Source organism: Netta rufina, assembly GCF_964035555.1.
Source record: "Netta rufina genome assembly, chromosome: 5".
Lineage (NCBI taxonomy): Eukaryota > Metazoa > Chordata > Aves > Anseriformes > Anatidae > Netta > Netta rufina.
The window spans coordinates 45,004,702-45,148,880 of NC_140128.1; the positions used below are offsets into that span (position 1 = coordinate 45,004,702).

Below are 144,179 nucleotides of genomic sequence, written 5' to 3' on the forward strand. Positions count from 1 at the left end.
ATAAACATGAACCATAAACAGTGTACCAGACTAATGATGTTATCATAACATTAAACATTTCTCCTTCTTGGTAATGTAATTTCTGGCTTCTGCTTATTTCAGATCAGTGGCTTGATAGTTTAGGGATGAAAATCACATCATGGTCCCCTAGAATTTCTTTTTTTGAGTAAAAGGATGTGTAAAAGGCCACAATGCTTCTTGGACACCTGGTAGTATTCAAGCTTAGACTTTTCATTTATGTTTTTTTTTTTAGGATTCTAGAGCTTAAAGGACATAAACAATAATCCCAGAGGATCATCTGTCCTGGAGCAGACATTGGAGCTAAGCTACTATGTGACTAAAAGAACTGAGCACGTCTGATGGTAAGTAAGGCAAGGAAGATCAGATTACATTATGCTTCAGCATGGAAGAAAAATTATCATACACTTCTAGAACTTGTCCTAATTTTTCTTGGAGAATGAAGGGAACAAGGAACAGCAAGGTTGTAAATGCTTTGCAAGTCCCGGTTAGCAGGGAATGTATGTTTTTTGCTAGATCACTTTGGTCTGCTGAATATCTTTATATCTTTAAATCTAGCTGTGGTTCTCACATTATGCGGAGGGTCTGTTTGTCCTCTGTTAAAAGACTACTTGATGTCTATGAAGCTCAGTTTAATTAGGATTTCTAAAGAAACTTAATGGATTGATCTTCAGTCTTCTTAAAGCTCCTAGGAAAGTCATCTTAAATCTAGTCCATAGCTGTCTCAAACATTTTTTGTTTATTGGTGGTGAGCTGTAAGGAAACTAGTGTGGATTTGTGTGTGCACACTTTTTTTTTTTGGTTATTTGGTTTTTCTTTTTAAGTAGTCAGGGTAGTGGGTGAAAACTTAAGTCAATCTGGACTTGTTTCTAAGCGTGTTTTATCTCTTAACTCTAAAGTGTTTCCTGTCTCCATAGTGAGGGCTTTTAGAACTACATTAGAAAGACTGGAATTTTGATAAGGCATTTGGTGTAGATAGACCTTTTTTCTTTTTATTATCTAGAAAACTAATCCATTTACCTTCTGCTTACAACATCAGAATGCCTTGATGCTGCACTGGTACAGCCTTCCATACCATCTTGCAAGTATAGTTGCCTTGCAGATTATTGCGGTCGATTATTGTTTTTATTGTACAGAAGCCAGTTCAGCTGGTGCGGGTAAGCCTTTCAAATCAACTCCACACTGCGAGGGAGGCCCAGCTTATGGAAAGATTCTGAAAGCCTTTGTTGGGGAGCATTTGGAGAACAAAAACATGTTCCATATGCAAACAAGCTTTAAGGTGAATGGGTTAATTCCACCTGCTGTATGTTTTATTTCAAAAATGCCCTTTATGAGCTGTGGCCTATTCCTGTTTACATAAAAATCCTGAGAAGCTTCAGCTACCCTGCAAATATCTCTCCTGTGCGTTCATGTTGTCTTTTCAGATGAAGCACTAGTGGTCAGCTTTGGCCAGCTGGTGATCAATGCTTACTGCTCATTTGACAGTAGAAAGGATGTGCTTTCCTTTCCATAAGCTCACATTTGTGTTCTTTGCAGTCTTCGTGTTACACAGGTCTTGTCCAGGTCCCTTGAGGCCATTGTTAAACCTAGGCTATAAAACCTCAGTATTCGTTACTTTTACATTGAGGGTATGTGTAGACGTGCCAAATAACTAGAAGTTTGATTGTGTTAGGATGCTTTCAAACTTGCAGTAAATGTCAAACTTGCTTTTTGCCTCAGAGCACTTAATCTTGATAGCTGAGCATAAGTAAAAACATGATATTGCACGCTATCTCTTCTTTATAGGCATAGACTTTATATTAACTTCAAAGCAAGATGTAAATGCCATTCTGCTGGTTCAACAACAACAAAAAAGATTCAGAACTTACTTTACAGAACTTATCAAATTTATCCCTGCAGTGAGATTTGGAGTAAAGTGCATTTAAAAGTACGTAGTTAAAACAGGAGTGAATTTGATCCATCTGCTAACACAGAAACCACAAACAAAATCTATTTTTTTTTTTTTTTTTTACTCTTACTACTATCTAGTGTTTTTACTGAGTAGTAAATGTTATATGTTTATGATATGAGGTCAGTATGTGTTAAAGATATTGAGTACGTTCAGAGCTTTCACATTTCATTTCCTTTTTTCCTGTCCACATATATGATTGCTTTGTGGAGAATATAGGAAGGGTTTTAGTAGAACAATGCTTTCTTTTTCCTCTAGTTAGTATGAAACATCACTTCTCCCCCTTCTGTTTTTGCTTAGGCTTTTGCACTGCCCTAAACAAAGTATTCTCCTCTTGAATTTTTACTCATTTCCACTGAATGGTGCTTGGCCTACATATCATGTGTTCATGATGTAGCCTAGAGGATATTTAACAAAAAGACTTTTAATTCAGCAGTGATAGTGTCTTCCTCTTCATATGTGGGCAATACAAAGCAAAGGTGTTGTTTTTTTTTGCTTCAATGTTTTGTTTTTTAAAAGAAAAAAACAACTAAGTTTTGTTTATTGCAGAATAAGGTGTGATAGTTCTGCCTTGCAGAAGGACTTAGCCTGGGAAAACCTGATCTGGGAGGAGAGACGAGATTGACAGATTGACAGCTGTTAACCATTTGACTTCAAGGTGAACTTGTTCCAACAAAAAAAAGTCAAAGGTCTCCAGCTGAGTGTGAGCTGAAGGTTGTGTACTTGCCTTCATGTTAACACAATATTGTCAGTATGAAAGCATTGGTAAAATATTGTGGAGGAAGAGAGTTGGCTGTATAGGCTGCCTCTGGTAAGCATGCTTGCTGAAAAGGTACCCTGAAACAGCTTCAGCCTGAGGTGGCTGCACAGATGGGTTTTGGTACAAGAGGCAAAGACAATGATAAAATATGATGGTAATCTGAGCCAAGGCTCAGGAAGTGGTGTATGAAATGCAAACCAGTGTCTTTAAAGTTGCCGGAAGATACTTTGAAATAAACATTTTAGTCGTTGTCCATTATAGGGCCATAGACTGACCCCTGCTTCCAGGTTGGCTAAGGAACAGATATCATCTACTTGCTAATGAACTTGGACAATGCAGAAAATGCTGTCTAGAGTGTGGCTGAAGGGTCCCAGTATTTAGTACCTAAGCTGAGCAATCAATGGAACATGTGCAAAGAAAACACTGTCACTTTCACTGGTGTGCATGTGAACTAATGAGACACTTCCAATGCTTTGCTTGGTTAGGGTAGGTTGAAGCATAAAATCGAATAAATATTTACTTTCAAATTCTGAACGATGCTTTGGGAAACTGTTAGAATGTGTTTGTGCTAACCAGTGGAAAAGGATGGCTAAAGCATGAAATGATGGACTATATAGGAAAAACTGTCATTTCAAACTCCCAGAAGGCTGTTTATTTCACAGAACTGCCTCATGCTGGATTTTGTGTGCGCTTACATCCTCATAGTTCATCAAGTAAAATAAAATTGGATGGTGTTCCTGGAGGCTTGAAAAGTTTCGCTGTAGATGCGTGAGCTGCAGTGGTGCGGGTGGAACAGAGGATGCAGATAAAAGGGGTCACATGAATCTGTGAAAAAGAGCAAAATTAAACTTGCTATTTTTGAAGAAACGTGCGCTTGAGTTGACAGTTTGAAGTTGAGGTCTTTCAAGTTAAATCTTTATTAAAGCAAGTTTCTTCTGCAGTATGTACACAAAACTCAACACGGTAGAAAACTGATGTAAATCTCATTCTAACTCTGAACTGCATCTAAGATTCAGAGGGAGATGATGAAAATGAGGCAGTTTGCAGTGCCAAGGTACACTGCCTCTTAAGGTTCGCATCTACAGGGACACTGATTTCAACAGAGGTAAATCAAAAATCAATCTAGTCTTCTTGACAGGTATCTATTTGGTAAATTATCATGTGCTAGTTTTAGTTATGTGGTCCTTATTGCTTTAGTACAAGTTTCTGTCAGAATTATATAAGGAAGTTTGCCTTGAAGGAACTTCACTTGAGGGATGACATGGGCTGTCTACAGTACGTGAGAGTATAATTGTTGTTTCTTGTGGGCCAGATTGTGATCTCTTTCATTTGAGGGTGTTGCACAAATAATCCTGATGACTTCAGGGAGATTTTTTGCAAAAATAACGAAGTAAATGAGGTTCTAACAATTTCCACTGACAGTAGAAAGAAGGCTGCCCTGGGAACATAGTTGTTTTCTTTAATGTTTTAACAAATACAAGTTTAAACAGACTGTTGACTTAAAATTGAGCTTTCATGATGTGGACATTCCATGATTTTATTGTAGTATTTATAAACACTAGTCAGCATTTCTAATGAATGCTTGATTCAGAAAGATTTGTCATTAAAAAGTGTTTGTATAGTAACATGAACAGTTTGGCTAACAACATGCAAATAGAATCATGAAAAAAGCCATTCTGACTTTCACATGAAAAATCCCATTGGTTTTCATGTAAGATTTCCTTCCAGTTTTTCTTCCTGTTTTATTACGAATCATGAAGAAGTGGCATTCACAGCACAGCAGGTAAATGGTGAAAATGCCGGTTGTAACATTGAGGAGCAGCATCAAAAGAAACTTAGCCGTGGATGGCAAGTTCAGCATATACCAATGGATTAAATACAAAAAGTTCACACGGCAAAATTCTGCCTATGTCAAGATCTTGATGCAAAAGCAATGACTTGAAAGATGATGTTTGAAAGACTATTTTGTGTGTGTGTGTGTGTGTGTGTGTGAGACATACCTTTATGAAGGGCTGGACAGGTTCTTAGGCTTTTACTTCGAATTCTTCTTGTACTTGACCCTTTCTCAAGCTGGATAGTTAGCAAGTGAATTGCCATGATGCTCTTCCTTCTCCTGTCCTGTCTGTCCTTCTCATTCTTGCCTTATACTATGTAGCAGCTATAACTGATAAACTGAAGTTTGTAACTTATAGAGGTTACATCTGCTAAGGTTGTCCTCTGCTGTAGTCTCATTCTTCTCACAATATCAGGGATATCTTTGTGTTGAATATCAAAGATACTTTTATGTTATTCAGTCTGGGATTTCCAGAGACATTTAATGAAATTGATTATTTGTTTTCCACTGAACTTTAATGGAAGTTGGGATCCTTTGGCCACCTTTCAGGCATCCTGCACAAAACCACAATAGAGTCACCTTGTTGGTATGGCCATGGATGTATGTAACTAGGCCATGGTGGAGAGACTTCAGTTCTCCTTGTAGCACTACAGCCATGTGAAAGAAACTAGAAATAGGATAGGATAGGTGGGCATGACTGACAAGTGAACGACTTCAGCAGGCCATCTTGAGTGACAACAGCTCTGGAGAGAACTGTGAAGCTGACTGGTCTCTGGCAATGCTGACAGCTTGGTATTGGTGGAGTGTGTATTTTGAGTTTTGAATTGCTATGAGGGTTAATCATGAACTTCAAAAGGAGGATGAACTGGTTTAGAGCAGACAGATTTCTGTGAAAAGCAGTTTGAAGTGGTGTATTATGGTGTGTGTTGTCATCTTCAGTGTAACAGTCCAAGTAACAAAATAAAATCAACCCAGGTTGATCTAGCACAGTGTTTTTGTATAAAGCTCCAGTTCACTATTTGTGTTTCTCTAGCAATTTGTGTTTCTCTAGCATATCTTAACCTCTCTACTCCTGTTACTGCTTCTCCAGCAGCTGCGTTTTTCCAGGGTTTCCACAAGGATGCATGTACATCTCTTTCCCTTCCACAAGGATGTATGTGTCTTAGGCTTGATATTTAGCAATCACAGGAGATAAGTCTGTCCATGTACTTTAACTGTGTCAGAGTGAGGTCTGGATGGCATCATCTTTCTTTTTTCCTGGTTTCTGATAAGGGAAATGTGGGTATGTGGGCCTGAGAAGTGCAACAGCAATCTCCTCTTACAACGCTGCTCTGGATGGTCATGGTGGGAGAAGAGTCACAGCTGTAGTTTGTTCCTGCTGTGAAGTTAGGTGTAGCAGCCTGTGCATACCAGGATATAAAACAGGTGGGACGTAGTGGGATATTTCCTGCAAAGGAATTTCTTGGCTTGTCATGCATACTAGCCCTGGCTAGTACTGTAATACTTCCCAACTTAGAACTTTGTCTCAGGTTTTGTGCTGATATCATAAACATAGCTTAAGGCCTGGAAGGCTGGGCTCTCAGACTGTCCAGTTTGTAGCAGCTGATGCTCTCACAGCTGCACCTGATTCCTTAACTGTCAGTGACACATGGACACACATTTGTGTGCTGTATTTGCAGACATACAATTAAAGGAAGCAAAAGCATATGGCTGGCAGCAGCTTGAAAAGCCTGCCAGTCTTGGTTTCGAGAGCAACTGTGCAGTATTGCAGTATTGTCTCATTATCTTTCAGTACAAAACAGACCCCATGTCCTTAAGCTATTTAAAAAACAAACAAACAAAAAAAAAAACTTAGGCCCATCTTTTGAAAAAGGATTAAAGTTGTATAAAGTCCTGTCTCAGCAGAACTAAGACCCTGTCTGTCTGGATTGGGGATTTTGAATATTTCCATGGACCTTCTGAAAATCTGGCTTGCTGATGTCCTTAACTGTTTAGGGGGTGGTGCCCAGCATCATTTTTCCCACTACAGAAGATGAATCAAAATCCATGTCTTACTTCTGCAGGTCTGCCTTTAAAATTTTCCCTGAGGAGCTCACAGTAGCAAGTGGAAAATGACAATTGCAGAAAAGTTTAACTAGATCTTCTGCTCCAGAGTTTAGGGCAGGGGCTTCCAGAGGAGAAGGAAGGAAGACTCTACCATAACTCTAAGGTTTAATCCTCAAGAGGAAGGAAGTTTTCAGTGTACTGCGCTCCTTGCATATGCTGTCTTGTTTGATTTGAGCTGCTGCCAGCTGCTGTTTTTAGTCTCCCCTCAGTCCTTCTGCCAGGCTTTCACACTCCCCCTCCTGTGGGCTTTTCTTCTATGGCCTTATATTCATTTTCCTTCTTTCATCTCTTCTCTCATCACATATTCTCATTCCATTATTCTTAAGCATGCTCATTCCTTCTTTTGTCCCTGTCTTCACCTTTATTTTATCTTTGTCTTTCCCTTCTTGTTGTTGCTAGTCTCTTGTCTATCTTGACTTTCATCTTTTATATTACCTGATGGAGAGTGGTTTTGTAGGACCTAGTTTTATGTCATAAAACAGACATTTTAGAGGTCAAAAATAACCAAGAGCCTGTTTTAGGGATCTGAGATCCCAAACAGTTCATTGTTTTTTGGTCCAGGCGCCTTGTTACATCCCAACTTTTTTTTTTTTTTGCATGCCTTATGGTCACTGTTTGAGTTGGTAGGCAAAGTATTTACATAGCTACATGCTGAAATAAACTGAAAGTCAGCCTAGTAAACATGCTTGTCGTTTTAGAGAACAGAACCTTGCTGACATGTTAGTAATGGTCTCATAAACCTGATTTTTGAGCTGAAGCAAACCACTCTTTGGAAGTCTAATGTCTCATGTCATGGTATCTTAAACCTCCACTGCTGATTGATGCTAAACAGCCAGAAGGCAGCCTGAAAACAAAGTAAGAGCATCCATTCATTTTTTTGCCATCAGTCTAAGTCAGCTTCCTGCCATTCCTTTAGCAACTCTGTAACGTTGACAAGCCCTGCTCTTTTGGAACCATGCTATCTAGACCTCTGCCTTAACAGTTTGCAGACTGAAGTTTCATGCTTTACTTATACCTGCTGGTACCATTTCTGTATTTAGCAGAAAGAAATGCAAAAAAACTCAATGAGAGAAGTATTTCAGTAAGGATAATATTGAGAAGAGGGTGGGAGGGGAATACCATCCTTAAGAATCAGAGGTTTTAAAGATGGAATATATTCTTCATTGTGTCACAGTTCTCTCTCAAAAAGAAGCCTTGGGAACCTGAGACTTGCTTTAATTTTTTTACTTTTTTTTTTTTTTTGCCTCTTTTTATCTCTTTCCTCCCACTCATGATCTCTGATCTTTGTTAATCTGGATCTGCTCTGTATGTTCATAGGGGAAATTTCTTATAGGAAAGAAGAAAGACTGCAAGGACTGAGAAATTATCAAATCTGAGGGAGAACAGGCATTGAGTTATGCCTCAACTGTTCAGAAGCAGTGAGGAGCACTCTCCCACCCCTGCTGCCTGGTTAGTAGGATTTCCACCTGCAAGGTGCCCTGTTTGGAAATCTGGTTGAATGTCACCTGGGACTCAACCATGGCCCTTAAACCACAAAATGTGCCTTCCAGTCCAGATTTGGCTTAGATTGGGTGTTGTAAAAAGCACCATATTCAAGCATGTTATTGAGGGAAGGGACAGGAAGGGGAGTCTGCCTTGGTGAACCTTCCTAAGGAGCATTCAGATTTAATGGAGAGAAGAGATTCTGCCACTGCACGGGAAAAGATTTTGGGAAGACAGGAGAGGAATTGAGTAAATACTGACACACGTGACTTTTGTGGGGTGCATTTTAATAACATCTGTCAGTTCTTTTAAAAGTACCCAGCTGGCTGTGGTTTAACTGTACATACCTCCCATACTTATTTCCACACATAACACACTGGCATGTTCATTTCACACCTGTTCTTGGACATGGAAACCCAGTAGACTGAGTTTCTTCCTGTGTGCTTTGCTGTCTTAGTGTTCAGGTGGGCATCAGAGCTTCAATTGCACTATTCTGTTCAGGCTTTGTATTGTACTGTATTCTATATAATTTCATCTCTGAAATTGCGCCCACCACTACGATATGTGCTCATAGTGGGTTGTTAGACTGTTCTCACCATGGGATCTGAATGCCTCTTCACTGGAGTCTGTTTGGCTCCTTGTGTGCTGCACCCCATGCTGTGGTAGCAAGCTGCCTGGGTATTACTACATTGTGTTTCTTACTCTGCACCCACCAAAGAGCATGAGTGCTTATCAGGTGTCCTTAATAACATGAATCTGGCATGGCTTTGTTTTCAACTCACTTGTTAGGCTAAAAGAATGTGTTATTTTGAATAAAAAGCAGTTTCACCTGAAAGTAAATGGCCAAATGAAATTTTTAGTCCTGACAATAGAGGCCATTTGCTGTTGATTATTGCCATCATGGCACACTTTAAGTGAGAACAAACATACTAACCTCCTCCAATACACACAGGCCTTTTTTCCTAACAGATTTATTCATTAAGCATATGTTCAAAGACTACAGCTATTACCGCTTTTAAATAGAACAATTTTTTCATTGCTTTTCATAGATACAGTGCCATGGTATTATGAAAAACCCATTAACATTCTGGATTTAATTAACTAACATATTCTATTAAAACTGTTCTGCTCCAGCAGTTGTTTCACAATAGGCAGATAAATACTGTATGTTTAAGACTGACCTTCAAATGACAGTCCAAAGTTGCTCCTTGGCAAAGTCTTCAGCAGTTTGAATGCCTTTGTCTTTTCTGTACGTGCCTGAAGAAGTGTCTCTTACCTCTGAGCCCAGAAACGGGGGCTGAGGTGGTAAGGCTGAAAGGCTTGGTTCTCAATTCCTTGCCAAGGCAGCATTCCTGCTGAAATAGGTTAGAAATAAATAAATAAGAATAAACTAACCAATTTTGCAGGCTTTCAGGAAGAAGGATGGCACTCCTGAAAGACACTAAGTGCCTTCCATTTTGTAGGTCTTCTGTGGAAGATAAATACAGAAAGCTTTTGCAGAGCAGGTCATTTTTCTTTGTAGTTTTTGGGCGGGGGCTCGCAAAATGGTTCCTTTAGCACTCTGCACACTGCCTGCTGCTGCCGTGTGCTCGCTGACTCTGGCAGGTTCTGAATGTCCTTGGCAAGGCCTTGTTAGCCTGTGCCATTTTCCATAGGTGAAAGTGCTTGTGCAGCAGCTCTTGGGTGAAGCTTCCTTTGATCTTGAGGCTTTGCTGTGTGTTGCTAAAATGCAATTCATAGTGGAGACATGTATGACTTCGGTGACTCTGTGGCTTTTCAGTTGGTAAGAGCACTTTAAATCTGTAGAGATAAAAGGTCAGTACACAGACAAATATTGTAATTACCCTTCCCCAAAAAGTAGGACTTGATATCTTCTTGATTCATCTCTTGTCTTTTGAGTCCACATTTGGCATGTCTGAAATAGATCACAGCACTTCTACCTGAGCCACGTGTAAAGCGTATCTCCTTGTCCATTCTGCTTATGATTTTCCCAGGATAATTAATGTCCTCTACAGCATAAAGGACAAAGAGTGTGTTACACATAGTTGAAACTGGAAGTCAAGAGGCGCAAAGAAAAAAAATTGAGTGGAATCTGGCCCCTGTGGAAGAAGACAAGTAGGGTAGGTAGGAAAGTTCAGCAGAGGTCTTTAGGAGCTAAGAATGAGACTTCCAAGGTCATTCAGTACAGGTTTAACTACTTCTTGTAGAAGTCAAGTGTGTATCTCAGTGTGGGAAGAGACTTGGTATAAGGCATTTGGCATCTCCGCTAAATGCAGACGAAGTGTTCTGGATAGCATAGCAGGAAGAAAGCTGTGTGGATGAGAAGTATCACTGGAAAAAATCTTGCTTCCCATTGGCACATACAGTCACCCACACTATGTAAGGAACACTGTATGTATGACATTTGACTGCATGCACTTCCAAATACATTATAAAATTCCTGAAAACACAGATTTAGACAGCTAGCACAGTAGTGTTCCAACATGGGAACAAAGCGGTGGGACATCTTGGACTCCATGAGGACATGTGGCCTTTGTGATGACCTGCATTACAAATGTTAAGAAATCAGGAGCTCCTGAAAAGAGAAATGCTCTAATCAGGGCCTGAGAAAACAATCTTTTGAACCACCCCAATTTGTGTTGCACAAATGAGGTGGTAAAATGAGTTCATGTCTTTTTCATCCTCAGAGCAGTAGATGGTGTGAGACCTTTTATAACTGTAGCAATTGAAGGTTTTAACAGTGTACATTGACAGTTCTGCCTCCTGCAAATACAGCAGACGTGCCACCTGCTTCTGTGGAACATCAAATCATATACAAGACCTTTCTGGAGTGATCTTGATCCAAGGGATCTGAGAACGCATCCACTCTGATTGCTGGTGCACAGAACAAAAAAAAAATCCTAGGCTAGCCGATAGTAACCTTGCTCTGGAGCTGAAAGCAGCAATGCTGTGTTGTTTCAGGATCTGGTTCCAAAACGATGTCTTGACAGCTTTGCTTATCAGCTTGTGGACCTGTTGGTTCATGTCAGCTCTTGCTAGATGACTTGGCATGAGGCTGTGGAGTACAAGGCAGTCACCTTCTCAGATCAAGGAAAACCTTGGGATGCAGGCTTCTGTGAGAGGTGTTTCTTTGGATTGTTTTATAAGCCACTGAAGCTCTTGACTGCAGGCAAGTAGTGCAAAAATGCTCCCAGAATAATTGCAAAGCTTATCATCAGCATGTGCTTTTTTTCCTCACCTACTCTGACATAAATCCATAACAACTTGTGCATGTCTGCTTATGTAGCTAGACGAAACATTGTCCTGTGCACATTTCTGTCACTGGGAAGAGGATGAGAAGGCAAACTGTTGGATTCTTTTAGTTAGCTACTTAAGCCTTTGTGTATGTGTTGATGAGCACAGTACAGGAACCTTTAAAAACTGGACACAAGAAACCAAGTGAGCTGTTACCTTCCTCTATGTGAACTGTTTGCTTTTGTGTTGTTAGGTGGTCAGAGAGGAGGAGAGGTTGATGGAAATATTATACTTAGCATGCATCTCAGTATGGCCCTAACATGAAGAGCCTGCAGTTACAGAGGTTGCAGAGCACTGATCCGGAGCAACAATGATTGATTGTGTAGCCTTTGCATTTGTGCCCATAATGGAACTGTCCTGGGTGGAAAGAGAAAATGAAGTGTGGACATCCTGTTGCCAGGTGTCCAACACCCTTATCTAACCAAGTGCTTATTCTGGTGACTAAATGATAGCATCTGAAAGATATTATTTTTTGAGGAAGCCAAGCAGTGCAAGCATAGCCTTTTTAAATCCATAAAAGAAAGTGAAATGCTTATAGTTGGGATGGTACCCTTGAGGCGTATATAAGGTTTGTGGCTGAAGATGATTGTTGAGACTAGTCTTGATATAATTCACTCTACTCAGGGAAGAGAATGTCATTGGAATAAATGTTGAATGTGATGGTGGCTATCCTAGATGTTTTTGCTGATGGCTCCAGGGCGTAAGATTTTAGTCACTTAGTAAAGCAGGCTGTATCCAAATGGACGGCATCAAAATCTTCACATTTGAACTTGGCAGGAGGCCAGCATATCACCCATCTGCTTCAGGGTGCAAGCTCTCTCATTTCCCAGAGGAGAAAACAGATGTAAAACATACAGGTCAGCAGGCTAGGAAGTTGCTCAAGAGAAATTAGAAGCACGCAATGGTATTTGCATTGCAGCTGCGGAAGTTCTTTACTTGCAAAAAAGAAATATGCTTTATTTGAGTAATACAAGTGTGCTAATGCCAATATAAACGATAGTATTAATATTAAATACTTTCAAAAGTGCATGAAACTAGAATGCACTTTCTGTTTAATCTTCTAATTGACTCTGCTATTGCAGAGGCTGTTTGGTTTTAAATTAAAGTAGCTGTTTTTTGATTATGCAGTCAGGCGCTTTTACTCATATCCTGTTGTTAATGGCTGAAGGTACAAAAGCGATCATTTGGGTTTGAGCAGGGAGAGTTAGTTATTCTATCTCAGGAAGAGAATTAAACTCTGGACATCTAAATCTGCCTCTTTGTTGCCCTGTTGACAATTCTCCCTAGCTATGTTCCTGTGCAAGGTTGATCCATAAGCAGTCAAAGCAACAGCTCTTGAACTACAGAATTGCCGAGCTGCTTTGTGGGTGTCAGTTTTCCCTGTTAAATGGAGTTTGCAGGCTGGGAATGATCTGGGGCAACCAACTCAGCTGAAAGTCAACTTGTGGTCTGTTTATAAAAGCTCAAGGCACCCCCAGAATTACTGCCAGGCACTTGAAATACTTTCCCCAAAGAAAACAGTATAACCAAGAAATGTATTCTTTATATTAAAAAGGGGAATGCAGTTAACTGTTAAGCAGTAATGAGAAGGACCTTCTGCAATGGGTTTAATAGGAAAGGAGGAAAAAGCCTTGTACAAAAACAAAAGAAGCTTTGAATAGAGCCCTGATTGAAAGATGGCAAATGCTAATTATGTGTGGGTGTGATGGAAGTTAATATTCGCTGCCTCTGCCTGCTGAGGGTCTGCATTCACTTTTCAAGAGCTGTAATTTGACACTGTATTTAATATTTTAATTGTTTTGAACCAAACACTGCTCTAGGGGCCCTAGCTGCCATGAGAAATAGCATATTCTTGAACTTGACAGGTTTCCCAGGAGAAAAGGAAAAAGGACAGTGCTTAACAACACATCCTTTGTTTAAGACCTGTAAGCATTAGTAGATCTGTTAAGAATAAACCTCGTGTGTATTTGATTTAATAGTGGAACTATGATTTATATGGGGACAGTGGCATAACTAACCTTCCACTGGAAACTCAGAGCATCTCCCATGTTATTAGTGGAAGCATTGCAGTTTATAACTAATATTGGAGGAGAACGAGACCTGAGCAGATGGTACAGTAACTATCGTATACTTTGCCTTTGGTTCCTTTATCTGACACTCTTATTGCTTCTGATGGCTCCTACTGTTTTGTCCGTGCTGAACTGGGAGGCCTGTCTTTCTCGAGCAAACAGCCTGATGATTTTGCTTTCCTCTCACTCCCGTGTAAGCAGGGCTTGCACCTGAGCTGGCCTTCTCAGCCAAGGGTGTTGTGAGCTGCCATGTTCTTGCAGCTCTTTCATGTGAATTATTACAGACTAGAAATTGGATGAGATGATCAAGTAAGTTACTTGCTCATACTCAATGGGCTAGGGCTATTAAGCAGTCAGTAGCACTGTGCAGGACTCTGTCTTGAGCAGCTGGTTTCTCCAAGGAAGGAAGAGTTTGGCAGCAGCTCAAATGAGGTCTCTGAGTCTCACCCTTTAGCGCAGCAAAGTCATTGGTGGCAGGCTGCATCCTTCAACGATGTTTTCATAGACCAGAGTCCTGTCACATAAAATTGTGCTTTCCAAACTCTTTTGATTATTTGGAACAACAAGCTGACAGAGGTAAGGAACTTGGAGAATGGTTATGAGTTTTGCTTTTTCTCTTTCCTGTATTTCCTTTCCCACCAGTTATCACATTTTTTTGTGATCTATTTCTTGAGCCTCTTTGGGGGGGGGGGGAGGGAAGGGAAGAGACCTGATATAGGAAGGCACATTAAAACAATTTCACTAAAATCTTCTCGGAATGGATTTTGATTTTGCACTTCAGACCTGTAGAGAACAAGCACACTTTCAAGCAAGTAAACTTGCACTGGAAGAATTTCTGAGAAATGGGGCCAAACATTAGCTAAGAACAGATTCCTTCTCACAAGGAAAAATCAGGCTCACTTTCTGAAGTGCTAATTCTGCCTTATAAAACAATTCTTATCTAGTTCTTAACAAGCCTCTAGTTTTTCTACTGAATATAAGCAGTAGCATTAGTTTAAGAATTAGTCTGAAAATTAATCCTGGTTTAGTCTGCAAGTCAGTTTCAGAGGTGTATTTTTGGAATAGTTGAATAAACTGGGAAGCTTCTGGGCATTTTCTTTTTTTTAATGACTTAAGAACTGAAGTGTCCAAAAATCTAATTAGAGAAAAATTACTACCTTCATAATTTAATTAAATGTATATTTCTATTCAACTGTACAGTCCAATGTAATAGAGACCTGTGCCTGCTATAACCTTGATAAAACAAGTTTCCCACCACAGATAGCAGGGTCCCTTCTTTACATTAGAATTTAGCAGATGGCAGGAAATGTTGACTCCTGTTGTAGCTCCCATGAAAATCAAGCAAAGGAAAAGGACTAAGGTTTTTCTCTTCATATTATTCTGTTTGAAAAAGGATTGCAGTTGATGGATAGTTCCACTGCAGCAAATCAGCTAAAGATGGCCTTAGGAACTGGGGTCTATCCAGAAGGTATTGTCACTTGTCATTGTGACACTTCCCTGTGGCAGCCAGGCAATTACTACGCAGTGCCTGCTGGACTGTTGAAAAAGTCACAGCATCTTGAAAACTTTGAAGTCGGAGAAAAGGGGAGGAATCTCAAGGGCTGGTCTGAAGCCTGAAACTTGTGGAACAAATCAGCAGTGACCAGTTGGGAATCAGATGAGGTCTGCAATCTGTTTGCTGGCCGGTCTCTTCTTGTAGAAGAAGAAGAGGGGGAGGCAATTTGTCTTGCAATCTGATATTTCTCTTCTCCATCCCTCTCTAGCAGCTTGCAGGCTTGCTCTTATATGTGACCCTGCTGTGTCATAATAATGGTCCTGGGTGAACATGAACATTTTTTCTGACTTCACCTCTTTTTCTCTCCTCCCACCCATCCCAGATGAAGTGGCAGGTGGACTGAGTGGGAGCAGTGTGAAAATGAATGCAGAGAAAATGTGTGACTCAGCAGTTCAGCAGGGAGCTTCTGAGTGGAAAGGCAACTATTCTCCTCACACACTCTGGTATCAGGCTCCTGTTCCTTCAGAGATGAGAATAGGCCATTTATGGATGGAGTTTTGCAGCCCACCAGCAGGGAAAAGGGTTGCATATTCTTTTTAGCAGAACTTATCTTAAGTAGAGAGGAAAGTTATCTCTCTAAGTTGGTTAAATAAGGTTACCAGTAAAAGAGGAGAGGTATTGGACCAGAAATACATAGACCTCAGGTTGGTGCCTGGTTTGATCGTTATTTTTTCTGCATGACTTTCCAGCTTCCTTTTTTTTTCTTTTGATGTATCTGTCCATTCTGGTAGTCGGTTTGGCTTAAGCAGTGTCCAGGTTCCACCAGCTGACCTTGAAAAGTATAAATCTCAGTGCTCTTTCTGGCTTGTAGAAGGCACACGTTTCCCTCTCTGTGCTTCTGTTTAAACAAACTTCAGAGAACATTTGCCTTTCTCAGAATGAAGGCTGGCTTTAGGTGCACTAATTGCCACTCACAGGCAAGCAGGTGCAAAGGAAAACTAATGCTCAGTGTGGGTTGTCCTCTATCTTATCAGGGGTAAATTAATCTTTTTTTTTTTCAGCTAATAGTAGGGAGGGGCATTGCAGTGTCTAACTAAGCATTTTGGTAATGATACAAATGAAAATTGAGATATTTTATTATCGGTTTTATTCTTAAGAAAGGACTGAAGATTTTTCTCTGTAAACTAAGCAACAGGAGGTAGGCGCTTTTTATCTGTGATCATACTTACCAAAACCTCAGTTTCAGAGCTGTAGTTTGCATTGTTGTCACTGAAGTTTCCATCAACTTCTGTTCCAGAGTTTGATCTTTCAAAGAACAGATGAGCTTTCAGCTCATGCAGATGATATGTGCACACACGTGTACGCATACAGGTACCTATAAGGTGCATGTGGGATTGTTTTTCTTTTCAGCTCTTCATCTGGATACTTTCAGGGTCTGCATGCTCTCTCAATCAGTGTTTTATTCAGATATTTGGAAAAGGTAAAGTATGGGACCGTTGGAAACAGTAATCAAGTAGAATAGTAGTTTGTACTGTATCATAATTGGGAAGGTATAAAAAAAATAATAATGGAAGAGCCAGAGATAGAGATGCATTCTTATTATAACTGTGTGTGGAACTAGCATTCCCACTGCTTTCAACACAGCTCATTAGATCTTGAGTGTAATTTTTAATGTAACTTGTCAGATGAGTTAGGAATGTAGAGAACATGAAGAAAAAACAGCCTTTCCCTCATGAGGAATTGTACCCATCAGTAAGGACATCAGTAAGTTATGAGATAGCTTCTGCCATTGTATTTAGTTCATGAATATCTCAGATTGGCTGGTTGTAAAGATCAGTAAAAATTTGAGTTGTAGGTTAGTGACTCACTGGTTGGTTTCCTGTGGGGAGAGGAATTCAAGTCCACAAGTTGTTTGCAATGCAAATATGGCAGATCCCCTTCCTTATACCCACTTCCTCCCATACCACTTCAGTGCAAAAGAAAAATCCTCTTGATCTAGAAGCTAGTTATTCTGTTTCCTTCGTTCTCATACTGCAAGGTGTCGCAAGCAAAAGAGAATGCTTCCTAAGGCCATCTCTTTGTACTAGTACTACATGTATAGTTCTATTCCTTGAGTAGAGAAGCTGTCTTTTCACACTCCAGCAGCACAAGCTGCCTCATGTTTGTGTATTCCCTGAGGCAGCTCATCCATGTTGGGTGTGTCTTGACAGCATCTGGACTTCACTGAAACCTATGTCTAATGACTTGCAGATTTAATGGGTTCCTTACTGGCTAGGTGAAGTACCAAACCAGGGTTATGTCCTGCATATGCAATTTCAATGCATGTGAAAACAAGCTTTGCAGACCCCTATCAGTAGCATACGTTCAGTTAATGTTCTCTAATCAATGGCAGACCTTCCTAGCAATTAGATGGAAATCTGAGACAGTGATTTCAATACAGAGTTGCATTTTGATACCCGAAGATGTAGAGGCTATATATGGATTTAGGTCTGTGATGTAAAGTGTTTGTAATTTTGCTGGATGTTAAGTATTGCTGTCATGTTCATAGTTAGCAATGCTTCCTAACTCTGGTCCCACACTTCAGTGTAAATTCTTGTCAAGTACAGTCATCGTGGAGACGTAAACAGGTTGACAAAGGTATATATCTTCCTCACACCTAGCACAAACATGGGACAGTGTTGCTGAGCTGCTGCAATCTGCTGGCTGCTGCAGCTTGAGAGCTGGTGATATAGGCGAGGCCCATTTCTCCTTTCTACCTTGTGCATCTGGCAGGTAGTTTCACAGAGCTCATGGTTTGCCAACCTGTGCTACACTGCCCCAAGCTACTTCTGCTCATTACTGCCACAAGGACAGCACGCACAGTAAGAAGCATGGAGTGGATGTTCTTGTTTTTTCTTGCTGTTGTCTGTCCTGTGTTTCCTATTTGTTAGGAAATACAGTGAGGATACATGGTTGAGGTGATTGTTTTTTTTTCCTGTGATGGTTCTAAATATGAATCAATTGAGTTACAGAGCTGCTGCTGCCTTGTCCACAGTGGCATTCAATTGGTTTATGGTGTATTTGTTACTGCAAGGCATTGTCATCATACTTCCATTACTACAGTGCCATTTAGTGTTCCAGCTAAGTCTGGTACTCCAAGTGTGTGGCTTTCTTCCTAGAGTGTGTATATATTCTTGTTTCATTCTTCTGCCCTGTCTGTACCCATATGCAGAGTCAAAAAACAAGCAAACAACAACAGAGAGGTAAAGGGGGTTTAGAAATAGATATATTCTGAGTTATGGAAGCCTACTGTTACCTTGTGAGGGGATGAAGAAGTTCCCCTGTATAGATCATTCCTTAGCAAATTGTTGTGTCATTTATTTTTGGCAACTTGGTCTGGTGGCTGTGTTTAGGGAAAGAATACGGGATGGGTGTATCGCTAGTTTGATTCAGAAAGTTATTTTTCCCTGAACAGCAAGGATGATGGTCAAGTTCACAGTGCTATTTTGAAATTCCAATTTGCTTTAACAAGGAGTATGCCTGATACAGATATCAGAGCCCTTTTAGTTCTTCCTCCAAAGGGTTTTTCTAGCAATTCCTTTTTCTTAGCCCTGTGTCGAAGGAGAAGTACTGGTGGAACTTGAATTTCTGTATCATGGGACAGGGTTTCAGGAGGCTATCATGTGGATGTTACATTTCACTGTCAGTCAAATCGCTCAGAGGTGAGGCATAACTGACTCCTTCTGGATGTAGTTGTTCTTATCATCTCTCTCAAGACCTTCCCACTGACCTTGACATGAAAACTTTTACCAATGTCTCACTCGTGAGACATGTAATTTGTGCACTGAAAGAAACCCCAACCCCATTATTGCAAGCAATACATGAATATAGGGTTGTAATATGAAGTTCGAATGATGACTGAAGTATTGTCTAACATAGACATAGTTAAATCAATACAAAATCCTAGATGGGCATCACTACGTTTGTTAAAATCTAATATTCTGGGATTTGGAATACTAAATTTTAGTGGACTTGTATTAATCTAACTTAAATTCTTTGTATATCCAAGACATGATTCTTAATATATACATTTACACATATGAATTCTGACAGTTTTCAAGTATTTGAGTTCTTGACCTAGTGCCACTGTTGATTTTTACTGTAACAGTGAAAACACCTTTTGATAGCAGCTGAACAGAAGCAATTCAGCATAGCAGGAATCTGTGGTTCTTAGGTCAATAGAGCAGATCTCTACCTCATGCAGTAAAAAATTAACTGATAGTAGAAGTAGTCTATTGTCCTTCACATAGGGCAGAAGAAGAACTTGACTCCTACAATCGTACATCTGTTGCTAGACAACACTGGAATACTGGGAATTGGGATTCTTGGCTCTGGAGAGGCATAGATCCCCATGGTTACGGACCCAGCACTCCCCTAACTTTGACGTCTTTGTTCCAGAAGGTGTGTGGTTAAGTGCCCTTAACATCGTCATCTGGAGTCAGGGTTCTGCTTCCAGCTTAGAAATGACTGGCCTTGTAAAATCTCAGGCTGTTACAGATAGGAAATGAAGACATTCTATTTACCTGCTGCATAACAAGGTAAACGAGTTTTTGGTCAGTTAAAAAAGAAGTAGTCTGAAATATGAAATATGAGTTTATGAGAACTAGTTGAAAGCTGAACTTGACATCTGTATTCTCTGGTTCCTTGCTCTGGTTGTCTTCCTGAAGATATTTTAGTTGTGGTTTGCACATATTTTATCTGGAGCTTCAGGAAGGTGCATCCAACAAAGGCCATCACTAGGATTTGGAATGACAGTGAAAGACTCTTCAGCCATTCTAAGGGACTGAAGTACATTATTTAATGCAGATGGAGGAAAAGTGGGACTTAAACCATGCTTAGTGAAAACGGGTTAGAGACTCGAGGAAGTCATAATAAACTATGTAAATAGACATTCTTGTAGGTTTATCTCAGCCACATGTGAATGCCTTTTGCATGGATGGCAAAAATAATTTCAGACATCAAGATTATGTCCTGGCTAAATTTCAACTTCCTGTTCCAAAACACATAGCATAAGCATTCCACAAAAAGAGCAGGAAAAAAAAAATAGGCAAATAGTAACAGGGGGTTTCCCTTTGTCCTAATCTAGATCCAATGAGATATGAAGCAGTCTGAAGAGTTGGAAACTTTCAAATTTAACTCATTGTGGAATATGAAAATGAAGGCCAACATTGAAAGTATTAATTATAATGCAGCCTTAACTATAGACATGACTGCTGTGTCATCCTCATGGAAATCTTTGCATCCAGTTCTATGTAGCACAGTATCAGGGGTCAGATGTTAAGCATGTGGCCAGTGTCTCTGGACATGAAGGACAGCTTTTGGGCTGTGTGTGTTTCTTGGAGGGTGGGGTTGTCATGGGCTGTGCACTACTGTCTGGAGCCTGAAGGGCAGAGAGGCAGAGTTCCCATGACCTCTTCAGCTGTATTTCAGAAATTGTCTGCTTTTTATTAACAAGTGCTATTTTTCAAACTGTTTTCTTCCAGCAGTAAGGATGCATAGATGGAAGTGAAAGGAAACTTACTATTGAGAAATACAGGCTGGTTAACGTTTCTGATACTACCTTTTTAATTCCATATTTTCTGCACATTTTATTGCTGTATGATTAATATGAAAATGGCATACATACCTGGGTGTATGTCTCTCTAGATGTGTGTTCTTAGTGTTTCCTGAGAAATACCTGTACAATGACAATGAAAATAGCTACCTAGATCCACTTAGAGCCAGCATACCCTGCTGGGGCTACTCCCTCTCACAAATTGAGTGGAAATATCTTGAATATAAGAAACAAATAACCTGAACTTTACTGAAAGTACTAGGTAGTACCTTGCAGGTGCTCCTTTTTGATTCATCTCTGGGTCTCCCCAGTCACTGCATGTTGATGATCCTCTTGCTGTTGAGCAGCTGTGGGAATGGAAAGCGTTGTAGGAAGCCACCAACATTTCCCAAATGCCTTGTTTTCTTATGGAGGCATGTCCTAAGGTCCGTTTCGGCAAGGGGAGGAAAGACTATGGAGTAGTAGGAAATTAACAGCTCATGTTCCTGCCCACTCTCACGATTTTGTGTTCTAGAAATCAGAATGCCAGATTTCCATGAATCCTTATTGTACAGATGACCAGATCCTCAGATGATACATGAATCCAATGTTTCTTTCGCCTATTTAGAGCTGTGGCTAGTTTCTGGATGCTTATCCAACACAGGGTTACTATTCCAAGACTTGTAGAGAAATATCTGATGAAGAGAGCATTCTATAGAAACCTGACCTCGACCAACCACAGAAGTGCCAACAATGTGGCTTTTACCTGAGGCACACAGAGCCAATTTAGGGTTAAGAATAGTGTTGTACATAGAGCAGCCTTGGGATTTTCCTCGTGTGGAAAGGTGTAAATCAGGATGATTTACAGTGGATAGGTCTGATCCTTTACTCCTTTTATCTTGTAAATTAATTAAATGTCTATGCATACTGTGTTCAAAAAGCTGCTACTGAGGGACTTACCACTCCAGTGCATATTTCTATTGAATGGAATAACATTATAATGTTATTAAAATAGCTCTTAAGTACAAATTCATCCACAAAGTAAGTTTTTAGACTTAGCCTGTGCCATAGAACACTCAGCCGAAAATCCAGAAATCTATAATCAAATTAGACAAAACAGACAAATAGGTGGAGAGGAAGAAACTGAGGCAGGGAGGGACAAAATGGATTCTCTGCCATCATGCAGCTGGAGCTAGGAAGTAGCACAGATGGTTCCTTTAAAAAAAAAAGTAAAAACAAAAAGGTACAGCGATGTAAATGAGAATGCATTAACAACAAAGCCCAGAATCTGCACCTCCGGAAAGAAAGGGAAAATAATTTATCCGCCCACACTCACTTTTTTCTGACGAAGGCAGGTGAATACAGCTGCACTAATAGAGTGTGACGCTCGCAATCCTGAGCCGCACTTACTGATGCAGAACTGAGAGGTAACATCGTCTTTAGGAAAACAATAGTTCTTGCAGCCTCCGCAGTGGCTGCAGGGTTATGTGCTATTCATTCCCTGCACATGTCATTTTCATGTGAAGGTCTTTCCAATCCAGCTGCGATGGAGTCCATGGATGAAGCTGAAGGACAACAAGGACAGCTGAACAGGAAAGAGCAGTCCCTGAAAGCCTCCCAGAAAACAGCATTGCTTGGTTGGGCTGCCTGGTGGAATGGATTCATGACTGGAGACAACATGTATCTGTTTGTCCTCTCACAGATACTGGTAAGGAAGCTTGTCATCAGTTTGAAATGCTGGGACCCTTCTCTCAAGCTTTCTTGTCTTGTGAGGATTCCTCCTCAATAGTGGTGGACATAGCAGTGGACAGAGCTGCAATCACCTCCCACAGCCTTGCTTTGCAAACAGCCTTTGCCTTTGGATGTCCCAGATTCCCATCCCATTCCCTGCCCCTTTGAAAATGCCTTCTTTGTAAAATGGCCAATCTCACAACTGATCAGTTTTCTGCAGCTAATATGTTTGGGGGTAAATAACAATCTTATTAAAAAGTGAACTGGTAAATATACCCTTTAAGGTTCATTCCAGTGTGTCCTTTGTGCTAGGAAGTGAGGGTATACCCCTTTGTGAGAGTGCTAAATGTAACATCATTGTTTTTGTCATTTTATGTTAACTGTGGTGAGTGTAGCAACCTTGTGATTCAAATGAAATGCTTCAATATGTGTGTGTATATATTTTTATAGGGATAAGTACGTGAACATGGCTATTTGTGAGAGCTTTGCATAGTTTGAGGTAGACGTTTTAATAACACCAAGTTCATTGAATTCCAGTTTTGATTTAAAAGTGATAATGCTGAAAGCTCAGAAATCAGAAGGATCTCTTCTCTTTTGATACACAGACTACTGTGGGCAATCACTTTGCTAGTATAGATCAGAGTAAGCTTGCTGAACTCACCGATAAGCATCTGGTTCATGCTTGCTGAGCATTTAGCCCTCAGTCTTCTTATTGTTGTTAAGCTACAGCATAGAAAATATCTGACTTCTGAAAGCAAAAGTGGTGATCAACATAAAATCAATGAGAACTAAATTAGTTAATTATGCTGTCTTGAAATGAAAATGAATGTTTGTATAATGAGGGATACTCATTATGTATTTTCTGATTGATTGCACAGCTTCTCTGCATGATGCTGTGGTACAGCACTTATGGGACCATCCCAGTAGCTCAGAATGCCTTTGACCTACTGTCTTACCTGCTTACCCCATTTGAACGATTTTTGTCAGATCAGGGGGAGGTAAGTCCCTGTGCTCTTCTCTCTGACCATATGGTTGATGTCAGTACCTTTGGATGATGTTTCCAATATCTCTTTAGACTACATGTATGATACACATGTACTCAGATTAATGTTGTGACTACTGCATTGTGTGTATGTTCTGAAAAGCATTTTCTGAAAGCACTTTAATATTTTATTTTCAAGAAACAGGGCTAAATTTTTGTTTATGATGTTACATCAGCTCAGTGGATTTTCTTATAATGTACAAATGATTGCAAATGAAACAAAGCAATGAGAAGTCAGCCCTATAAGGCTTAGCTGACATAAAAGAAGAGCTGGAACTTCATTTACTAGAATTGATGAGAACTTAAATTTCGGAAGAATGAATGAAGCTGCATAAAGGGTGCAGATCACAAGATACTCTGTCACAAAATTCTGTTTTTTTGAGTGTTTAGAGCATATCTGGATGTGGTACAAGTATTTCAGGTGTACTGGGAGTATGGATACAATTATATCTTCAAAGCTACCTCAGTAAAATTGCTTAACTTCTCACCATGACATAATGACACATATACTGGTATGATTCATTTGATTAATTACTGGGGTAATTATACCCAGTGCAGATTCTGCTAGCATGGACAGAACCTTAATTAAATGGTGAGCAGCTACTTTCAAAAATCAGGTGAAATATAATTGTTATCAGAATGTTTAGATTCATTGTACATGATCTTTGTAAAGGAGGCTAAGAAGTACAAACAGGAAATCTGAGTCAGTGCCTCTTGTGGTTGAAGTACAGAGGAGACTGTTTTCTGTGTTCCCTTAACAGTGTTTGAGCTGCATGTCACCTGTTCTTTTCTTTATTTGAAAGAAGCACTTTCTCTTTGTCCTTGCTTGGTTGGATTTATTATGATGCATAATCAAAGCTCTTCATAGAGCATTGCCTGTATCTTATTTGCAGTGGGCCTATCATTAACAAATTGTTCCTTACAAAATTGTTGATTTATAGGACTTTAACTGAAAATAAATGTTCTGTGAGTTCAGTGTGGAGGAAAGTGATTCCTAGAATGCACCACAGGAACACCCCGAGTATGACTCTGTGCAGATGTTCATGCATATCTTTGAGAACTGTTTATTATAGCACTATCTACAGTATAAATTTATACTTGAGAACAGTAAAGGCAAAGAAATTTGACATTTAAATAAAACTCTTAACTCTGAATTTCTTTCTAGCATTTTGCACATATTGCTGAGAATGAGGCTGGACTCTGAACTACTTAAATATGACTCGGGCATTAAAATGAATTTCACTGCAAGTACTGCGAATGAACCTGATGACATTCAACAGAATGCATGGAAAATGCAGGAGAGTCCTCTGTGGCTGTGTTTTTAGTAAGGACCTACAAACACAAGAACAGTACTAAACTTAATTCAGAGCCTTCTGCCAAGAGATAAAATTAGGCTGACTGTGGCAATGAAACTTGGGTCCAGCTTGCAAAATTCAATAGTGGATCCAGATCTCAATTTTGGAAATATTTATGGGTAGGAAGCAGATTTAATCTTTCAGCAACAGCCTTCACAGTAGAATCTGCCTTTCAGACCTTCACAGATAGTTTCAGTCTTCTCCAAAGCCTGGCAGTTTTCTGGTGGTGGTGGTAGCTTTTCCACAAACAAGAGTAGGGTATGACTAATCCACATGGAAAATCCAAGAATGGATGCATACTCTCTGCCAAAAAACATGTATGCAGAGACTATACTCTGCTCTGAAGTACTTCATAATTATTATCAATTCTGTTGTATTGCAGGACCTGACTAGAATTGGGAGTGTTGTGGTATCATATATCCTGCTGTCTTTAGCATCTCTAGGACTGCTACTTGTAGCATCTCTGGTAAGTACAGTACTGCACAAACTGTGTTTGTGCCCTTTCTTCAGCAGGTTTTTGAAAGATGTCTAATTTACCCTAAGCTATTGACATTACGCCTAGGATGATTTTAAAACCACATCTGGGCAATTTCTATGTAACTTTTGGCATGACTTACATAGAGAAATCATGACTACACTTATCCTTAATCCATTTCTTGATGAATTGTCGATTACACTGATGGTTTTTATTCTTTTCGTCCTCAGATGGGCAAAATGTTTTCACTTAGAATAGAAGGGATGTGGCCCAGTAAAGGAACCATCTCAAATTGCTGCCTTATGACTTGACCACAGAGCATCTGTTGTCTGAGGTGGCAGAAAGAGCTGTTGCAGAGCACCAGGGCACTTGCAGGTGCAATGCCCTTGTAGACACAGGCCAAGGCCCCAGCTGCAAAACAATATTAGTGGCATGACTACAATTAATCTAGTTAACTGTCAGCCACTGGGGAGCAGGAGCACTATGTTGTGTTTCTGTGTGACTGTGTAATTGGCACAAAGGTGTGCACTAGATGGGAAAGCTAGGGAGAAATCTCTCACTTCAGGAGTTTTAATTGAGTAGGGCATTTCTTGCCCCTCTATGTTGTTTTGTTAAAGTGGGGGGTGCAGGTAGAACATGGCCTCCTATCACTATAGCATCTTCAGGCAGCTCAGGAAGCTGAAGCTATGCTGAGTACATGCAGTTTAAGTGATGTGCAATGTAATGAAGTGTATCATAGAATCACAAGGACTATTGGTTGGATGGGACCTCTGGAGTTTGCTAATCCAACATCTGGTTGAAGCAGGGCTATTGCCAATACTTGATACAGTCAGACAAGCATTATTCTACACAGGTTTTGAAAACCTCCAGGGAAGGAGATGTACCACCTCTCAAGGTACCCGTGCCTTAACAATATGGCACGCTTGGGGAGGAAGATTTTCCTAATGTCTGATCTGAATTTCCCAAACTGCAGCTTGTGGCCCCTGTCCCTTGTGGTATCAGGTGTATGAAGGGTCTGGCTGCATCAGCTCCATACCTGCCATTGAAGTAGTTCCAGGCTTTCATTGCATCACCCTTGGCTGCCTCTTTGCCAGACTGAAAATGCTCAATTCTCTCCACTTTTTTCAAAGATCATGTGCTCTACACCCCTGACCTTTTTGTAACCCTACACTGGGCCTGCTCCAGTTTGTTCATATCTATTTAAAACTGGAGGACCTAAAACTGGACATGCTATTTAATCAATGTGCAGCTGCACCAGTGCCAAGGTGAGTGGGCTAATACCTGCTTTAATCTGCTGGCCATGCTCTTCCTGATGTCACCTTGTATGAAGTTTGTCACATTATATTCCATGGTGAAGTTCACTCAGAGGCAGCACAGTGGCAAAATCTTATGTTTACTGTGTAAGATGATATACTTTTAAAAACCGTTCTCAAGGCAAAGTAGTTAGTGTTAATGTCTGCATTACGGTGATCATTGATGTAGGCAAGGAAGTTAGCCTGGCTTATGTAATGTTCTGCTTTTTTGATGCTGCTGTTCCTTATCCAGATGTTTATTTTTTGAGGACAAAAATTCGTCTTGTGATTTTGTGACTGTAAATAGTAATGAAGAAAAATGAGACATCTGAGGGTTTTGATGAACTGTGTGCATTCCAGCAAAACATTCTGAGCTGGAAATCAGAATAGCAGGGGTGTGATATCTCTGTATATCCAGCCTATTTGTTGTGGATGGAAACATATTATTGTCAAACTATTCTTAGGATACAAAGTAACTTCAAACAAGAGCTTTGTTCCCCAAAATCCTGATCTCACTCAGTTTTAACTGCTTTGAATCTATAGCATTGCCTTGCAAATGAACATTTTTACCAGTGTAAATGAGAACTGATTGGGCTCATTAAGTGTTAGTTAAAACTTCTGTACAGAAGCAGTTTTATAACAGCTTCCCTGTAGTTGAGTTTGCTGTGTTTTGTGATCATATGGTCTGCACTAACGGACTGGTCCTAGGTGGATTAAGGCACAAATGTCACTGTGACAGCCTGTTCTCTGGACAATTCACAGAGCACCAGACCATAAGTAATGTCCTGTGCAGAGCAATGGTCTATCTCTCCCAGTACCTTTTTTTTTTTTTTTTTTTTTTTTCTGACAGTGGCATTAGGAGTGGGTGTTTAGAGAGCATATGAGCTTGGTCCATTTCTACTTGTAACTTTACTTCTCATCACTGGTCACACTGATTTGCAATTTGTAAACATCGGTTTCTACCAGTATTTAGGGAATCAGATTTAAAATAATCATTAGTAAGACACTGGCAATACCACAGTGATGGAGCTAAGCAGGATTTCTAGAATCCTAGCCTGATGGACAACAGACAGCTGCACGAAGGCAGTTTTCTTTATTTTCCTTCTGTCTCAGTGCCATGATTTTACCCTGCTGGGCAGCTGAACTCCACCACAACTACTCTCTCATTCCACCTCCTCAAAGGAAAAGGGGGAGAAAATATGATGGAAAAGGCTTATTGTTGAGATAAGGACAGGGAGATCACTCACAAATTACTGTCACAGGCAGAACAGGCTCAGCATAGGGAGATTAATATAATTGCCTCTTACTAACAGGCTAGAACAGTGAGAAACTAAAAGCAAACTAAAACCACTTCTCCTCTGCCCCATTCACTCTTTTCTACCTCCTCTCCCTGTGCAGTGCAGGGGAATGAGGCTGCGGTCAATCCCTAATGCTTTTTCTCTGCTGCTCCTTCATCCTCACTTTGCCCCTGTTCCACGCAGGATCCCTCCCATAGGATGCCATCCTTCCTGCACTGACCCTGTGGGGGCTTCCCACAGGCAGCAGCTCTTCAAGAACTGCTCCCACATGGCTCCATACCACGGGGTCCATCCCCCAGGAGCAAACTGCTCCAGCACCGGTACCCCACGGGTGGCAGCTCCCCCCAGACTCCCTGCTCCTGTGTGGGCTCCTCTCCACGAGCTGCAGCTCCGGCCCAGGGCCTGCTCCTGCGGGGGCTCTCCATGGGCCGCAGCCTCCTCCAGGCCACATCCACCTGCTCCACCGGGGGCTCCTCCATGGGCTGCAGCGTGGAGATCTGCTCCATGTGGGACCCATGGGCTGCAGGGGGACAGCCTGCTCCACCAGGGGCCTCTACACAGGCCACAGGGGAACTGCTGCTGTGTGCCTGGAGCACCTCCTGCCCTCCTGCTGCACAGGCCTTGAGGGCTGTGGGGTTTTTTCTCACTCCTCTCTCTCAACTGCTGTTGCACATTAGGTTCGCCCCCCGCAGCCCCCTTCTTAGAACTTCTCTCACAGAGGTGCAAACAGCATCGCTCACTGGCTCAGCTCTGGGTAGCAGTGATTTCCTTTGGAGCTGACAAGAGGAGGCTCTGAACTGACATAGGGCAGCTGCTGGACTCTGCTAACAGAGACCACACCTACAGACCCCTGCCACCAAACCCTTGCCATGTGAACCCAGTACACTCAGATCTTTTTTTCATTCCCTCTGGATTTTAAGTGATGTGATGCCCAGAAAGGACTTCGTGCATAGAAAGGGGTGCTTTACATTGAGGAGCGCCATTATAATGAAATCTTTCTTCACCAAATGTACCCTTGTTTCTTTATAGATGGACTTGATACGTCAGTCCCATGCCAACACGTATACAAGATGGCATGTCAGTTAAAACAGCCTATGCATATTTTATTTAGCAACTGTGGTAACTTACACTAATATTTTGGTAGTTCGCTGGGGAAGGGAGAAGAAACACTTACTTATATAGCTACTTCACTGCCTTATTGTAGAATAATAACTATTGGGCCACCAAATAGTGCTGAGGAAATGATAGTCAATTGGGTTTTCAGAAGTGATACAAAGAGAACTGGGGCCCTGTCTTGCCTTGTCTGTGTACGTGCTAAAATATAGCTCACTCCTGTATCAGGGAATTTGTGACTGCGATACAAGTTGAACAAATTTCTCAGGAGGGCAGACCTCAGCTATGGTTTGAGGTGCATTTCAGAGAATGCCCAGATACCAGTACACATTGGGAAGCAAGCGATCACATAAGAGGCTGAGTAGTGTGTTTGAGGTTTGTGGTAGCGATTCTGTTGTTTTCTGCCTTATACAATGGTGTGTTAAGGTTCCAGCTGCTGCAGAGGACCAACATAGCACTGTCTAGTCCTCCTGAACAGGTTTTTAGAGTAATGACAGTACTCTCCAGCAGTATCAAGTTGCTGAGCTGATGTACTTTGCACTGTGAACCGCTTGGATATCACAGTCTCATGGTATGTGTAAGAATCATGGCTAGTACTGGGGGACGGCCAAAATCCAGAAGTCATCTTGGGGAATGAAAATGGAATCAGATCTTAAAGCTTCTCACTTGTCACCCAACAGGCCAAGCGTGAAGGACAGATTTGGCCCCAAATTTGTATAGAATATAAGTCTAGCAAGCATGTTTCTGTTTGCTTTTGTAATTGCTGTGTATCCTGATTAACTGAAACAACATTTTGATTGAAATAACTGTCAACTGAATACTGCTGCTTTGTGAGAATCTAACATTCTCTAAAACTGGCTGTGGACAGAAATGAAAACTTGCTTCACTTTTCATTCTCTAGGCTTAGAGAAAGAAGAGTACATGACACACACAAGAAAATTGTTGTTTAAAATCCTGCACAAGCTAACATGTTTTCATAGCCTAGGAAGACAAATTTGACCTTTTTATTTGCATGTTTTCTAAATTCAACTACCCATTTAAAAGCTATATAAGGAAAAAGAAAAATATTAACTTCAAAAAATGCAACCCACTCTTCTTAGTCTCAGAAGGCTGCATGGCTGTACAAGACACTTTGTGTAATCCTAGCCTGAGTGACACTGCTCCTAGTTCAATGCTAGGGACAAAGCTGACATGAAGTTTCAGATACTGGAATTCAGAGATGGACTTCTAATTTTTATGGCCCATGTGTAGAATTAAACAGCCCACTGATAATATCTCAAAATCATCTAGTCTGGCACAGCACCAATGCAAAACAATATGATATTTTTTTTAGGTTTATGCTATTTCAATCCCTTCATTAATGCAAAATATTCAACTTTAATATTGCATACGTCCTAGAACTGTGCAAGATTTATTATTTAGTGATTATGTCATGCTTTGTAACCTAATTGTCTGATTTTAAACAGGCTTCACCACTGGCCAAAAAATGATGATATAGGCATTCTGAGTCTCAAAATGAGGTGCATTAAAACTCAAGGTCTCTAAAAATGATTGGTTTATATATGAATTTAGGCTATGGTGTCAGGTTATCAAAGATGTGCAGTTCAGGAAAATTATATTTACCTTTCTTAACCCAAGTATATCAAATTGTTAGATGGAAAACAACATTAATTCAGGAGAGGTATCATTTGTGGAATAGTGTGGTAGATTTTGATTTTGTAAACAAATCTAGGAAAGGTAAGAAAGTGAACAAAAGGACAGTGGTGTCACAGCTTGCATGTGATGATCACAAGCACATTCTGCTTCCACTGTTATTCCTGAGTTCAGCCTAACCAGCTCTGTAGAAACCTCTGAAAGCAGGTTTGAATGGGTGGATGTGAATTCCTGTAACACACCACAAAGCTTTGCCTGCATGGAACATTCCTGTCCTCTTTGATACTACCCAATCCTGATATGTTACAGTGAGTTGGGATGCTGCCCTAATGACCCATCCTCCAGATTGTATGGAAGGGCTGGCATCAAGCAGAAAGGTTTTTAAATGTTTGTTTCCTCCAGTTTCGGCATCTGCTCAGAGCCCGTCCAGATCCCCCCTTCCCGCTACAAGAGGACAGACGCCAATCTGTGAGCCGGCAGCCTTCATTCACGTACTCAGAGTGGACAGAGGATAAAAATGAGGATGACTTCCTAGATTTGGATCCTGTACCAGAGACCCCGGTCTTTGACTGCGTAATGGACATTAAAGCGGAGACAGATCCAGCTACTCTAACGGTTAAATCCGTGGGCTTGCAAGAAAGGTAGGGTAGATGTAACGAATAGGGGGAAGTTTGGTCCCAGATTTTGTGGGCTTAGTTCTGTACCTTGTAGGAAGCTTTATTACCTTTATGAATGTCACTTTCAAATGTGGTTTTAAACAGAAGTAGCTGCTTTATTTCCTGTCTGTTTTCAGTCCAGTCCTAAATATGCAAGATATTGATCTACAAGTGCAATTTCCAGATGACTCTCAACAAGTTTTGTTCAAAATCCTCACTTGTTTCCTTGGAAAGATGCATTTGTTTTATCAGTTTCTTGCCCTTCCCCAAGATGGCAACTGCATAGTGTGAAAACCAGTATAGGACAGTGAAAGCTTTTACCACTGATAGATGGATCTGGTTAATTCTTTTTCTGTCACTCATGTTGAAGGATTACTCCTTACTCTAGAGGCAAACCATAGTACAAATGGCAATCTGCTGTAATTCTCTTAAATCAGTTAAGTTAGTCAAAAAGTAAATGATTTCCTCTGAAATGAACCCAGTAATGGAATTGTAGAGTGAGCTGATGCTCACTTCTTGAGCCACGAAAGCAACAGCTTTTCAGGGAGATGCACAACTGGGAAAGGGCAGTGCTGAGATGAAAGGAAGGCAGGAGTGATGCAACATTGATTTTTGTTGCATTTCTGTTTTCACTCATACATCTCACAGATAGGTCACCTGTAATAGGCAAAATTCGAAAGGCCCAGAGGTGTGTGAATTCCAGAATGCCGGATAGGGGAAGGCTCAGCAGAGTTGCTGAGCGTTCAGTTGGATTGAACTTCAATCTGTAAGATTATTGTATTACATTTTACCAATCATAAAAGAGTGTGCATGAGTGAAAAGGAAGTACGCCAGATTTAGTATCCTCATCTCTGAGGTGAAAGTTGATTTAAAGTTCCTGTCCTTTATTCTTCTGTGGACCATGGGAAAGCTTTGTTTACGTTGTTAGCTGTCTGCATTTTTTTTTCCTGTCTTGTTCTTTCAATTGTCTTCATGAAACAGAACAAAAATCTTCAGAATAAAAATCCCACAAAAATTCTGAAAGGTGATGTTGTTATGAATAAGAACAAGTTTATTGCAGGGCCCAATGTAGAAAGGTATCAGCTTTCTTTACTTCCATTTTTTCAAACTTAATTGGAGTGCGCTCCATAGTTAATTCTCATGTCTAAAACTTAAAAAGTAAAACTTAAATTCATTTAAAAAAAAAAAAAAAGTATAATACTGAATTTTGAAAGCTCCCTGTGACACAGTAAAGTGTTACAGCAGAGCCTTTTAATTTGCAGTCTGTGAGCTTAAAATATTTTTCTCATACTTTACTCTTGATTACATTATTCGTCCTAAAATGTCTTTCTTCTTGTATTATATTCTTCTGCTTTAAATATGAGATTCCAGTAATTTTGGGTGCATGTCCCTGAACCTGCTGATATTAGCGAGCTTTGCTGTCATTTTTGCGTTATGGACAAGACTGAAATGTTTCAGTCATTTGTGCTTTGAAGCTTCCTTGATCTCATTCCATCTCTCTTTTTAAAGATGCTGACATTTCTCCTCAGGTGGCAGCTGGTTTCGGGAAAATACTCACTGTTTCAAGAGAAGTAGTGAATATCAAGTAGTTAAAGTAGTGAATTAAAATTTAAAAATTGTCAAGGAAGTAGGGATGGGGAAAAAGACTACAGCTGATTGAAGTTCTCTCACTAAGTAGAATGTGTTATACAAAGACATAAAGTGAACTTATCTTCAATATACACATGCTTGAGAAGCCAGACCTCATTTGGGGTTTGGAATATGCTCTGAGAAATTTAATTTACATCATGCATTGGTCACTCTTCCTTTGTGTTTTTGTGTTTAAACTATCTATCCATCCCTCTTTTTTTATCCATCTTGCTTCTGCATCTTTCTTCCCTCTCATTTTTAACCACCCACGCCATTAATAGAGTAGTTGCTAGCTAAATTCAAACAGCACTGAATGTTACTCTTATGAAGAGACCATCTCATTTCCTCATGCTGAAGAATTATTCATACCTTTACGTATGTAGCCTCTTCTACCCTAAAAGAACCCAAAGCATTTGTTATCAAATGCAGTTATTTTGGGGGAGGGATGTAGTAGCTCTTTAACAGCACACAGGATGATAGGGTCAAAATATTTTTGAAAAGCACCACTAAAGACTCAGTGTCTACCACTAGTAGTCATGTTTCATCCAAAATCATTTACCCATGACTGTGAATTACAGCAGGAGGCTGGCTGCACATGCTTTTGGAAAAACTCCTGAATCTAGAAAAAGGCTGTGATCCAAATAACAACTTCTACCCATTTCTCTGTGAGCTGGTCATCCTCATGTGTTTACATGTTTTTTCGGCAGCTTCTAAAAACTGTTCCCAAGTAGATTTTTCCAGCTGAGTGAAAGTCATCAAAAATAGGTCTACTGTGTGGATATATAAACATTATACCTAGTACTTATCGTATGGTGTGATGTCATTAATACACTAACGATATTTGAATACACATTCACTGATGGCGCTTGCGTCTTTTTTTTGTCTGTGATATGTGAGATTGACAGAAGCTTTGGAATGCTTTAAAAATATTCAGTAAACAAATGCAGGCATTTTGGCTTTTTCATTTTGTTGTTGTGTCTAACTTGTATAAATGCCGCTAAAAATCCTCCACTTAGGTTATAAACAGAGGTGCTCTTAACTCTTAAAATATTGGGACCTTCTTTATAACCTTCTCATGATGTACTATCGTTGAAAGAAAGTTGTTTTTTTTTTTTTTTTTTTTTTTTAAACAGGTTAGTTGTTCACTGTAAAGGTTAGCATCTCATGTATTGATTCATGCTGAACTGGTAATGTTTATCCCAAGATTTCCCCCCCCCCCCCCCCCCCCCGATGTTGTCTGGGCTACTAAGAGATGGTTATTCAGTAGGATCTGGCCTGAAGAAACCTAGGACCAAGCTTTTCACCTGTGATGTTTAAAGTGTCCATATTTAGCCTTGTGATTTACACAAGTATGAAAACTTTTCCTCCAGTTGCCTGCTCAGTGCCTTCGATGCTTCCATTTAGGTGAGAAAATACAGTTGCCTTACTACAGAAAACACTTTGATAATATTGGCCTTTGTATTCCAGTGCACAAAATGATCTTCAGTCTTGTTGAGACAAGAAGCATTGCCAATTTTTCAAAGGTAGTGACAATAATATACATAGAACCAGATGGGTGCTTTTCTAAAGTTGTCGTTTATCTGTCATTGGGGCTGCATTTGTTGCTGACACATGCTGGTAATGATGGGGAAGTCCATCCTGTTGTAAGCTAACTGATTGCTCTGTTTTGCAGGAGAGGTTCAAATGTTTCACTCACGCTAGATATGTGTACCCCAGGCTGTTCTGAGCAAGGTTTTGGCTATATTATGTCACCACGGGAACAGTCAGCTCAAGAATACCTCCAGACAGCATCAAACATTCTTACTGAAGAGGAACTGCACAAGAAAGCTCTGGATCCTTTCATACTCCAGGCAGAGTTCTTTGTGAGTATCCGACCTTTCCTCATAGGAGCATCAGGAAAATGGGATGTTGTCTGTATTCTATGAGCCTTGCTATTACTTTTCCGCAGGACTAAAATTAGTACATAAAAATTCCACTTCGATCAGTAAAGCACTAAACGAAATCCCCAAATTCATCATCCTTTGAAATGGCAATGTCTGAAAGCTTTCAATGATCTTTTCTCTTAAAAACTACAGAATTCGTTCTGGAAACAACAGCAAAGTCTTGTTTTCACCAGTTTGTCTTTTTTTTTTCTTTCCCTTTCCTCTTTTCTTCCTCAGCGTGCTACTAGTTAATGCAAAATCCAAATTCTTCACTGAAATATAGAAGAAAAGCCTAGTTTGCTATAGACACAGCTTCTTGAAATTTTGAGTTGCCTTAGGGATTAAATTAGTCCAAGTGCATGCTCTTTGTTGTTGAATGTTTGGCATGGAGCTACTTTCCAAGTTGCCTGAATGTTCTCCAGATGACTGAAGCACAGGATGGCTAGGTCACTCAGCTGGAGTCTTAGAAAGTATGTTGTACTGGTTTTTCTTCTGCACAGAAATTATTTACTAGCTGTAAACTGCTTTGTCTGTTGCTTTTAGGATTCTCTTAAGCATAGGATCTCAGCAGAGTGGAAAGAAAATGCTTTGCAACATTGAATCTTTCTCAGCCTGTCCCCTTTATGACACTTCAAGTGTCACTTGCTCTTGAGAGAGATTCAGAGATATGAGATAGATTGGTCTTTTTTTTTTCTTTTTTTTTGAAGAAGGCTGACAGATATCTGTGGTCCTTAATTCACTTAGTGTGCTGTACAAGTTGAAGAAAAGAAGCTTTTGTTTAGGTAATCTGTGATAGTTTCGAAATAAAGCATCTATTGCTGTTCAAGGGAAGAAGTGGTCACTTAATGAGTGTCTGAGTTGACTGCTGAACAAATCTTATATGCAGTTTAATCAGTCTCTGAGGCCCACTGTAGCTTTCACGCAAAGAAAACAATGTTAGAAGAAATAAGTTTCCTTTCTTTGAGAACTTTTGAATTAGTTTTCCTTCTGTTCAGAAAATCAACAGCCAAACCATCCCAGGTCATTTTCATACTTTACTGAAAACTGAAGTGTAGGTAAAAATGCTGTTTAATCAAAATGTAACTTCTCTAATTAAAAATGTAAACTAGATTTCTTTTTGAAACAGTTACCACTAGCTCTACAGTCTGTATTTTCTGTCTCTGTCTAGCCTGCTTGGTTTTCCAAGTGCAAATTCGTAACAAAGCAAGCAGCCATGCTTGACATTTGAAGAAGAGTCAGGGGTGTCACTTGCAGGGCTAAGTCCTGAAATTCTTACAAGATTTAGAATTTTAATCACTCAAAGTCCTCTTGATTTCAGCAAGAATTTGAGTGGAGAATAAGCTCCAGAGAGCTTGGCTCAAGTAGAGTTGTGGATGACCGAACACAACATAACTAAGGAAAACATGAAGGTTTCGCCTCCCATGCAGCTCCTCAAATTGAGAGGAAACTACTTCCACCAAATCCTTTATAATTAATTGCCTCTGGTTAAGGCCCACAGCATGCTCAGTGCTGTATAAGAGGCAGTCTTCTAAAGCTTGAGAATTTAACAGGTCATCATAACTTCCCGACTTCACTACCAGTGTGTCCAGTACTGGCCTCTCAAATTCAATGTGCTGCAGCTGTGCTGACCACCTCTGCTCCTAAGCTCCATGAGCTGCTTCTCTGCTGAGGCTGATTTACACATCCCATCTTATCACATGTCTAGTGTCTCCAGTTGGTGGAAGGGTCTTGTTTGTCCCTGCCTGGCGTTGTCCGCTTAATTGCAGGATATGAGTACTGGAGAATAAGAAGGTTCTCCTTTATTGTTTTCTTTAGGACTGTAGCGTAGAGAGCAGGTAATCCCTGAACACCTCTTTGCTGTCCTTGCCCATTGAGCTGTAAAGTGCGGTGAGCAAAATGAGTGATAAATGCTCCTGCCCAGCTCTATGGTATCAGATCAATGCAGCAACCTGTCATAGTGTGTGTCGTCATCTGTTGCTGGTGAGAGTCACTAGCAAATTACTTCCTTCCACCCTCAGGGAGGAAGAAGGAATGTGAGTCAGAATGGATGGTGTCTGAGGTCCATCGCTTTTGGAGCAGAGAATGTTACGTACTACCTTTTACTTAGTTCTGTGCCTACACTTGCAATTCAGTTCTAATAATATTAGGAGCTAACATAATGCTGTCTCGCATATTACTCAATGAATTAGTCACTATGAACATTTTCATGTTAAGGATTTCAGAAAAGAAAGCCAGTGACAGTAAAAGGAAACATCAATCACATATTGGTGGTAAATTGCTAGAAGTACAGCACCATATGTTTCAGTTGACTTCATCACTTTGCCTCCCTCACAGCCAGGACATAATGGGTTTGGGATTTTTTTATTCCTTTTGTGAATCTAATAATACAATCTACTCTGTGTTTTCTTGTTTGTTTGCTTTTTTTTTTTTTTTTTTTTTTTTTGAGCAGGAAATTCCAATGAACTTTGTTGATCCAAAGGAATATGATATTCCAGGCTTGGTGCGGAAGAATCGCTACAAAACAATTCTCCCAAGTAAGTATCCTGCTTTTTTTTAATCACTAGTGCAGGGTGGTCTATTCCACATGCTGAAGGGCTTTGCACTTTGGTGTGTTTTCCAGGATACATCAAGTGTGCTGTCATTACCCTGTCCACTGGCTGTATTTATGAAGCAGCAACATAGCTTCAAAGCTAAATCAAATTTCAAAAGAAGTACAGAGCATGAACAACCTAAAATTGACAGAAGATCAGTAGCACTTAGGTTTTAAAGTCAATTGAATTACATCATTTGGTTCTGTTTAAAATTTCTGCACAGGAATTTGGTGTGTTTATTCAGAAGCTACTTAGTAGTTTCTTTGATAAACTCCTTTAGAAGGACTGAATTCTATCAACGTTATTTGACCGAGCAATATATTTCTCAGAATCGTACCTCAAATGCAAACAGAGAAAGAGTATTGAAAAAAGGTCTGATGGCATTAAGATGACAGAGAAAATCAGAATCTTCTGTTACATTATTTGTAGCCAAGAATTGGAGTTCTAAGAAACATTTTGTACAGGTTTCTGTATGTATAATTTTCTCCTATGTCTGAATTTAAGTTGCTTGAAAATGAATACATTTAGATGTCATGCTTCATTTTTGCTGTAAGCCGTTGTGGGAAGATGCCACCACTAACCAGAGTTAGCTATACTTGCAAAGCCCAAATGGTTCAGTGTCAGGTTAGTAAAGATAGGTTTAGAGAAGTCAAAAAAGTCCTCAGCTATACTTGTCATTTTAGAAAATGAACCTTAGCTGGAAATGGTTCCAGGCTAGGTTTTATGCTTTTTTAAACCTAGATTTACGACTTTTTCAGCTGCAGCTAATGTTTCAACATGCACAACCCTTTTGATGACTTTGCATTCCACCTTAAACCAGAAGCATAAAAACATTCAGCCAGATGTTTTACGATTTCTGTGCTAATGATTGTGATGAATCATTCAAGTATTTGCTGGTTTTGCTGGAAAGGGAAGATTGCAGAAGCTACTGCTGATTATAGAAGCCTAAACTGCTGGATTTTAAAGTGATCTGTCTATTCCACATTCCGTATTTAATGTGCATTTTGAGAACTGGATCCATTTTAAAAATCCCATTTTGTATTTCTAGACTCATAGTTGCTGCCATTTTTAACACCCTGTTCCTGAGATGTCAATAACTGCCAACATGCTACCATATACTTCTAAGAACAATCACACTCCAGTTTAATTACTTCCTGCAAACTTTACCTCAGCCTTATGGATATCTGTGTCAGCCATTGCTGTTGCTTTGACCTCTCCTGATAACTAGTTTCTACCCTACCATGCCTCCAAAGATTAACAAGCTTATTCCAAGCTCTTTATGATATGGATTTTATTTTTCTTGAATGAATTTTAAAACCACAGTCTCTGTGCAAAATTATGTCCCAGGTTGTGGCCAGAGGATGGCCTGATGTCTTTGAGGAGAGAGAAATGGGCTGACTGGGTTCATCTTTGTTCAGCTACCCCCATTTTGAAGGATACGATGCTGATAGTAAAGAGGCTAGCAAGGAGTGCAAAAACTATACTTTTATCTCCTTTATGCTTTAAATCTAAGGATCCCAGTAAAGTGTTCATGCATGAAGTAGGCGAGGGAATTGTAGACAAGATGAGGGAGAGTCCAGTCCTTTTTGGGTTTTGACCATCCACTGACTTCCCAGTTTACAAGCTGACCAAATGTTGCCTGTGCTGCCTTGTGTATCTACTTAGTATTTCTCCAAGCTGCAGAAAGCACTACTGACAGGAACTACTGGACAAGCTGCTGCAGAGCGGGCTCAGGAAACTGATTATCCAAGGGAACAGCAAGTGCTTGATTACCAAACCAGGGTGAAACCCAAAATCCAAAACCCTAAAAATAATTAAAATTCCATCACCAACTGCATCTCCAGCAGCACTCTAAGCAGTTATTGTTAAAAGGTAGTCACTTAACATGATAATCAGTTGCTTGCAACCCTCAAGTTAATTGTAGTAAGTGAGAGACGTGATAATAGTCTGTTATTCATCTAATTTATATTTCATTTGTAGTAAATTCTTTTTGCAGATACTCACATTTCACTGTTGATAGTAAAATGGCTTAGAAGATGGCTTTCTGATGGCAGAAAGGTGTTTTTGGAAAAATGCAGAGCTAACAAGGTTGATGTGGTTATTTCATAAGCATGAAGTTACTTATTTGCAATCTTCTATTTGGGAAAAGTCCTGTGGAATTTCCTGGAAAATTATGACTTTTCTTTAGGATATTTGAAGGCACTGTTTGATTATATGGAAAAGGCTCTTGTTACAGGATCCCAGAGGGTGGCATGTTGCGTGTCAGTCTCTTTGAATCCTTTTCTGAAGAGTAATGTCTAGACAGACTTTCCTTTTAATTTCTACACAGTTTTATTGCTTTTATGCCATGTTCAGTTATGCAAAATGTTTCAGTAAGTTTAGCCAATTCCTCTAAAATGTCCAACATAGCATAAATACAGAAAGTCCATAAAATAGATTGTGGAAAAAATAGCTGACGTTGTTTGGCTTCTTAGAGATGCAGGCTACTACTGTTTGTTTTTTTTGTGTGTGTGTGTGTTTGTTTGTTTTAATAGATACAGTGTCTTCTTTAGCCTGGTCTATGCACTAGTTTTGTCCTGGAAGAACACTTTTTTGTTAAGAGTAGGATTTGATTTAACTTAAATGTTTCTGTCTTGAAAAAAATTGAAATTCATGCCACAAACTCTCATGATATTAAAACGTTATGATTTTTGAAAAGAATGAGTTATTCCTGTTTATGCGTTTCTAAGAGAGGCCGTTTAACTCAGTTACGCTTCCTTAAAACAGTACAAATTCTTCTATCAACAATGCATTAAGAAGCTTCTCTTCTATGAAATAAGATTAGAACTGCTCACTAACATACTACTGTAAAAACGTAAATACATTAACAGAAAAATCACAAGCCAAGTATCGTAATTTGGAGTTAAAGAATATTATAACATTTTAATATTTGTGGGCTCAGCAGTAATAGTCCACACTGAGAATTAACTCAAGTTCAACTGCAGCTGAATATCAAAAGGAACCTTTGCTTAGAAGTCTGTGGCACTTAACTTACTTGATAGAGTTCTTCAATCCAATTTGTTTGTCCCTAGAGATTCACTATGAGCTGGACAATATAGTATTATAGTATTATTGCTGTTCTGAGAAGGGGGAAATGATGTAATCATTACTCAAACTTGAGCAGGCTCCGTGGATGACTGCATAAAACCCAGACAAAAGGACCTTAGGCAAGGGGCCTCACTAACCAGTCCAGTAACATTTAAATAAACATCTGGCAAACAATGTCACCTTGTAGTGTAGCATTATCTCCTGTCTCATCATCTCCCCAGCACTAGGGAGATGAGCAAAGGAGAGCAGGAAGGAATTGTATTTCTGAGGAACTCGCTTGCTTCCATATTTCTGTTTTGCTAAACACCATCTCTGTTATTATCTTTGCTTTGTAGATCACATGATATTGTGACTTCATTATCACATAATAGATTATGTGAATTAGTTCTGTCTGAGGACAGTGTTTCATGCTGAGTCTGTTTATAGTACAGTAGGAACAGCTGTGTGTTTGGTCCTCTGTGCTTGATCCAATATCACACTGTGTTTGCATATTTATTATTTTGTTCTGGTTTCTGAACAGTCTCATTTTTTTTAATGAAGATGTTATCTGTGGTTTGTTTCTAATATTCCCCTGGTGATGCACTGTTAATGTTTGCTGAGGTCCTCTGTCAGAAGAATGTTTCTTGTGAATGATAAACTGGAGTACTGGTGATAATGGATGAATATGGGCCTGTGTAAGCTTGCATTAAAACAAGTAGAACAGCTCCCATTGACTTCAGTGGGAGCTAGACTGAGGTTCTCAGATGGAATCATGTTTTCATTTGTTGTCCTATTAAAACAAGAATAATGCTTCATAAACAGTCCCAAAGAGGAAGGGCCTCAAGTACTGAAATATCTTGTGCAAAAGGACTGTTTAATAACCTTCAATTTCTCCCCAGCCATTACGTTTGTTAATAGCACTTCTCAAACTTTAGCTTATTGCAAGACAAAATGGAGGAGAAAATACTCAGCTGGCTTGCCTGCATGCAAGAAATGTACGTTTATGATTTGGGAGAAAAAGCGTTTGCTGCCATTAGAATAATGTCTTACAAGCCAGGATGGATCTATTCACCCAACAGACTGAGAAACAATTTTCTGGAGCAGAAAAGTTGCTGCTTTCCCAGAGTTGCTCTGGGGCACTGACTGTAATAGGAAAAATTCAGCAGGCTTCAGAGTGAGTAAAACTATCAGAGGAAGCTAAATGACCCCAAGTACCCTTCACCTTTCTCTGTATTAACATTTTAGCATGGGATCTTTCCAAGACCACTGACATCTATTGGGATGGCTGGGATCTTTCCAAGGCCACTGACATCTATTGGGATGGCCATGAATGCATCTAAATGTCTCACTGTACAACCACTTGTGTCTCTCTTTCTCTCCTATCAGCAAATGATAAACTATTGCTTATTTCTTTACACATTTCAGATCCTCACAGCAGAGTGTGCCTTACCTCAGCTGATCAGGACGACCCCCTTAGCTCTTACATCAATGCTAACTACATCAGGGTAAGAGCTCAACATTCCTATATGTTTGCCTAGCCTCTATCAGCCACTGTTAATGTAAACAAATTTGCAACATCCACTGGCTTTTAAAGGCATCGTGGCTGATCTGATTGCTCTTCTCTCCTGCTTACATTAACTGAAAACTAAATCTCAAAGTGCAATTGCACTGATTCAAACCAGAGAAAAGCACACTTCTGCACTTCTTGATGCAAATTGCTTGTCAGTTGGCTGATTCCAGTCAGCACTGGAAAATAAGCCTCAAAAAGGTTTGTGACCTAGCTAGAGTCACCTTGAGGCTGTTGGACTCTCATTGCTGGAGTTATGAGACCATATTGTGCCTTTGCTCCATGTGCATATGTGCAGGAGAGGGGAGAAGAACTGATGCCACAGTGTCTTCATTCCAACCAGCTTTAAAAGACTGAACCTTCAAGGTTGTGGTGGGCATCCCTGTTAAAACTGTTCTCTTGTTGTTTTGTTGGCAGGGCTATGGAGGAGAGGAAAAGGTATATATTGCTACTCAGGGACCAATAGTTAATACTGTCAGTGATTTCTGGAGAATGGTGTGGCAGGAGCGTTCTCCCATCATTGTCATGATTACCAATATAGAAGAGATGAATGAGGTAATGGTGTTACATATAGTCTGTATTTTTATCTGTACTCTGGCAGATATTTTTGGCACAGATGCAAAGCCTGCAGAAATAAGTGAACAGAAGTTAGTTCTCTGGCCTAAACAATCAGAGCTAGAATTAAATCCTTCAGAGTTAGAGAAGAGGTGAGCTGCTTTTCTTTCAGTTCAATTTAGTGAAAGTCTTGTTTTGCTGTCTGACTTAGCCTACTGCTGGTTCTGCTATTTTTTTTGTCTCCCTGCTGACCTGAAGCTTTTCCAAACCCAGCTCTATTTGCAGACATGCTTTAAAGCTGTCTCCAAAGGAATCAGAAAGAATTGTATTCTAGCCCTATTTATTTTAGTCTTCAACAACATCAATGTTTTTCAATCTTGCATTTATTATAGTTCATTGTCTATAGCCACTTCTCTGAGAGGCTGTCCCTGATTTGTGAAAGATAGTTACAATAATCAACAACTAGAGCTGACTTGGGTATGGAGGCTCTTTTCCTCAAATATGTCCAGGAAATGCTGTTGAAATATTGAAATTAAGAAGCGGAAATTTTCTATTTACAACCTTCTGGAATTGGTACTTCTAGAAAGTAAATTGTTACAGTGTTTCTGGTAATCTGCCTAATGTTATTTTTGTTTGCAGTAATAAATACTGCTGCCCTGCAGCTGTTGATTACTAATTTACCTACTGCAAAATTTACCCCATAGCAGAGTTGCAAGAACCGTGTGCTTAGGCTTCAGTTTACAGGTCGGTAGCTGATCTTCTGTCACCTTTATTGGCAGCGTAGAATGTAGGAATATGGTCTGGGCATGTGTTGAGCTCTGCATCCCCCTTCACTTCTGGCAGCAAAGTATAGTAGAGAAATGGAAATGCTGTTTCTTATCTGCAGCAGCAATATTTGTCAAAGCTGGTCCCTGAAACTCAGTAGTTCAGCTGAGAGCGTTTCTTTTGGAGAAGACATTTCAGACACTTAAAAGACTGAGAATATAGTCATACAGATAGCCTGAAGTGCTAGCTGGAAGCTGAGTGCCCATAATTTTTGCATGTTCACAAACCTTTAGCTTTCCCCAGTTGTGAAGTAAATCATTTTAGACTGAATTTTAATGAAAAAAAAAAAATATATGGATAAGACAGATACAGAATTACCATGCTTTGCAACACAAAAAAATATGTAATTGCAGCTGGCTAGTTGGACACATGCTCACAGGGCACTGCTGATTTAAAAAAAAAAAAAAAAAAAAAAAAAAAAAAAAAAGTTAGCTGCTAATCTAAATGTTGTGTTTGTACTAACATTTTAAACTTATGTCCTCACATCCACTTCTATCTCAGGCAGCACTGAAAGAATAACTTGCTCATTGATCAGCGTTGGCAGGTTACGGTGAATAAGATGTTGAAATATTGTGACATAATGTACCCAAATCATTAAAGGACTTTGAGGTTTGAGAGAGAAAAAGAAGCAGAGGAAACATTGGTCCTGAATGATGTATTTGCTGAAAAGTTCTGCTATAGTTTTCATATAACAGGAATGTAAAATAACCTTTATATCTGAATTTTCTCTCATCCACACTGACAAAGTATTTCATCCATCATCTCAGTCTTGGAAAGGAGCACAGTGCAGTGGTGTTGCTCTATATGAGTGGAGCTAGCTACAGTCTCTGTATTATAACAGAACTGTTGATTTTTTTCTGATACCTTTTGTATCAAAAATTAAAAGTTGTCGGGAATCTCAGCCGTAAATACAGGGTAAGTCCTTCCACGTGGATGTCTCCTATATTCATTCCCTCTTTTCCATAATACATATTAATATATGAATAACAGGACTCCAGAATTATGTAGATTCAAAACCAAAACCTTTGTTCTGCCATGATGCTAGTAACAGAGGCTTTGTGTTCCTGCTCAATGCAACAACTTGGCTAATGTGCGTATGAAGAGCTCTGTATCTCAGCCCTCTGTCGCATCTAATCTGAACTGACAGACAGCCCACGGAAATGAGTGGGCAATCTTACTCCACTCCTTGAAGCAGAGCAACGTCTGTGCTATTGATAGATGCTAGCACACTTGACAATTTTTACAATGGATTCTGCAGTTTAAGAAGAGAGGAAGTAAAGATGAAATCTGCGTAAATAATTTTACAGAGACACAGTGGGCCACATTCCCAGTGGGTTATTAACTGATGCGCTATACAGATGGAACAGCACTGCTTCTCCTACACACAAATTTTGACTCAGTAGCTTTGCAGAATATTTTTCTGTTGTTAGTCTTTATCCTGAAATGGAATTACTCTTGGTGGGGGAGGGCAACACACACCTTTAACTCACTTCCTTCAAGACTGTGTGTTGCCATGTAGAAGAGAAAGCATGCAACCATCCTCTTTAACTGGGTCCATCCAGCAGCAGGTTCTCATTCTCTTAGGATAACAAGAGGTTGTTTCTTGCTTTAACACAGGGGAGTCTTTTTCTAAGAAACTGCTTTGTTCATGTCATTCCTTGTCCATGGACCTGTCCCTACACCGCATTGAAGTGCTTGTCTCTTCTTTTGCATATTGATTAGCTTAAAGAGCGATTGCATACGAAAAACACAATTGTTTTCAGTCCTTCCAGGACAAGAGTGGTTACAGATCCCCACCTACTTTTGCAGAGTATCAGTACCATGATGTAGATTTGCAAATGGACTGTGGTTTCAGCTTCTCTAATTGTCAGGTGATTCTGGCTGCAGCTCTGGTTGTGTTTTGGCAAAATCAAATGTAGCAGTCTGATAAATCCCATAGCTATTGCTTCCTTTTTGTTCCTCATCTTTGATGTAAGATCTTCAACATCCATTTAAAGTGGATTTTGGTACACAAGCTAATTCCCCAAACATCTCCAGTCATGTTCTTTTGTACAAAAACCTATGCAGGTAATAATCTTATATTCAGAGAGCAATGGCCCTTTACCAAAAGTAGAAAAAAATTATTTTGTATTTCCGTATCCATTTATACACACCACAGAAATAGCAGCAACTAGTCTACATTGTGCTAATCATTATTATATTAAGAAAATAATTAATCTGAACACACGGGCTATTAATAAACACAAGCACATTGCTGCTGGCCTTTCTAGTGAAACTTCAAAATGTGTATCAATTTCACAAAGTTAAATAAGGATGTGTGTATTTAAAAACAGTGGTTAGTCATTATTTGATTTGTGCATTTTTATCATGCAATCAAGCTGTTATGAATGCAGCAAAAATTGCCAGAAATGTGGTCCCTGTATAGAAATTGAAAATGTGTACTTATTATAGAAACAACCATCATTCATATTCATCTATGCATGCGCTAATCCAATTTCAGAGGAGTAAAAATGAACCTCCCTTGATGGCTGCCTGACTAGATGTATTTTATATTGCACACAGAAATGCACAGAATATTGGCCAGAGGAACAGGTCACCTACGAAGGAATAGAAATCACAGTTAACCAAGTCATACAAGCAGATGATTACCGTTTAAGGCTCATCACCCTAAAGGTAAATCATTCAAATGTACTTAAAATAGTTTTGCTACCTAAACCCTTAAACAGGCCTTCATAGAGAGCTGTGTAGAAATATTTGCACAGTAAATTACTGTACAAGTATCACTTTTAACTACTGCAGTTATTATTGCTCTGTCCAATTCACCAACATACAAATACCTCAATAATGTAAGCAATCCAAGATTTATACCATATGCGTACAATCTGAAAACTTCCAGGCCAACTTCAGCAGTACAGAGTTAACTCAGTGGAAGAAATCAGTGACTCATTCTGTGCCTGTGTCTTCTGTGTTGATCGATCTCTTCAGTTACCAGCAACAGGACCCAAGGAAATGGCATGAAGATGCACGTTTTTGATCTTTTGATTTTTTAGGAAAAAGCTCTTCACTGAGAGCGTGATCAGGCACTGCAACAGGCTCCCCAGGGGAGTGTTCATGGCATCAAGCCTGATGGAATTCAAGTAGCATTTGGACGATGCTCTCGGACATATGGTTTGATTTTTGGATGTTCTTGTGTAGAGCCAGGAGTCAGACTTGATGATCCTTGTTGTGTTGCTTCCAACTCAGGATATTCTATGACTGGTCACTTAGAGTGACGTGTTAGTTCAGTGATAGCATCTTACCAGCCTTTGCAAGTAATACTACAGACAGTGCTTGAGGAATAACCCTCTAAACACTGTGATGATATTCTGTAGAATTCAAAGGCTTCTGTATTCTTTGGGCCATAGACTTAGTCAAAGCATTACTGGTTGCTAATAGGAATCTTTTACTTGCATGGAGTTTTACATATTTTGTAATAGGAGGCACCTAGAAAACATTTAGATGGTATTTTTTGTCTATGTGTGAATATTATTAGAATGCTGTCAGACTGCTAGGTATCTCAAGTTGTTTATGCTTAAGATGACTGTTGTGCTACTAACAAGAAATGGAGAAGTTGAGAACTGACCAAAAGTCTTTTCATGGTTCTTGCCTGCCTTCAGTTTCTTGCAGTGGTTGGACTACTGGTCTGCTTGTCATAATAGTGGTGTGGTAGCACTCCTGGTGTTCACAAGACTGACTTGATTTTGAAGATGCTTTAAGGAATCATTCGCTCTAAGACATTAAAACTGCTGATGACCTTTATCAACACTTTTCACCACAGAATTCTCTCTGCTCATGTTTCTAAACATAGTATTTTTCCAGCTATTTGTCTAATTTTACATACCAGTAACCATTCTATCATCTTGTGGAAAGAGAGTTTAAAGGCAGATTTACTTAAGTACTTGGATGCTACTTAGTCTAAAATACCAGTCTTATTTTAAAACTGATCTCATTGCTAGGTTCCTGAATCTCAAGCTATATGCTTTAATAAGAACAATCTATTTACATAAACTTAATACGTATTTAATATACCAGATATACCCTTGACTTCAATATAACAACACAATTTCTTTCCAAGCTGAAAAAATCCTTCCTTTTATCCAACCACTTTCAAGTTTCTTCAGCCATATGCTAATAGGCAGAAAGCCAGTATGTGAAATTCCAGGTCTGGACTGAGTGTGGAAAGTCTGTCACTCACACTTTTTGTGAAAGCAGCAAGGAGAAAATCACATTCTCCAACAAGTGGGAAGAATATTTATAAGTGTACTGCAGACTTGCATTGACCTTAAATACTACCTATCCCAAACAATACAGTGCAGCAGCAAGAACAATATATAGCTTACTTCTTCTGGAATAATGATATCTCACATAATTGGTCACACTTTAGTTACAGTGACAAAACGATTTCCTCAATAAAAATCCTGCAATCTCTTCCAGAAGAGTTTCTTCAGAATTATCCCAAGTCTTCTCAGCCTCAAAGAAGCACCAGTGAAGAATATTTTTATTAAAGTCAAATCAAAAGTATACAAGGTTCTACAAGCAGAATCGTAGAACTGGTAACAGCATAGAGAAAACTAAAGATATCCAGTGTTCGTGCTTAGAAGTTTGGCTGTTTTCTGTTTTTGTCAGATGAGTGGTTTTATGTAGTGATTCATGTTTTTCTTCAGATGACTTTAATCTTTTACTTTTCTCTGAGTTTTATTGACAACATTTGAATTGCAATTTTCACGACCCACTTAAAAATACAGTGTTCATAACTTCTGTGGCTTACACATAGTCACATGTTGAAAGGCAACTGTGCATATCCATGTTTCAGAGCAGTGTTGAAATCTGATCTGGTTTACTGTCGTGAGCTCAAAGTGCTGTTCATGACAGTTAGTTATCCTCTCTTAACCAGAATATCTTCTGACAAGGGTAAATAACCTAGGGCCATGCTCTATGGTACAGTAGTACTATTCTTTTTCTCAGCTGAGCTAGATGTACCCTTCAGGTTCCCGTGACTGTGCACTTCAATGAGCACTTCAAACACAGAGTAAGCTGGAGCAACAACTAAATGAAGCCCAGCCTTCTTTTGTCCAGCTCTCTTGTTTCCTACCCCTGTTCCATCTCCCATGTCCAATACAAGCATTTGTGAGAATGTGCAGTAACTCAAAGAGGGGAAGCTGATCCATGTGAAAATTAATCCTATGAGAGAAAGAGAGAAGATTTAACTAGATGACTTCCACAGTCCAGTTTACAAGTGAAGCTACGAAAAGCTTTGCCAACCCAGGAGAATGGTGGAAGGTGGCAATCATGGAGGACTTCTAACATGCATCAGCTGATAGTCATAGGGACTTAACAGCCTCAGTGACAGAAACTATTCCTAGATTCTTGCATCTCTTTCTTTAGAAAGAATCAAATTTGTTCTTTTTTCCACCTTCATCTCTTGAACTCAGCCAGACGTGTTTAAGGAAAGGTGGTGGAAACTAACACCTCAGATCCTGGGCTTTGTGAAGCCATTTGCTTAGCCCTGTGCCAGCTGGCTTATGTAATGGCTGAAAGGGTAAGGCCAATTCCCTGAGCTCCATGTTATTGTTTGGCACCTTCAGGAATCAGGCATAAGGATGTCACTTTGAACACAAAATCAGAGGCACAGAGTGCTGCTTGGCACTCATAAAAGGTAAAGACACATTTGCTATATGCTGAGAGATAGAGGCAATCAGAATTTGTCTCATGAAAAGCCCTGGACTGCAACTAGATGCAATTCCCATCTTCCAGTGTCTCTGAATCTGTCACCACGTCTAAGAGAAGAGAAGTGACAGGAAACTGATAAGAGTCTGTCTGTCAGAAAAGAGAGAAAAATAAGCTCCCATCTCTATCCCTCATCTAGCTAGCTAGCTATCAAAGACAGAGATACGGCTCTTGGCTCTCTGTCTGTCAAATATATTATGAAAGCAATTATGTCACAAGTACAGCTCTGGCTATGCTGAATGAATCTGTCAAGAGGGGGCAGACTGTTTTGCACACAGCTCTTGGCACTAAAAGAGCAGAGTACTTTGGGGGTGAGGTGGGGAGGTTAGGTTTTTCTTCCTTTTTTTGAGGCAGTTTGCTGAAGTGCAGACTTGATCTTCGGAGTTCAGATTTGTGTTGCTATGCTCACCATTTGGTTCTCCTCTTTCTTTTACCACTGATTTGCTTACTGTGTTCCTAAAGGAAAGCCAGGTTTCAATGTGACTTTACAATTAAATTTAAAACAAACAAACAAACAAAAACCACTTTGTGATGTTTATCTTAACTGGGTTGCAGAAAGGAGAAGAAGTCAGAAACCTGAAACATTACTGGTACACATCTTGGCCAGACCAGAAGACACCAGATCAAGCTCCCCCTCTGTTACAGCTAGTGCTGGAAGTGGATGAGGTAATGCAGAGTACAGAAGAGAAGAATGCCCCAGTGATTGTTCACTGCAGGTAAATAAATGATGTATTCAACTTCGAAGGGCTTCTTTGCATACAGTGTCATACTGTCGTATTGGCCGTCAGTCAGACATGTAAGAGATCTGGTCCAACTGCTTTAAATATTCTTGGAGCTCCTAAACTCAAGTTTTCTCTTTCCACCTTTATCATGCACATAGTCTGAGCTGAACACAGAAGCTGTTGATGGCTCAGTTACAAGTAATAAGTCTCATTTCATTTGTCTTACCAGAAATATATGTCTTCAGTAACCTTAAAAGGGCCATTTTACCAAAATGAACACACTGAATGAAACTGAGTAGGAAGATATATGCAATCAGAAAAATAAGAACCCTTAACTACAATAATAATATGTTTTACCAATAAGAAGAACAGAAGTTCTGGAGAACAAAAGCAAGTCTTGTTTTGCTAGCGTTTAGAAAGGTTAAATGTGATTACTTGAAAACAACAAGTCAGTTCTCAAAACAATTATTCCAGGTAAATTGCAAAAAATGTGGTAAGTGATGCAGTAGTACTGCCAGGATAATTTTCCGTTATTTCAATAAAAATATGTACTTCGGGGATTTCTGTAAGGAATTTCACCTAGTTTTGCATAGTTTTTTTTAGGAAATGACAGATGGTTGTTAATCAAAAGCCATAGTAAATGAGATATCATATAACAGGAGTGTCGTTTTTTTTTTTAAAGAGGCTGGCATGAATGGTTCATGTGCCAGTGTTGCCAAAGATCCACCTATAAGCAAATAGAGAGTAATCATTAATAGAATAGTCATAATCAGATCTCTTCAGGTTTATCTTGATTGTTTGATTTATTTACTTAGAACATGCATTTTAATGTAGCTACTGACAAGATCCTATGTCCAGGAAAAAAATGGATATCATGCTTAGGGCTATGATCTCCTGGAAAGCAGGTGTCTCAAAAAATAACATGGACATTGTATTGGTTGTATATGAGCTCCCTGTATAACGCTGAAGATGAGAGGTTAAATGCAGTTCCAAATCCAGAAAAGGAAATTAAATATGAAATGCAGAGTTGTCATTCCTTCTGTATGCAGAATGGGTAAATAATTAAAGTCTTATGTCCACTTTTCTGCCTCTGTTTTGGAATGGATTTTGAGAAATAGGGGAGAGTTCAGAGAAAAATAATGAATGGTTTGTAACAAGATCCCCTTTACCCTTGATATCTGTATTTCTCAAAAATCCCATTGAGAAAGCATGGTGTTTGCTGCAGGTGAAGATTCTGACCACTGTGTCACTTGTGCTTTGCATATTTGCCTTGTCTTCTTGTATGGTGTCATGTCCTTGATCTGGATATAATTTGGAGGCAATTAGGGCATTTTTATTTAAAAACAAAAAACAACAACAACCAAACCTAAGAGACACTAGGAGGCATGGCAATAGGGTTATGAAGTATTTTATGTGATAGGTGGGGACCAGAGCCCTTTCAGATTATTCTCAGTTGCAGTCATTTTATCCAAAGAAGGAATTTAAACTGATGCCTCTAATTGAGAGTGGTGTGTGCAGCAAGCCATTAGTCAAGGCCTGACTTATGCAGGGTACTTGCATCTCCTTTGGCCTCTGTGGGAGGTCCTCAGTAGATCATAATCTGGTGGGTTTGGCCTTCAGTGATGTAAAGTAACCCACCTTGAAGAAAAAAATAAGTACAAGCCTAATCATGAAGCTATTCTTAAAAGCAATGTGAAGTTAAAGGAGGCTAGCAGTCTTGGTAAGGTCCTGTGGATAGTGTGGCAGTCTTAAAAGGATTATGACTTTTTTTCAGCCACTGAGGGACTTGCAGCTTGGCCTGGGATAAGTATTCTCTTGGTGCTGTTTGTCTTTGAAAATGTCGCACCCTCCCTTTGCACAATAATGAGATTTATGGATGGGAAGCAGCATACAAGAGATGTGTACAGTAGCCTATTTGATTATGGTATCAAATGTAAGGTGAGGGGCTTTTTTTTTTTTTTTTTTAATCTCTTGATGTGCATCCATATGCATCAAAGAATATTTTGAAACTCTGAAATGTCTGAAGTATTGATAAACAAACTAGAAGATAAATTGAGACATGAGGCACAGAGTTATAGGGACAAGGAAAAAGAAGTCAGGTAGGTACCTTCATCACAGTTATTTGACTATAAGACTGGGATTAGCTCTTAGGGAGTAAGATGGCCCACCAAACTTCCATTGAATTGCCTCAATCATTCTGTAATACAAGTTAAAACAATTACAATGTAGCTGTTGTAGCTGTTGCTAATGCAGTTTCCATAACAAGCATAAATACTGAATTAAAAAAAAAATATATATATATACAATCAAAGAAAAACACTATTAGGAGTCAATCAGCAGCAGCTATCTGCAGACTCCATTATTGCTGGTACATTTGTTGCCAGTGTTTTTGTGTTATGACTTTAACACGATTTAAATGGAAGCAGGATTTCTTACAGTTGTGTCAGGTAATTATTCCTGAGGATGCTCACTTAATTATTTAACATATAAGAAGGGCTGTCAGCTTTTGCTGCATTGTTTTTTATAAGGTGATAAGAATTCACAGCTTCAGTAGCACTGTACCTTTGAGAATAAAATCAATTCTGGTCATTAAGCAAGGACTGAGTTGGATACAAAGATATTCAGGAAAGGTGAAGCTTCTTTAATAGTGAATTTGTTGTATCCTACTCTAATTCAGAGAACTAATAGATTGCAGAACTGATAACAAATGGCACCATACTTATCATATTGCTGTTAGCTAAATTGAATTACTAAAGCAAGGGGGCTTTTTCACTGTACCTATGAATGAAAAATAGCTTTCAAAGAAGCTGTAAGGATTAAGAATCTTAAAGCAAAGGCTGCCCTCAAAGCAAGGGTTGATCTCAAAGCAAGTCTAACCAAGAAATACTATTTATATTCTTAGTTTGACAAATTCAATGACATATTAGGTAAGACAGTATGTGGTAGTCTATTTTTTGGCACTATATGTGAAATAATCATGCTTTTAATGCAAACAGCTCATGCTGAATCATGTTGTCCTGTTGAAGCCATTCATATTCACAAGCACCCACTTGGCAGAGGTTGGAGGGAGGAAAGGAATAATGGGGTTTGACTGATGGTTTTCCTGTTAAATGGGTGCAATGAAGTTCCAAAGCCCTTCTAACTTGTTCACTGCTTCTCTCTCCTTTTCCCTCCCTTAGTGCAGGCATCGGGAGGACAGGCTGCTTTATTGCAACTAGTGTCTGTTGTAAACAGCTGAAGAGTGAGGGCATAGTTGACATATTGCGAACAGCCTGCCAGTTACGGTTAGACAGGTAAGAAAACCTGTTTCTTTTCCAGAAAAAAAAGAAAAAGAAAATTGGTAACCTTTCCCTTTACCTAAGGAGAACAAAACAGAAAGAGGGAGAACATTCCTGGAACAAAGGTGTCCTGTTCTAAGCAGTTCTGTCTTGCCTTTTGTATGAGAGCAGTAAATTTTAACAAACATCCCTAGCTAGGTTCATAGCTGGTATCCAAATCTGTGCAGCTGTGCAGGCTTGGAATGACCTTCCACCAGCAGAGGAGCTGGATCAAAGTTGCACTTGTTTCAGAACTGTAGATCAGCTCTTTGCTCCCAGAAGGAAAATTGGCCTCATGTACTTGGAGCTGTGAGCACTGTTGGGAGGGCACTGCTGCTTGGGACCTTGTGGGGAGGGGGCAAGCATGCACAGGCTGAAGTGTTTGCAGACATATGAAAGGAGCTGTGAAAATCTCCAGAAATTCAATGGTTTCCAGTTAAGTATTTCTTAACACACCACCTTGAGTTTGATTATGAAGTAAACAGACTTGAATTTTGCACCAGAGATGTTATTTTTCCTCTCCCACTGGTTTCAAGTGCCATCAAAACATGTCTCAGTGCTCTCTCTAATGATAATGATAAATGTAGTCGGGGGAAGAGATGTCACGAAAAACATACCAAAGATTTTTCTGAGGAAAAAAACCTCAACCCCACGCTGAACTTTATTTCAGAGGAGAAATTATGCTCAGTGGGAGGCAGAAAATGAAATGCTTGCTACCCTGCTGAGGCTCTGATAGACAGGGACCTGCAGGGGCTTGGAGATTTGGCTATTTCAATGGATTTCAGGCCAAACAAGGAAAGGCCTCTTAAGGAAAAAGAAAACCAAAATATGAATAGTGAGTGCTGGTTATCCATGGCCCAGTGAAGTATCTGGCTGGATCTGATATATCTTGTGTCCATGACTAGTATAACACGGGAAAATAGCCACGCGAATGATGGTCAAAGACACCTGTTTACGAACATAGTTGGCACAGAAAACGGATTAAAAATACTTGCTTTGCTGGGAGAGGGCAACTGACAGTCATTTGTAGAGGCAGGAGAAGGGAGGATGCAACAGAGCAAAAGCAAGCCTTCAGGGGCCACTGTTGCTGCTGCATACCTCTTGTTAGTGGGGTGGGATATGAAAAAGCCATTTAATCTCATGGGAGGAAATACTCAAGATGGAAAGCAGTCAAATCACCACCTTGCTGTAGGGAAACATGGTTTCTTCAAGGAGTGAAAAATCCCTTCATTCCTTCACTGATTCCCTTTGCAAAAAAACTGTGCTTTGGGCTTTGCACTGCTGGCCAACAGTTGGTCCTAACATAACACGGTATGACTAAGGAGAGGAAGTGATCATTCCTGCATCCTTCCTGCAGTGCTGAGACACATTTGCTGTCCTTCCCCAGAATGCAACTCAAATTTGAAAGGTTCCTGTGGCAAGCAGGGGTGAAAGAGTAATATCTCTGTTCTGTGCCAAAGCCTGGACTGCAAGCACATGCTGTGGTATGCATGTGCGGGAAGGGGAGGAAGCTACTGCAAAACAGGGAACGAGATAAAATGGAAAATCACTTCCTGTGGTCTGAAACTTGATGGCCACCCTAGTGCTTCTGTTGCTACAACTTCAGGGTCCAACCTTGCTGTTAATGGGGAGCAGTTACCAGATATGACTCAAATTCCTTGTGTGTCATGGACTGACATAAATATATTTCAGTGCTGTGCATGGCACAGAAGGACTCAAATTAACCATGAGCCTGTGTTAAATAGAGCAGATGGAGAAGAGATGCTCAGCTAGGAAATAGTTTCTTTAAAAGCACACTGTTTCCCACCCTTTGCTCATTGATGAGAGGTTGAAGCATGGTTCCTGTTCATTGTTAAGAGTGTGTTTCAAGCATTCTGTTAGCAAAGTAACTGCAAGAGGCTGAAGAAGGAGGTTGTCTTGAACCTTCGTTTACCTTCTGGTAGCATTACTGTGTGATCCACAATTGTTAAGCTGGGCCCCAGAGAAGAGGGCAGTTCCTGAGGGTGGTGCTACCAGTCTGCTGCCTGTTTGGCTCAGAGGAAGCAACTTTCCATTAATTTCCTCTGATTTCTGAAGGAAAGCATCACATGTTCTCTTTCTCAAGCTGACACAGTCTGGTTGGCACTGGCCACCCCCAGGCTCCCATGTTCCTCAACACCACTTGTTTTAAATTCCTTTTGGCAACACATTCCCTGGATCCATGCGCCAGCACTAGTGCTGGCACAATTTTGTATAAACCTGTGAATTTGAACTACAGGTTTTAATTATTTTCATAATGAATTATGAAGAGATCATATCACTGTTATGAGGTACTCTTAGCAAAATGTAAGGTGTTTTTCTTTTTCATTCATTTTTGTCTCCCACTGTAGTATTTGGGTTCATTAATATGGTACTTATAGAAATGCACAGAGAAGCAAATTGTGCTTCTGCTCCTGCTTGCATTTCCTTTCAGATTTGCAGGTTTAAAGAGAACAGTAAAAGCTGAACCAAAACACATTTCTGCTCTTGGAGTCTCTTACTAGTCAAGGTGTGTTGGCAGTCAATTCAGGTAATAGTTAGAGTTGTCCTTTGTAAAAATTACAGTGTCTGTTCCTGAATCCTGCTCTCAATCATCTGGTTAGCTGGTGATCTTACCCCCCCAAAAAACACAGTCTGGGACAGCACAAAGATATTGCAGACTGGGAAAGTAGGGTGCTGCATCAATTCTCTGGGCTAGCCTGGCTCTCTGTAGTCCTGAATTTGTTCCTGAATTCAGTCCCTAGTGCAACTGTGAAGTCTTAAATGAGCTAATTCACCTCTTTATATTCCCCCATCTCATATCTGTCAGTGTAGAGCTTTGAGGTATGGGTTGCTTTTTGCCACATTTAAAATGGTGCTTAGAATACAGGTGCTACAGCCAGATATATATATGCAAATGATGATGGCATTGTCTTACTGGATTCAGGCCTCTGCTATCCTGTTCTGACTTGTTTCTGTTCCTTGGTTAGCAGAGACTTTCAGAACAGAGCTCGAGGTTGGACTGCAAGCTGGTTACAATCAATGGGTGCTTTCTCACTCCTTTCAGGAAATGTTGGAATAAATCTTTTGTGTGTAACACCAGCTTCATGCTAGCTGTGCCATTTCCTAGTATGTTATTTGCATGTAATAAGGCTACTGTTTCCCTCCCCTTTTTTTCTTTCCTTTTCAGGGGAGGAATGATCCAGACTTGTGAACAGTATCAATTTGTCCATCATGTCATGAGCTTGTACGGAAAACAGCTTTCTAGAGCAGCAGAAGAATAAGTGTTCATGATATTCCTAAAGGCTAAAACCAAGAGAACTTTTGACTGCATTCAGATATATTTCAGATCTGATAAGAGATGCATGGTAACCTGGCTGTCTTAGCTGGAGAGAAAGATATATTATTTTACTTTGATATTGCTTTTATGCTCTTGTTTGCATTGACATTTAAGAGCTGAGGTACGCCTTGTCTTAAACATATGTGACAGGACATTATCTTCACCAAAAAAGGCTTATTTATACTGTAAATAAGGATAGTAGCTTCATTTGTTACAAAATCAAAAAGAAAAAAAAACTCTTCAGTTTGCTATTTTTAAAAGATAATTGCTATTATATCCAAATACAGTGTGAAACTTTTTGAATTGTCATGCTGAAATGTGACGTATGTTGACTAAGCTTGAAAGTAAATTTTTGCCTCTTTCTGATTGTTTTTACATATAAAATTACCGAATACTGTGTATATCGTAAACCTTCTGAGCCTCTGCATTGAAAGATTCAAGTAGATTCATGTTGAAATGTTTCACACGTCATGTTTGCTTTTTTTTTTTTTTTTTTTTGTTGTTTGTTGTTTTTTTTTTTTTTAAAGCAGTCCCCACCAGCGTTATCAGAACTAAAGGGAAAAATATGATTTCATTGATGTGAGTGAAATTCTTGCCTCCAGTTCCTACCAGCAACATACCTTGGTATCCTTACAGCTGGGTGAATCTGAGATTGATAGTGGAGAAGTTAATCTGAATTCTTCATATTTTACATTTCCTTTGTCAATATTTTGGCATCTCAACATGGAGCCAGATTTTACTTTTGCAAGTATTTTCTCTTTTTGCATATTGAAATCATAATCCCAATACAACTTCCCCAGAAATTTGAGGAATTTAAGGTGAGGAATTATTATTCTTTTAATTCAGTTCATCTTTATCAAAAAATGAATAACAGAAACACTTGTGTTCTGAATTTAAACCTGTTTCAATGCTTTGAGAGTAACTGAGTGCCCAGTGCTCATTAAAACTAGTATGACTAGAAATGTAAATCTTGCAGGCAGCTTTAAAAAAAAAAAAAAAAAAAAAAAGTCTAAATCTGTTAGCTGTTCTTTGATACGTTTCCCCTCAAACCCAATTGAGACAATTGTTAGCCCATTATAATCACTAGTCCAGGCAACAGCATTTCCTTTAAAATAATAGACTACTGACAGACTTTTGTTTTTAGCCCTCAGTCTGGCTATGCAGGCTTAAGTTTGTGTTTAATGCTTAGAGATAAGCACGTGTTTCAGTGCTCTGATGAGCAGAGAAAAAAGGAGGTACGTAGGACTATTTACATGAAAGATGAGTGTTTTGTGAATAGAAGCTGTAATCATCTACTGCAAATAATTTGCTTCTCTATTTGTGACAATAACCAAAACCCACTGCTTTTGTTAGTGCAGGAGATTCTCTGAACTTACTGCACTTCGTTATCAGGAGAAGGGAAAGCAGCTCTCAGAACAGTAAGGGCTGATCCTGCTCTCACTGAGGTTTTGCCATTGACATCAGCAGGTGCAGGGTAGGGCCAGAAATGTTATGCCTACAACTTCATCACTGTGCAGAAAGCTTCCCAGTATTTCAGTACACATCCTTTATGTTTATTCTGTATCCATGAACCTGTAAAAATCCTGTCAGCAGGGTTTGCATGAATGTGTGGCAAAATGTGTTATCTTTAAACCACTTGATTTTATTGCTGTATTTAAAATATTTCCTTCAGTGAGAAGCTAGCAGGAAGAACTGGCATTCTTTTTAAAAATACTGGCGGTAGTCATTAAATAGAGCAATAAACTTAAGCTTTTGAGCATAACATGACTGTTAGTTTTATGTAAACCTTGCTAGCTATGTTCTTCCCATTGCTACTGATTCTTTCAAAAGGGTAACGCTATTTTGTCTGAGCACTCCTTAGAAATAACAAAAGCACCACTGATGTTCTGAATGGCATTGTAAGTGGAATTCCCTATAATGTTTTTAGCTGTTCAGTGCCCTTCAGTGTCAAAATTGACTCAGTGAATAAAATGACTTGTTCTGTCATCAGCTTGCTGTGTATCTAATAAAGAATATTTGTTGATGATGGGTAGGATTGTGCATGTAGGAGAGAAGTCGACTGTATAAGCTGCCTTCTGTACAAGGAAACTTTCTAGAGGAGAATTGCTTTATGGCAAACAAGGTACAAAGGGCTCTTAGCATACTGACAAGGTCCATATGCAGATCTTCAGCAGGCACTAGTTAGCAGTGTGGTTTGTTGACTTGAACAGAAACAATTTTTACTGGTGAATGAAATCTAACCTGCTGTCCGCTCCTATTCTTCATATGTGGAGTGTCCTGAGAGTGTGGCCATGGGTAAAGTCTGGCTGTTTTGCATCAATTCACTAGTATAAAGCAAGTGTCAGCCTACTTCCCCTCTCTGGTTATGAGGACTGCCCTCCTGCCATCTCACACCAGGCAAGAGCATGCTGCTTAGTCAAGATCAAAATATTCAAATGCCTCTTAAGTGTTATTTTGTCTAACAATCAGAGCTAATCCTCCTATTTATACTTCAGCCTTACCATAATTAACATTTCTTTTTTAAAAAAATAAATAAATAAAAAGGGGGGAGGGGGGTCTGAAGGACCTTGTATTAGCTGCTCTGGTCTCTTCAGATGGCAGAGGTAGTCTTAAGTGTTCAGGATTAGCAGAAAGGATCTCTGACCATGCAGAAGCACTTGAGGTGAGTGGAGCTGCTGTTTCTGCTACTTAGAAGGTTTGAAACTGAGCTGACAATAGGGACTAAGCCAAACTGTGCATCTCACTAGGCTTCGATTTTTACTAGGCACTGTAAGAAAAAATTCTAGCATACTTTATGCTCCCAAGCCTATTTATACCTGAAACTGCAGTATTAACACCTACAAACAACACAGTTGTTCCTCAAAGGGATGAATTCCTCTCCTTGGATATGTTAGCATGTAATAACCTGAGCTAATTTTATTTAGAACTGGCTGTGATGTCTTCCCTGTCAGTTTCATAAACTTTTTTCACACTAAGTGTGAAAAGACTAAGGCAGAGCCTAGATCAATTCCTTGTTTGTTCATCGGTCACTGGCCATCATGCTTATGCAGTTATCATTTGTTTCGCTTGTGGTAACAGTAATGACACTTTCTGTCCTTTTGTAGGTCTTCTGAGATCTGCAGACACACAGGATTACATAAAAACAAAGACTTACATAGCATGAGGGAGCATGAGCTGTCCCCAGGTAAAGCATGACTGACTCTCTCAAGGGTCATGATAAGTTACTTTGGTCAAATTACTTTGAAATATCAGCTATCTACTATGTACAATAGTGTCACACTTGCACAACTTTCAAAAGCTGCTAACAATTTTGGATGTTTCCTCAGTAAGTACACTATTTAGGAAAATCTTAATGTATGAGTTTGTAGTAACAAAAGGACTCAAGATCAAAAAGATCATGAAACAGAATCTTGGTTCCCTTCATTTCCCTGCTGTCTCTGCAGTGGAGGAACTGTGTAGATTGCACAGTAAGGTGGTCTTAAAATCATTTGGTGAGTTGGTAAGTTTTAGAAGTGGATCTGAAGTATGACTTCAATTTGTTCTTACCCTGCAAATCATTTTAAAGGGAAAAGGTAATTTTACAAATTGCTAATAATAAATGTCTCTTTCTAATTTTGACATAAAACATGTTTTGTGCATCTGCTAAAGAGGGAAAAATTGTTTTCTGAGATAAGTAGGGGATAACCTTATTTCTTCTGCTGAGGCAGTAGACTTGTATTGGCTGATGTCTGTGAGAGTGACGATTAACATAAGATAACATAGGGCAGCTCGGAATTCCTGCAGGAAAAAAATGACTCCATTCAAAAGCACAAAAGGAATATATGACTGAAAGCAGCATTTGCAGCTCTGTTTATAAGGAACAAACATTCAAAGAACTGCATGCTCTAGAAAATTGGTATCTAAAAGTAAGTTTCACATATTCACAAAGAGGTGAATTCCTTCTATTGCAGGCAAGGAAAGAGAAGAGTCCACTCTCCTCTGAGTACTGATACACAGATCAGGCTCCAGCACTTGAATACATCTGAAGCCACATTCTCATGGCATAGCATGAACCTTCACAGAAGGGAGTACAATTAACTTCAATACAGAAGATCTTCCCAGGCTTTGTGCTTCATGTAATTCCAAGTAGGGCAGCAAGCAAGATTTATTCAGTTGATAGCAAAGCTGAACACAGAGGCTAAACAATTTACTCAGAATTAAAAGTCTTACTGGCATCACAGCTGGCAGTATGGTTCACAGCATCTAAGAGGATAAAGTTGGCAAAGGACTCAGGTATTGTAATTCCTGCCCCTCATTTCTCTTTCATCACTGGACCATGCTTCTCAAATTCCATGTTTCATATCTCTTGTTTCTCTTATCTGCTTGTTGCTCCTTAGGCTTGAAATACAGTAAAAATAATAATAAAAATAGTAATTATTTTTATTAGGAAAAATAAATAACTCACTGTGTTGCACTAGTTTTAATCCAAAGTGCTGATAGCTAGTGTCTTCCAGGGACCATCTCTTCCCTTGGAGAGAGCCTGTGTTGCCAGACACCCTTCAGAGGGCCTCAGAGGACCTCTTCTGCCTACCTTTTGATCTCAATACATCTCAGAATTTTGGGGACAAAAATATCTGCAGTACCGTGCATCTTTAGACTAAAAACATTTCTCCTTTGGGAAATGATGCCTGAGACAAATTTTTGCTATGTATGGCCTTAACTCCTCTAGTCCCATAAGCAGCTACAATGTGTCTTCTTTTCTCTGCAAAGGCAATGCTTCTCCCCAGGGATCAGAGGGAAAAAAATCTGCATAGATCCTTTTGGTCCAATCTTTCTCCTTTGCATGCTTATTTAGCCTGTTTGCCTCTGAAGTGGACATAAGGAAAATTTCAGGATTTAAGTCAAAGCTAATAAGGTACTACAGAACAATAGAAACCTCCTCTCTTAACAGATAACTTTGATTCATTTTGTCTCAGAAGAAGGAAAAATGGGTGTGATTGGTTTTTACTACATCCACTGTTATTATCTTCGTACTTAGGCTGGTGTGAGGAATAATGCAGAGCAGACACCCAGCCATCACAAAGGTCAGGATAATAACTCTTCATTAGAGAATCCGTCACTCCCTTCTCTAGGCCTACGCCTGGCAGTGTGGCCAGACTTAATGATCCAAAGTGAAAGATCTTCTCATTCATATACATTAGCTTTTTCCTACAGCACTATGCACGCATGTGTATGCATACGCACATGCCCACTCAGTGCGCCACAGTAGCTGGCATAAGAACAGAAGGATGAGGGAGGACTCGTGAGCACTGTGAAATGAGCATGGAAATGGACTGCCTGGTTTTTGAGTCTGTTTGGAATAGTGGGTGGAATTGGATTGGGTTGGTAGTGCTTTGTTTTTGTTGGGGAAAATGCGACTCTCAGGCCAGAAAACAGGTTTCTCTGTATCTAATTTGAGCTCTTGTTTCTCAATTAGAACATTGAAGGGGTAAATGCAAGTCAGTTCCTTGACAGATTTATTAGACAAGCAATAAATAATACCTGATCCACTTTACAGCATGACCAATCCTATTTCCACACTATTCTGATTTGATGAATGTATCTGTGTTAATAACACTAACTTCTAGAGAAGAAAGCACAGAGCCTCTGTCACTCTGGAATCCTTCTTTAGCCTGTGAACTACAGCATGCAGTTACTTTTGGTGTCTATATACAATATTTTTAGCTCACTGAAAAAGCTGACAATGTTTTAGCCTCTGCACTATTTTTTTTTTAATTGATTCTTGTTAATTTTATTTTTGCCTTCCCCTTTCTTTCTGAGACAGGTAGAAATCATCTGAAATCATCAGTAAAAGTGGTATATTTCCTGGAGAATTGCCATTGCTTTGTGTGGCGTTTACACTTAAAATTACTTCTGTCAGCCTCTGGAAGTTGGCTAGCAAACATTCTTTGGTGTTTCAAGTTCCTGTGTGTTGCAAAATGTAAGTGGAAGGTGCTTCCTGCACTAGACTCCCTTCTCATTTGAATTTAGCATAAATACAGAATAGATAACAGTAGTCTGTTCTAAGCAGAAATCAATTGCAGCCACTGAAGAGAAGCAGTTTATTGCCACTAGTTCACCCTCATTTACAAACAAGATATGTAGTTTGTGTACTTCAGAATGGATAGACCTGTATCCATGTAAAGAGGCCTCTTGTACTTGCAGTATTTCACTGCTGCTGCTGTTAACACTAATAATGTAAAAGAGAGAAATACACAGGCTGTGACCTGTAATTCATTCTCTTGAGAACTACCCTAGTGTTTGGGAATTGAAGTCCTTCTCCATACAAAGAAGGGTGACAATCTCAGACTTATTACATGTGAACAAGAACTGTTCAAAGAATATCTTCTGTAATCTAAAGTTATAAAATGGTTTTCCAAAGAGATCGGTCCCTGTCTGATTATCTGAACAAACTGGTTGGACTCAGAAATGGTGGATACTGCTGCCTGTAGAACTTAAAAATAAACAAAGCCAAAGGCTGCCCAGCTCACTAGGTTGTGAAGCAAGCATTGAGGACTGACTTAACTGCCAAAGCAGAATTTGTTGAATGCTGTAATGTTTGAAACCTGACCCTACGTGTTTTCTTTTTAACGTGAAAAACAAGGGTGGTAAATTGTTTAATAGTCTGCCTTTGATCAGAGTTCTAAAATGGTGTTATAAATGATTACAACAAAATGTGGGATTGGGGAGGTGATGTTTATTTTTAAATAAAGAAGGTATACCTTTAACTTATCAAAGATATGCTCATTTTAGCCTCATACTTGAAGTTTCATTGTCCTGTTATTTTGAGAATGAGAAACTGCTGGAGTCAGTGTAACAGATGCAACAGCATAGCCTGTAAGAGGCTAGTAAGTATTTAGTTTGAATGGATCAAAAGCCATATTTGTCCAGTGTGGAGAGGGACCCAGGCACCTTCCGAAGACTGGAACAGCCTACAGGACTTCATATAAGCCAAGGGATGCAGAAGGGTCAGTAATGGTCTGAAATCTCCATTCTCTTGGTAGGTATAATCAGGACATTAGCTGCTGGGGGGAAAAAAAAAAAAAAAAAGGTAAAATGTATGGCAGCAGATGTCTATCAGGAATGTCCTAGTACTCTGTATTTTGTGGCTGTACGCAGGCAAAGTGGAAAATGGTTGTGCGAGGTGAATGGCTTTAGTTTCATGTCTGTGTTGCTTTTCTCTTTGCTTTCCATGAAAGGAACAGTATGAAATGCCACTCTGAAGTATCACTCCTTGAGACTCTTAAAAACAAGGTTAAAAGAGCTGTGCAAAGTATGGTGTAGGGAAAGCTGGGTTACTTGTCCAACTCTTTTCTGTAACAGAATCTAAAATGAACGTTTACTCACACCAAGTCTTTGTTTTGTATAGTGCAATGGTACCACCTAGTCGTTTCTCAAGATGTGGTTTGGCTTGCAAATGGATACTGATTCTGTTAGTAGAAGCCATACAATAAAATAGCAATGCTGTATGGTGATGGGTGAAGTTAATGTCTCTGCAGAGTACCTATCAGTTGATTCATGGTACACCTGTGTTCTTAAGCATGGAGGGTTGTCTGTGTTTGTTTTTTTTTTTTTTTTTTTTTTTTTTTTTTTTTTTTTTTTTTTTTTTCTTGTCCACAGTCAAGACATGGGCTAGTTGAGTCAAAGTGGTGGGCAGTAACAGACAATGACATATCCTTCAAGTGCAACTTTTTGGTCTCTGGAAGTCAGTTAGTCTTATTAAGAAACAAGGAATCTTGTAGCCTCACAAGTCTTCAAAAGCTTGCTCTTTCTTACTAAATTTACTGTTAAGGGTAATTTTTCTAACAGAGCGCTTGCTGTCTAGAAAGTAGCCAGAGTGAACAATAACAAAAGGTTAGGCCCAGCAGAAAAAAAAATAAAAATTGTTTCTTACCAGTCATTTGTACTCCACAGATGGCACAAGCTGCTGGATCTTAACCTGTACCACTTTCATGTTAAGAAAATCTGTGATCAAGGCTGAAAAACTTTGATCAGGTAAAGGAAATACAAGTAAATGAAATTCCATTTTAAGGTGAAAGGAGGAACTGTTAGAATGGTGAGTTGTTTTTTAAACCGTTTCATGGTGAGTGTGCAGCAGATTGTGCAGTGGAGCAGGTAAGTAAAGCAGCATGCTGTGTGCCTTCTCACTTTAGCATTTGATGCTACTGGATATGGAGTTGCTCCATAGAGACTGAGGGTAAAATACGCTCCTTAAAAGGGCATTTGAAATTATAGAATAACATCTCTTATCTCTTCCTAGCCAGCCCCATTCATTGCTGTTGCTCACACTGCTGACCGTTGGTGTGCAGGAAAAGAAAGGGTGAGAACAGTACAGTGAAAGTGAGGGTGGTAAGAAGAAGAAAAAACCCTTTGGCCAGAGCAGGCAAGAAAAAGAGATATCTCTTTTTCCTAGATTTGTGGTTTGTAGAAAAGGTTTCAAAAATTGTGTTGCTGTGAGAAAAATTCTGAGCAGAAGAATGACAAAACAGTGGCTAGAGATGCATGATATCCCTTTTATTTTTTTAGAGGGTATATGGAGATACGTCGGCTAGGACAGAGACTCTTCATTCGTCTTCTGTACATAAGGAATTGGAGAACATTCATTTCTCATACAGGCCAGCTGGAGACAAAGGCCAGCTCAGCAAGCAGACTGGAGTATTTATGTTCTGTGAAGGAAAAAGATCTGTTTGGGTGACCACCCAAAACAGAGCACCCTTGGTATAGCTGTAATTTCTGCTGGCAACAAAGCAAAGTCTGAAGGTCACGTGGTCTTGCCATTGTCTTCCCCATGGACTGTATCTTCTAGTTTGCAGTGCATTATTACAGCCTCTATCAGAATAGAAGCCTGTTCCCCTAACTTTGGGAAGGGTTGTGTTTTGGGTTGATCTTCTGCCCCATGATCCTCCAGCAAGGACACAACTGTGTCAAAGATTACCATTTCTTATTTCTACCTTATCAAGGAACACTTTTTAAAACTAGGGACCTGCCATTTCTAGATGACTAATGCTCATCCCTTATGGATGAGAAGTGAATAGTCCCTTTTCCCCAGACTGCCTTCCATACTGACACTGGTCTTGGCATAGCTGTAGGCAGCAGAATCCCCACTGGAAACAGGTTATATGCTGACAAGTTTCTCCAGTAGCATAGACACATGACTTACCCAAATGATGCACGCCAAACTGACAGAAAGTGGGCTGCATCTTCTCTGTGGGATTTGCCAAGAGGGAAGCGAGCCTTTTTGTAATTGTCAAAGGCCAGCTTATAGCACTACATGTATTGCCTCCGCTGAACCATTAGGTGTGGGTTTTGATTAGAAATATTTTGTCTTGCTTTATCTTGGCTTAAAGAAACCTCCTTTCTGTTTGTGTCTTGGTATTGCAGTGAGATCAGCAACTCAGTTCCCAGCCATGCTCACCAAGAGTGAGGTGTGCATAAGCCCTCTTAGCATTCATACATTCCACAGTGTGATAAACTTGAGACAGCTGTGGAGGTCCTTAATAAGGAAAAATTGCAATGAAATTATCTAAATAAATAAGCAGAGGTAAATCCATTCTGATAGTAGCATTTATGTTGATTTTCCTGGTGTAAAATGGAGACCTTTTGCTATTATCACAGAAAAAATGTACTGGCTCCAGTAAGGCATTTGCATGGAGCTGTTAGAAATGAGTATTCAGGGTCATCTCCTTATTGGTCAGTCTGACCAGAAAAAAGGTACTGTTTTACCTAAACTCAGGAAATACTTCTCAAAAAATACTAAATGGGTTCATTCTGGTTGAAAAATGCTGCACATCTTTGGAGCCTTCTAAAATTAACAGTTTAAAATATTGCCTATTTCAGTATGTAGATCCATAAAGTGATAAAAACAGCCTTCCAGGTTATTCTACATGCTTTTTTTCCACCTCTGTTATCCTGATGCACTGTGGCTTGCCAACGCAAATTGCTAGATAGCAGTTAGTTTGACAGGAGAGCCACACTTACCCCTACACACATCAGGCAAGTGTATTTCTTAATGCTTCTTTCCAGAGTTTGCATCCCTCAGAACCCTGCTGCCATAACAGCAGAACTGCAACAGCAGAAGATGTGCACGTGCAAACTGAGATTGAGACACACTACTCTGTTGAAGTCTTCAGCTTGCAAACACAATTCATCTAACCTGTATGTATTTGTCTAAACATAGGGCGTAAGTAGGGCTTAGTACAGCTTGACAGAAGGAAGTAAGTCCTAACAGGCCTTTTGTTACATCCAGTTATACCATTCTTAAAAGATGTCTAAAACCAGAGAATCAAAGCACCTTGCAGCACCCCTATACAAACTAGGCAGCCCATTTTTTCCCTTATGTAGATGACTATAATGTCACTGTTTCTAGAGACTTGTATTGGACTAGTCAAAATCAGTGGGAAAGATGCAGTTCATTTTAGGTTCTGGAAAGCAGTCTTACTGCTTCAGATTTAGCATTTCCTGTTTATGCAGAACTCATGATCGAATGATTTGATTGGGGCTGGAAGAATGTGGCCTTTAATGACCAAGTAAATAAGCCTTCCCATCATGTTCCCACATGACAGATCCATAACTGTCTGATGTAACAAAGATCATGAGAGTCTCTATTTTATATAACAAAAAAATCACAAATCATTCCTGGTAGTGTGCAGAGCATTTTTAAAGAACATATTTAATTCCCAGAGTGGTATCCATGATAGACGTGAAGTTGTACTAAGTACAGTAAGGAGTAAAGTAAAGCAAAGTTAATCTAACCTTTTCCATAAAGCAGACATTTAAAATATCATATACTCAAACAGAGAAAGCAGGTAACAGGTCCCTATTCCATTTCTTTCATTCATTCATTCATTTCAAAGTTTCTTCCTGAATTTTGGAGACATTCTAAGCTGAAGTGATAAGTAAACAAAAGCCGAGTATAACATGGAAAAGAGAGAAGTGGGTACCAGTAGAAGAAGGATCCAGAGTGTTTTTTATAGGATCAATAAGGAGTATGTGCTAAAGGTAGCACTCTTTTTTTTTTCTTGCCATTAGTTATTTTCTTTACAATAAAATTTTTAAAAAGAAAAATTGAAGCATTATAGCAGTCCTCAGCAGCAAGGAAAATGTCCCAGTTTGCAGCTGGCATACTGCAAGTTTCACATGCTGTTGCAAGTTTCACATACTGTTGCATGTTTGTAGGGCATTGTTGCCTATCAACAGAAAAGAGCTTTAGAGCAAGAACCATTATTTTTGTTCCTTGGTTTTGTGTATATTGTAGTGGGGCACTACTGCATCTTGTGTGCCTTTCAGGCAAAAGCAATACTAACATTTAATTCATAATAATATTCAGGGCATATGTGCCAGTTCATCCCTGTTTAATTCATGAAGTCACGTGACTGACAGCAGAAATTCTGCCTTTCTGCATTCTGCTCTTTTCCTTATTTCACTTACTATGTCCTTTGTCTCCTCTCTTTCCTAGCCCAATCTATTCCACCTCGTCTCTCAGACAGTCCTTTATTTACAAGTCTGCCCACCAGGGCAGGTCAAACTCCCTATTTCTTCTCCTACAAAACTGCAGAGTCTTAAGTCCAGTAGCTTCCATTTATGCTCCTTTGCTCTCTATAGTTTATGCAGTTGAGGTGTGATACTCATTTTCATTGCAGAGCACTAGAATAAAAGGGTGCTTCTGAAAAGAAATGCATCTTCATTAGCCTTAGGCCAAGAATATAAAATCCAAAATACATCACTGTCAGTGGAAAGGCTTCTGGCTGTTTCTGAGGCTTTGGCAAGGCTGTGAGAGATCTTTAGGGAGGAAAGAGCATAGGAGTGGGCCTCAGATTTCTCTCCTCAAAGATTCTGGATTTTCAATGGGCCAGTTCTATTAAGAAGTTTAAAAATACTGATTTAAACAGAATAAAAAGAGAAATTCAATAATATATTTGCTGTATTTCCCACTACCACCACTGATAACATTGGCTTCTTTTTTCTTTCCAGTCTCAGTGCCTCTCATGAGGGGATGCAGATAAGTACAAGCATATAGTGTCTAAATTAAGTTCCTTACTTGCCTGTGCCCCATTCATAGTCCACCAAAGACAGCAGAAGTTAAAACATCTTACTCAGTGGAGCATGGAGGATGTAAATGACTAGTGGAAGGTCACACTAGGGGTGTAAGCAGTCACAAAATTACCTTGGCATTTTTCCCCAGGTCAATAAAAGTTGGACTTCAAAAAAAGTAATGAAGAAAAGGTCAGACAGGTTGTTTCCTTGTTTATGAACTGATTCTAAGACTTAATTTCTCAAGGCACAGTCAAACTTCCAGCACCAGTAATGCAGACTGCTGCTTCTGTCAGTTTTGTAGTATGACAGCCACCATCAACACCAAAGTCATCTTTCTTTGTTCCTGGAGCATTAACAATGCAGCATATTCCCAGCAGATGGTCTGGCAGGCAAGGTGGTGGGAAGGATTTCTGTAATGCCTTTATCTAGTTATCTAGCAATGACCCTATGAGGGAAGCAATTAAAACCTTTGCTGTATTCTCTGGAGCTAGGAGAGCTTGTTTGGAACCACATGAACGCCCCTTCCTAGATATCTGTAATGCTATAGGGATGACAGTTTCCTACTTAAAAATGTAGCATGAATTACTTGTGAGATGTTACGTGTCGAGCCTCTAACTGCTAAGAAGAATATAAAGAAAATGATGACCGAGGAAAAAAGAAACATTAGAGATCCTCTCCAAAGTGTCAGAGAAGGACTTTGAGAAGGTGTGCATGAACTTACAAGTTCCCTGATTTCCATGGGCTTCTCAAAAAAGTTGAAAGAGGAGGTGAAGAAGAAAATGGAGGTTGAGGTTGGTGGCACTGTCTGCTTTCAGGACAGTTTAAATGTTCATTTCATTTCATACTTTTGTTTTTCTGTCCACAGTGACTAACTGTCCTTTGCATAAAAGTGCATAAAATGGCCTACAACGTCTGTCACAGCACCCAAGGCTCTTGACAGAAATAAAAGACCTCAAAAAACAGCCTACATCCAAAAAGAAAGCTGTGGAAGAAAGCAGTTCCACATCCCAGATAGGATACACATCTACAATTTTTTGCAGCAGGACTTTTGAAGGTAGATTTTTAAAGGAGCATGAAAGAATTGTGCCAAATCTCAACAAGGTAGAAATGTCTTAAGAACCTCTCTGTCAATTATGTCTGTAGGAAGATCTCTCACTACAGATTAAATTCATATCAAATCAGGTTCTTGGTGTTAATGTTGCATCCTGATAGTCTAGCCAAGGTCTTCAATCCAGTATTCCTTAGGATAAACAATTAATTAAATAATTAAATGTTAATGAAATAACCCAAATACGAATATTGCAGACATGATCTTATTCAGAGAAATGACTGTTGTATTACACGTGTTCAAATGCCCTTGACCAGAGTAACCCGCAACGTACAGGATGCCTCTCAGATGATTGGGTTATGCATTTAGCTATACTGGAGACTCATTCTCTAACAGGCTGACTTGCCTGGGGCAAAGCTGCACTTGCTGACGATGGTTTGTTGATTTCCTACCAAAAAGGAGACCGAGGCTGGACTTCGTTCACTGTGCTACCCCCTGCTGGCTTTAGGTGTCTTTTAAGCAGCACTGTGTGTCCTGCCTGCTGTGTCCACTGCACAAAAAGAACGTGTTCAAAGGTACAGGCATTCTGCTTATTATGGGGCAAAGCCTTTGTGTTCCCTGTATTTCCTGAGAAAAATACGAAGCAGATGGATGAGAAAAATATGCTGTGCATTACCAACATGAATGAAAAATACCTGGGTGTCCACAATTTTCTTGAGGCTGGAAAGAAACTCTGTAATATTCAGAGCGATAGGTGATGTTTGTTATGGGATATGGGAGGTTCTGTGTACAAAGATGACATCTGCAGAAAAAAATGTGAAGGTCAAAACTGGTGGGCCAAACTGTGACCTGCTTTCTTTTCTTATACATCCTTGTAACGATCATGATTCATTGGTCTTTTTAGGCTCAAAAAGAAATCTAACATTGTTCAAGTCATAGACCAACCTGCAATTAGCAGAGCACCCATGTGAAAACACCTTTCATGAGATAGCAGACTTCAGTTTGAAGCCTAGTTATTACACATAATAAGCCAAATTCTCCGCCGACGTAAGTGTGGTAGGGGTGTGAGTCACTACTGAGTTTGGACCAGTTTTAGTGGAAAAAATGGGAATGATAAAGTGCACCTTGACACTTGGTAAAAGTGATGCTGCCTACCTTCCTTACCTTTTACTGCAGTTGGTCCATCTTTTACAGATAAGCTTTGCCAGAAGTACCATTCTTTAAGTGTAATACTTATCTTTTTCAGTAGCAGGGCTTGGACACAGAGTATTTGGTAGCGTTTGCCTTACTTAAGCCTTAGCAACCCCATGCCAGGTACTGCAGCACCCTTGACAGATCATGCAGAAAGATAGCAGTCCTCTTTCTGCTTACCAGTTGGTTCCAGGTATGCCAAATGGTTCCAGGTATCTTATCTGCAGCTGCCTGAAGCCATTGACTTTACAATGACCTAGAGTCAGGAAAGGGAAAAAACAAACAAACAAAAAAAAAAAAAAAAAAAAACAAAAAAAAAAAAACCAGAACTGAGACAGAAGAACTGAACAGAAAAATAATGTGTCTGTTGGAATTTGGTTTTGTAAGATTACATGAAATTTCTGTTGAACATTGAGCTATTTAGCTTAACTTCTACTGAAGTTTAAGGAATTAATTGATCTTTTTGCTGCCATTTATGAAAGAAATCAAACTGACTTCACTGAAGTCTCACTATTTAGTGTAGGAAATCCATGGTCAGGAACTAGGCAAAACAAAATGGGTATTTGTCTTTTTGGTGTTTTAACAGGTGAGCTCCTAACATTCCTAACAGAACCAAAAGGGCTGAAAGAAAGGCTGACAACAGCGTTTGTAATCTGCCTGACAAACAAAATACCAAAATTCACCTGGAAGTTCAATGGGCAAGAGTTGAACCAAGATGATAAGTATGAGGGCATTCTACTGATGATGGATTGGTCCACAATTAGGTCCAGCGGCCCTAGAGCACTCGTTGTTGAGACTGAAGATCTTGTGCAGAAAGCTCCCCTCTTCATTAATCATAAGTAACACAAGGTAAGCATCTTTGGGCTGTGGGTGAATCTAACGCAAGATTAGCAAGGTTTGAGATGCAAAATCCATAGAGCTAAAGCGCAAAGCCCCAGAACTTGGGCTCAGAGAACTGAAAGCTGCAGTGTTATACAGCTGGTCTGTAGATGGGCAAGCAGAGAAGCATCAGGGCCTCTTTCACCCTGGAAGTAAAGTCCCAAGCCTGGAATCTCCTGTGTAGGAGCCTGGCTGTATCCTGCAAAAGCAAAGCCACCTGTTCTGATCTATAAGGTATTTGCTGATACGTGCCATTTCTTGTTGCCAATCCTCTCCCCTTTGCTAGGAGTTAAAATTCAGTTCGTCAGTGAACCTGAGAAGCACCCAAGATGAAAAAGGAAAAAACCTGCCTGGAGCATGTGCTGACTTCCAAAGATGTCACCCTGAAGGGGATGAAGAATGAATGGGTGATTGAGAAGCCTCTTAAGTACACCAAAAAGCATGAAGGAAAGAGAGCAGAGCTTATTATTAATGCTGCTGGGCTGAGTGATTCAAGAGATTGCACAGGCATTGATTGCTGTGCAAGACAGTGACCCTAATGAGCGGTACATCAGTGGCAGTCTAACTGAAGAAGGTAAGTGTGATTGGCTCGAGAGGAAGAGGAACAGTAGCCTTTGCACTGTTCTTCATTGCAGAGTAGTAGTGCTGCTTTGCTGTAACAGCTAGGAAACTGGTGTGAGATAACGCTGCTCTGCAGTCTGTTTATTGTTTAATGTGGAATAAGCCATTAGTCTGTGCTTTGTCTTGGTTGCATGAAGGTAATAATTAAGGATTTCCCTTTGCTGTACAAAGTGGTAGATGCATAAAAGAGTAAATCTTCCTTTTAAGTCCTTGCACGTGCCACCTAAACCAGCCTAGTAAAATATGATGTTTTTTATTTTAGCCAGGATTGTCATAATGAATTCTCATCCTGATTCTTTGAAGTGACCCATGGGATGTTTGACTGCAGTCTGCTGAAGACCAGCAGCACAATGTGAGGCTATTGGTATAGTAAATATTTAATATCACATTTGTTTTGTGATTTAATTTTGCAGTAGCGTTATTGATGCTGTAAGCTTTTATCTATGATCCTTCTATAAGGACACATGGCTGTTAAAAGTGGAAGGTTGGCAAGCTTAGCCTCATGCTCTTGGCATAAACCAAAGGAGAATTTCAAAGCTCTTCTTCACAGTCTGGATTTTGGTGTCTGCTAGTATTTGAGATTATTTCTGTTAGCTGTGGATCAGTTTTGAGTATGCCCAGATACCTTCCACGAAAAGTGAAGCGTTTTAAGACTATTTTAAAATAAACTGCTTGAAAGGCCAATAAAATGATATTAGCGTATCCTTCACAAGTTCAGAAACACCTGACTATTCAGTTGGCAGGATGGTATTAATGAAACCTCAGGGGCCAAAAGCAGCTCAGATGTGAAGTCAGGCAGATTTTAGGCAGTTTGTTCATGTGGAAGATTGATCTGTCCTAGTGCCCACCCCTGACAGCTGTCACTGTGAGGGTGGTATCTTCCTAATAGCTAGGCATTTTCTGCATCAGATGATGCCCCACAAATGCTAGTTTGACTTGGTGCACAGACTTAGGTAGAGGTAACACTACTAATAGCGTTTTGGCCAAGCATGTCTCATTCTGTTTTCCCAAAACAGGCCAGAAGAAAGGAGTGGTCTCCCAGTGGCATCCACAGCGCTGGGCTTTCCAGGTGTGCAGCTTCATGAGGAGTCTAGGGCCAAGGTTGAGCATGGCTGTTGATGGTAATGGGCAGAGAAACCCTGGCTTCTGGAAAATGGGTACCAGGCCTGGTATGTGAGTGCCCATCAGGATGGCCTGAAGGGACAGGGTTGGGGCAGGGGCCTTCTCTGACCTCTCCTCTGGAGAAGAAACCACTTCTGTGGTACAGGTAACCTGGAAAGCTGCGGCTGGGCCACCTCTCTATGCAGTGGTTCTAGGGGCTCCTACCATCCTGTGCGCAATGGAATTGCAGTCTGGTCTCTTAGTTACAGACTTACACTTCCCTGTGCAGAGTTCAGGTTCAGCTACAAATATTCTCTAGGTAGTAGCAGAAATGTTCATCTGGTTTGAAAGTTCCTCTGGATCAGCTAAGGGTCCAGAGCAGTGCCAAGAGGCTGTTTTCTGCTTTGGCTTTTGGGTTCCTAGAGCTGTATCCCTCTAGTGGATACCCAGAAAGAAGGGCAAAAACTAATTAACAAGAGTCTTTCTTTACCCCCCTTTCTTCCCTTGACATCCAATTCACCAAGCAGAGATAACAGCTTTCATTCTGAGGGCCTGTCCATTTTGTTATGAGGTCTCCATGCTGTAAATACCTCCTTGGTGTTTTAAATGCTCAGTCCACTCTGAGTAGGACTCAGTCTGTTCTGCTCACGTGCTTCTACTGGCATTTCTTCCAGGTGCTTTTGCTGCTCTGAGGGGTGTATGTGTGATATTCTTGTTCTAACTGGGGATCCTGCCAAACTCTGTGTCATCCTGAATGATGGTGGAAGGAGTGTGGTTCAAGGATGGCAAGTAGGTAAAATACCCCTGGTGTTGTCAGTATAAAGAAAAACTGCAAAACTCTTATGGGAAGTTCTCTGGTATAGCTACTGTGGGATTTGGCTTGATTTTGGTAAGGAACCTTTAACTAAGGACAAACAGATGGACAGAGCAGACAAGAACTGATCTGACCCTTCCCAGTCTCCTGCAGCCTTGCTCTTAGTAAGTTTTGCCTTGGGATCTTGGCTTTTTTTTTTTTTTTTTTAATTTTCCTTCCCGGTTTCCTGTACAGATGCTTTCATGTTTGTTAACCCATTTTCTCAGCCTGTATACTTGCATTCATTCGCACAAGGCTGGTTTCTCACCACCCACCCTTCTCCCTCACCCAGTCTCAGATTTTCAGTGTAATCAGTAAGCATATCCTTTGCATGCTAATGCTCACCCTTCGTTGCATGCCATGTGTGGCTTTTGAAGGCAGATTTGCAGATCCCCCTGTCCACATAACACTGAATTAATTCTGTCCATACATCACAGAGCATTTTGCTAGAGAAGGAGTTAGAAATCCTGACCCCTTAGTTGTGTTAGAGGAGGAAACTCTGATCAGAGGATTCAGGGACAGGGTCAGAGATGGTGTTTATTGCAATGTGGGTTGTTTTGTGCCTCAATATGCTTGTCAGATTATAGCTGTGAGAGGGATCTAGACAGTGTAGTGGGGAGCCATCTGCAAGCTCATCATTGACAGGCTGGGAGAGAAGCAAGAAGAGAGGTACACATTCAGACAAGGGACAGAGCAATAGTTGCCATTGCAGGTAGTCACCCCCTCTCCTTACTGCTGTTCAGAAGGCATACAACAGTGCTTGCAGAACTGATGCTTCACCAGGTACTCTAACCCGGGCCTGTACCATTTGACAGGCTTATCTGTCTGCATGAGCAAAACAGCTTCTTTCTGCTTCTTTGTTAGCTGAGGGGATAAAATTGAACAGTCGTACTGGTTGATTATAAGTGACTAAGCATAGGTTTCTGTATTTATAAATCTGATCGAGAACGTTGGCCTCAACCTTTGCTTCAAGCGTTGTTGTCATGAGCAACAAGAAAAACACCTTTTCTGAAATTACATATAAATACGTGTATTACTCAGCTCTTGGCAGCCAGATGGCGCCAGATGGACTTTCAGACTCGTCTGCAGCATGGAAATGAGCCTCTGTTTGCTGAATCAAGGCGAGGTGGGCAGATATCGCTGCCCAGGCAGCGGGACAAATGTAGCAGTAAGGATGCTTTGTCTGCAGCACCAAATATAGATTTATCGAACCTGTGTGCAGTAAAAGCTCATCCAAGCTGTGGTTATAAGGAGGGCTGACTTCCTGCTTTCAGAACTATTCTAGTCTGCATTTTATGACAATTTCAGCAGAAGATTGTCCTTTGTAAACCATATGCATAAGACAGTTGAAAGAAATACCACCAAAAATATTTAGGAACTTGGTTATTTTTCTTTACTGCATACATATCATCCTTGGCATTTTCCCATATTACTCTAACAATTGACAGAGTATTTCGTTTACAAGCTGTAAATTTGGATTCCATGATCTTTGTCATGATCATAGCTATCTAAATGTAGCCTTAGGGAAGACTAGAACAAAGGGCTTCTTCTTTTACCTTCAAAACTTAGAAACTGCCCGGAATCAGATCTCCAGGCCCTAAGGAAGTGGGGAACTTTGGGGACTTGATATTTCCCAGAGCTTCCTCTTTCTCTGCTGAGCTGAACAACTGAAGGAGATCAGCCAGCTCCCTGAACAACAAACAATTACTTAAATTACTTAAATGAAAACACACTGAAAATTTTGCACATCCCTGAAGACTGATGAAATACAGGATTCTTACATTAAAAACATCAAGGAGTGTATGAGGGGCCAAGCTCTGGACCATCTTTGTTGGGAATTTGCAGACACAGGAAAAATGTCAAACTGTATTTGCAGCTGCAGCTTTCAATTGTCTTCTGTTCTTTCCAGATTCTCCTGTTATTGAAGAACCCATCCTTGAGCTTTTTGCTGCACGTTACGAAGACTGAGCATACTGCAAACATCAAGGTGCTTTTCAAGGCAAAGTCTTGCCTTGTGCAGAGTCACATGGTGCAGAGATGGTGTTGAGGTGATAGAGAAAGAGGTGATGGAGAAAACTAGTAACTAGGTTACAACCAAAAAGTGTTCAAGAGAAGACAGTAGAGCCTTTGTGCTGAATCTGAAAAAAATGTCTATGGCTCGGCTTCTGTCAGTCTTTACCTCGGAATGGTTGGTAGATCCCACATCTTTTTATAGCAGGCTGGTCACTGGTACATATGTTGGGTTGTAGACACTGAATTCAGATTTCCTTAAAAAAAAAAAAAAAAAAAAAACTTGCAGTGGGGCAGACTGAGTTACCAAATCAGTTCACTTTTGCTGGAATCAGTAGAACTACCCTGATTTACACCATGAAAGGATATGACCCTCTAAATAATAGCTCTCCATGTCACTCTGTTCAGCTGCTCATACTGCAGACAAACCAAAACCCTCACAGGGGACAGTAAAGTTCCTGGAATACACAGGGAAAATGCATTATATTGAGATGGAAAGCACCAAAAGGCAATGGCAGAAAGCAGGTGACTCACTTCACCATCAAGAAGAAGATGGGCTGGGGAAAAAAACTTGAATCCAAGTAAGGATGGTGGAAAGTAAATTCACCACATTCACTATGGGTGGAGAAAGAAAGAGCCTACCAATTCAGAATATGTGGACTGAATTCTGAGGGCCTCACTGAGCCCCTTAAAACAGAAGTTTTTGCTGGACCAGCCTATTGGTAAGTATTTGATCATCTCAGGACAGCTGTTTTAAGGTGGTTTCACTATCCTGTTTCCCATCATTTTTGTTCTCTTCCTTCTCGCCAATCCCCAAAAGAATGCTGTCCTTGTGCCTCAGGGGACATTCCAAGGTCAGGAGCTTAGAAGCTGTTTCGTGCCTGGGCTAATAGCCAGGATCAAGCAAATAGCCAGGTCTTTTGACTACAAGTGTCTGTGGACTTAGAAACCCATCAGTATGGACTGGCCACAAGAGAGGACTGACTAACACACTGTTCTAGTGTCAGTTACATAAGCTTAGTAGAATACAGCAGAAATGAAAAGTGGCTTTCTCTGGAAAAATATTGTGGGGGAGGAGAGAAGATAATTTAAAAGGGAATGCTTAAAAACATTTTGTTTTGCAGCCAAGAAAGAAAATATGTCAGCCAAAACCTAACTTGGTTAGACAACACTGTTGAACTATGTTCTAGGAGTTATAGTTTGGGTACCTCTTGTGCCCATTTTCCTTTACAGACTGGGATCCTCGGAGAAGCTGTACCTCCCAAGATTTGCAGCCCCCTTTCCTCAGGATCAGAGTATATCATAGATGCCAGAGTAGAAACAATGAGTCTGGCCTATTGAAGCATTTCAGAAAGACAGAAAAACTCCAAATTAAAGTAATATACATCAGTTCTCACCTAAAAGTCTGCATTTTTTTCGTTTTTATTTAAATTACCTATGGATTAGAGAAGGCATTTCTTGACTGCTTTGCAGCACGATGCAGAAAGAGCTCATTTTTTGAATACGTGCAACCATTGAAATGTTTCAACCATTTCAAACGATAAAGGGAAGTGGATGGCAAAGTAAGAGGCTTTAGAAAAAGGTTGTGGCCATGAATAAACCTAAACATATAAGTTAGCCTCCTTCACTTCTTACTGTACGTATTTATGTATGTGTACATAGATGCACGCAATTTGGAATCCACAAATTCTGTCTGTGCTGCACTAAATTGATTTTTCTCTGTTTAGAGCCTTCAAGATAGATGTCTCAGCTTCAAGTTGTAGATGTCAGGAAAGAAGCCATCGCCATCACCTGGAGCTCCACAGCCCACGTTGGAGGCTTTCCAGTGGAAGGCAACATCATAGAAAGAAGGAAGAAAGGCAGCAATCTTTGGGTCCCAGTCACTGAAGAGCCAGTCCAAGGTCAGACCAAGATTATTATGTTTTATGTAGCCAGAGGAAAAGCTAGAGATTAATCAACCAAATGTCGTCATGGCATCTAGCTAGATGTATATCTTGACATACACTGTTCAAAGTGAGATCCGCTTTTCAACTCTCAAACAGAAATAGCTGGATACCCACAAGCAGCAATGAGATGGCAAAACCACTGAAAGTCACACCCATGGATTTGGGTGCCTGATTTGGCTACCCAGACTTGGCTGTTTTTCCCTGACTGTTTCTCCCTGACTTAGACCAGAACTGAATTAAACAAATGATTGATTTTGTTGTATCCATCAGAATGCAACCATATGATCAATGCTTAGCACAGCTTGCATAACACATGGGAGTGTTCCTATCAGCAGCAGCATCTGACTAACGAGACTTATGCTTTTCCTTTTCTGCTAATATTTTGGTACTTTCTTGGATTCTTTCCTCTGTCTCATTCAAAATGTTGGACCTTCATATTAATTAAGTTATGATCAATCATGCTACCCAAAAATATCCCCCTTAAAGTCACAACATTACTCATGGTAAATAATGGAAACACTTTATGATAGATTATTCAGTTTCAGAGGCGCTTTTCTCTCTCTTTTTTTTTTTTTTAATTGAATAATAGTTTAACCTTGCTTAAAGGCTGGACTATGAAAGGCTTGTCCAATCTGAGTCTGTTACTTCATAGGAAGTCCCACTAAAGTCAGTGGGATAAGATATAAGATATTTTTCCCCACCGTGTATGATTATACCAGGCGCTATAGACCATAACATAGTAGAAAGCATTATAATGGCAAATTATGCATCTCTCTCCATAATATCTTAGAGATTCTATCTCCTTCTTCTGGACCTTAGCGAGAGATGTAAAAATGGACCCCTGGAGATCTGAAGGCTAGATTTAATTAAGGGGCTCCCTTGACCCCGAAGTTCATGTTGTTCTCCAGCAGTCTGTGAGCTGAAATTTCCTCTTGCTTTTTTCTCAGTCCAAAATCAATTAGAAAAAAATAAGTGACCACTCAGGAACACTTTCATAGGTGACAGTTGTGTAATTGCAACATTTGTCTCTCCAGGTACCGTATTCAAAATGGATGGTTTTCTGAAGGATATAGGATGAATTCTATGTGATAGATACCAACCATGCAGATCCTGGACTTCCTAGCACACCCTCAACCTGTTGTTGCAAAGAATCCCCTCAATATATTTCTTCTAGCATTTATCATCTGGTTCCTAAACATGTATGTTATAACTAGACCTATGCATTTATGACTGAAGTCTGAGGGAATGTGGCAAACTTCAGCATGGATTGATGTAATGAATTGAATTGTGTCTTGCAGAATTTATGAAAGTTGCAATATCTAAAACAATATCCATTTTCAAGAATGACTATTAACTGGGGTGCTGTAATCCTTGGCACATAAACTTGAACATTAACAGTATCTTGCAAGCCAGTAAGCAAATTCACTTGTCTGAGCAATTCAGATAGCACCTAACCACTTGACATAGGGCTGTAAGAGGAGATTTATTAAATAAGAACAGAGACAAAGCAGTCAAAACAATAAAAAGACAGGTTTTAGGAAATATAGTACAGATCTCATCAATTAGCTAGGAAGGGACAGAAACAATGCATTGACCTTTAATGAATAGATACCTCTCCCAAATATACATGTATGTGGAGAATGAGTGGTGGTCAGTGCTCTTAAAATGTGTCCTTTCCAAGTTGAATTCAGATGGTCCCATATCAAACACTGTGAGGACTTCTAAATGACCAGCTGTGGAACAGGGCTGTATGTATGTGCATTCATTTTAGAAACTGCATAATCTCATTGGACAGAATTTGTTCCATGTTTACTAAAGCTGCTTTCACTCTAGGTTTGACATCTTGTAATAGGAGCAGCTCTATGTTCACATACGCAAGCGTAGGCCTGCAGGTACAGTGATCTGTCACAGCTCTCCTGCTGTCATGGAGCCTCTAGAACTCATGAATGGCCTCCACAAGGTGAATTTGTCCAGCTCCAGCATGTTGTTAACCTGGCTGGAGCTAAATCAGGGAGCTGTGCCATCAAGATACGTACTAGAGGATGTGAGCTGAGGACCAAGGAAAGGACAAAATACACCAAGATGCATATCTCTACTACCATTTAACCCTGTGGGAGGCTTGCAGCAGAAACAAATCCTTGTTCTGAATCCAAGTCATGGAAGAAGCAATGGAATTACTTTGACAAAGAAGGAATTCTAGCAATGCCAGCTCCAGGTAAGACCTGCAGTATCTGTCCAGATCAAATTCCCATTTCTCACTTGTTACTTTCTTACATTTTCCAACTGTACATCATTTTTGTAAAGGGTTATCAAATTCATCTTGCACAAAGGAGCATTGTGCAAGAAGTTCTGCTGCTTTTTGCTGTATTTTCAGGGTGCTGGGAGGAAACAGAGGCCTGCACAACCTGTGCAGTCAGTCAAATTAAAAGCATTCTGTGATCATGGCTAGCACTGAGCTGTCCCATGAATGGGTATGTCAGGTATAATGGCAGTTGTTTATTCTACCACTGACCTCTCACACTGAGCATGTGATTACAATTGATTGTCCAATTTGTGTCATGGATACTGTAGTTTGAGTATCATTTAGGTGGGTAAGTATGACAGCAAATCAACTGTCATGTTTGAAATGCCAGTTAGTTTTAAATACAGTGGTACTGAGACAAGATTATAGTTCTTTCAGGTGATGGGTTTGAATGGGATGAGCAGTCAGGTGCTAGCATGCTAAAGATAAAATAGTATTAGCAGAGGTTATGCTTCAGAGACACTAATTATGTCCTGAGAATGAAAATTTTGTAACATTTCCTGAAATCCCTAGCCAGCTTACTATTCAAGGTAGCAAAATATTTAAATCCTTATTGTTTAGGACTTGGGAGTTCTTGATTATTAATTATGAAAATCAGACTTATTATGCCTATGATATTCTCAAGTGATAAAGCACGATGCTGACTGCTCTAAGCAGCAGTTATGCCAGCAAGAAAAGGTGTATGATTCGTAAGTCATGTTGTATAACACTGATTTCTGCAGAGTAGAAGGATGTTCATACTTGACTAAGGAAATCTCAGGAGACAACATCTGGGTGACCAAAAAAGTTCCTCTCAGTCTCCACTTTGGAACTATATAAACAGTCTGTGAAGCATGGCTTTGTAACACATCTCCAAAGAGAGAAACACCAAAAAATCTCAGAGGGACTGCAGGCTCCAAACAAACTTCTCTGGTACAGAATGGCAACATGTAATACTGTACCAAAGAGTATGACAAGTTCTATTAGAAACAGATGTACAAAATTGTTTGTGACAGGAGGTGGACAATAAAATTATCTAATGAGGCATTAAAGCTGCCTCTTTTTTTTTTTTTGTTTGTTCTCATTCATTTTTTACATGAACTATTTTTAAATGTTCTACCTTCCTCACCTAAAATTGGTGTGAATAGGTGCTTATTACTAAGATGTTTGCTGAGGCATTAATGTCTCTCTTCTTGTGGTACAGGTATTAAGAAAATAGCTGGCATCATTGCTCTCAGCCCACTGCAACCCTTACACTAACTGCCTTCTGCTGAAACAGTTCAAAGGTTTCTTCTTCCTGTCTCAGTCATTCACTTTTTGGGGCTTGAGTCAACAGACTGAAGAACGGCTTCACTCTTCTGTGCAGTCTTTCATTTTTTTAATCTTTTAGTACCTCTTTCTGTCTTGCGTTTTTCTTCTCTACCCTCATAGGTTTGATCTGACTGTGAGGTTGGAGAGCCACAGGGTGGTTTGTTCTGGGAGGGCAGGGTGCATTCATACATCTTTGCCCGTAAGATTCTGTGTTATGTCCTGTCACAAGAGAAATCCTGCACTTAGAGTTTTCTTTGGCATGCAGTGAAATACAGCTGCAGGGTTATGGAGGCTGCAGTTATCTTTTGGCCTTTTGTCATATGAGCTGTCACTTTGATTTAAAAGAGGATGACTGTTGGAGAAAACTAATAACAGTGCTTTAGGTTCATCAAGTCCCGCATAACTGCTCACTATTTTTCTGGCAAGTTCTTTTTTATAAGCCTCCCTGATGGTGGTTAGGGTAGAGGGACTTCTGTGCACACAAGTTTGTCAGCTGCATTATCCAGCCCTCTGCAGCAGGACTGACAGTGTTCAGCAAACCATAAAGCATGGAGGAAGCTCTCTGGTTTATCAGCAGAAGCAGAATTTTTCAAGCATGCAACTACAGTTTGCACAAACTGAAGTTAAATCATTCTTGATTAAACCTTGAGTGACCTAGGGGGAGCAATTCGGTTATAAAGGCAAAGCTTGAGGTCCATATACTGTCCTTTCTGAGGTATTACTTTTCACATGGATGTTGAGCTCATATCTGGAGAGGTTAAAGACAATGTCTTTGCTGTCCTATTTTTAAGCCTAGATGTCTGTGCAAGCAGTGGCTCTGTGGTACCTTGCAGAATTGGCACCCATGTAAGAATGCATCTCTCAATTTAAATTGTACAAATTTATCTCTATCATCAGCTATTGTCCCTTAGCTTTCAAGGCAAGCAAATGGATTAACTGTAGCGTGAGGTTTATGTGGCATCTCCCAAGTCAAGCCAGCTGTCTGCCTTGTTCCCAAGCTCAGCCTTTGCACTAGCTCAAAGTCAGAGCCAGCTAACTGACACAAACATGGGAGTGGTGCAGTTCAGACCCAAGCAATAAGGAAGGTACTGAGCTTTCCTCACTGTGACCAATGTGGAGGGAAAGGATGAAGTAGTATTGCTCCAGACATCCCTAAATGCTACCCTGTTTCTCATTCTGTGTTTGATTGGGCACATGCCCATAATAGCCGTAACGCAGCAGTGTCTATCCCCTTGGCAATCTGATGAGATTATTTCCATTGCAAGTGGGTGCAGCCCAGTGTAGGCAGACTAGCTTGCTCCTTGAAGAGGCTTCCATTACTGTAACAATCTGCTGGGGATTAAGGGACCTTTGCACTGTGTTTTTACGTCTCTTCACAAGAGCGTTTTTTAAAATTAACAAGCTTATTTTTTCATCAGAAGGGAATTACACAGGGCAAACTGCTACTCGGGTTCCTCAAGCTAAAAGAAATTAAGGAAGAAAGTATTTTATACACACACAGACTTTGGAAGGGAGGAGTTGAAGTGAATTTTTATTTTCCCAGAAAAGGACGCAGGGAGGGTCCCAAGTAGAAGAAACCAATACTTAAACATGCAAACTAATTTTTAGTTTTCCTCTGACCTGCCACAGCTGGCTGAGAAAGTCCCAGAAACTGTGACTCTGATACAGAACTGCCACCCAGATAAAGATGAGGAAGACAACTAACAGACTCATGGTATGCTGAAACATGATGTCAGTACTGCCACATGGTTCACAACTGCAGAAAAGGTCTACAGCAACAAGCACTGTCTGACCCTTGAGCTTCAATGGAGCTGTGATACATCTGCAAAGACAAAGGTAAGCATAAACATTCATGACAGTGCTGGAGGAAGAAGGGTGCTTTTGTATTCATGACTGTGGACTAAACTCAGTATTCCTCTTTGACTTTGGGCATACCACTAACGGGTTCTCCACCTCAGCTCCCCACCTGGGCAGTGGGCTTAAGATTACATTTCCTTCTATTCCATCCATTTGATAGCAGTCTTCTCAAGACCAGGCCACCTTTTACTATGTGCATGTGTCGCACATTACATAGTAGTTCCTACAGATGTTGATTAAATTAAAATTCAAGACAATAGGGCCTGTCCATGTACAGGGACAGTGGTGATGTCATGTCTTGACATAGCAGAATACTGGCTTTACAAGTCATTTGTCTTGGAGTATATTTCCTGTCTGACCATGATTTGTTTCCTAAATGAAAATGATTCATTAAAAAAAAAAAATCTGTCATGGGTAGGAGATTGCACGACAGTCTGTCCAGGCCAGGAGCTATACAAGTCCCTAAAAGTATGTTAGATGTGCTTTTAGCACTCTAACTAGTCACCATCAGGTAAATCCTTCTTCCTTTGTTCAGTTGTTACCTGCTCAGGCCTAATCAGTAATAAGGATGTCTCATTAGCAGTAGTCACAAAAAAAAAAAAAAAAAAAAAAAAAAACTGAACACACCCCAGTTCATCAAATCAAAATGGTAAGTGATTTTTCTGCCCGGTCTGGGGAAAAGCAGTATGCAGGTACTTGGAGTAGTGAGATCCAAGCCCAATTTTTTCTATCTGGCCTGTTACTATTTTGTTTATTAAAACAGAGATATAATACAAGCAAACTATATATTAACATGTGTCACCAGACTATACATACGCTTCTACGAAGCCTGTCCACATGCTTCTACAAGTCTTCTAATCCCATTAAGAGCAATGGGCAATACATTCAAGTAACAGTATTAGTAATACACTAAAATGAGTAATAGAGTGTCAGCTTATTTGTATTTAATGATCAGCTTTTCTTGATCCATGCAACTAGACCATACGTACATTGCTTCAGTTACATGAGCAGCTGAGGAAAAGCATCTGCACTTTGGTGGCTGTAGTCATTTTCTTCTGTGGAATTTCTGTAGGCCTGGATCTTACTCCAGGCCTGGAAATAACTTGAATAGCTTCTGTGTATGAGTGAGTATAAAAGAGTAATAAATAGGAGAAAGCTAGGTTGGTTGTGCCTTGTGATACATTCCCTTGGTAACAGCCTGCCTGTCTTCAGGCAGGACAGCAGGACACAAGCAGATGTGAACTGATTTCTTATTCATCATTATAAACGGTGAGTCACTGGGTTCATCTGCACAAGCCTGAGAGATGGTAGAAAAAAATCTGAAGGAGAAAGAAGGAGATAGAGCTGTTGCTTGAGAATGAGGTCTCATAGGAGAATTTTACCCTACAGTGTTATATTTAGGATGCAGGAGATTTGATGGGACCCTACACCAATGCAAAAGGAGATGATGCAGACTTCAGAAAATGTGTTTAGATAGAGGCTGAAAATGGAAGATTTACAGTGGACACTGGAAATTAAATTGCCCATGCAGATCCCCATGATTCCCCCAGAGCATTGTGTAGGCTATTAATGCCTCAGAGCAATGCCAGCAGAGCAATATCCCTTCCTTTCCAAGATCACCTGGTTTGGTTTATAATTGGGTGTAATTTAATCATGCATTTCTAAAGCACCTTAGGAGCCAAATATCCCAAAGCACTTTACAATTTAATGACATTAACAAGAGAAAGCATCAATATATTCCCATGGAGCAAAAACCCGACACCTTATTTACAGACTGAGAAACAAAGAAATTAATTGCTTGCCTACAGTTGCACAGCAGGTTAATGGGAGAATGAGGTTTCTGATTCCTTCCTTTCTTGCTTTTCAGTTTATTTGTTTACATGGGTAATAGGTACACTGGTCAGATGCTGAGGGTAACGCAGCATATTGCTCATTTCTATTCCTCCCTGAGTTTTCCCTCATGGGGAAAGAAGGCCCAGGGCATGAACTCTCATACCCAAGCTCTTTGGATTTGTACTTATGCAGGGGAAGATGCTGTCCTGATGGTGCTGTGTGTACGTGTCTGTATGTTTGTGTGTTCAACCAACAGTGCAGTGCAAAGCAGCCCAAGGTGTCTATGTCCTTGGCAGAACATTTTGACTTCACGATGGAGAAATGTCCTAGGAAGGACTGACTGGCATTATGCTCCTCACTGACCAACCACACCATGAGTCGAGGCAGAGTCTGCACCATAAACTGTGCTTTCATCAACAACCCCCATCCAGGAGTGACCTGTACAAGGGCAAGATTAGCATCACATGTAAGTCCAAGTTGTGATTCAGCTCAACAAGCAGCATCTGCCTACGAAGGATCCCGACAGCCTGCAGCTATAAGTTGACCATCTCTGGTAAGTCAAATTTGAAGCTGCTGTGCTTCACTGGGCATGATTTCCTTCAGATTGGGTAACCAGTAGGTTTATGTCTTTGAGTATAGTTTGTACTCTGCAGTTGTCCAAGGCAAGTTGTCTTACTGAGATTGGCAGCGTGGATCATGCTTCTCTGGTCAATTTGGCTCTTGTGCCTGCCCATGGAGGAAGCAATAGCCCCATAGGTACTGCAGCTAATGCTGCAAGGATGATAGTATTTCTAAGAACTTATCTTCATATGCAAAAACCAGCCTAACTGATGTTGACTTCCTCTGAAGATTTGCCTTCAGTTGTCTGAAGCCGTATTGGGTCCCTTAAAATGTCATATTTTGGCTAACAAGTCTCATGAATTCCTTAAATGTCTCAAAAGTAAATATGGCTATTTCTCAGTATGTAACCAGACCTGCCCTGCACCTATGGCAATACATAACACCTCCAGCCAGTCAACTGATGTATTCTGACAGTAGCTTTGTGCTTTTTTTTTTTTTTTTTTTTTTTTTTTTTACAAATACCACAGAGACTGCACTGGTTAGATCTGTTCTCTTCCTTTGTGAAATAGCAGGATTTTGCCAACATCGTATAAAAGCTAGTAAACATTTCCAAGAGACAATTAATGAATTAATTAAAAACAGACATTTATGTCCCCCTCTCCCTTCCCTGCTTTTTTCTATGTCAGAAGTTCCCACCTAGTGAAGTTTTAAATCAGGTTGTAACACAGCAAACCTGGTTCCAGCTGGCTCACATTGGTCCTGTGCTTCCACGTGCATACAGTGAGGGTTTGCTAACATTAATGCACAATCCACACACGGCTTCCCCATGTCATGGCGCCCAAACTTGCAGCTTGCAGACTGGTCTTACAATATGTACAGCAGTGCCTTGAAACTGCTATGTCCTGTGAGTTTCAGCAGCCCCTGGTGAGCTCACTCTACTTACGATTAACTAGGGAGCCATTAAGGTTAAGCATGGAGAGCAAGAATTCTCCATCCTTTTGTCAGACATGAAACTGTTTTCTCCATTTTCCCTTTCTAGAGAAAAGGCCCTGGTCCCACAGTACCTGTTGTTGTTCTTTTAAAAGGAACGAGACACTGTCAGGCACAGCTTGAAATGAAACTGATACAGCACCAATAATGATGGGGCTATATTTGGAAAGATCTTTTACAGTTATTTTTGTCTGTGATCATTGCTTCTGGACAGCCTGCTAACAACGACTGAGCACACACATGCACACCCCCACATCCCCCTGAAGGTTCTGTTCTCCCTGCCAATGCAGAAGTAGCTCAGTGTGGGTCAGCAGAGGGAAAGGATGTGCATGCTGGGTTTCCTGCTCTGATTTTCAAGCACTCATCTGTCTTTCTGTGTAGGATACATATGACACTTCTTTCCCTGAAGCCAGCCACCACATGCCTAAAAGACCGAGAACCGTTCTTCATTGTTTTTTAAGACATCCTGGTGTTACTGATTCTCATGTTTCTCAGGCTCCCTTATACACTCCTCCCCAAAGCCACAGTTTGAAGCCATATCGATCAGCTGGAGGATAGTTTCCTAGTCCCCAAAAGCAGTGAAAGCTCTTCCTGGCCAGGCATCATCAGCCAGGCCGCGAGGAGAACCCTGGCAGTGCTGCTCACCCGGCCTCAGGGAGGGCAGACAGGCCTGAGGGGCAGAACAGTTTTGTATCCCTCTGGAAATCTAATTGCTGGGTAGGACATACCTTCTGCCTTCCCACATACAGCTTGTTGAGGTGAGCACTGCTACAATAGGAACATGACTCTTCAAAGCTATTCCGAGCAGCCTATTTGTAAGCAGAGTTAGCTAAGGAGCAGGGCTTGCAAAAGCACTGTGTGGGTGAGGTGCTAATTTATATTCAGATTTCTTAATGGCCCCTTAGGAGGGGGTGAGATTTCAGAGGCTCTGATATCTTATTTCTGGGGCCTCCTGAGGCTCCTCCTTGCCCTGACCTGGGCAGTCACTGGGAAGGTCTCTGTCCTGCTAGGGGTCTTTGCAGCTGAGTGAGATGGGGAGAGCAGATCTCAGAATAAGAGATAAGGAACTGCGAAACTGACTTTAGGAGATCAGAATTTCACTCCAAATTGAACTTAATTGCAGGCTTATTTTAGATCTGAGGAACTATATTCTCACTGATTTTAGTTCTGGAGGAGGGGTAGTTACTGCTTGGAGATGGGTGCTGTAGGCTGGGGCACAGCGTACCTGCTTTGGGGACTCCAGCTGTGAAAGTACTCTTTGTTAGGCTGGGAGCTTCTTTCGACCAGGACTCGGGACACTTTCTTTAGGGGTTTCAGTGGTCTTTACTTGGTCACAGGTGGACTGAAAGGGAAGGGAGTAAGAAATGATCTAAGGGGTGAGCAAACCTGGGGATTCTGAATAGCTGGGCTGGAGACTCGGCTGCTGGTTTCTGTGCTGATTCCATGGGAGCTAAACCTTTGTTTCTCAAAACTGTCTCCTCTTTTGTGTATGTTCTTCTGTCTCTCTTCTTTTAGGAAGATCACTTGCATTCCTCTGCTTAGCATGTTTTCAGTTTTAGTCTTTTTGTAGTATTTGCCAAATCACATAGTGCATCATTACACCTCTGAACACGCATCAACATCTTTTCTGCAGTTATAGCTCAGAAGGAGGGAATCTTGTTTTCCATACCAGGGTACAGGGGACACAAAGCCTGTTAGACCCAAAGTGAATTTTTCAAAACAGTGATGAACTGAACAAGGGGAATTGAGAAGTGAAATGAGAATGAAAATGGGAACTCTCCAAACTCAAAGTACCACTTCCTATGAAAATTGTAACCAGTTGCTTTTAGCCGGTGCTTTGTGAGATTTGCACTCAAAACGTAGGGGGTTTTGCGGTGATTACAGCACTTCTCTCTCTTTTCTTAAGAAAAAGATGATAAAACCCACCTGGACACAGTGACAGAAAGTTTGCAGAAGTCTAAACACAGGATATAATTAGTGGAACCTGCTCTGCCTGGTCCAGCATGCAGAACAGCATTGCTGTGGCTGCGTAGTTTGTGTAGCTCAAAATGCAACTGCACTTGGCTTTTGTTTTGTAATAGTCAGTTAAACAAGGTGGAAGAGACTGGGGCTTCTGCTCAGCAGGGCCAATTCTGATCTGATCTTTCCATATTTCTTGCCTGTAAGTGGTTTCAAACAGAATGTGAAAGGTGACATTTCTATTACCATCTGTTAATGTATCTTAATGGTAGTGAAAGGATCCTAAGGCTGCTGTTTTCGATGTATCAGTTTGGTTCTGCTCTGGTCAATGAGAATCCAGCTTCTGAGTTCAGGAGGAGAGCTGGATTCTGTCTCCTTATTTGTCTTGTCCCCAGATAGCTCAGCAGGATCTCTGTGATGATGTAAGCTTTGTTATGTCAGACTGCATAAACATACACTAAGCCATAAATCTGAAGTACTTAAAACCTTGCAATGCTAAGAAAGTAAACACAGTCTGCAGCTTTGCAAATGAGGGAGTCACTGTGTGAAAGAGGTGGTTGTAGAAGGCAAACTTGAGATCCAGAAGGGTCTGGTACCTTCACTGCTGGTGGGCAAGACTAGATAAGGAATTAGAACATATCCGAACCATTAAAGGATTGATTGATAGAGAGACAGATATATTTATATATATTAGTGCTGGTTCTTTTAATTCAGAGTGAATTCTTCCTAGAGCCTGTTGTGGAATACACGCATGACAGTGACCAGCCACACGCACATGAGGAGTCCAAGAATATTTTGCCACCTTTGTTCCACCTGGATCTAGGAAGGAGGTCTCTGGGAACTAGATGCTCCTCCCAGCAGGCCTCCGAGTGTTTGAAAGGAATTGTAAAAAGTTAAAGAAGCACCTGCTTTCCCCTGCAGTCACTCCTTTGGGCTGCTTTGAAAAGAACTTGGTAGTGTTTCTTCCTGATACTGATTCATTCTTGTGTCAGGAACTGCTCCACTTCAGATGGGGAGTATGGAGGAATCGCTGTTAAGCCTGCAAGCAGATCCATTTAATGGACTGGGAGCTCTTACTCCGTGCTTCTGTGCTATAAATCCTTGAAACCTGCTCCACTGGTGACAGATGGTCTGGTTCAGGATTAATGAAACCAAATATCTGTGCCACTGCATCAAACACAGCTGAGGAAACTGGCATCAGATCCTCAACCAGAGAAAAACGTCCATGCTACCCTACTTTCTCCCATGGAAATTTTGCTTAGGAAGGGAGGGGAAAAAAAGACTTGGCCATTTGTCTGGGATTTCTGGGCAGTGAGCAGCCTTCCCAGAGCAATCCTTTGCAGCAAGCTGCCTTCTCCCTGGAAGTGTGGACAAATGGCTATTGTAAACAGGACTGTCTGGAGCAGCAAGGGTGAATGTCCTCCAGTGCTCTGCACCCCAGGGAGCTCGGGGTGCATTGTAACACCAGTCAGCTGTCATCAGCACAGTGGTACCTGGTTGGTTTGCGTTGGATGTGCTTGTCAGTGTGCACGTGGCAGTGTTTCAGGGTTCCCCAGATGGAAATGCTGTAACTGGCCATGACAGCGCCTGTCTGCTTCAGTGGGGCTCTGGGTAGCTTCAGGGCTAGAGAGGTTCAGTAGGCTGCTGTCACAGAACCAGCGTGCATAGAGACAATGCATCTACACAGTAAACATACCCAGTAAATTAATATTTTTAATTGCTGTTACATACAGAAGAAATGAGGAAAAAATACATTCCAAACAAAGAATTAAAATAGTAAAATCAGCACAAAAATGTGTTAAGAAAAGATCCCAGATCAAGTGGCCGTACTGCACATGGTGACCTTTACAATCACGGTAAAGGAAATAAGTGCTGGAGACTTTCAGACGTGGCAAAAAGCTGACTCCCCCAGGGAGAGCAGCTGCTTCAGTCACATCTTTCAGTGCACTCTGTCTGGAATGTGTGGGAGAGGGGCCGGAGTGAGAGGCTTGCAGGGGTACAAGACATGGATTTAGTGCTCAGGACAGACCAGTGAGTGCTGCGGTCTCAGCCAGGCAGAACTACTGCTTAGCCAATGGCATTTGCTTTTTCTTTCCTTGGTGGTTGTTTTTTGTTTGGTTGTGGTTTTTTGTTTTTGTTTGTTTGTTTGTTTGTTTTGGTTGGCTTGTTGATTTGGTTCCATTGTTTTCAAATTCATTCTTTTAAAAAGGTTTCTGCTAGCCCGACCCTGCCCACACTGTAGGCCTGGAGCAAGGCTTCCAGGGTAAAGTAGGAGCAAGGTCTGGCCCAGCAGAAGCCTGCAAGAGAAAGGTCTAGATCCATGTGTTTGTACTGATTCAGCACCCTCACCCAACAGGCTGGATTTGGTTTCTTGATTTTCAGCTGTCAGGAAAAGATTTATTTTATTTCCTGTTGCTCTGTCTTTTAACTGATCCAAACAGGCCCAGGCGTTGCTCCCACTGCAATCTTGGCTGCTTGGCCCCTGCATCCCTCTGGTATGAGGCTGGCTGCAAGGGTCTGCAGTTGGCCTTGTGCTTCAGCCTTGCTGTTGAGCTCTCACACCACTCCAGTAGCTCATCCTACAGCAGCGTAGTGTCACCACAAAAACAATACAAGCCATAGAAATTTTGGCATTCCTGCCAACTGGCCACCTTTTTTCATTTGTGGTCTACCTAGAGTCATGTATTTTTATTCTTTACAATAAGAGCAAAAATAAAATAACATTAAGAAAATGTCCTCCAAACTAAGAAAACTAGAACCCATCATACATTTTAAAGAAACAATAAAAATTTGCATTGTGTTTGCTTCTGAGTTCATATTAAGATAAGATTTAACTGCAGCTGCTTCAGAATTATGGTCCATTTCACATGTACACAGCTCACGCTCCTTGGTGAGTAATTCCTTGCCTTCATTTGTGTTTGTACAGCAGCTAGTGGTACCAGAAACAAGTAGTTTGTAGCTGTGGTCCAGATTTGAAATCAGTGAACTGTGGCATTTTTATAGTCATCGAGAACATGGTGATGGCTTAGAGCTGTATTTCTAGATCTACTTTTGTTCTGAACCCTCGGACTGATGGTACAAGCACTTCTTTCACTGCAGAACCTGCTACTTCTTTGATTCAGGTGAAAAGGAAATAATTAAAATAATTCAAGAAGGATGTGTCGACCTTATTGATTCCAGCAAGGCCTTCCCTCTCTGCTGATTTTAAAGCCAGTAAACTTACAATCACAGGAATTAATCATCCCTTTTTAAGTTGTCCCTTGAAACCGAGCTGACCTTCTGCAGGATGAAGGTTGAACAGAATGACTTTGTTTTCTGTTCCAGTCTTTCCAACAGCCATCACAGACTATAAGAGCACTGTGTTTTGACTGGATTAGATTTATTCTAGCTAGGGGATGTCAGGGATGAGACTAGACTGCAAAATTTGGATACACAGTTCACATCTAAGAATTTGGTTGAGGCTTTTAGAAGAACCAAAAACCGTTTGCAGAACTGAGATTAGAGTTCAGACTTCTAAGCCAAACCCGCCTCAGAGTTCAAGTGTATCTGAGCCCATCCTGTTAGACAGTATGAATAAATATTTTTCAATTGCTTTCCATCTGATGCAAACCAAAAAGGCAGTCACACATTCTATGCTTTAAGAAAAGTCCTGCAGAGGCCTAAAAGCATTTTTAACACTACAGTACATTAATACTTGGGACATATAGCACTTTACATCTTCAAAGTGCTGTATGAGCATTAATCCTTACAGCATCCTTGTGAGGTAGGCAAGTGCTAATATTCCCATTTTAGAAATGGGATGAGAACAGACACAGGGGTCTCGGTCCCCTGCTGTTGTAACCTGGCAGACAGCGCTGATTCTCATACACTCAGCCTATTTACACCAGATGAGGACCTGGCCCCCAAAAATTTAAGTGACTTACCCAAGGCCACAAAAGGAGCGAGCATGGATAAAAGGCAGGAGAAGTACCTGGGAGGAACATGATTATGCTGCCTCTGCTTAAAAGAGCCCCTGTCTGTATCCAGAATCCAAGCAGAGAGAACAAGGCACCTGCCACTGAGCTTTGCAGTTGCTGTTTGCTTTGATCTGCTTCTTCCAGAACAGCTCCCAAATTACCATGACAGCAAGACGAAAACTTACAGGTGTCAGCGTCAAACTATGGCACAAGAAAACTTAAAAGAATCACTAACAAATTTGCAGTTTGTCCTGGGAATTTTAAATACATATGTATAAATATATCTATTGTCTCCATTGAATACAACATGAAATATTCAGCAATCTATTTAAAAGCCACATTAGAGTAATTCTCAAACCAATCAGCCTTACAGGTGCCTCAATATGGAGGAGTAAGAAGCTAGGTATTAAGCACAAATACTTTTTTTTTTTTTTTTTTTTTTTTTTTTTTTTGGCAGCGGAGGAGTAAAGCCTTTAATATCCTATGGCTTTGTTCTACTCAGCCTGCCATTTCTAAATCACCTTCACCCTGTTGACATCAGTGCAACTGGCACAGCCCAGTAGCATTACTAGCATTTAAAAACTTGCTGCAATTAGCATTGCTTCTTGGACTCATTGGGAGTTGTGTGTGAGCAAAGACAAGGAGGATGTACCTACAGAGAGAGATGTACAGCTGAAATATATTCTCTGCATTTCCAATTAAAGATCCAACAGATCTTTGAGTGGGTGATAACTACAGTGTAATAGAAGAGAACAAAAGTAATTGCACAATGTGTTTAGCCTCAAGTGACGTAGATGGGAATTGCAAAGCAACCTTTGAGTACAGCATCATGTAAAGAACACCTCTGTACTTTGCAAGCACCAGAGCTGATACTTCTGGGGCCAGAAACACTGCATTACTGGGGTGCTTCATTCCCCCTGTAACGTCCCTGGGCTAAAAAGCAGGTGCTACTCAGAGATTGTACCCCCAAAAAGAAGAGAAGAATAGCTTAAACCTTTCACTTTTACAAAGCAGAGAGACAGCAGGAAGGTCTGATGCTGCCATAGACAGTCACGTCCTTCACACTTCTTGTTTGCTCCTTTTCATAGTGAAGACTGGCCTTGCTGAGGTTAAGGGAAGAGTTTTAATCCCGTGAAAAGGCATTTAACAGCCTGAGAGCAACTGCTTAGTGTTTCTCAGGGTTTCTGAAACTCAGAACTGTGTCAAGTAAGTGTCCACATCAGCTCATCTCCTCCCAGCAGGAAAGACACCCTCCAGGAAAGTGGTCTCACGCAAGTAATATGGATTAAAAGCAGAGAATGCATGGTAGGAGAGAGATTTTGAAGATTAAAAGCCTTCACTGGCAGATTTCTGAGCCAACTAAGACTTTCCCAGACTTTGTATGCTGAGGGCTTGGCCTCATGTTCCTGGGCAAGCTGACGCTGTTGCTTCACTGGGATGGAGCCAGCATGGCTGGCCAGGATATGTCCCAGCCAGCCCCTGCTGGGTGAGGGGATGATGAAGCGGGCAGCAGCCCACTTGGGCTACGCATGCTTCTGCTGTCCTAACTAGTGTCACCTGCAGGCCTCTGCAACCAGAAACTGCACTTCTGACAGTCAGTGGGTTAGAGAGAGCAGGTCTACTAATGACACTTAAAAGATCCTTTTGCAAGTTTCCACAGAACCTAGAAGTGGAATAGGACAGCAAAGAAAGCCAAGATGGAAAAGCAACCAGAAAAGCAACTCAGTTATCTTCAGAAAAGGGAAGATGGCTCATTTCCAGAGGGAAAGAAAGTGGTAATGGCTCAGATTGAAATTCTAACTTTTAAATCACAGAATGGCTGAGGTTGGAAGAGACCCCTGGAGGTCACCAGGGAAGCTCAGGGTGCACGGACCTTCTCTGAATAACTGCTGGATCAAGTGTGCTGGACTGACCCAGACTGAAAAGTGCTCTTTGTTTATATGCTGGGAGAATGGTGTGGTTCACCTCAAATGCTTAGATTTCCTCTTAGCTTGGTCAGTCTGTTGCAGTAACAGATTTTCAAATAGTCAAGCTTAGTAACAGAGGGTGACATCCGCAAAGAGCTACACTACAGGGTTCAAGCTGCGGCCAGGAGATAAGCAATGTTGATGAATGAAGATGTTTTATGGCTCTAAATTCTTTTGCTGTTTACTCCAGGCAGGCCCCCATACACCAGTGAATGAATACTGACAGTATTACACAACAGCATTAAAGGGAAGAGATTACACCAGACTGTGCTATTTACAATGCTTTCCCTCTCAACAATGCAGCTGACCTCTCTGATCTCTCTCTGAAAAGCAGCAGATGATTCCACGGGGTCAGGATGGTTAACCTAGATTTTTGTAATACTGGTTGCATTGGCACCAATGCAGAAGTCATGGGGGGGGCAATGCCTGTTCTGTACCCAGTCCCAACAGACAAGGCTGGGGAGGAACAGGAGCCCCACTTAGCACCTCTCAGCACCAAGGGAGAAGCTAGCAGGGTCAGTAACATTTCCTCAGCTGCCCCCTGGCCCCTCTGCCCTCCCTGCAAAGAATTCCTGCTCTGCCACCTGTGCCAGGGACTCAGTGCCAGGCTTTTGCCAGGAATGGTCTGGGCACGCAAGGTATGGCAACCATGGTACTTTTCATCTCACGAGGACAATCTGGAAGGCTGCCCATCCTGTTTGCCCGTACAAGATTGTGCAAGGGGTTATTAGGACCTGCGTGGATTTGAGTCACGTGCATGCAGTCTGTTTTGGTTGTCCCTGTTTGGCCACAGGTTTGAAGAGGTGCTAGAACCCTTCGCTATCTCCTTAGCATGCCCAGATGCATTCATTGTGTCTTAAAAACAAGCCACTGGAGGAGCATCTCAGCTCACAGGAGCAGCCCTGGAACGGACAGAAGGGAAGACCACATTTAAGAGAGTTTCAAACAGCAACACAGCTTGCTGTCAGATATCCCAAATAACAGGAAAAAATGCACATACGATCACAAATCAATCTGGTGTTAAAGGAAAAAAAAAAAAAAAACAGGGCAACCTCTTTCTATATCTTTTTAAGAGAGTAAAGACAGAAGTAATCTTGCTTCAGCAGATGGGCAGACAAACCAAGTGAAGAAATTTGGGTCAGAACGAAACAGGCTTTCCCAGCCCTGATGGCTCTCACATTGTCACTAATCTGTGCTTCCTTCAAGAAGGAAGAGGCAGGCACTTTGAACACACAGGGCTGTGCTTTTCATAACACTGCTGAAAAGGGGCTTTCCAAAAACAAGTGGTGCAAAGCTGATCATGTACCACCAGCTGGCAAAACACAACAACAATCTACAAAATCAGGGCCCTGACTAGCCATTTAAGGCATGGGAAATGCTCACACAGAGATGCAGAAGAGATGCTGCAAGCAGCAGGATCATTAAACTTAATGAGTATATGGAATGTTATCTGTTAGAATACTGGGAAAGAAAGATGTAAAGGCTTAGATTCCTATCTGCTGTACTAGAGATAAATAGGAAGCATCCTCCAAGTCCTGCTGTAAAAATCAAAATTCTTCATGTGCCCATGACAACTCAGCTGTCGCTGGTGGCTGCTGACACCACGCATTTGCACACACATGGTGGGGCAGAATGCCCTGGCCTACCTACCTAGACATCCCTGAAATCCCACCAAGCTCCAAGTTCTGCCATATGTATTGACATCAACTGGTGTCCGCAGACCTGCTCTGAAGCAGCAATCAGCCGCGATCAAAGCACACAGCATTTCATCTCAGTGCATCTCCTGCTCTGTGCTCTCTGCCTGGTGTTTTGCTTTCTTTCTGGTTCTGCTAAGGGCTGCCCCACATGCTGCTGTTCACTCCAAAGCTCAGCCCTCATCTGAAATTGCTGGTTTTGCTCTCGCTGCAGGCTTCCTTTCAGCAGAGGCTCAAATAGCTCCAGTTTGTGTACTGAGTTCATAATGCACAAAAACAGACTAACTTAAACGTTGGTTAAATTCATTTTACCTATGGCTTTAGCAGAGATCTGTGCCTGTCTGCCTCCTATTGAAAGCAAGTTTCCTAGCACAGTGAGTGGCCAAAGCTTCTTTCCGTTCTTTCCCTCCTAATTCCCAGACATTCAGCATCAGTTTCAAGACTAACAAGTAAAATGCAGTAGTACAGCACCTCCAAGGAGGAAAAGTTGGATGAGTAGCTACTGCAGGGACAGTCTAAGCTTTCTGACGTGGACTCCACACTGAAGTAAGCTATATTCAGAGAAAGCCATTGAAAATAAAGCCCCAAAGGTAATGCTTCAAAGAAGCAAAATCAACATCACCAATATGCCTAGAGAAATGGAGATCTCTCTCAGGGGTGAATGCAGCTACAGCACCTGAGATATAACCCACATTGTTCACAGACTGTTGGCACTCCACCTAGCTCCTCTTTTTGAAGTCCTCTTCATCTCTGCTCTCTACAGCTGACAATGCAATAAGCATTTGAGCTGCATAGTAAGTAGCCATGATGATGACACGCGAGTAGGGCACAGGAAAGCAGAACTTGTTAACTGCAATGGTCAGATCCGACACCATGAAAAGCATCGCGCCGATGCAAGCCGAGAGCTTGGTCCATGTCCAGAGGTCGTTGCACAGCTGCATGCCGGCGACTGCTCGCCAGCCCATGAAGCCGATCAAGGCGATGTAGACAGCTACCAGGTAGGTGAATGGGCCCGAGAGGTAGGAGTACAGGAAGGCATAACAGGAACTGCAAACAAGGCCCATCAAGAAGCCGGCCTTCAGGTCCAAAGGCTTCATGCCGAAGGCTGAGGAGTACAGGATGTGTGTGATGGCGAACATCAGCAGACCTAGAAAGAGGCATTGACAAAGCAAGGGTGACTTTCATCAGTGACTGGCAGTCAGTAGCAAAAGAAAACATGGCTATATTGGATGTGAAATATACAGCAACAACTACAGGCATAATGTCCTTCCTGTGTTACAACCCTTATTTGATTAAAGCAGGAACCCTACTGCACACTTGGGACCATTTTAATATAAATATCTGTGCATAGGAGATCAGCCTTAGCATCAGGCTTCTGCCCTAAGAAAATACCCCACTGCATCTACAGCTGCAGCTGAGTATGACTGTTGTGGTGCAAGCCATTTATGCCAAGAGGCCAGGTGAACCAAGCTGCTGCAGAAGAAAAAAAGCTGTTTGCTTTTCAGATGTTCCTCCTCCCTGCTTTGGATGGAAGAGTGGGAGCAAGGCAGAGCAAAGATCATCCTCTCTCAATATCTGTCATCTGAAGCATTTCACTCCTAGGTCACGTGTGGAACAGGAAGGCTGGAATCAGAGCAGCATCTGAACAAAATGCGAGAAGATAGCGATCCCTCTGAATTCAGACATAAAATCTAACCGTATTTAGTCACAAACCCAAAGGCAAGGCACTCAGGGACTAAATCTGGCTTTTACTCCATCTCTGCCCATAGCTAGGAGAAACCTAAGCTGGAAAGGAGCAGCTGACATATTTCAGGGATTTACACCAATGTGATCTGCCAACAATGTTATGGCTGTTTGTAAGATTCAGAGGAACCTTAGCTGGAAACAATCAGTGAATATAAAATGCCAGCTTCTCTTTGAAGTGAAGCACCCCTGAGAAATCCCAGATGTGGTTACTGGAAGGTACGGCCCATGTGTTATTCACTCGCTACTAATCCAGTTGACAAAAGCTGTCACCATGTGTCAGTACAGCTGCTGACTGCTACTTGTCTTGCCAGTTGTACGTAGCAGGCCCCAAACTGAGTCCAGCTCCTCTGGTTCCCAAGCCTGTGTGTGGCACAGCTAAAGGCTGTTCCACTTCATCTGGGCAAGGTTGTTAGAGTGGCTGGATGTTTTCATGCAGCTCTAAACCATGAAACAGAGAAAAGGGTCTGGGAAACTGAGTCCTCCAGCAGGACGCTTGTTTACGTTTAAAGCACAACACTGTGGCATAAAGGGCAGCTGCTAAAACCTGCCACTGGCAGACATCTCTTCAATCTAATGCTTGCTGAGGCATCTTGAAGGGGAAGTGTCTCCCAGCCTTCAGGAAGGACCAGATAGATGTCTGCTGGAAGCTCAGCCACAGTGAACAAGAGGGGAACCCACTGGAGGGAGAGAGCTAGTTGTGGGGTCTGGTCTGCAAGGTGAGAACATGGACAGTGTGAAGGGCAGTGCAAAGAAGGGCAAAGAGAAGGTGATGTTTCGCTGAGCAGTTACACATCATGAGCATAGCACTGAGGGAAAACAAGGAGGGATTTAGGACGAGCTGTTTATAGTGCAGGAAAGGTTAGAGCCATGGGGGTGGTAAGGAGGGGAAGGTTACTTCGCCCTAGCAGTGAGGAATGATTTTTCCTTCAATGGCATTATGTGGAGAGTGCTGGGATGGGAACTGAAGAATGTGTTGTCCTTCATGCAGGCAGCTGGCAGCGAGGGGGAGGAGAGGAAGACAGGATGCAGCAGCCAAGCAGAAGTCCAGAAAGGTAGGAGGGGTTTTGTGATACATGGTGAGGCTGGCTACAAACAAGTCAGCTCTCAGGTTTGCTCATTCGACATCCACAAATCAAGCTAGGAACTGGGGAAACCTGTGTCAGCTGTACAGGGAGGGGGGGTGCATTTCTCTTGCATTTCTCAGCCTTCGGCTCAGCCCTCTGAGCACACCAGACAGATCAGCCTTTTCCCTCTGTCCACTTCCTTCTTCTCTCTGCTTTATTCTGGGATACCTAGATGGAATCAGAGAGCCCAGGTTTCCTTCCCCCTCCCTGCTTCTTGAGTTCCCCTCACACTGGCAATGGGTCCTTTCTGCTGGTCCCCGTCTTCTTCACCAAATGCATAAATTGTTTGTAAGCGTCTGCTATTAAAGGATGTGGATGTTCACACTGTAAACTGTCTTCTAAATCCAGTAAGGCACTAGTCAGAAAATAGCTTGTTATTAGTGGATTGAAACAGCAAAAATGAAAGAAGTCAAGTGTGCCAGGAGTAAGTTCCCAGGCTCTCACTTCCCTATAAAATAATGAACAAATGTCCTTTTATAAACTCATTGTCTCAAAAGCTATTCATCTCAGCCCAGTTCCCAACCCTTCTTTCTGCCTGAAAGCCATAGAAGTACATTTTTGTCTAATAATTCCTCTTATTCCCCTGAAATTTGAAATTCCCACAAAGATGTCAAAAGTTTCAATGTCGTCAGTTGTCAACAACAGCAGCCTGCTGTATTTTAAATCAGACAAAATACATTTTGCAGGCAAGGTGACAGAGTAAGTGGGGTGGTACACTTTATCTGCTGACAGCTGAAACGCAAATGTTAGCGCTTCAATACAGAAGGCAGTAGCTCAGATTAGGACAGACTGAGGCAGACAAGAGACAGCTAGGATCAAGGCAGAGATTTTCTAAACGGTCTAAGAGCTAAACAAACATTCTTCTTAAATCAAGAACAAAAATGGATCAAAACCCACAAAGCAATGCATCTCATTTGTGAAAAAAAAAATCCAGCTTATTTGCAGATTAAAACACTTTAACTAGACACTGAATTGCTGTGACAAGTCAACCTTCCTCTAGCATTAAATCAGAGAGGGGACTCAGAGAAATCCCAGCTACGGGAACAGGGAACCTCTGCACAGCCTTTGTACAAAAACAGTCACGGTGAGAATTGGGTCTTCAATGTTTTCCAAGCCACAGCTCAAGAAGCAACTCCAGCAGGCAAAACAGAAGTACGGGCATTTGGGCCGAGGTGACTTGTGCTGAGCCAGGCACCCCTGTTAGGAGGAGGCCCATCGGTGGGAATGCCAGCACCCTCAGCACAAATGGGATGGTGCCCCGAGAGATGGATGGAGCTTCTCAGCAACATGGCCAAAGTTCAGCCAAATGGATCCAGTCCTCAGGGCCTAATCTACAGTCCAACAAAATCAGTAAGAGTTTTTACATGAACTTTTAAAGAGATCTGGATAAGCCCTTGGGAAGCAGGATTAAAACCAGATTCAAAGCTTTTGGCATTTCATATCTGGCATTTCACATACTTTCCTCTCATAAAGAAAGCAAAGCTTGTGGGAATTCCAGAATTAAACTAAATACTGACCTTATAAAAGGGGTAAAAAATAAGACTTTAACTTTCAGAGCTGACAGCAGCACAAGTCAGAAAACTGGCCCCGTCTCATCACATTTTCCAATGGGACAGTCACAGGTGGATGTTAAATAAGATCCCTGCTGGTGAAGTTGACTTCACAAACCCCACCAGTACAGTTAAGTGAAGGACTCAACTGCTGCTGATTTCTTGTGACAGTCCAAGGCCATGGGGAGTGTTGCTGCAGGCAGACTCAGTGTGGCTTTAAATCATTAATCTAAATCATTATGTTCTAGTCTGCAAACAAGTGAAATAAAACAAGCTTGTTTTGCTCTGAGAGATGTGGATCTTTTTGTAGAGATGACAGGGTGTCATGGTAAGGTTTGCCCTCAATTCCCCATCATTTACATGTCTTGCAAAACCAGCTCCCATATTTTTACAACAGGCTGCATGATTCATGCTGATGAACCTGCAAGTAGGACAAGATTTCTGATGCTTTGGTTCCTAACATTCACTTAAACACCTCCAGCGGGCTACAGGCTTGTCTTTTAAAATTTAAAGATCTTCTCTATCTGTTCTCTACTGAAGATCTTTGCACCATACATCTTATTTCTGCATCCTTACAGAGAAGGGCTGGCAGATCTCACTGCAGAGGGACAGCAGGTAGATACTTCCTGTAGCTTCATGGCAGCTGCTGAGTGCTGTAAGTTTTTGACTCTTCCCCGGACATTCTGCTCATGCCACTTTCCAACTCCTGCCAGCTGAGACGCTATGAGCACGTGCCAGGGAATCAAACTTGCACCAATTACCTCTATGACTCCAGGGCACCTCCAGATAAGCTCGAGAGACTCATCCATGATGTGACTCCTCTAACTGCAATGGATTTTAGTCTAGGGATGAGTGCCTCACACTACCAGGCACTTAAGCTGTACATGAATAAACAAAACACGTGGCCAGCAACTCATTACTAAATAAAGAGAGTAACAGCCAAGCACTGTGGCATCCCTTTAAGACTCACACTGCACTCACCATGAATGAAGTAGCCCTGCTCCTGCCAGATGAGAAAGGCATCTCCCACTGCTGAGAATATCAGTCCTGCTAGGATGCGGCTGGCACTCCGGTGTGCCACTAAGAAGTTAATTCCATGAGCCAGAAGGAAAACCCACAGGCAGAAAATGGGCAGACATTTGATTAGGGCACTGAACCAGGAGGGGCTGGAAGTTGGCAGCCAGAGGACAAAATAGACACAAGTTGCTTTGAAGAAGGGCACCAGTTTGGGGCCTTCACTCTTCACCTAAAAGGAAAAAAAAAAAAAAAAAGAAAATGAAATTAATAGGACCATCAGAAGCATCAGTGGACTAAACTACAAACAGACTGTTTCCTTCCTTTTGAAAGCTTCCTTTTTTTTGTATAACGTCAGCTAGCAGCATTTCTACCCGAGAAAAAGGCTGCTTGAACTTGACTAAAATCTTCAACCTAGACCTTTGTGAACTTCTGAAAACACTTCTTGGCTGCCAGGATGGGTTTTGTGTGGTGGAGATGGAGGGAAATTTAGATACCTCTTCTATTTATTTATTCTACTGAAAACATCTAGGCTATTAGTCAAACCTCACTGGTGGTCTTTGCACCTGTCTTGTACTTAGACTAACCCCTTTTGTACACCTACTTTCCTGTAGCTGGGAAAATACTGCACTCCCCAGGAGTGTCCCAGCAGCAAACAAGCCAATGAAAGTGCTAATAATCCCTCCTGGCTTGGTATATCCTCTTGCTTAGCCAGTTGCAGATCACCTTGGGGATACAACATCCCTTCTAACCCGTTGTCTTTCCTGCCCCGTAGGCTCATGCCTGGAGCTTGCTGTCAGCATCACCCCGTGACTTCAAAGCCCATCACATCAGCCTCCAAGGTGGGGATATCACTTCCTCAGCTGACTACTAACACCATGAATCACGTGTTGCTTTGTTCTAGCATTACGCTAATAATACACTGTCCATATTGCAGGAAATGCTTTGACTCAGGTGTCTATTGTGTAAATACAGACAGAAAAATGCAGCATGAGCACTGCACTGTTCACAACAAAGACACAACAGAGACAGAGCAGAGAGCTACAGACTCTGCAAGCTGGGTCTGCTCTCACCAGCTGCTCAGCTGGGAGCACTCTGGACAGTCCTAATATATATACTGTGGTCACCTGCCCTGCTGTGCTTCTTCTGCCTTTTAATGCCACTGGGGAAAACCTCACATGAGAAACAAAACTCCTATTTTATTTTCTTCTGGAAAGCAGCTGAGGGCTAAAAAAAGGAGCAAAGGAAGAGACTGTGATTGCCTTATGCACCTGCAGTGTTTATGAGCTACGTCCAGGAATGTTTTAGGACGCCTGCTTCCTCCTGCAGCTAAGGCAGTGCAAAATCTGGGGTGCACAGGCTGCTGCAGGGGTTCACTCTCAATCTTGCCATTTCTTTCATCGAGCAAGTTTTCAACCCTTAGTATCATGACATCCTACTACTTGTGGCCAAAGCACAGAAGCCTCAAGAGGTCATGGGGAAAACTTAAAGGCATCAGAGCTGGGTTCACACTGCAGAGCCCATCACAATCTGAATATCCATGCTATGGTTGCTTATCTTATGCAAGGACTCCATGCTCCAGAAACCTGAAAAAGAACTGTTGGCCTTTTTTCCCAAATCACTTGGCCCTGTTTTGTGGGACTCCATTGCCATGACACAGAAACAGCGTCCATTTTCCTCTGATGCAGTGTATTTTGGTGCAGACACCTGGAATGGCTAGAGACTCTACAGCAAATGACTCCATGCGTACAGTGCTCAGTTAATAAAGCCTAAACTCATCAAAATTCAGCAGGTTTTACAGACGTAAGTGAAAGGAATTGGATGAAGCTGGGAGGCAGAGGCAGAGGCAGTGGAGGGCATCTTCACATGCAGTGTCTAAAAAGGGAATGCGATCTCTGAAGCAGCAAGACCATAAATAAAGGGCATCCTGAGAAGACAGTGCTTTCAAAATTGTTCTCACATCTGATGGAAAGTTCCCCAGCATATCAGCAGTTTCTTAGCATCAAGGTATTTCATTATTCCTGTATACATTATTCATAGGCTATTGCCAACACAATTTTTAAACACTCCATTAAACAACCAGGCTACACAACTCACTCACAGAAGGACATCAGAAAGCCGTTAACTTTCTTGTATTACACGGGGAGCCCATCTTGAGTCCTCTACTTCGGTTGTCTAAATTAATCACCATTGACTACCTCTTGTCTGCGTTTCTTGGGAGAATTCTGCCAGCAAATACCAAATGAACTTGAAGTAAAAGTCATGAAAGCCCATGTAGTCTCAAAGCACTGAGTGTGCTTGGGAACTATCAAGTAACACAGGGGGAAGAGTGGAGACAAACCTCCTCCTCCTTCAGACCCAGCACCCTTCCCTTCCAAGGTCACTGAGATAGTCCCCAGCTACCTCCACAGCCAGGGCCTGGCTCCAGCTCTGCCCCCTCCCCTCCTGTGAAATCTTTTTGCTAAAAATGTAGTTGATCACATTCATCCTCTTGCAGTTGCAGGCAACAGATGACAGCACTTCTGGCAGCATCTCCCCTACCCCGCCGGCTGTGGAGCATCCCTGCTACACCACAATGAGCCCGTGATCTCCAGTCAGGAAGACTAGCTCCCAAAGAGAAAGAGAAAAAGAATTTGCAGCTTCAACAGTGCTCCGGGTTCTTGTAACAGTGTCTGGTAAGGTACGTAACTTTGTATCCCCGAAGACAGAAGTCTATGCTGAAAGACACCGTTCAAGTTCAGCTTTGTTGGCAAAGGACAGAGGCACTGTTGGAAGCATACAGGAGAGTATTTGGGTTAATAAACACAGGAAGTTTCATTTAATACCCCATATTAAAACAAAAACACCTGCTAGGATGTTACCATTACAGTCACAGCTTGCCCTCCCCTGTGCACATGCATGATGAGACAGGTTTTAATTACATTTGTCGTTTTCCCCAGGAACCTCGCCTTACTGAATGTAAGATATGCACTTGTGCAAAAAGATTATGTTTGCTTGGTAACCTTGAAATTATCATTTCCTACTATCTGAATGTGAATTTTCCAAGCCCAACCAGCATTATTTTAAAATAATGGTTTGTATTATTTCCACTCTAGTAACAATTAAGGAATTTTTCATGCATAAGGGTCAGATTCCAGTCTCAGTTACTCACTCCTAACTCTGGAATTTAGGGAGTTGGAGTCCTCACATAAGAATAACCTGATAGACCTAGAAGGGCTGCAGGCTTCTCAGCATTAACACTTTATTCCTTTACAACTTTTCTACGAGTATACTTCAAATTATGTTATTTCAAAACATGCCCTTGCCTATTACTGACTGCTGCGGCTCAGGGGAACCCCTGTGCTGGCTGTGACCAACACAAGTGCCCACGAGGGACACCATTCACAGAGAGGGAGGTCCCCATGCTGCTGAGGTCCACACAGCACATCCTGCTGGGATGGTGTGGTGCTCGAGGTGTTTGGGAGAAATCCTCCAAGAAATGCTGAGGTGACTGAAGGGTGAGGCTTAGGGGTTTCCCTCTGTTCGGACATGTGGCTGGGACCTAGGAAGAGGGGATGGGACAATTTGCCATCTGGAGGACAAGTCACAGCTAGTATTAGGAGGCTGTGTACCAACATGAGTGGAGGCTGTGGCTTAAGGAAAGCCAAGCACATAATCCATGACTGGACTTGCCTGTACCTCAGGGAAAGGAACATTTTTGCTTGGCTGGGTGGGTAAATTGCATCAAACCACCCATCTCCTTTGCACTTGAGTCTCAGAGACAGAACTTGAGATGTGGCTGTGCTGTGGTGTTGGAAAATGAAGTACTTGCTGCAGGTGACAAGATCCTTTTTGTTAATGTATGTGAGTTTTATGGCTTTAAAGCTGGGTTTCACCATTTTGTCATGAATGCTATTGCATTTTTCTTACTTGTTTTCTTCTACTGCTAATTTACTCTCGGCTGACATGCAGTCCAGAAAACGTCTTGAATACAATGACAAAACAATGTTTGCAAGTTTTGAATTTTTGAACTGTGCATAATTCAGGGCAATTTCTCAACTCCTATGATTACCAAGTTATTTAGAGTCTTTAAAAAATAGTTTAAATTGCTGTAAAGCCACTATGCCAGTCGTAGTGAAATTACAGTCAAACTACTATTTATAAATTATCTGCATCCAACCAACAAAACCCTCCACTCTGAGGAAGTTGTGTCTGGGCTCTCACCAAGAGGTGTACACCCATAATCTTCAAACAGAACCTGGCACTGGCACACACAGCTCTTTGGAGGTTTGGGCTTGGATTCCCAGCTCCCTGCTAGGGATGCATAGCTGTACAGTATTCCTTTTTGTTTTGTCCATTCTTACTCTGCTCCAGTTTGTAATATTGTTCATTTCCTTGTTGCTGTTATTCAGCATGACACATGATGCTATCACAAAGGTGCTCCAACCATGCTGTGGTTTGGTATTGCTGTAAGACGTCTTGAGAGGTGAGGCTAGCCGATGAGGAAATACAGCTACAGGAAAAGTGGCAGACCTGAAGAAGTGATGCTGGGTAATAAAGACAGGGAAAAAGTTCCCAGTGTGCAAAATATATACAGGATGTATATATATGTATAGATAACGCCTGCAAGCAATATCTGCAAATTAGTTATTGATGACTCGAGGGGAGCCTGGGAATCCCTGCTGGGAGATCTCTTCTCACAGCTCTCTGCTGTGCACTGGGAGATGCTAACGATTCGCGTCTGTATAAACCAATGTTCATGATGGTGTGCGACCTGGGGACCATCTATGCTGCTCCTCAGCAGTACAGATGGCCTGTGCTGACTGCTGCAGGCATGTAAACAAGCCAGAAAATTACAACCAGCTCCTCCATCCAAGAACAGGCTGCATCCACAGAGGTACATCTATACATGTAAGCCACAACCCTGATTTTCTTTCACATTTTGGAGCCAGTTTTCTGTACCTACATCACAAGTGGGTTCATTCCTGAACAAACGTGTGCTTTCAACAGAGTCGCCCTGAGGGAGGTGACAAGCTTCTCTATGCACCAAAGCACAAAGGGGCATAACAACCAGTGGACTTGAGATAAGATGAAGAAAATCCAGCTGTCACAGGGAGAGAGGCATCTGACTCTTAAGGTATAGAAAATTATCAGAAGCTTGTTGCTTTGAAATGCTGAAGCTGAACAAAGTGCACCTTTTGGAAATATCCCAGGAAACAATGTGGAGTATGTTCTCTTTGCAAGCCCCCTAAATCAGCCTGCTCAGATAATGAGCGTGCAACCTCTGCCACCCAACAGCTGTAAGCCAGCTTACTGCGGAGCTATGGCTCACACCCATTGGGCTGTAAAATGCTGCTTTCCAGGAAAAGTGTTTGAAAAACAATACCCCAGCTATTTCACCAAGCAACATTTGAGCACGACCATGCACGCTGGCCAAAAAAAGCTGGGCTGTTGTCCTCCACCCGTCCCTCCCATTGGCCTTGGCTGGCTGAGTACTGTGTATCCAGGCCTGAGCCACTTCTCCTGGCTTTTGGCATTGTCCATCATGGATCCTGCCTTGGTTCTGCTTTACTGTGACAACAGCCCCTACCCCACTGTGTGTCAGTAAGTATTTATGTGGCTTTGGCGCCGTGTATTATGATGCCACTATGAGCCTATAGCTCATTTTCTCATTCCCCAGAAAATGTGGCTCTGTGCAAGGCACTGCCAATCCTTGGTGCAGTCTGAGTCACAGAGGGTGCTGCTTCAGCCTGGGGCTGGACCACAATTAGGATATAGACTATGTACCTGCAATAGGCTCCTCTGCAGAGCAGTGGGGAAAGCCTGACTTTGTGCTTATCCAAAAAGGACAGGCCTTAAGGAGAGAAGCCTGTGTGTGCACAGATCCTAGCTAGAGGCAGCCAATTTTCACCAGGTCTCAACACCTCATCAGCTTTTGCTAAACCACGGAGAAACACAGCTATGCTGGGCAACTCCTGGCCATAAACCCATGAGCTGACTGCAAGGCCACCATCCTCCGGGTGCTCCCACCCTTGCTCAGACAGTGCAACACCTTTTTACTCCGCAGCATTGTTGAGATAGGAGGGCTGGCTGGGACAGCCCTGAGAAGGCGAGCGCACAGCACTTTGCCTCCAGCTCGGCTCCCCTGGAGGAGCAAACTTGCTCCTGGGAAGAGTCGCTTGCCTTTCGTCAAGAAATGCACTGGCTCATACACGTACCAGGTTGCTTCTGGATAAAATTCTGGGAAAAAAAGCATTTGTTTACAGGGGGTGGCAAAGAGTCACTGAACCAGCCAATCTGCCTGCTTGAAATACTTTGTTAGTGCAACATATTTGTGCAAGTGGGTATTAATAAGAGGGCTTATGCTTGTGTTGGAGGTGCCATGAGTCAAGCATCCAAGGCAGATGGCTCCTGAACAGGCTCCACTTGCTGCGGGAAATTCAGGGTGATAGATGAATGCTCCTCCCCGCAGGTGGAGACAAGGCTATAGAGGCTGCATCTAAAATTGACTTTTATAATGCCTAATAAATCACCCAGGAGAGGAAGGTACACGATTCGCCTTTGGGAGAGCGCTGATAATGGGCTGGTTGGCTGCATCAGGCTTATGCCATGCCCCAAGCCTGGCCAGGCCTTGCGGCGTTTTCTTGCAGCCTTTTCTTGCAGCTGCTGGCACTCCTCAGCACCCAGGGCCTCTGCTTCTCTGACAAGGGTGGTGCAGTGAAACTCACCTCGTGCTCGGCTGCCCAGCCAGACCTGTTTGCGAGTGGTCAAAACACCTGGATTTGTCTGCCAGAAGAGCCTCCATCATTCAGCACAAGCCAGAAGTAACAGGGCTCGGCCTGAACGCTTCCCACCCGCAGAGGGACAATCCTCCCTGCTCAGCCACTTGTGCTAGGGCAGTGGGCCCCAGGCAGCTACTGCAGCCTGGGGGAAAGGAGCCTTTTCAGCTCCTCCTGCAAACTAATGCTGCTTTGTTGGATTTTTTCCTCCCTCCCTGCACCACAGCTGCCTCGGCACTCTCCTCCTCCCCATGGCTCAACTGCATCATCCCCCCCCTTAAGCAAAGTAAGCTCCGGCCACACTTCCCAGCTTTGCTCCAGTGGACCGAAACAGTCAAGAGCTAGAAATACTTGTCTTCTTTTTCTTTCTTCTTTTTCTTTTTTAAGAGAGAGCTATGGCTACTTGCCATAAAAATACAATTAAAATTTTGGCACGAGCCCTTGCAGTCCTTGGGTGGTGAGCTCAGATATATTGCCGTGCGAGTTCTTGGCATCAGAAAAGCACCCTTTGGTAGAGACACAGAGGAGCAGGCAGCGGCTGAGGATTAATCAAACTGGCATCTAAAAAGGGCACCCCCTACACAGCTGCATGCAGAAACAAGAACCACAACAAAAAGTTTTGTTTCCAAGCTGAAATCCTGCCTTACTTGCAGCCAGGTCAAAATTCAGCCTAATCTCCAGATTAACCATGGGGGGGATGAAAACCTGTCAGCACTGAGGTTAAAATCTTCCATACAAGCATCTTCCCCAGGATGTAGCGAGAAGGCAGCAAATGTGGAGCAGCAGGCTCCCCGCAGCTGCTGGCACGTGCCGCCTGGCAGCGGGGCAGCCTTTGCCTGCAGGGTCAGCTTCTCTCAGGGGGAACCCACAGCTTGAATCCCTGCAGCCAGGCAGCACGCCTGGGCACGGCACAGACACCGCACAGACACCCAGCTGAGGGACGTCTTGCCTCAAGGGGCTGGGGAGCCATGTGAGCAGGGCTCACCGTGTCCTGGGAGTGCCGGCACGTGAGACTGCAGATGTGGCTCACAAGGTCTCTTTCCTGATGCTCTCTGAGTGTGATTTTTCCACCACAGGTTGCTGTCTGTCTCTAGCCCAGGACACTGCTCAAGCCCCTACTGCCCAATGCTTTCCTTTAGCTATGCTGTGATGGGAGTGGTTTCTGAAGGGGGTTGTCCTGGACAGGTTATAGGAGAAGACTGAACACACAACCTATGAAAGATATTGAAATAAGTGACTCTGGAAGGTAAAAGAGATGAGGCGCGTTAGACAAGCTTTGTGGCATTCTCCAGAGGACAGGAAAAGAGCTACTATCATGAATCCTTGCAGAACAGTCAGGGAACGGAGATCTGCAGTAGCAGGCAAAGCTGGCAGGTAGGGCAGGAGATGCCAAACTGCTGCTCACACAGAAACAACGCCTGTGTACAACACAAATACAACAGCAGTCCCATCTCGTATTCACTTCTTTAATGAAGAAATTCAGAAGCGCCGGATGCTGAGCAGTTGCACTGGCCGTGCTCACGGGGCTGCTTTCAAGGCTGGTTTGGCTCAGCAAATAGTGTGACCTGAGAGCTCTCCAACGCTGTAGCTCTCTGCTGCTACACCTATGAGTTGAAAAATGCATCTGCAAACACCTGTAAAGTAGCAAGGGGGAAAGCCACCAACTGGAAACCAGAGTCTCACCTTCCACAGACTGCTGCAGGAAACCTCAGAAATGTGAGGGAATGGAGCCATAGCAGCCTAAAGCAGAGGCAGGTGGTTCTGGAGCCAAGGAAATCCAGTCCAGCACATTAGGGCACTGTCTGTGCCACACACTGCATCAGGAGAACACTCTTGGTCTTTGCCTTTTTAACCACAACATTGCCCAAAGCTATACTGAGACACTGGACCACAGTGTTCCCTCCAGCAAATAAGGAAGTTGCAGCATCCATAAAGGTATCTCCTGTCCCAAACAGGAGAAATTGGGCTAGCTCAGCTAACTGCTGTCAACAGGCAGTTGACAACAGCATCTCTGGGACCTGCTTCTACTACGCAGGACCTGCCACTATCAGCAGGGAGCCCTGACACCAGGCGAGGTATCACTACAGCAGCCAGGGCCACTCAGGGTCACAGGGGTGTCTGCCCTTGGCTTCCCAGGGAGGTCTTTAAGATGTGGAAGCCTTTCTTTAGCAGATGCTAACTCTTGAAATCACATGACAAACACATTTCATCCTGAACTTAAGGCTTGGCTCAGATGCATGTTTCTGTTAGGACTTGTTTTGTTTGGGTTGGTTTTGCTTTTTTCCTTTTCCAAGCATCATCTGCTCTGTCTGCTGGGCTGGCACAGGACCACAAGCAGGGCTATTTTAAAAAACTTTTTTTAACCTGCAGTGGAAATGATTGACTCCCCATCTGTAGCAATCCTATAGCTGTCAGCAGTTCTGGAGATTGCTTTCAGAGTGTGGTTGGCAGTGTACCATTGCCAGTGACCAACAATGTCAGACCAGTCAAGAATTTAGATGTCTCTGCAGGGGCCAAGGGACCTGTCACAGACTAATGCTTTCAGGGTAGTCCATTGGCTCTCAGAAATGAAAGAAAACAAAAAAAAATAGCATTTGCCTTCCAGCATCTTATCTCAGAGCAAAGACTGCTTTTCCCTCATGGGATTTCACATCTTCCTTTTTATGAAACAAAAAGCCCCCCAAACATTTCCTTTGCTCACAAAAGAAGCCCCTGCAGATGTTTAAAAACCCAGACCATAATGGATCTGTCTTTTCTCTTTACTCATCAGAGCTGCAGTGCTGTCACTGCCAGGGCATGCACCCTTCCTCAGTGAGCGAGGTCAGATGGGGCTGCATCCCCTAGCGCTGCCTGGGATTGTAGAGGGTGGCCGTGAAGCCACAGGGAGCTTTTCAGGATTCAGCCAACATCCTGGGACGTGCAGTGGTAGCCCCACGCTGTCCCTCTCAGGATGAGAAGGAGCAGGCATGTGGCTTATCATATTAAAATCCAGGTATATTTCTGATGGTTAGAGAAAAGTCTTTGCAGCTCATCCTGGGGGTTGTTCCCAGGCTACAAATGTAAGTTCTCAGGACACTTGTCGTTATTTACGTCACACTCTTCTGCAAACGGAGGCCCTTCCATCCAGAAGCAACTTCTTCAGCAGAGATGATCTCATTTTACCTGCCACCTGTGGGGGATAATGCAAGTCTAAAGAGTGTGTCAGGAATTTGTGCTGCCACAGCCCCGGCAGCTGAAGAGCCGTTAATGTGAAAGACACCAGGTGACACAGACCAGGCTATACCAGCCACACCAGCCATTCCCAAAGACCTGTTAAGGGTGAAACTGCCTCCAGCACCAAAAGGCACTTCTGCAGCTCACCTTTCTGGCTCACGCAAGAAACTCATGCACAGCTGCCAGGAGAGGTTTTTGCAACAGCAAAAGGAAGGCAGGGCAGAGAGAGGAGGGGAAGGAGACTGCCAGTGGCTGGGAAAGCTGGCAGCTCCATGCAAGAGACTTTTGCTGTATGAATCCTTGCAACGGGCTGCAATAAGATCAGCAAAATCTGGAAAATGCAAGCAGGGCTGTGCTGGGAAATCCAGGAGGGAACAGCTTTGCTTGTCTTGTGCCTAATGAATGAAATGTTCTACCTGCATATCGTGGCCTGCAGGCTGAATGCTTGTGAAACGCTGGTGTTAAAATTAGAAGGGGGAATAGCAATGTATCCCAATAAGGACGTGTATTTAGAGAGTTACCACTCCGGTACCTTATAAAAACACACCAGTAGCCCTCCTCGTTTTATAATGGGACCAATACGCTCTAAGGAGGACGAAAGGTCAAAGTATGACAGCGGAGTCACAAAGTTTACTTCCAATATCTACATCGTGTGCCAAGGTGTTGTGACCTGTACCAGCCAGTGTCAGGCACAAATTACATGAAGATTAATTGGACTTTCATGGCCAATTTCAACATGAGGGGGCAGCCAGGGTGCCAGGTGCAAACAGCCTACGCAAACAGGAACCCACGCACTCCAGGATTCACACTGAGGCATCAAGGGTTTCAACTGCCAAACCCCTGCTGCACATACAAATGGCACACAGATGCACACTCACAAATAAACATGCATCTGTGTACCACAGGTATGTCCTTTACACTGAGGGGGGTGTAAGTACATGCATGCACGGGGCACGAACCAACAAACAATCCTGAAAACTTCATAAGCATCAGTTAAATGATGAATTTCAACATGATACTCCTTTTATATCAGGGTTGCAGGGAAAAGCCACACAACCAGCTTAGTTTCTCTTGCAATGGAGCACAAGTCAGCACTGCTATCCAAGAACCCTGGTTGGCTCTGACTAATGCCACAACAAGACGAGAAGACACAAGGAAATAGGGGTAGAGCAGCCAAGCCATGGTGTCAGCCAGCACAAACCCAGTTCTGCTGAAGCCACAGCAGGCAAAATGCCTCATACGAGTCTGAGGATCTGCTCCAGCACGCTTGGCATAGATCAATAGTCTGCCAGACAGGCAGGCTCTCACCTAGCCCACCTACCACCCTGCAGCTCTGGGGGTGTGTGGAACCCGCTCCTAGTCCATGTTCAACATTACACAGAGGGATGCTCTGCACTGACACGCTTGTCATATAGCAGGCTGCCATTACCTCAAATGCTATTTAGATTATGGCAGTATAAGCAACAGCTATAGGAAGGGCACAAGCGGGCTAGAGGAGGCAATAACCATCACCTTCATTTTGGGCACGCTGCAGTAAGCAAGATCTGTATCTTTATTGTAATTACAAATCTAGTGGCTGTTTGTGTGATGTGAAGGGCAGCAGAAAAATTAAGTGCTAATATAATATCTGCGTCGGCCTCCAGGGGGAAGGGAGTTATGTAACTAATGATCTTTTCACTGTTCAAGAGTTTCCACATGCTAGCAGAAGACGGGTGCCAGATGCCATCATTTTCTAAGAGTCTCATTTCACTGAAGTTATTATTTCCTCAGTATTATGCAGTTACCCACAGAGAAAGATAACTTTGGCTCTTCTGTCATACTCGGTGTATTTTGGATATAGATTCTTGACGAGAAAAAGAGAACAGCAGAAACACATTTAGGAGGAATTCTGTGTAAGTACAAGCTTCAGAACTGGACCCGTAATCTTAATACACAAAGCACACTTGAAACAACAGCCACGTGTGACTTGAGTGATACACTTGAGTTAATGAAGCCTTTAATCTACAGCACTGCCTTCAGAAGTGATCAGCTCTAACTGCTTAATGCAACCACGCAGGGGCTGGGAAGAACATTAGCAAAGCTCGGACTTTCTAGCCCCTGGTTTCAGTTACCAGCCTGTCACAGCACCAGCTACAACAGCAAAGGATAATAATATCATTGCAAAAATGCCCAAGTTCAGCCTTAAAAATATAAATTATGGCACACCACTATGCCCAGACTCTTGCTAGCATAAACAAACTAGCACAAGCTGTAGTTCAGTAGGGCCAAAGCTTTTAGGCTCCTCCCAAAAGGTGTGACTCGCATAAACATTACTGAAATCCTGCTAAGCTTACCTGAGGCGACGCCTCCCCCCCCCTTATTTCATTGATTGCAGAGTTTAGAGATTTCTTCTATAATTCATTTAAACAAGCTTGGTTTTTTATACAAGTGCCATATTTTCATAACTGTTGATGTGGTGTATAAATGTGCATGTTTATAAGCCTCCCGTGTAATAAAATCCCAGTTTATGAGGCATTTAAGTAATGGGAAAAAATATAATGAAAGCAACAACGTTGGGTATAAACAAAGAACAATTAAAACATACTTCTATACTGTAAGAGTTCGTTCTTAGGTGGTTGCTAATGCTTTATTCCTTAATGCAGAAATAACATCCTCTATTCAAAAAGGAAAAAGTTGAAATAGTTCAAGGGGTGATCTGGCTTTCTTGTTTTAGAAAGCAGTTTGGCTTTCTGTAATCATCTGGATCAGTAGCATTTGGCCCTTCTTCAGAAGTTCCAGTGTATGAATACCCACCCAATTTTCCATCCCTATTCAATATTTTGCTGGTGAATACCTTTCCAGGGCATACGTTGCTTTTGTGGGGGCATCCAGTTTTTGTAAGTGACCTTCATGCTCCTCCACAGTGACACCCTGCTTCCACCCAGGGGGTGACAGGGGCTGCTCCCAGCAGGCCACCTTGCAGGGGGAAGGCAACAAGGGCTTGGCTTGCTTGATGCAGCCAAAACAATGTATTCTTCCCCAATCCAGCTATATCCATTTAAAGATGCAAGTATGTCAGAGAACAAAAAGGAAAAGATGGGGATTGTTAACAAATGGCTTCTGGGCAAAATCTGTCCCAAACAGGGTTCTGCTAGGCCATGTAAGTCAGTACAGACAGGATGTTGTATGGATGATTGTAGGGATGAAGCCCACAATTCATCTGGTCCAAAAGGAAAAGCAATATCATCTGTACGCTGCCCTTAGAAGAGACCTATTTAAGCCTCTTGATGTCTTTATTTTTCCCATGCCCAGATTTCTTCAAGGTGATGTGTGAAGCTCTATGCTTAGTTTAGCCCTAACTTTATTTAAGAGGAAAATAGGGTCCCTCTGAGCATTATGTAAGTGCTGGAATGACTGCACATCTCCAGGCTCATCTGCTCTGCACTTGCAGCCCCTGCAATCACGATGTCTGATGGGCAGAGAGATCTTTAGGGCAAGGCAGTCTCCTACAGCCCCACGCTCCAGTGCTGAAACCTGCTTACCTGCTACTGGGAAAAAAAAAAAAAAAAAAAAACAGCAACAAGAACAGGAGAAAAATTACTAACAAGGCAGTCTCAGGGAGGACTTTTATTAAGATGAGACCAATGACAACTGAATACGAAGAGAATTAAATCTCACATATCCGTGAAGGAAACATGTTGCTTATTAGTACTGCTCTCCAACCCCAAGCTCTTACCCTACCCACCTTTATGCAGAAATTGTAGCTCTTAATCAGAGCAATATCAGGAATAACAAATTTTAAGCAGGATGCTCCTACTTGCCTAGCAGAATAAGCAGCAAAAGCTTCCCTCCAAGGTGACTTCCAACCAGAGCAAGCATTGCTCACCAGCTGGAGCAGGACCGGCAGACAAATGCATCTTTGCTGCCACAGCCCAGTTCCGTCCAGGTCTGGACTCCAGCATCAGCAGGACCCCAAAGTGTTACCCCCGCCAAGTACCTGGCAAAATACATTAAAAGGAATTTTGGCACCAGGCTCATTTATCCATGGGCACGCTCTTCCCTTATCACATCTGCATCATGCAGCACCAGAGAACAGCTCAGCTAGCTCTGCACCGCGCTGCAGTCTCCCCGTGCGCGTGGGGCGGACGTGCCAAGCCCCCAGGGCACGATGCACACCTGGCAGCTGGCACTAACAAGCAGTCCTACCCATGCTACCTCCCTGGCTTCCTCTCCACCGTTTGTGCCTCCTTGCGTGGTTTCTTCCAGCTATCAACTGTGCAGCAGCTCTGGAGCTCAGTGTTTTAAGTAACCTGTCACGTTTCCTACAGGAGTGTCTTAGTGGGGGTGACGCAGGAGATCAGGTTGTGCCTAAGTAGCGCGGGCCATCTGCTGCAGTTATAAACAAAGGCCATGGCTTTGAAAACTGGAAACAAAATAGTGCCACTCTCAGCTGCGCTCTTCTAGCGTCTTCCCTGTCGAGGCTGATGCTGCAGGACACTAGGAGAGAACATGCATTGTAGACAAATCAATTCAGCTGGCTAACTTATTATGCCTCAGGTGCTGCCCCCACAGACTGTGCCCCCATCACGTGCCACAGCAGAGATAGCCACGCTGGCCCCCAACACCTGATCTATCTATGCAGCAAAAGGCAGTGTGGTACGGAGATAAGCCCTGGGCCCCAGGGGTAGCACCTAGCTGCGGTCACACTGATCACCCGCTGCTGTTCCCTTCAGCAAGTGACCTGCCAGAGGGAGCCCACCCGCTCTGCAGCCACACCACTTCTCAACCCAAGCATGCTCCCAGGCACTGCGCAGTGCTGCACAACGCCGTCCTGGGCTGCCCTGGGTGGGCTGTAACACAGCGGATGGCACAACAGCACCATGCGCTCCTTCGAGAGAAGAGCAACATGAAAAACAGCTAAAGGTGACGCGCAAAGAACAGCTCCTTGACAGACTGAAGGCTGGCAGCTCTTTTTTTGTGATCTCTCCGGAGGATCAGACTAGCATTTGCCAAAGCCCTCCCCTTCCACCTCTACAGCTGTGGTAAACAGCTGCAGCTCTGGTCACAGCTCCCAGTGTCATCATCCCTCCAGCAATCCGCAGCTTCACGCCTGCGTTAGTTGCCTTTGGTGAAGCAAAGAGTTGGCATGTCAGGGACAGAGCCAGAGCAGAACTGTGTGTTGCTGCATGTCAGAAGAGCAAGTAAAGAAAGCACCTTTTTCATCTGCCATTGCAAGTTACGTTCCTGAAGTGTAGTTCCTGTTGTAATTCCCGAATTTCTGAATTCCCAGCACATACCCATGCTTTAATCATTTGCCCTTCTCAAAGCCTACGTGAAATATATGCTCCAGGACCACCCTGAATAACAAGCCTTAAAAGCCAAGTGCTGTCACCTTTGAATTATGAAACAAACTGTGCCAGTTTTTAGCCATTCCAGTATTGTCCCAGGGCAGCATTTCATTTCCGAGGTACAAGTACACAGTTCACTGTAACCAAAAGCATTACTTAGATTAATTTAGCTTATGGCACAGAAGCACAAAGATACCAAGCCTCTTCAGTTATTTTTGAAAAGCATGAGGAAAAAATAAAAAGTAGTTTGGCCTTACAATGGTGTAATGTACAAGCTACTTCCCTCTGTCTCTAAAGATAAAAATCACCCCCAGGCTGCTGATGAACTTACCAGGTACATGTTAACGAAAATTCATCTGAAGTATCAGACAATACAAGCTGCTGTGCAGGGCTGGCAAAGAAATTTGAAAGTTTTGAACCTTGGCTTTGTGAGTTAGGGAGAGGGGAAAAATGGGATTTCTACCTGTGAGAGAAAACACAGCGGAGTCACTGTGATCTGTGCAAGCCATTAACCAAAATACAACAAAACAGGATGACAGCAGGTCCTCAGGGACCCAGAACACTGCCAGTAGGTGTTCAGCGCTGCAGTGAAAGCACCAGGCAACTGTCCTACCAGCAGACAGCTATTCTTACAGCACACAGTGGGCTGCCGGCATACCCAGCCAAATCCCTCGCTTTCTAGAAACAGGAACATGCAAAGCAGCGTGTCTAACAGCACAGCTTATCTGCTGTTCGGGTTGAAAGCATTCTGTCTACCTCCAGCACAGAAGCATCTCCCCTTCACCTGCAGGGCCAGGACCTGGTACTGCCAGTGCAGCCTGGCACGAGCCGCAGCTCCCTCAGCTTTTGCTCCGTCGCGTCACCTATTCACGTCCTCTGCCAAAGGACAGCGCTGAGTTGCTGCCTTATTGCCGGTTGCGTTAATTAAGCTTCATGACTCCCCCATGAGACAGGCAGGTGACACCATCCCCATCTCATAGCCGCTGGATGGTGGAAGTGGCTCACCAGGGAGAGCAGGTGTCGGCGGGAGCTCTGTCACCCCGCAGGAAGGGCTGCGGGACACGGTGGCCTCCAGAAGCAGGGACGGGCACCAGAAGCCTGCTTCCAGCCCAGGTCCCTGTCCCTTGGCCACAGACTGAGCAACACAAACCAACTGTCACAGACCCACCGTCACAGCGGCCAGCAGCAGCGTTGGCCTGAGCTGTCACCTGAACAGCAGAGCGCTCTGAGGGTCACAGCCGTGTGTGAGGGCCGGAGGGAGCGCAGCACAGCGGCCACGGAGGCGATGCTGAGCACGGAGGCAGCGGAGCAGCGGCAGGAGAGAGCTGGGGGCAGCGCGCGGCTCCACGGGGCCCCAGCGCCCCACGAGTGGGGCAGGCGGCCGAGCGCGGGGGTGTCACGGCGGACTCGAGCAGCACCCCGCTAAGCAGACGCGCTGCACACGAAGCAGATATCCCTTTTTTTTTTTTTTTTTTTTTTTCCCTCCCAACATCAACAACAACAAAATGGGAGCCGAGGGCGAGCCGAAAAGCCGCCCGGGGCGGGAAGGAGGCGCACCTCTGGAGACACAGCTGCCGGCGGGGCGGGCCGGGGGCGAAACATGGCGGCGGGGGGCGCGATCCCGCCGGCGGCCGGCAGCCCCCTGAGGGGCACGGCACGGAGCCCACGGCTCGGCACGGCTCGGCTCGGAGCCCCCGCCTCGGCAGGCGGTAAGAGCGGGGAGGGCGCGGGTGCGGGTCCCGCCGCGCACTCACCACAGTGACGGGGGACACCATGTCGGCGGCGGGGCGCGTCCTGCTGCCGGTGCTGGTGCTGCTGCTGCTGCCGGTGCCGGTGCCGGTCCCGCCGCGCTGCCCTGCCGCCCGCCTGCCTGCCGGGCTGCTTTTTTAGGCAGGGCTGACGTCAGCGGAGGGGGGGGCCCGCGGACAAGGCTGGGGGCGGCCCCGGCCCGGCCCCCGCGAGGGCGGGCGGGGGCGGGCAGCCCCCTCCGGGCCCCCCCTTCGGCCCCGGGGCAGGCCCCAGCCCCGTGCCGGCCGTGCCGGAGCCGGCCCCCGCCGCTCCCCCGCTTCTCCCTTTGCCCTCACCTTGCCCGCGGGGCTGCCCGGCCCCATCCCGCACCCAGCGGCCCCCGGTGGCCCCCACGACCCCCGGCCCAGCTCCCCCGGAGGCTGCCGGCCCCCTGCCCTGAGCAACGCTACCGAGCGGGAGGCAGCGGCTCGGGCTGCTTGGGGTGACCCCGGGGCTGCCTTCGGTCTATTTTTACTTGAGGATTAATATTTAAGGATGCAGGAAGCTGCTTTTCGTGTAATATGATCTTGTTCAAAAGTTTCGCCTCATAACAAAACAAACAGGTACTTAAATAGTAGACGATTGAGTAATCTGCTATTTGCAGCCCGAGCAGAAGTCATGCTCGGCATTTATCACATCGAGGGAACATTTTCTTCCATAAAGTGGAAAAAAAAAAATCTATGCGATTCTTTTGCAGCCTTTGTGCAATAAATCGGTATCGTGTTTCCGAGGACAAAATGTTTGCAAGCAGCAGTCCCAAGATCCCAGCCCGGCAGCACGATTGCTCCCAATGTAAATAGCGAGAGGGCAGCCTTTGGGCCGTCACCACCCGATGGGGCTGGGATGGACTCTGCAGCCTGTGTGTCGTTTGCCAGTCTGAGGGAATTCTACCCCAAAACCATACTGCAGATCTGCACCATCAGGTCAGAGGAGCGTCACAGTGAAATCTGTGGTAAGCAAACCTCAATCAGGTCAAAGGATGTGGTTCTCGATGCAGCATGGCCACGGCCAGGGGATTGAGAGCCGGACTTACAATTTCAATTAAAATAGTTCATAGGGCAGTAGCATTTTCATTAGGCAAGAAGAGAGGGATAAGCTTTTCCTTTTCCAGGGAGCTAGATGAATTAGAGGACTGAAAGAAATTTCACAGCTTTTCATGATGAAGGCTTTGCCCTGCTGAAATCAAGGGGGGCAGTCCCTTGTGGGAGCAGCACAAGGCACTGGAGGTATTTAGATGTCAAAGGGTGCCATTGGTTTGATACCATATGGGATTTTCAGAGGGCCTATGGACTCTCAGAACTCGGGTTCCTAATTGCTTTCAAAAATCCTCCTGGGAGCTTGATTATGTCTTGGCATGTAAATATCTCAAAAAAAAAAAAAAAAAAATCTGTTCCTTGGTCCCTAGCCAAACTCTTCATCTGCTTATCTTGGCCTTTTTTTAAGCGATGAGCCAGGCAGTGCAGTGGGTAGGGGCATGTTTGTATTTGGGTATCATCTGTGGTGCTCCAAAACCAGGAAGATGTGATTGGGATGGATGCAGCTTTGCATTCATCCATTTGTTCTGATGTCTTCACTGGTTACCAGCTGAAGCTTTGCCTGGTCTCACAAATCACATATTTCTCTGTGTCATTGATGCAAATGTTCAAAATATGTTAACGTTTAGATGTGGTTTTCCGCATGATGTTTAGCTTAAGGAAACCTACCTGGAAATGAAGGGGAAACCATGTATACGTCCTGACTTTCCTGTCTCAAACAGTTACTGGGAAAATCACTCTCATTAGTTTTGCCTAGGGGAGTTTGACCATTTGTGATTTCCTGAAAGTTATTTCTCATAAACCTTTCAAATATAGAGATTCAGAAGTCCTAACAGCAGGTTTGGCATTTGTATGGAGTGAAGAGGTGACCCCCATGTCAAAGATTTTGCAACCTGTATATAAGGTGAATTTTTGTTGTTGTTTATCTGATACTGGATTGATTTCATGTCATTCACAAGATTATTCATTTTGTTGTCCTTTTTTTCACTATCAAATTCAGTGCTGCATCAAAGATAAGTGATTCCTTCTAAGTTAGGGACATCTTGGAGTATTAATGAGGAATTTGGACATAACAGCAATATCTTACCTTTTATCTAAATGCAATGTCTTAGAACAGGACTTGGCATAAATCCTTTTCCACTGTAGAAACAGCACTCCAAGCAACAGATGAAGGAAGCAAGAGGAATAGATGGTCAATGGCTTCATAACACAGTAAAATTTGTCTTGTTCTGTGCATGCCATTCCTTTTTTTTTTTTTTTTTTCCCTTTACTGGTGTTGCTTCAGTAACCAGATTCCTCCTTTTCAGTCTCCTGTCCTGATCAATACAGGTGAGGGAGATCTCATGGGGCTCACTGCACCATTTTGTTCTCAATCAACTGCAGGGATTTAAAACAACAAGGAAAATAGTTCCAATTTTGTGGAGGTGGTATTTTTAACTCGCTATCAGTAGGCAAACAGAGAACAGTAATCACACGAGCATAAATGTATGGGGGTTGGGTATAGCAAAACAGCGCATTAAATATTTCTTTGCACGTTCCTGAAGATGCTGTTGCTGGGCCATGTCTGTGGTCTGTGTGGAAAAAAAGCAAGCAAGAAAAGTCCCATCTCCAGCAAGGCTGCTATGCAGACATTAATTTTTCTGAAGGATCCCATGGTGTTCAAGCTACTGCACGTAGCCCCATGGCTCTGTGTGCGTGCAGTGGCTCCATGGCTCCTACAGGTGTGTTATTTCTTTATAAAAACAACAGCCATATGTTTCTGTGATAGCTTGACCTTTTTTCTACCCTTCTCTGTGTTATTATTGCACCAGTGTATTCTCCTGTTGGAGAACTGCTAGTCTGTGGGCCCCAACAGCCCTGCCCTGAAATCCATCAGTGAAATCCTTTTAGCCAGGTCCCTGAAGCCCCATGCGTCAGGGAGGCTCAAGACTCCACTTCGTCAGACACAGTCCAGACATGTCCAAAAAAAGACAGGCACTTCTGAAATGCGATTAGCCTTGCAGTGCGTGGGTCCATGGATATTTGTATATGAAATGTAGCATATGGATTTTTATGGGAGGCTGTTGGGGCCAGAGAGCATGAATCCCAAAGGTCTGCAGGACAGCCCTATCCCTGTATGTTTTCTAGCTGCTTGTTCTTCAGGGAAGTGGTCCTACATCCAGCAATGGCTGGAGCAGCAGCAAAATACATCTCATGCTCAGGTGTCTCTGGAAAGGGGAGTGCAACCTGCCCTTGCTCTGCTGGCATGGGCTCTGCCAGTGGGCTGTGGGGGCACACGCTTTGTTTTGTGCTTTTTTATTAATGCTAGACCTAAATAATAACAGTGAACTCAGATTACTCTTATTAAGAAAGTGCCTGGGAATTAAACTGCTGAGGAACCACATGAGATGAACATGAGTCCCTGCTGGCTGCTCCAAGCAGAGTGCTTCCAGATCCGGTGGCTGTATCCAGCCTGGCTTTCTGTTCTGACACATCCAGCTCCATGCAGCTCCGTTGTGGTTTGTATGCTGGTCACTGCATCAGTTCCTGATCCTTTCTTTTCATGTCAAGTAATCTGATATTTCTCCCTGCACACGAGAATATATTGGGCTGTTTCCTTTCTGTACAGATTTATCTCCTGAAGGCTAGAGAAATTCAGAAAGTTGCCTTTGCTTCCCTCATGGGCAATTCCCATAATGATGATAAAAGTATTAAATTTAGATTTCAGAATTAACGTCTCAGTGAAATAGAGTGGGGGGGCACTGCAAATTCATGCCTCCTGAGAGCACTTTTTCAGGCTGTTTACTGAGCCAGAAAGGCAACACATCATCTATTTATAGGCTTTGTATTTGAAAGTTTTCTTCCCAGACATAAAATCAATTTGCTGCCGGGGCTTAATAAATGCTGTGTGTACATGTGTGTGTATGTGTTTATGGAAGAGGCAGTCTTTCTAGAGATAAGCATGGGTATAGCTAAACAGGATCCGGAGCACGGGTCCCTTATGGGACTGTACTTTTTTGTGATCAGTTTATGTTCTAATGCCCATCAAAACAAACACATTAAAATCTGATCAAGAAGATCAATAGGGAAGGAAATGTATCATCCGTTCTTTTAAAATTCTCTGTTCTACAGCATAAAGGTAAATCACAGAATCTGCATTTGTACAGTTTGTATCCCTGCAGTATGCTTTAAAGCTATTTCAGACACATAACCATCTCTTCTGAGATTGACAAGAGTGACATAGAAGCTCTTAATCAAACTAAAAAATCCATAACAACCTACCTCAAATACTAATTCTGATTCAGTTACAATTTCTGTTCCTCACTCAGGTGCCCAATTTCCCAGTACAAAAATCCACCCAAAAAAAGCTGTGATTTATCTAGTGATCAATTCACCAGTGATTTAGCGATATAATTCTCCACAAGCAGGAGGTGCTAACAGCTGCCGTGTTGCAATATGCACAAAAAGCAGTGAAGGCTTGTCTTGGGAAACATCATTAGATGATTTGTAGGAAAAAACATGGCGCAATTAAATGGTGAGATTACAAAACAGCACATAGGTAGAGAAAATGCTTTAATGTCTATTTTCACTTAAGCAATCTAGCTGAGCATCTGGAAGAAAAATTGTACCTGTGATGAGGGAGAAGCCTGCTGAGATGATACCAGCCCAGCCCAAAGCTAGACACTGGCAGCAGGCAGACAAGGCTGCCTTTCGGCAGCATTTAGGTCTCGGTGGGCTCACACCCGTCGTGAATTCCCCAAGTCACATGGGATGAGGGTCAGCAGGAGCTGCCAGGGAAGATTTGTGTGGTGGGCATAACAGCGGTAGTAAGGTGGCATCCAAAAGTGGCAGGTGACTTAGGGCGGGTGGTCTGAGAGACCTTAGATACCTATTTTTCAGAGAGCGTTTTCAGAAATTTTGCTCTCTTCTCTGATATTTTCCAACGCTATGACATGATTTGCAGTATCCAAAGTCACTTATGACCACAAAGTCTTGTCTGTGGGCAACAGGCATTTTATAAATTCCTCTAAAATCAGTCTGAGTCACTAATGAGTTCAGATGAAGTTTGTTACCACTAAGTTTATTTAAATCCAATCACCGTTACATTTCCCAGAGAAAAACACTGTCAGCACTGCCAGCAAGCAATACAGTGATTTTGTATCAGCAAAACTGCCATTGATTTTAGCAGCTATTTATTGCATATGTTCCCACCAACCACTTTCTAATGGAATTTTAACAATTCAGTAGGGTCACTAGAAGGTCTTGAGGAAGCAAGGGAAAAAATCATCCCTTGTAGGAAATGCTCCTCTCCAGCAGTGCCTCCAGTCACGATCACCAGTCAGATGGGAGCTCTTCATCTTTTTCATATAATTACTTCTGGTGAATCCTGGTCATTAATTTTCAAGGCATATTTGTTCTTTTTTTGATTAAGCTCACCCTGCCAATATATATACAGTTTCACCTCTGTCTTATTAAGTCCCTGAGCTGCTGGTTGCTGGAGATTGGGAATATACAAAGCAAGTATGTCTAGACTCGGTGTGTTAGCAACTCTCTAGCAGTTGGCTGCTGTCAGCCTCAGGACAGATGAACCCTTGGTCTGGTGCAGTAGATCTTACCTTACATTAAAAGCACTGTTGTAAGAACTGGTATAAATACACCTCTCTTTCTGCTTCCTGTCCTGTAAAAAATGGCCTTTTTCATTTGTGTTAAAATTTTGCACCAGAGGACTTTTTTTTTTGTTTGTTTGGGCGTCCTGTTCCCAATGGTTTCATCTCACTCCATTTTCTTGTGTGTGATGTCAGCTCCAAAAGTGTTGCATGGGTATGTGGGCAAAAATAAGAGGAGTAGGATGGGAATCATGCCTGTTTTCAGAGAAAATGTTAATATATCGTAAAAACGGGAGGGATTAATGCTTGGGTTGGTGCTGAAGGAGGTGGCCAGAGCACGCTCAGGGCTGGGCTGGTCCCTGCCTTGGCTCTCTACCTCCTACACATGCATAATGCACGCTGCCTAAAAACTACAAGGAACACAGCACTTGACATGCACCTGTAATTTGAGCTGACTTGACCCGAATGCTGTGCCTGTATCCCTTGGCACGCTATTGAGTGCAACATAATACAGCAGATAACGAAGGATGAGGGCAAACGAGCACTTTGAATAAGTGACAGCATCTGTCACTCGCAAACCATCCACCACCTTGAAGTGAACCGAACCTGGTGGATTTTCTGAGCCACGCAGGCACAATTATGTATTATGGCAAAGACTAACAGTGAAAGGAAAGCTGAAAGGAAAAATATTTGTGTGAGGTTTCTTGGTCCCTTTGCAAGGTATGATGGATAGCAGGAGGGAAAGGAGGCAGCACATTCTGGTAAAGAATTAAATGAGACCTGGCCTTTCATCCAGGCTCCTCACCTGACTCACCAGGTAATTGTGAGCACATTTTGGCTTTTCAACACTTGTCTGCATCAGGAAGCAATGGCTGAAAGCTGTCTTCTTCAAACCAGTCTTTTCCCTTTGCAGCAAAGTAAGCTTGAATACATCTAAAGGCAGCCAAAGCGCAAGCCAAGGAGCATATCCCCGTTTTGGAAATCCATCATTGTACCTGCAATTAAGTGAAGCTGTGCTGCTCAGGGGCAATACAGCCCCCAGGCAGCTGGAAGTGTGGCTGTGGGCAGGGAAGGGATGTGAGGCAGGGCCAGGGGCAGCTTGCTCCAAGCTGGCCGCACTGCTGAATTTCTGGCTAACACCCGGCCTGGGCTTCTGGGATCTTCACAATGGTGCCACAGTTCCCTGTCACTATGGAAACTGAGATATTTTTTAAAAGGCTCTGGTTTTAAAAAGTGCATTAAAACTGCAACTTGTGCTCTGTTCTCTTCCCTGATTCTTGTGTTGCCTGGTAAAAGCCAAAGGCTCCTGGAGGCAGGCCTGGCCTCCTTAAACCCAAAATCTGGGTTCCCCTTCATGAGTGAGCCACAGCTGAATCAGCAGCCAGTTTTACCACAGATACAGAGAGAAGCCGCAAAAGCTATAAAGTCAGCAGGAAAGTCCCCCAAAATAGTTTGAGGAACCAAAAACAATGTCAAAACAACACGGTGCAGTCCGTCTGTCCCACCATCAAACGGCCCTCTAGGGTCGGCTGGGGGGTGTGCGATAAAATTGTGTACAGCTCAAGTTCATCTGAGCGTATTAAACAACTTCAGGAGGAGCTTCTTTAAATTTCTCCGTTCTTTACAGTCTTGCCAAAGCTTTTATATGCAGCCAAATGCTAGTGTTCGATTATTAAAGGAATCAGGCTATAGTATGGGGGGGCTTTCCCATGTGTATGTGCTCTGCATACCTGACTGCCAGATCTTTCAGAGTCTGATTCAAACCCAGCTGAGATGAGAGCAACCCCAAAGGTCTTTTCTTTCCATGTGTGGGCAATAAAAAGGTCTTTATTGTAAACGGCTTTGTCTTGGAGCCTACTATTCAGTCTTAGCAGTGTTCATAACCCGCTGAGTAGGTCATACTTGGCTCCAGCGAGTCAGCCTCGAGCAAAAAACCTGGCGTTTTGGGCCTCTCACCACAAAAATCGCAAAAGAGATCTGCATGTGGGCGTTGGTCCCAGCTGTAGGCCAGCCCCAGTGGTGCAGCCCTCATTTTAATGGTCAGCATTTTTATATCCCTGCCCAGCATTACAGAATCACACCTCAATCTTGACACCAACACTTATCACCTGGGAATCACAAAGTACTTGCAACCTGTACTTGTAGCCCCTGGAGGCATTGCTGGAAATCTAAAAGCCCTTTGCAGAGGCTCTGTGAAGACAGATACTTCTCTCCCATCAGTCCTGATCCTTTCCAATTCATCATTGTGCACGTAACTCTCCATGGGGCTCTGTTGAATTTGTAAGAAAAAGCTGAGGGCTGGAGAAGTCCAGGAGGGGGGTAATGAGCATCTGAGGTGACAGAAAGGAGGGAGGCAGGTTTCTGAGTGACCTTTAGCACTAGAGGAAATTCTCACTTAACTGCCTTCCTGGGATGAGTTCAGGAAGCCCTGCGTAGGGCATACGCCACTTGCAACCATTACGGACACCTAATTAGCAGGTGCGAGTGTCCAGGATGTGATTCAGAGTAATTAATTTTCATACACAATTGGCAGAAGGAAATGAAGACTCCTCCAGGGAAGCCACAGAAAAGCAGGTAATTATCCCTCTGAAGTGTAGGCACCCAATGTCCTCTTCCTCATCATGTCCTGAAACAACAAATCCATGTTTAGGAGAAAGAAATGCAGGAACAGAAACAGAATTTCTAGGTTGGAAGAGACCTCAAGATCATCGAGTCCAACAAACGCTACAGTCCCATACAGTGCTGACCCACTAGCAACTCGTGTAATGTGTAAGTAAGCAGCTGGGCTTGTTTTTTCCAATGAGCCTAATGCTGTTCCGTTATTGTGTGGTCATGCCGGACCACTTGAGTCTCTCAAGTCTTTTCACCATCCCTTCCGCTTGCTATGTCTGCATCGTGCCATGGAGCCCTCAGCTCTGCAAAGAGCCTACAAGAAACCCCAGGAGAAATGTGAGCAAATCTGCCTGGAAAGGTACCGGAGCAACGAGGCGCCTGCATGCCCAGCATTACAGTTCGGAGCCAGCTCCAGAGCGCAGGGTGGTTCCCAGTCCAAATGCAGGATGCTCCCCTTGTCCGAGGCCAGTGCACCGTGCCCGGGTCCTGTGTGACATGGTCAGGGACTGCAGGAGAGGACAACGTCAGTGGTGGGAAGGGCTTTCTGAGCCCCAGGTACCTCCAGCAGCCCCTGGACCAAAGGCACAACCAGTGCCTACCAGGACATGTAAGGACCCTTTGCAGGCCCCTTCCACTGACATTTATTTTTGGCCTGTTTTGCTTTCTTTCCCTTTGGGTTTTCTCTGTCGCTGGGCATGCTGTCAGGCCCCGGGCACTTTGCCAGCACTGCAGTTCAGCACTGCTGGTCACGCTGTGGCCTGGCCTGGGAACTTGTGCTCCCGGCATTGTTGTTAGAGTCTCCTCCATCGCTCTCCTTCACTCACCGGTCAGATCTGCACGGTGGCAGTTTTCAACAAGCAAATGCAGATGTGCAACCATCCGCAGCGACACTTGTTGCTCATTCCCACCAGAAGCACGTTCAGAAAAGAGAAGTGAGGCAGGATCCATGACCAGCTCCTCTCAAAAACTGCCAGCTGTGCCAAGGTATCAGGACAGGAGTGTCTGGAGAGTAGCTTAGGATAGCTACTGGCATTGCCCACGTACCTGGAATAGCACTTTTTTGTCCATTAATGTCCTAGATGCTGCAATACAGAAATGGAAGAGCTCCTTTTTCAGCCTCACCGCCCCTGTGCTTCACCTGTTTTCCCCTGCTAATCTGAAGGGCATAGCCTTGGATTTGGGCTAGCATTTTTTTATCATAAATATCTGCAACAGCAGTCTGAAGTGTAATGATTTCCCATTCTTGCAAATATGGAAATATTTTAAGCTCGTTAGAGACTTGATTTTTTTTAGTTCTTCCACATGTATACTGTATACCTTAAAAATGTCCAAGCTTCAGACCTCTGCCTGTGTGCAAAATACAGAGGAGTATTAGAAATAAGATCAGAAGTAGGCAAAAATGATGTGACTGATGCCTTTGATAAACAATTCCAGCTCCTTAGTAAAACAATATGGTTACTGGTGTTTCCCTTTTTGGCGTGGCTGTCCTTGACTGCCTTACCAGCAGATTGCTTTTTAACAAGAACTTTTCTTTCTAGGAAAGAATACAACAGTTGTAACTTGCTCATTGGACTGTGGCTTATCTGTATGATCCCAGCCATCTTTGGCTTTTTCTCTGTCTCACTTTGTGCAAGATTGAGCTTGTTTAAATTAGATGTTTTATTTAGACCATTAAAGACTTAAGTAAAGAAGAAAAATGATTCTACAGAGAAAGATCTTGATGCTGCCTACAAATTCCTGTCTCTGTTACTAACCAGATGGAGAAGGCAAGTCATTTAAAAATCCCTGTTTTGGCAGGTGAGAATTAGGCAGCATTTAGGAACTAAGGTCTAAGAAAATGATTCCTAAGCACATTAGACTGCACTCCAAGTTCACTCTTACTGAAAAACTAAATAGCGTGTCCTTGTAGTTATCATCTTCTGTGTTTTTGTTAGGCACAGAGCTAAGTTGGCTTTCTTCTAATCTTTATTCTGTATGGCAAAAATAAGTGCCAATAGAAGATAGTGAAGATCAGCATATCTTTTAGAAGTCCAAAGTTCTTCTCTGCACTATTATCAGTATCGCCATATCTAATAGTTTTATATTTTTCCTGTTTGGCACAATGGAAGATGTGTTTGTCACCAGAGCTCATGCACTCTATGAGACAGGGACAGCAAGTAGCCAAAGCGTAAGGGACAATATATCCAGCATAAAGAACTGAATCTGGGTTTAGATCAGGAGTAGCAGATTTACAAACGTTTGAGAGGCTTAAAGTAGAGCTTTGAAACTTATTGTCTAAAACTTAAGATAGGTTTTTGCATGTTTTTAAGCTTTAAAACTTTTTCAGTTTGAAAAACTTCTGGATTTTTTTTCCTGGGGTGGAAACAGTCAGAAGATGACAATGTGGTTTTGCTATGAAGTAAACGTGCTGAGATCAGCCCGTATCTCTATCCAGAACTGCTGACTTTGGGCTATACTGCTAAGTGCCGGCTTTTCATCTCATGATATCTTGTGTGCGTTCATGCTGCTGTGAAAAAGTACAGCTCTGTTAGCGGTTAAGGCTAACCTTGTAGTTACACAACAGCATGGGATACCTTCCAGGATGGACACTACAGTAGCACTAATGTTTTGTTTTGAATAGTGGGAATGAGGATTTGCTTCAACCTGAACTGGAATTTGTATGTTTTTACTACACTCAGTCACAAATGGTTGCTCTCTAACAGCACCATACGAACTGGGCAGCAAAAGTCCTTTCAGCTCTAGCCTCTCCTCCAAGGCTGGACGTTGCATCCGATAGCGCATCTATGACCAATGCATCTGATAGTGCTGAAAAGCAGAATGGCAAGAGCATTAGTGACCTTTGAGCCCTGTGAGACATGTGTGCGTGATCTCTTGCAAACAGTCATCGTATCAGTGAAACACCGGAAAGATTTTTCCATGCTGTTGGTGGCAGAGTCCATAACTGCTGCTGCGCAAGCAAACCAAGGTTGGTAGAGACACCCAAGAGTCAGCCCTCCCTTTCAGATTAGTTTTCGCCCTCCTGTAACATTATCAGACAAGGAAATTATTAGAGAATATCGTATTTGTACAAATAAATGTGACACTGCGTCTCAGCAGAATGGGAGGCATATCTGGGAGTGGGGATGGGGTCAGACACTGAGACTGCACTTAGGTTACCTGGATTTAAATCCCAGTTCTGCCACACCCCTCCTGCTCGTCTCTCACCATCTGCGTCTTGGTGGGTGTCTGGACAAGGCACAGCACAACCTGCACTGTGACTGGCATTTCTAAGTACTCTTGTAATAAATGTGGTGTAAACTTCTGCTTTCTAGTGTTGTGCCTGCAAGAGTTTGCATTTCAGCAGCAGTACCATTAGTTTGATGAAGCTATCTGAAATAACACACAGTAAAACAGGTGTTTTTCATTTTATATCCTTGACCTGTGGTTATTAAAGCATTTATGGGAGGTCTGATCTGCAGCCTGTTCAGGTTAATGAAAGGCTGTGCATTCACCTCCACAGGCTTCAGATCAAACCCAATGAAATTAATTACAGAAACAATTTGCAGGAAAGAAACAATGAAAAGAACAGCATAGTACTGGAGGATGCAAAAGAGAAGAGTAGTAACAAAGCTTAATCACTCAGATCTGCTTAAAGGCTTTTTAGTTAAATAATCAAAAGTGTTGATGTGATTATAGTGGATACGATGGTACAACAATGAGATTTTACATTAAAAAAAGTGATTAGATTAAACCATGACATACTAACTTTTGAATAACTGAATATAATTGACTTTATAGCAATAAACCTACCAAGAGAATGACCAACCTGTTGCTGAGAATACAGCTGTAATCAAAGAAGATGTAAATAGTAGGGACAACCTTGCTAAGGTACAGACTCTGGGCACTAACTCAACTGCTGTGGTCTAAGGCAGTGGCTTCAGAAGACAACATATTTGGCAGCAGTATCAGTGAGTGATATTTTCCCTCCCAGCTCCTGGGGGACGCTCTGTCTCACCCCCTTGCTGCTGCCTGCCTTGGTGCCAGCACAGACCTTGGTATATCTTTTCCATGAATCACAGAGGGAAAATGAGCGTGCTTTCAAATGTGCACACACAGAAACAAGCAAGCATATTTTTGCTGGGTTATTTTTTTATCACAAATCAAGTGCTGGTATTGACACCAGGGCCAAGACAGCACGAGGCAAGGAGAAAGAGGATGGGCAGGGGGCAGGGGCTGGGGAGGCAGCCCTCAGCATTTCAAGTCAGCTTCTCCTTTGCCAAGGGTTCAAAAAAGATTTCACATGACCACCAGAAATACCCATTCTTGGGTTTGGGGTTGTTTGTTTTAATGCAGTCAAATGGTGTTTTTACAGTAACCATTTGCTTAACAAATTATTTAACATTGTAGGGAGTGATGGAGTGCTGATTATTTATTCACCGAAATTCAGGAGTCTACATCTAAATTCTCCTCGCACTCCCTTTCCTAGCATGTCATTATTCCAACTGGGAGAATGCTTAAGAAATTTAAATAATCTCCCATTCAGCTACATGTATGAGAAAATGCATTCACTCAGTACAATAATGCAATTGTGCCTTTCCTCTGAGATGGCCAAGCGGGTTCGTGGAGCCATTTTGAGAAACAGGAACCGAAAAGCAAAGGCACTCACACAGACTGGGCACAAGAAAACATAAAACCAGATAGCAGGCATGTGAAAAAGCCCCTCTGCATTCACAGACAGCAGAGAACAAAGCTAACAAAGCAAATTGTGTGAGATGAGAAACCACAGCACTCCACCAACTAGGGAAATACATAGATTTGGGTTGACTCTTTTTCAAACCAGCCAGGAATACAGAGCGTGAGTGGACTGATGCTCTTCTGCCTTTCACTGCTGCAAATCAGGAGCAGCTATGCTCAAGCAACTCCTTTAAGCACAGGTACGCTAAAGTAAAAGTGATTTGAGTGAAAAAACTTTCAGGCCCTAGACAATAGGTGCAAAACCTGGCCATCATCCCCTGTAGTTAGTAACAGCCGCAATATGTTTGTGGCACTGACCTAAAAACACAAAGTCCCAGGGACAATTATCCACAGCACGGATGCTGGGACGTTTACTATAGAGCCAAGACATCAGCAGCAGAAGAGGGCTGTGTTTAACAAAGGGAACAAAAAGACATTTTTATAGTTGTTTATGTTTATTTGTTCTATAAATATTGCGGCAGGGTTCCTTCGGGTCAGCCAGCAGATCTGATTAATTTATTTTTCAGTTTCATTTTTGTGCCTATAAATTGAGAGGTGACTTGGGCTTGCAATGCACAGCTGCTAAAAATACACTACAACTACACAATGCACACAACAGGGTTAAGCCACCGCACTCCCCTATACCTCAGCTCCTTAAAGTCCCTGCACATGGGCAGATTGGTGTATTTGGAGGCATGTAAACCTGCTGTGGTTGTGGCTTTCTTTGTCAGAGCAACATGGGGAAGGAGGCAAGGCAAAGGGAACGATGACCAGGAGGCAACGCGAGCCGCTCAGCAGACACACGGCTGCCCCGTCCCACAGGGATGGGAGGGGAAGCGCTTTCCCGAGGGAAAGCGAGGATTCCAGCCTTTTCAGTGCTGCACAGCATTATTTTCAACTGCAAACAGTTATTAAAATAGCAGCCTATAAAATCAAGACGGAGAAGAAAGCAGAGGGTGTGACGGGAATCAGAACGATGCCGTTTTGATGGAGTTTTTTCTTGTGAAGTCGCAAGCCCAGAACTAAACCTTACAAAGCAAAGTGTCAACTCTCCCCTTGCCACTGATGTCTGAGGTCACCTTGCCTGAGTTCATGAACCCAGAGCTCTCTCGCATGGGGCCAGAGGAGCTCCAAGCAGGGTCTCTGACAGGCACCTGAGCCCAGGGCAGTGCAGCGGTGCTGCAGGAGCTCGGCAAGCAGCCTGGCTTGGCAGTAGCAGAGCCAACTCTCTGCCCGCTGCCTGCTGTACTCTGAGTGACTGAGCTAAAGGGGTGGCCTGGCTGGGACAGGAGAATGGCTGCAAAGCCAGATGCTGGGCCAAGAGGGACAGGATAGCTACAGGAGACAGGGTAAGGCTGGGGAAAGTCAGGGAAGGGCTGAAAAAAGGGAGAGGGGGAGTTTAATCTTGCATGTGCCAAAGCAGAAATGGAGGGCGGTGTGCGGGGGTGTGTAAGTGGGGTTACGACCTTTTTCTACTTTTGCATTTAACTTCTTTGAGCGTAACTCTCACCTTAAAAGTCAGTAGTTCCAGGCCCTGTGACATACATTGGCCTGGCCCCACTAATGGACCCACAGCTTCAGAAGGCAGCTGTTGATATTGCAACTGGGAGCAACTTCTGGACTGGCAAGCAAGGTCTGGGCAACATTTGCCTACCTAGTGACGCAGTTTATACTGTTCTGCTTGGCATATTCTTTCTCAGGCCTGGAAGTGAAGAGAATTTCAAAGGAGAAACACAAAGGGCTTGGATTTGTGCAAGCAAAGTCAACATTGACAAGCTGACAGGATGCAAGCCAGTAGGGTGGAGACTCAAAGGAGATCTCTGCCGTTAATGGTCTTCCCTCCATTTTTTGAAGCGTCAGCGACCCGGAGTTACTCATCCAAGTAACTTCAGCAGTAACCAACAGTGGTGCAGCAGACAGCCAGTGTTTCCTTCCTTGCTGACAGTCCCTGTCCTCCTCACCACTGGGGGAAAGGCAGAAGCTTCTTGGCTGGTGCAGGGGCAGCCAACGGAGTGACATTGCCTGGCAGTGTGGCAGGACAAAAGTCCTGAGGAGGGATGGGCTCTGCAGCTCAGGAGGTGAGCAACACAGTGTATCTCACAATCCACCATGTCAGGGCTTGAATTTTTTAGCTGCCTGTATTCATGGTCTTAATTTTGGATTTAGGGTCTGTAATTTTGTGCTTATGGTACACACTCAGCAATCATGCAATACTCGGTGACCAGCTGAAGTCCCCTCTTCGCCCTCTCTTTCCTGCATTTTTCTCATCCCTCTTTATCCTAACTGTAGCCCTGATTCTGCCTGTGCTCTGGAAATCCCATGTTATCTCAGAGCAGCTGCTGGCAGGTGGATGGGGGTCCCTCCTCTGTGGGGACAATGTATCCTGACCTAGATGTGACATATCTGACACTATATTCCATTCCTCCTAGGTACTGCCTTGTTCCTGTCTGTGTCCCCAGCTGCTGTCGCGTAAGCCATTCCTGCCGTATCACTTCCTGCATGTGGGGGTATTTGCATGAGGTATGTTCCTGAGACCACACTGTGGGATATGTTTGTGTTCTGGATTAGTTTAATGGAACTGCAATATAACCTGCAAGACAGCTTCCCAGCTGGTAAATTGTGTTTAAACAGTGGAAAACAAATACACTTTCTTAATGCTCCAGTCCTTTTACATCTGGTTGCTTAGCATTGCCCCTATCTCCCGTCCGCTTTGCAGTGCTTCAGCAAAATTGCCAAACAAGCTGGCCAAAAATCAATTGAACAGAGATCAGAAGAAAAAAACAAATGAGATATAGCAGTCACTGATGATATACACAGGCATATCAATTTGGCAGCTAGTCAAACTCCTTGGAGCAATCAGCTATGCTCATTAAATGTCAGAGCTGTGAATTTGCCCCGGGCATTATCAGCAAAAGCTTGAAAGTGGCCTAGCTCAGTTGAAAGAGATTTTCTTCCCCCAAATTTCAGGTAAATAGGTGAATGAGATGTCAATAGCAATTTCATACCTCAATTTTAGCACAGAACCTGATGTCTGTGCACAAAGCCAGGGTGGAAACTTGGAGGGGGGTGTTAGCATGGAAGATTCTAGAAGCAGCACATTTTCTGTATACACTCAAACTTGGAAAGAAACATGCTGCCATTACCGGATTTGGTTTTCCTTAATATCACAGCAGCTGATGTGTTACATGACAGCTGCCAGGAGGTGACATAAAATAGAAGACAACCAGGGTGAGGTAAAGAAAACCTAATTCTTCTAGAGGTCAGCAAAGAAAGAGCAAGTTCCCTTCCCTGCTAGCACTGCTGAGTGGTGCAGGAAGAGGGAAAACTCCCCAGCCCTGCTATGTTTCTCTTCTCTGCACCTCAGGAGGTTCCTGCTGTTTCAGGTTCAAAAATCATGAAGCAGAAGAGCCAATTGCTTGCTCATTCATGTAGGCTTTAGGAAAAATCTGTGGAAATAATTTATACTGTGTAAACATCACAAAAGTTTTGTGGTTTTGTTTGTTTGTTGTTGTTGTTTTGTTTGTTTGTTTTTTGTTTGTTGTTTGTTTGTTTGTTTTACCTGACAGGCCACATTAATGACAGATTTTAAGCCAAGTATTATTCAGATATGCTTATGGAAATCAGTGAGGCCTCCCACCAACAGACCAGTTACCCAGTATGGCCTAGGTTGTGAAACACACACTTGGCTAAGAGCTTTGCCTCACTGAGGACCTTGGGATTTGACCTTTAATTTTGAATGTGTGACTGTATAAACAAGCCATCACAATGTGTCTGCACTGTGCTCATCACAAAAACCATTCACACAGAAAGGACCTGGAGGTAAAGTAGCAGGCAGAGGCCATTCTTGTAACACCTAAGCTTGGTGATTTCTCTGAGGACACGAGATTCTTTACCCTACCTTGAAGGTGGAGAAGTGGGCTCTGTCTGGGAGGGGAAGAGAGTTAAAAAGAAACCCCTGGGCAGAGATCCTCTGTCCCACTGGGAGCTGGGGCTGACCAGCTGTGTGGGCAGAGCCCTGAGCACTCTGCAGGTCTCTCCATAGGAAAGTCTTTGCCCGGGATCTTCATACATTTGGTTATTTGGAATAATGTCCAAGAGACAAATGGTCCCCTGCTTAAGAAAGGCATGTCATTGCTTCTGGAGTGCAGCATTACTGTTGCATTAGATAGGAGTCTCTAACACTGTTCTGAGAAATGTTGCCTGCTCATATCACATTTCAAAACATGCAAATAAATCAGTGACCTTCGCTACCAGCAGAAGTGCTGTGTGGATTTGTATTGAGACTGGGAGAGCGGCTGGCTGGAGGGGACCAGCACACCAGCTAAACCATGTGCTGCTCACCAAGTACATCAGGAAATTTCTTCGGAGTGAAAAGCTGATGTCAGGCGCTGCATTTCTCTAGCACTGTGCCCAAGGGGTATCAGTATCCATTCAAACGCAGCAGCATCTCAAGAAGAGGCATTTAATAAGTGAATGCTGAGTAGCATTTACCCTCTATACACGACTGTTATCTCTGATTTTATTTACCACAAAGGAGGGTATTAATTCTCCACCTCTATCATGCTATCTCTAGGGAAATAGTTAAAATCATAACTGCAGTCTCAAAATCTGCAGCACCTTTTTGGATCAGCAGTTTGTGTGATAAAGGAGCCCTGACCTCCTCACCTGCAGTGGAAAGTCCAAAGGTATCATCAGAAGGTTTCAGCCTTGTTTACCAAAAAGCAGAAGTTCAGAAATCCACATAGAGACTCTGTAGCCTAGAAATACAGGCCAAAAAAGATGTGACATGGTGGAGGCCTCTGACTACAAATAACACCCCTCACCCAGATGAAACCCTGTCCAAAGGATGTCTCCTTTGAGTGATGTAAACTGCATCTTGCTGAATCTCAGACTCAGTGCCACAGCTGCAGTGCTTCCTGCAATCCCTCTGACACTGGAGAAAATGTCTTGCCTATTATCTTTACTGTTAAAGCCTGGATTTCCTGTACAGGGGAAGTCGTCATGTAAAAAAGCATAGAAAATGCTTTAAAGAAGGAGCAGAATGTGCTCAGATTGTGAAGCAGCTGATCTAAAGGCAAGGAGACCCTTAGGGAACTCTGGGCCACAATAGTTGACATTTGAGGCAGGAAATGATGGTTTATTTAACTAACTGAACTGAAAACTGCCAGGGAATTTAAACAAGGCAAACAGAATTACTGAGGGCAGCATTTAGCTAAGGAAGGCATGCAGGCCAGAGCTCCTATGATCGTGGGAAATACTGAGAGATTTGACATCTGTAAGTGGTAGTGGCCTCTGCTTTGTCATTCATCTAAAAGGCAGATCAGGTGGGCAAAGGATCCCTGGAGGGTGTTCCTGCTTGCTCACCACAGCTTCTTGCCCTGTCTGGTGCTTCTCCACACAGTTTTCCTTCCAGCCAAAGGCCTGTCTTGAAGTTTTTGAGATATAATGGCACAATTCTGGTATTGGGCTACTCTGCTCCTATTTTTGTTTTCAAATGTTTCAGTAAAAATACTTTTGAAGACATTTGTTAGATAAAAACAGGTATCTCTGTTCAAATCATGGCTTTTTTTTTTTTTTTCAGAGGTTTTCTTCACTCTTCTCAGCCATGTGCAGCAAACTCTAGGATTTTTCACTTTCTGTGGCAATGAATTATATCCAGGAGTTTGACTTTGGTAGAGGATCTGGCTACAGAAACTAAGCAAAGAGGAGACAACCTAAGTCAGACAACTTCAGTATCAGCAAAGAAAACTGAGAGAAAGGCATAGCATAAAGGCATTCATGATTCATCACTTGGTACCTGGAAGGGGAAAACAACAACTGTGAGCAGTTTGGGGGTTTCATAAACCACACCTGACTTTGCCAATGCCCGGCTGGTCTCAAAGCAGCGCTCCTGCAGGTGAAGTGCTCAATCTATGATCTCCCCTGGCTCTGCCCACCAGGGACATTCCCCATGGCCCAGATCTCTGCTGCACGTCCATCCCCCTGCCTCCCTCCAACCCTGCTGAGGGTCAAGGAGTCAGTGTTTCAGGACTGGAATTTATTGTCCCAGCTGCACTTGAGCCCATTTAACAGGGAAAATGGCAGGTAGCCGTCCTTCTGCACAGCAGTGACCTTAACCTCCTTCTCCGGCCCACTGGGAGGGCAGAGTTGAATGAACAGTCTGGTTGCTCTGCTGAAAGCCATGGCCTTAGGGGAACTAACTTGTTGTTGTTGTTGTTTGGTTTGCTTTCAGCTGAACTGTTCCTGGCTGGCCAGCTTCATTGTGCAATTGTACAAATACCGGTGCCAGCACAAATAAGGGATGATGGAAAAGCCAGTGCTGCAGGCAGACCAGGTTTCTTCTCTCAGCAACTCTTTTAGCTTAGGCTGTCCTCTAATGCATGTGAGACACCTGCTCCAGGAAAAGCTTGATATAACCACAGCAAATGTAAAACCCATGAGATTATTATTCAGACTCTCCTGCCATTCTGCACAGATCCTAGCATTGGCCTGCTCCTCCTTGTACTGCACTTGACTTAATTTCTGTGTGCTGCATGCTTTTTAAATATTCACAGGGCACTATCTGGAGGAGGAATGAGTCTATAACATCAAGTCATCTCCTGCTGAGCCCCACCGAATCATCACAACCTTGGACAATTGATCAACTGATTTTGTGTTATTTATGTTACCCTAAAGGCTACATTTCATAATTTGAAATGTTTGGATTGGAAAAGCTGACAACTCATTCTGCTCAACCTGTTTAGTAACACTGCACTTGTTTGAAAGGCTTACTTTCAAGGGAGAGAACATACCCAACTTGCAGGGAACAACTTCCGTTGCAGCTACAGTGAATAAAAAGTCTTCAAAATATTTAGGAACTGATTTAAGCTAACAAAGTCAAGGAAATAAGTGTTGAAACTCAAACTCCTGCTTGATTGTCTATTTGTAGTTCATCCAGTGGTAATGAGCCAGATTCTTGCCTAGAATAAATGGGCATAAATCCACTTAAGCCATGCAAGAATGTTGATTTATGCTTGCCACAAATCTGACCTTTATTTCAGTATTTCATGGTAAGCTCCAATCCTCTTTACACTGCTCATTTATTGGAATGGAATTAGATTTACCAAGGTATGCTCAGACAAAATGGATTGCTTTTCCCTTAAATTTTTGTGCCAGGGATATAAAATTGTGGTCTATTTCAATGGAAAACTGTTAATAAGGTAGCTTTGTTGAAGAAAAGTCAGAAGTGATAGCCCCATTCATTTCAACACTACGCGTTATTTATTTCTCAAAGCTACACTGCAAGAGTACAATATGCTCCACAAATTACAAAGTCCTTCCAGGAAATCTGAGATGCATCTGAAGAATGGAGGTTGAAAGAAGTTTAGCTAGCAAACAGTTGCATAAAAACTTAAATATATGAAGCCAAATTATTTGCTGAAGGTGTACTGGAATGAAAATATCCTTTTGTTTGCTTAACTGAAACTACATTGCTCCAAATGACCTTACATTCTTTATTTCTAAGTCCACGACCCCTGCACTGAGGTTCAGCACTCTGCAAGATGCCAGATTTACCAGAATATGCTAATCAAGAATTTATTTTATTAGTTTTAAATAAAACACTTTTGATTTTTGACTATGGTAGCTGCCTGGTAAATACAACTTATCACTGAGGAGAGGCATGCTAAGAAAACTGCATGTGAGATTATACTACTGTAAAGTGCTCAATATGGGGTCTAACTCAGAAGACAGAGCTCATGCAGGAGGCAGCAGCCTGTTTGCTAAATTCTTTCTCACACAGGTAACATCTTATGCTGCTGTTTTCAGCCTGCACTAGTTTCCTGTTGATGTTTGAAGAGTTCATTTGCAGTTAATTGTTTTCAGCCTGGCCACCAGATGAAGAACTTCTCTAACATGATAATGAGTAGGGATTTGACAGAGAAACATTAAGGTTGGCATGGATGAGGCACGAATGGCAATGTGCAGATGCGAAATCATCAAGAAACACCAAGAAATGAAAAAGGACAAGCATGGGCAGATGTGCCAAAATCAGCAGGACACTGAGATTGCAGCACACACTGCACCAATTCTCGAGGCACCTGGATCTCATTTAAATCTCTATCTGTGAGGTTTAATCTCTGCAGATTCTCAAGGCACCTGGATCTTGCAAACCTCAGGAGGCAGCTTGACTCCAGCCCTTGTCCTCTAGCTGGACCTTGGACCTGTGCTCTAGCTTTGTCTTCAGCCCCATGGTGGGGGCAGCAGGTAGACCTTGGACCCATACAGCAGCGCTGTTTCAAACTTTGTCTCTGGTCCCATCTCCTGCTGCTCCTGGATGACCCCTGGACTTGATCCACTAACTTGCCTTGTTTGGACCCTGGACCTGGTTCATTAATTTGCTTTGCATGGGCCCTTTGATGGACCCTGTTATCAGTACCCAGCTCTGAGGGACTGTGCCTAGCTGGTGAAGGCACTGCCCATGCTGGGTCACCACCAGCTTCTGGCTTGTACCACAGGGGTCCTGGCCAGGCGATGTGGCCACACATATCTCCATCATTGTGCATGAGAAAGAAAGAGTGAGATCTGTCTGTGAGAGAACCTATGAGTAAAATCGGTTTAAAATTAAACAAACTTCCCTCTCTAGGTGGTTTTGCATTGCACTTTGCTACATTAGCCAAACATAAGCAATGGAAACACTCAACAAAATACTTTGATCTGACTGAGAGGTGCAAGTGTTGTGCCCTCAAATTTTGGAGTTTGTTCCCTGATAACTTGCAAAAGAGATTGGATTTTATAATAATGGAGGGCGGGGAGAGTTGATAACCTGGACATGAGTTTCTCTGAGGCAGGGAGAGGCTGAGATGAAGAGGTGCAATAGCTAGACAGGGGTAGAGATTCAAGAAGCAGTTCATTTTAGATTGCTTTCATTTGGCAACTTATTATATTTTTGTTTTCACGTATAATATAATAGTGATCTGTAAAAACAGCCAGGAGCCTAACTTTCAGAAATGCCGTGGTCCCAAAAACTGATGTAGATCTTCCAGTCAGGCTCTCAGCACTGTTTAGGAAATAAATCCAAATATTTCAGTTGTAAAGAAGATGCTTTGGCTCCAGAACAATATGAGAAAAATGTACAATCCATTTGATCTGCTTCAGATGCCACAACCATCTGCAACTGCATGTGGCAAACACACATTTCTCAGATTCACAGGCATGTATGATTGCAAAGAGCATTGAATACTTTCAGTAAAATAGATAAACCTTTAGTATGCTCTTTTTGTTATTTACTTCTCTCCCAGCAGCTCTCTGTGCAAAGAATTCCTCCTTGAAGACCCCGGGGGACTCAAAATCCACAGTCAGGCGACACAAAGCCTTTCAAGGCAGGAGAACTTGTGTGCAAAAGTGCCTGACAAGCAGCCAATATGAACAACAACGGTTGGCACCAGAAGAGGGTCACAGATGCTTCTTTGAACATGCTATTGTGCAATATCGCCACACGGTGCAGGCTCCAGCTGCTGCTATTGGAAAGACACCAGCGCCATCTGCCTTTGTAAAGCCAAAGGAAACCCGGGAGCACAAATAAGGAGTAAAAGTCCTGTAGAGGAGCTCATCTCCCCCTGCGCTTCGGGGACTCCCAAGGGTAGCGCCTTAAATTCTAAACTTTGTCTTTGCAATATCCACCGTTGTTCTCAGTTCTTATAGCTTATATGTATTTTTTACTGTCGGGTAGAAAGCACAACCTTGTGTCATCAGTCATACGAGCTGACAGGCAGATATCACCACACTTCATCCTCCTGGGGCTGGAGGTTTGGTGTGACACAGGGACCAAGAAGGACTCCTAGCCCAGTAACTACAGCCAGCACCAGCACATCTAGCGCTGCATGCACATGCACGTGCTCTCCGCTGCTCAATGCTGCTAACTCGTGCTTTCTGTGCAGCTGAAACACCATTTTCTCATACTCAGCGTTTGTATTCCATGCAAATACTTTGTCTCTTAGTCGGGAGCTCAGATGAAATGCAGACAGCAGCTTTTGGTTCAGGGCAGCTCCTAGGGCAGAGAGCTTCCCAGCACTGAATGAGGGATCAGCTGGAAACTGCTCGTTGTGTTGGGACAGTTGTCTCTCAGTCTGGGTTTTCTTATCTGGGATGCTGTCCCCAAAGCCTCATGACTCTCCAGCAACCCAAATCAGCCCAATCCTCATCATGGTGGAAAGCTCTTGATGCTCTGCAGCCTGTCCTACGTGTGCTGTTTGATTTCCTGTTAATGCTATAGCATCTGGGCACGAGGTTTGCATGTCAATGTTCAAATAACACTTTTTCATGTTTATAATGATGGCATGGTTTTGCTTGTTTGTTTTTTTAGCAACTTTTAGCCACTTTGGAGAGGAGAACATTCTTATAAAACAATCTTTATTTTGCATCTAATTTCCATAATTCTTATGAATAGCTACCTACTATCTATATAGGTGTACACCACATACTATAGGATTTTTGTCTATTTCCCATATATTTATTTTTGTGGATTTTTGACATGTTTAAGCAACAGTCACTTTTGAGATATTTAAGCTAACTAATCTATTAAATAAACTAAACTAAATTAAATATAATTACTTTTTTTTTTTTTTTCTATTCTTATTTCTCCTCTGGTTAAGAGAACACTGCAAATACTTTGCAATGCCTCTAGCTGTTGTTATTCAGTATAATTATCCTAATTTTCTGGCAGACTTACTTTTTTTTTTTTTTTTTTTTTTTTTTTCTCATGAAGATGTTAGTATTTTCATCAGTAATGTCCTGATTTGATAGGTGGTCCACAGGACCCCATTCTTTCCTGTTATGATGCTTGTTCATCCATTGACTTTAGGGTACATTAATGCTCACATGCAGTGTCAGAGTGCTGCAGGGCTAACCTAGTCATAGAGGAAAAAATGTGTTTGCTTGCACTCATCTCCACACCAAAAAGTCTCGCAGGCTTCATTTAGAGCATGAAGCTGAAAACTGTCCTGGAAAAAAATATATATATATATACATATATATATATATTATAAATTATGTTTTTGAAATTGCTCTTAAAGACCAGTGGAGATTGTTTCTTGCTGTCTTGTATGTTTCTATCCCCAATGTACAGCAACAGAAAAGTGATGCTTTGTGATTGCCCTGGATTTGAAATATAAACATTTCAGAGCACTGATAATTTCAGAACACCTACAGAGGAGTTCATGTTCTCTAAATTTAGTCTGTCTGTCTTGCACTCCTGTGCTAGGAAGCTGTGCCACTTCCATGATCAGCTGACCCATTAAACAATGAGCTGCTTGAGTTAAACCTCTCTCTCTGACCCATTTAAATACCTAGAAAATTGAAATGAGTACCAATGAGATTACATTGTCTAGAATAAATCATGTTAAACAAGTTAATTTCCAGCAGTGACTAGGTAACTGCTCCTGTGTATAGCAGAAAAGCCACCGATGCAGATATCTTGATTTTAGGAAGCCTTCTAACGCTGTCTCCCATGACCAGCTGTTCCATAAGCAAGTCACAAACCATGAATGGACAACTGGGTGCAAAAATGGATCTATAGAATATTTAGCAAGAGTAGGTCATTAGCTTGGCCAGACACATCAAGCAGAATTCTGCAGGAGCATTTCCACAGCACCAACTTGATATTTAAAAAAAAAAAAAAAATTTGGAATGCAGAAAAGATAAACTGCTTACCAAGCCCACTGGCTGGGAAGGGCAGCAAGTGTTGGAGGACAGGACCTCAAGGAACTTGGCAAAGTACAGTCAGGGGGAAAATGTGATTCAAAGTACATGCTTTCGCTCGCTACTCTTGGCAGAACTGCCGTCACAGATGCAGGTTGTGGAATTACTGGTCTGATAGCATCACAGTACATACTTGGTGGTTAGCATGGATCAGAAACTGAACAGGAGCCAGCCACGCCACGCCACCACAAAAAACGTCAAATAGCACCGGGGGGTATATATATATAAAGGAATATTGTTTGACAGGCAAACGAAGCTATTCTTCTGTTATGCCTGGGGCTAGCAAACCTTTGGTTGGTGTACAGTATTCTGCTTTGGCTAGAATAGTGATTTAGAGGTTTTATGAGGAAATATTGGTGGAATTGGTGTTTACTCCTA

At 42.3% G+C, this 144,179-nt stretch overlaps 3 protein-coding genes across 7 annotated transcripts; 2 read left to right on the forward strand and 1 right to left on the reverse strand.

The window, feature by feature from the left end:
* Positions 1–273: 273 nt before the first annotated feature.
* On the forward strand, positions 274–56,434 carry PTPN5 (protein tyrosine phosphatase non-receptor type 5; the record flags this gene model as incomplete). Its single annotated transcript, XM_084287156.1, has 13 exons — positions 274–362; positions 22,105–22,286; positions 23,188–23,307; positions 25,089–25,172; positions 30,940–31,178; positions 34,495–34,684; positions 37,194–37,278; positions 41,827–41,906; positions 42,386–42,523; positions 45,911–46,021; positions 49,670–49,830; positions 53,016–53,129; positions 56,341–56,434. Exons 2-13 carry the CDS (start codon positions 22,125–22,127, stop codon positions 56,432–56,434), a joined length of 1,578 nt encoding a protein of 525 aa, XP_084143282.1. The 5' UTR covers positions 274–362; positions 22,105–22,124.
* An 8,154-nt stretch (positions 56,435–64,588) lies between these two features.
* Positions 64,589–88,565, forward strand: IGSF22 (immunoglobulin superfamily member 22; the record flags this gene model as incomplete). Its single annotated transcript, XM_084287938.1, is given in 17 exon segments — positions 64,589–64,623; positions 69,192–69,258; positions 69,260–69,289; positions 69,291–69,332; positions 71,946–71,999; positions 72,001–72,188; positions 74,056–74,139; positions 74,141–74,166; positions 76,653–76,714; positions 76,716–76,815; positions 76,818–76,860; positions 76,862–76,955; positions 76,957–76,966; positions 78,008–78,145; positions 80,024–80,082; positions 83,490–83,618; positions 88,539–88,565. Coding segments are annotated over 17 exon segments (1,188 nt in total).
* Positions 88,566–97,108: 8,543 nt separating this feature from the next.
* Positions 97,109–119,183, reverse strand: TMEM86A (transmembrane protein 86A). 5 transcript variants are annotated; one of them, XM_084288028.1, is made up of 3 exons: positions 119,086–119,175; positions 102,001–102,265; positions 97,109–97,746 (listed from the first exon to the last, which is right to left on the reverse strand). In XM_084288028.1, the coding sequence occupies exons 1-3, from the start codon at positions 119,104–119,106 to the stop codon at positions 97,319–97,321; spliced, it is 714 nt and encodes a 237-aa protein (XP_084144154.1). In that variant the 5' UTR covers positions 119,107–119,175; the 3' UTR covers positions 97,109–97,318. The 5 variants fall into 5 exon arrangements, 1 of the variants encoding a protein (XP_084144154.1); XR_014618491.1 differs by lacking the exons at positions 97,109–97,746; positions 102,001–102,265 and adding exons at positions 115,653–116,480; positions 117,663–117,722 and having other exon boundaries at positions 119,086–119,183; XR_014618493.1 differs by lacking the exons at positions 97,109–97,746; positions 102,001–102,265 and adding exons at positions 115,653–116,480; positions 117,663–117,794 and having other exon boundaries at positions 119,086–119,171.
* Between the last annotated feature and the right edge of the window lie 24,996 nt (positions 119,184–144,179).

Excerpts from the sequence above, each read along its gene's own strand:
- TMEM86A (XM_084288028.1), bottom strand. The coding sequence starts at position 119,106 with ATGGTGTCCCCCGTCACTGTG. Across the intron at positions 102,266-119,085 it reads TGGTGTCCCCCGTCACTGTG|GTGAAGAGTGAAGGCCCCAA; the intron begins GTGAGTGCGCGG and ends TTTTCCTTTTAG. Across the intron at positions 97,747-102,000 it reads GCAGGGCTACTTCATTCATG|GTCTGCTGATGTTCGCCATC; the intron begins GTGAGTGCAGTG and ends GCCTCTTTCTAG.